This window comes from Poecile atricapillus, chromosome 3, assembly GCF_030490865.1.
Source record: "Poecile atricapillus isolate bPoeAtr1 chromosome 3, bPoeAtr1.hap1, whole genome shotgun sequence".
NCBI lineage: Eukaryota > Metazoa > Chordata > Aves > Passeriformes > Paridae > Poecile > Poecile atricapillus.
The window spans coordinates 116472899-116608082 of record NC_081251.1 but is presented as its reverse complement, the minus strand read 5'-3'; the positions used below and the strand labels follow the sequence as shown (position 1 = coordinate 116608082).

Below are 135184 nucleotides of genomic sequence, written 5' to 3'. Positions count from 1 at the left end.
GCTCAGGCCGGGCAGAGCCCCTCAGGGCCCCGGGGACAGCTCGGGCCGGGCAGAGCCCCTCAGGGCACCGGGGACACCCACGGAGCCGGGCAGAGCCCCTCAGGGCACCGGGGACACCCACGGAGCCGGGCGGGCTCCGCGTCTCAGCGTGCCGGCACCTGCTCGTGGGGCGGGGTGCGCTCACAGATGTCTCCAGGTCACCAAGGACCCGTGCGATGTGCGCGGTTCTCCGACTTGGGCCAAAGAACCTGGTTAAGATCATTCACAGCCTCGATGCTGTTAGGCTGTGTATTTTCCGCAGCTCGTTCCAGGATGTATTTCAGTGCAAGTTATCTCAGTAACAAAACAACGAGAGCAACACTTCCCTTCCATTCCGGCAGCTGGCAGCAGTGCCCACTAAGAATGCCAGTGACCACACTGAGGAGCAGCTGCCGTGTCAAGCCTGGTTACCAACGTGTTCAATTGACACACCACAGTGGCAAAATCTGCTGAAAGGGCGTATAAATAATTCCAAAATTGAGACCATTAAATGAAAAGTGGATGCTTACCTAGCTTTGAAGAGGCAGGACAAAGGAATGCTGTCTCATGTCCAAGAGGGTGATTTTTATATTAATCCATGGCTTCCATGAAAGTTCCCATTTATCTTCAGGCTCAAGAGCCCTGGTTGGCCCCGCTGAGCAGCTCCTGTTGCTGCAGCTTCCTTTTTAGAGCAATCTACAGCTGCCTTTTTAGAGAGGGGTGAACTCTGGCACGAGCTGAAGCAGTCCTGCTTGCCGACTGTGGCAGCAGTGATGAACTCTACAAGGTGTCTCCAGGGCCTCTGGCAATGGCTGCATCTGCATGAATACCACACAGAACTGGGACATTAAAATGCATTTAATACAAGCTATATCGTGACTAACGTCTCAGTCCAATGGGAGCTGCTGGTATTTCTTCAGGAGCCTAGAAGACGGAACTGAAGTCCAGCTTTGCAGTGCCTGGTTTGGTAGAGCCATCAGAGCCCTTAGCTACCCTTTTACAGAGGGAGGGGAAGACATTGCTGCTCCCCTCTCCCAGCCAAACATTTGAGAGCAGTGAGATGAACTGCCAGCTGCAGAGGAAAACAAGAGAAGAAAAGGCGGTAAAGAAGAGGCAGGTTAGGACATAGCCAGCCCTGCCAAACTAGAGCGGAACTGAGCTATCAGGACTGGAAAAAATTCACTGGAAAAGCCTTTGCCTTTGAAGAATCTGAGATATGGCATCAAGTTTCATGGCTTGTGTTTCGTATTTATCCCCGAGACCGCTCACCTCAATCCAGCTGTGAGATAGCCTTGGCATGGTTTCCTATATGTACAGTAAGCCTGCAGAACAGCAGGGTATTTTTCCAAGCCCTGAACAGCTGGGCTGTGTTTCTCATCATATGGGTGTAGGTCAGAGACCAATGTGCAGGCAGAAGAATTTAAGGTGGGATGCCCCTGAGCACCTGACTAGTCTGGACAAGACTGGCACACAGCCTTCCCCGAGCTGCTGCTCTGTTGTGTTATAAACCATGGAGAGGTGAGGGAAGCTTTCCCATGGAAGGTGGGGTTGGCTGGGCCAGGGCAGTATGTACTTTAGCTATAAAAATCACCTCCCAGGCACAAAGGAAAAGCATGTTACCGGGACAGATCTCCAGTGTCCTGAGCAGATACCACAGGGATAGAACATAGACTTGCTTATCTATTGTCACACTGTGGCAGCTGCAGCACGGAGCAGAAACTGTTAATTCCTTTGGCTAGCTTCTCCCATGGCAGCCAAGATTCCTGCGTCGAGACACTTTCCTCTTGCTCTGGCTCCTGCCCTAGACGCCTGTCACACTGCTGTGAGCTCTGTGGGAGTGAGAAGAGAAACTGCAGCACAGGAAAAGACAGAGCTGAGTCGCTTGGATCTCTCTCCTGAGAGCTGAACACGCTGCTGCTGCACCACAGGAACAGCTGTGCCATCTCCCAGCCATGGAAGTGCATCCACCCCAGCCTCCACAACCCAGCCATGTCCACCAGTGACTTCAGAGTGACCTTTTCTCACCTGAAAACATAATGCCTGTTTCATTTTATAGCATGTGATGGTGATTACTTCAGTGCATTCCAAATCTTACCCTTGGCAGCATTATGTGTATTGTACTTTTGGCTTCAAGCTGGATTTCTTGTTCTGATTTGCACTCAGCTGTTCCTTATAGCAAGGGAGGAGGGAGATGGGAATCAAACTGCATGAAGGAGGCACAGCAAAAACTGCTTAAGAGCAAAATAGACTGAGATGTTTTGTTTACTTTTCCCGATTACTTTTTCATACAGTGTGAACATATCAGAGGGAACATAATTACACACACAGACACAAAGAAAATAAACCACCAAAAAACCCCCCTAACCAACAAGTGAACAAAACCCCACAGAACTGAGCCACCTAGTTTTTCTGCAAGACTAGTTTTTTGTAGCTAGGCTAGTATTGGGATCCTGAGTTGTTCTTTGCCCTGTTCTGTTGCCCCACAACACACAGTGAGGCAGGATCTCTCCTTGTTCCACCCCTTCCCCTTCTCTCAGCCTTGTCCTGTGAAGGTAGATCTGGCCAACAGCTTTCCAACACTCCCTCACCTCAACACAGATCTCCATGGCGGGGTGCTGATGAGAGAGCTAACAACAGCTAAACTTCCTGACCAGACAGGAAATTAACAAGTGGAAAACCTGCATAACTGTATTTCCAGCTCAGCAGCACTTACTTTTTACCTTCCTTCTCTTTTAATTTTGAGATTTTTTTGACAACAGTATTTAAACAGAACGTGTACTTGTACGGGGATGTGCAAACACTTGGGACATCTCAGCTCCAAAAGAAGGTGTGCAGCAGAAGCCCAAGTTTCTCAGAAAGCCCCTGCAGAGTCAGAGCAACAGAGAACCACCACACACGTCTTGCCCTCTCCAAGCACTGTGTAAGGAAGATGTGAGGGCCATGGCATCTCATCCATCTCCTCACCAGCAGCCTCACTAGCTCAGGGAGCAAGAAGGGAGGTGCAATAATGAGCCTCCAGCTGCCAATGAAAGCTCATTCCAGCTGTGTACCTGCCAAAAGCTATTCCTTTCTCTACAGTCCAAGCCAAAGTAACACGGCAGTAGTGATGAGATCTCTGTCAAGGTGGATGATGACTGCCTGACACCAGCTGTGAATAATCCTCAGGAACTTGGGAGTGATCAGAGCCATATTCTGATTCTTGCTGCTGAACACGTATCTTTTTTTTGGGTGGCACTGTGTGGGCAGGGGAGAAGCAGTGGTAGGACCTGTGTTTCGGTAAGGAATTTCCCCAGTGCACCCGAGTTCAGCATCCCTGATGCTGTCTCTGACACACCACTGAAGCACAGCAAATTGAGCTGATCCAAGTCTGCACTTGGAAGTACCAGCTACTGAGTAAACCAGCCTCTGCCTTCACTATGGTGGATGGGGACCTGGCAGAAACCAGCATGCTGTCACCACATTCAAAAAATACCAGGCTGGTATTTCCAGTCTTTCTCTCACAGCTGTCTTAACTTGCAGGAAAGTAATGACTGTGATTCATCCTTTTATCTTTAGACTGAAGAGGGAAAAACACAGTGTTTGTAGCCTGGCTTTAAAATTATCTTCTAAATAAAGTCATCTGTGCTCCAGATCTCCAGTTACAGTGAGGAGTGACATACACCATACCAATTTACGGGACAACAGATCATTAGGGAGAACTGTGATGAACCAATTATTTGTCACTTCAGCATCAAGTTTTGACAGTGCGCTGTTTAACTAGACCCTACAAAAATTCAATTACTAATGTACTTTATGCTTCTTCATTACAACCATTCCCCAGACTTGGAGTGCCCACAGACAATGCTGTTCTAAGGCAGCAGCAGGCATTTGGGCATTTGCTTTATTACCTCTTGGCAGCCAAACCAGACCACTACAAACCTGGAGGAGAATCAGGCCCCCTCTATGCTCAGATAGAAACAAGAATGCCATTATTCCAGTGGGGGGAAAGAATTCCTGCAGCTACATTAAAAGCTCTTGTGTTTATTAGTGGAAGTACTAACATTTCTTAGTATGATTTCAAATTGTAGTCAAGTTTTTTGCCTTTGGTTTGGAGCTGCTTGTAAAAACAATGAAGTCATGCAAGACCAGTAACTTGAGGATGATCAGCTGCAAATGTAACTCTCACAGAAGCAGGCAGAAGCTGGCTGGTCTAGAAGCTGGTGTGTGGCCTTGGGAGTTTGAAGAATGTCCTGAGATTGGTTTGAGAGCTAAAGCACTTGCTCTTCTCTAATGGGAAGCAAACTCATGTATATAGAACAAAACCCACTTCAGAGACAAACGGTCTTTGTCTAAAGTGCCACTAAATATTGCTACCATTCCCTGGAAAGGCCAAGCATTATGAATTCAAATGGCAGGAAGCAAGAGGAAGAGAAGGTACCTAAAATGTACTGCCCATGAGTCCAGGTTCATAAGTCATTACTGCCACAGTCCTCCACCAAACACAGCAGATTGTTACCTTGTGTTTGGCACTTCATCTTCAGCCTGGAGAGAGCTGCATCAGCCAGGAGTGAGGACAGGCTGTGACCAGGCCAGGTTCTTGGAGTGTGTTCAGCTAACGCAGACCAGCACTCGAGAGGAGAGTGCTCAGAGGAGAGCCTCAGCCACACAGTGAGTAGCTTTGAGTGAGGATGACAAGATCTGGCCTGTTCAGTTTAATATTTTAATCTACTGCCCAAGTGGACTGCAGCTCTAATCACAGCCAAGGCAGATTCTTCGAGTAGCTGAAGATTAGAGAGACCATCAATAATCCCTGCTGAGCTGCACACATGAAAGCTACCAAGAGGATTTAAGGAGGAAATAAGGTATATCCAGAAATTCATTATGTTCCAGTTGTGTCAAAACAACCCACTGATACCTGACACTGAGCATAATCCAGAAAACTGGAAGCAGATATTGAAAACAAACAAATTTCAACAGATCTAATGCAGATGTGATGAACCAGTTATAAATATTCAATCCAGGAACCTCTGTCACTAAGGACGGATAGCATTCCTGTTGGTAACTGTAAGGCCCTATGCCCTAGATGGCATCACTCTGCAACATTAGAAAATACACTTCCAAAATCCAAGCTCTCCCGGCAGTCAGCACAAAAGAATTTCAGGCAGGACAAGTGTTGATTTAAGTTCACACACAAAGCAGAGTTCTCTTTTTAAAATGTTACTTGTTTGAGACATTTGCACTGCAGCTGATACATTAATTATGCCACTTTTTCTTTTCCCCGGTTATTTTTCAAAGGCTCACTTGTAAAATCTTTTGTGCACAGTTTGAAGTTTCACTGCACCTGCTCTCTCCAGGCTGTGGCATTCAATTGTTTTTGTTTATTCTGTGCTGCTCTTCTCTAGCAATTTGCTTGGCACTGTAAAGAGAGTGCTGTTTGTTCCCCACAGCCAGAGGCTGAAGGTCAGCCTCCTCCTCCTCTCTGAATGCTGCAGCCTGCTCAAGGCAGCTGGAGGGGAAGCGGGCAGATGCTCAGCTGTGCCCAGAGGGCTGATCACCGCTGCGGCAGGGAGGAAAACCGCGCAGAAGCAACATACCTGCAGTTCATCCCACGTCCCGTGTCTCCACACCGCTGTCCCAAGACACGGGCACACGCTGCCTCTGCCCCAGCGCTCCAGCGAGCAGAGTCTGCTGCGAGGAGCCGCGCAGCCCAGCAGCAACACACAGGCTGAACAGTTTCAGGCAGCACAACAATTTGATTCTGGCACTAGAAGCTCTAACCATTAAGCCCTAGTTTCCCGGGGTGCGGTTAGCATGTCTGCGATGTCCCCGTCCCGGCATGCCCGTGATGGATGGGAGAAGCCTCAGGTGGGAAGTGTCGCTTGGAGCCGGGAGGTTTCCGCGATCGCTGTACGGAAATGCCCCAGCCTTCCTTGGCATGCCAAGCAGCCCCACCACCTGCTCAGCATGCACACACTCTTTCTGCTGAAATAAACAGCTCAAAATCAAGTGGGCAGAGCCTGGAAGGAGATTTTTATCTGCAATTTACAGAGAATTGATGTCTTTTCTCTGCAAGTATTATTTCAAAGCAAGTAACTCCTGAGGTGGCAAACATACAAATCAGGCCTCTGTAAAGCAAGCTAGAAGTGACTTCCAAAGAGGGGGAAAACCACCAGGATTTGTGCTCTAGTTTTGGATATTTAAGGTAGTCATGTGGGAGAGGAGGGTGTGTTTTCTTTTAATCAGTTTGTACTTTTGCTCTGATACTTTTTTTTTGTTGCTGTTGTTTTGGGGTTTGTTTTTGTTTTTTTTTTTTGTTTGTTTGTTAGAATTCACGTCTTTGCCTAGTCAGGGTTTATGATGGCTGAAGAATAACTGTGAAGGCAACACAGGACAGCTTCTAAAAAACCAAAAGTGAATACATGAATATGAATACATTTTCATCCATATCTACTCCCCTGAAAGCAATGATGACTTGCCTTCATGCTCTGATTTTCCTAATTTTAATGAAAGTGGTTAGAAATTCAATTACTTGCCCAATCTCTGAAAACCAGTTTCTAACTTTCCAGGCTGTAAGCTACAGAAAAATTTTCCAAAGTCAAGCAACCACAAGGCAGAATCCTACCCGTGGCAGGGGGTAGGAAGTGGGAGTATCTGCAGAGACCAACAGCCTGCAAAATTTGTGCTGCAGCAAATTGTGAGGAGAAACAAGATTATCTTTGAACCAGAAAACCAGTCATGGGGAAACAGCTCCAGAGATGGAGCATCTGTATGGATTCCAACATATGCTTCGGGGTGCAAGCACACAGAGATGGAAAGCAAACAATCACACCAATGGAAAATATTTTTAAGACAACCGCTGGGCTGGCACCGATCAAAGACATTTTCTGCATTAACATCAAAAGCTGCACCTCATCCCTGCGTTCGTGCACAGAGGCACAGGATCAGCACGGGTGACTTTTCTGCACTGCAGGACTCTTCTGTACCTGGAATGAGCTGTGGATGTGTAAATAACCTGCCCAAGACACAGCACTGCTTCTTGGAGACACGGCTCGTACTTGAGAAATAAACAGATCCTCTTGGCAGCGGCTGTTACAAAGACACAAGTAAAGGCGGTGAAGGTGAGGCAGCCAGACCCAGTTAAAGACCCAAAGCCTTTTCATTGCAGGATCTCAAGCCCTTCCTCCAGGGAAAGTACAGCGGGAGAGGGGGGCAGCTGAAGTGTCCATGGGATGAGGCAGGAGGAAGCAGTATCCTGTCACCAGGGCAGACTGAGCTGGGGGGGAACTGCAGCTCCTTGCCCGATGCGGAGTAGAAAAGCAGCACAAGTGTTTCCCTCTCTCAAAGCACGGGCTTCTGACCAGCCCTGCCCACGAGTGCCCCGCAGCGCTCCGAGGGAAGCTGCCCGCCCCCTCACCGCTATTCCAAGCGTTACTGAAAACTTTACTCCAGGAAGCGCTTCAGAAGGACTGGCTCTCATCACCACGGTGTCAGGGGTTGAGCCGCCACACGCACGGGTTCCTCCAGCCGGGAGAGTGACGATCAATCCCCCCTTCCCTGCGCTACAAGAGATTAACTAACGCAACCGCAGTAATTTCAGATCTGCATTCTTGTAAAAGAGCAGAATTTGACTATTTCTATAATAACAAACGAAGTTCCCAGAGTGTGTGTTTCTGCAGATTCCTAACGTGTGCTGGACGACTTCCAGAGGAACTGCTGTGGTACACACACCTTTTACAGCAAACACACATCCAGTGGCACAGATAACACAATGTATAGAAACTCTCTTTTCTTCTTCCTTCACTCCCTAATGCAGTGCTCAGGTCAAACGAGGGGTATAAAGTACTCTCAAAATTTAGCCAAAAATTAATAAATCATTGGGATTGGAACCAACAGGGGTGCTCTAGTCCAATGTCCAAGCACACCCTGAAATGTTAAGGTAGTACAAAGAGAGGATATTTTTATTGATAAACGTTATATTGTCTTAGTGTAGATGTCTGACACATTATTAAATCAATTGACAAAACATTTAAAGTAATTCATTCTAATAAAACTTTTTGCTATTCCATAGACAATAGTGCTGTGAATTTTGTTCATAGTATAACACATTAAAAACACAGAAATACAAGTTTCTATTTTCATAGGTTACCAGCAAACAGAGAAAAATGCATGCGTTCATTTCTGTTAGATTTGTAACTTACACAGGCAAGTGGAACAGCTATGCATAGGAGACTACAGTAAGTTGTAAAACATACAGAAAGGCTGACCTTATAACACTTGTACAAGTACGACAAAACCATTGCAAATCATTTCAAAAAGTAACAAATGTTTTGTCTGTGGCTCCGCTACTTTAACACTTTTAAGCTGACTTAATAGAAAGCTATTTTGAGTACAATTGTATTACTAGAAACCACTGCTTCTTTTGCTTTCTGGCTGGTTGTAAATGAACATACATCATATGTACATTTGCACTTAGCTCCACCTACATTTCCCTCCTTGTGATTAGAAGAAGCATCAGAGAATTGCCCAGACATGAGGGACCCAGAGAGTGTCGTCTGATCCCCAATCAAACAAGAAGCACTCCTATCAGTAACTTTTATTGCTGTGCTTCCTGCAGCTTGGATGCTGTGACTGTATCACCAAGCAGAGACCTCACCATGCCCACGATTCAGAGACCGGCACATCTCAGCCCTCTGCTTCCGAACAAGCCACGCCAGGGATCGCATTCAGCAGCCTAAGGCTTCAGCAACAGTACAAACCCAAATCTTCTGTTGCAGCTCTGTGAAATTATCAGATCTTGCACAGCTGACTGCTGGGCCCTGAAATGATTTAAACACCACCCCCAGATGGAGTGCTGGCCCTGGGGCTGTCCCCACACACCTTGGTGAGCCAGGCTGACCATGGGTGCTGAGCCTGGCTGCCTTTGGCTTGGCACCATGGACATGGAAGAGTTTGGGCTTGGCTTGGTAAAAAACACTGGAATGAGCTGAAACTTGTGCAGCACACTTGAGGATTAACAGGTCTCTCTGCTCACCATTTTGAAATGTGGAATCCTGGTTTACCTGAGTCTCAACTCCCACTGCCAGGCCTGTGCTGGAGTGCTCGGCAGAAGTGCCCCTTCCAAACCATTGCCAGACCTTGCCAGGAGGGTTCATATTGCACAGGACTTTGACAGACAGCAAAAAAAAACCCCAAAAAAACCCACCAAAAAAAAACCCCCAACAATTTCCCCAAACCATTACAAACATCTTCCTAGTAGGGTTTCAGTGTTGAAAGCAGAGATGCGATGGCAGGATGAAGGTAACATTCCAACAGTAATCTCACACAAATACTGCCTGCGTAGCAGAGATTCTCAGCTTTACAAGGGGGGAGACAGCAAAGTCAGCCACACTGCTCCTCAAGGGAATGCTAACTAAAATTTATCTCTAAATCTTCAACACACTGCAAAGTTCACTGCACACCAGTGAACTCTCAGGTACACAGACTGCGACTGGCACACCTGGGTGAGAGTCAGAGATGCTGGCTGAGGCATCTCTCTCCCTTCTCCCTCAGAACGGGACAAAGTACTTCTCACCCTTCCTGAACAAAGACCAAGGGCTGCAGAGATCAAGTAGCATCCAGGAAAATCTTCATGTAAATGTGACCCCTGTGAAACTTACCAGCATCTGAATTACAGACAACTTTTAGTGATGCCATACTATTTTCACTTGTACTTGCTCTCCACTGAGAGATGCTGCATGATTACAGGTTCCTACTTTGTGTGCTTTGGTTCTGCCACCAATTTTTTTTAAAAAATTGCTTCAGAACGAAGTTACCACACAAACATCTTGCTTCGGCTTCTTTCAAAAACCCGTTGTGGTTCAATCTCTGTGCTCACTCCACCTATAAGCATTTCACAAGGAAGTTCCAAGATACAGAAATGCATGTTATGCTCAGAGGTCCTGATTCAGCAGTGAGAAACACGAGAGAAAAAGGTTGTTTCTGAGAAACAAGGATGAACAATTCAGCTGATCTCCATGCATGACAGAATATGGGAGCTCACTCTATTCAAAACTTGAACCTTATATAAACCTTCATAAAAGAATGAAGCTGTACTTTGTGCAATCAGCCTTTATCTTCCTTTTTATTTCTTTCCTGATCTAAAATTCCCCCATGTCTTTAAAAGCTGGCAAAATAAAATCCCCTCCAATAGACTGTCTGTAAAAGCACTCCATCACTGCTGTTGTATTTTCCCCCTGTAAGCCTGACAGTATCCCCACTGATAGTGATGATGTGATACATTCTTCTACACCCATCTGGATCAGGTTTCTGCTGAACCCCCTGAAACCAGACCAGTGTGGTGGAAAGAGAGGAGTGTTGTGTTTGTGAGTGGTGGGACCCTCGTTGCTGCAGGATTTCAAGGTGGGAGGGCCTTGCCTGCTGTGAATGGGAACAACCCTGTTGCAAAGCTGGGACAATAAATGTCTGCTTCCCCTGAGCATTAGCTGGCACACGACACCTGGTTTAGCAGGATCTTCACATTTAACCAGAGCAAATCACTTACTGTTGAAAAGAATTGGGGAAAACAAGCCAAAGGAAGATTACTTCCTTAATGAAAAGGGAGAACAAAAAAACCCTCTAAAAATAGTAATAAAAAAATCTACTTGTGCGTAGCTTATAAAAGGTGAATTTTGGTTATTGCAAATGGTACCTCGTGACAGTGATATTACAAGTATTAAAAGTGCAAGGAGTATTTACTATTTACATATTTCTACTCTTACAGATCAGCTGCAGAAGCATCTTTGGATGTCCCAGCACTTCCTCAGCTTCTCTACTAAAAGAAGTTACAAGAACCATTTCAGAAGGTCACACCCCTTTTTGTGATCACTTAAAAGGATGGAACAATGCTTTAAATAGCTTGGTCTGCTTGACCCCTGATCCAGGGAAACCTGGCATTAGCTTTAGGAGGGGACCAAAATTAGGTTCCTAAATCTGCCAGCGTGAGGAAACGTTTTCTTGAACCAGGGGCTCAGCACTGTGTGTTTGATAAATAAATAAATAAAATGCATAAATACTGCAGAGCTTTCTGACCTCCTCAATGGCTCACACATGCTCTTTTTTTTTTTTTTTTTCATTCTCCAAAGATGACTTTATATTCAGCAATAGAACTGGAATTTCAAATGACTATCAGTAATTAAAAATATTACTGAATGTACACAGATGTATTACAGATAGGCAACGGCCATGCACCTCTCACAATACCTTGCTAAAACAAATAAAAACTTTGCTTGAGTTTATAAATAGGTATGTGTTTGACTGTCTTAAATACTCATACATTTACAGCATCTTAGCACTTGCCATGGTAAGAACTTATTCTTATGCAGAAACAGCTGGTTAGCACAGGGCTTCAATTTAACAACAGTTAACACGTATACTTTACTAGGTGAAGTGTGTATATATATATATATGTATAAATATTGTATTTTGCTTCAATACAAACCTATGTTCATACATTTAAAAAAAAAACAAACCCAAAACCTGTCAATGAATTATATGAACTTGTGACCGAGTCCCTCAGTAAAACTCCCACAGTTCTGGCTTCACAAAGTGTAAAAGGCCCAGGTCAGATCTAGAATCCCTTAATTAGATCAATTACATTTATTGTATAATGCATGTCTTTGTACAGGGTGCAAACTTCCCTTGAGGGAGTCTCTGAAAACACATGAGAAGTGTCCCCAGGTGCTGTGCAGTGCCTGGTTATCCCAGTGGCTTGGGGCACTGTCCAGGCAGGCAGCTTGTGCTGTTTGGAGTCAGGTGCTCGGAGGCTGCTGTGCCGAGCAAGGATCTCCTGGCATTTTCTCCCACCAGCCTACTGGACCAAAACCTGCACACTGTTTGTGCTAGCCCAGTGCATTAATTCCGTGTTACAGAAAGCAGCATGGGGGCCAGCCTGCAAAGCCAGAGGGATGCAGCTCATGAGAAAGTGGAAGCAGAATTCAGAATCCTGGCAACACAAGAAGCAAGGTAAAATAAGGAAGCAAGCGGGTGGCTGCTGGGTGTACAGGGATGTCTGCTCCTGGAAGAGATTTCATGGAACATCCCTACATTTATTCAGGCTCCATCCAAAGTCCTCCTGTGACACAGCATCTGCCTCTACACACGTGAAGTGAACGGAGCGCTTGTTCCCTCCCTGCTCCAGCAATTATCAGCCAAAAGCAATTACCCTGACCAGAGCTAAGGAAAGACTTGGTCCTCAGGGAAACACAGGCCCCTGCTCTGCAAAAGGAGCAAATGTAACCCCAGACTGGCAGCAGTAACCAGCAGCCAAGGGGCCTGTGCCCCAGCAGCCCTCTCCTCTCCTCTCCTGACAGGACAAAACGTTCAGCACCTCTGGCAACCCAAGGTCTGGCTTTGCTTGTCAGGCACACCAGTGGAAAATCCCAGTGACAAATGCTCAGCACCAGAGTGGATCTGTAACCAGCTGCAAGCATCCTCACAGGCTCAGGCATATGGGGGTGTGCTTTTCCTCAGCTGGCAGTAAAAACGGTATGTTGAATTTCTGCTGTAAAATTATCATGTTGGCTTTTGGCACCATTCAAACCCTACCTGGCAGACAAAGATTACACTAACAAGATTTCTGTCAGGTTCTGGTGTGGAAGGTTTCAAACTCCTTCAGGAAGTCTATTAGAAAAACAGAAACCTATCTAAAAATACCACAATCAAGTATTTTTTGCTACATAAATACATTTTAAAATATGTTGCTTTAAACGATCTGTGCTTTTTTTACAAGCCTTCCTGAAATTAGGTGCTTCTACCCAAACCTGGATAACTCAGCAAACTTGACTCTTTGAGGCCAGCAAATAATCGATTTCATAGCCAATTTACATTCCCAGAGCACAACAAAATAGACTGCCATTTCTTACCCTATTGCTTTCCCAGAAATAAAGTGAACTTCTCCAAAAGACAGGGATCAAGTCTTCACCAGAGTTTGATTCTGCAGATTCAGTCCAAAAAGTGCAAGCAGTTTGGGCAGAAGTAAATGCTTTTTGGAACTGTGCTTCAGATTTGAGGCCACAAAGTGCTAATAGAGTATTAATGTAAATTCCCATAAAGGTGCTTGGTCTTATTAATTAATAGTCATTTATCTATTCAGGTAAGAAAATAAAAAGGCCACTCACCCCAAAAAATGCAGTGTCCCCACCCCTTCCCGGACTCACTGCTACAAACACATCACTGACCCTACAACAGACACAGAGGTTCTGCCCTGATTTCACAAAGGTCAGATTTCACTCAAGTCCCTGAATACTGGAAACTCTCCTCCTGAAACTAAGCCTTGCATTCTGCTTAGTACATCCATTCAGCACACTCAGACTCTGCAGCAGCTCCTTAAGTCAGAAGTGGCTGAGCTCTTTCAAATATTCAAACTTCTCCTGCTTTCCTTAAAACCGGTTCAGGTAAAGTTGTACCAACCTAAAAGGGACACTCTTACCTGGATTTAAGTCTCTTTTAGACGAACTTGCAGTGTCTGTTGATCAAGTGAAACTTTGAAAGTACAAGGCAGAATTAAATTCAGGTAAGCACGGTCCACTGAGATTGATTTTTAAAATATATTTTTAAACAAGTTTAAAGCTCCAGTGGTGTAACTTTGAAATAGATAAATCTCACTCTATTGCATCTCTGTGAAATTTAACTGAAAGGATTAGGGTTTCCAAAAAATATTAATATAAGAAACATTTGTCAATAAGAAGAAAGCTATGGTTTTCTAAGAAGCTATTCAACAATACTGAATGTACATTTTATCTCACAAGTATCAATTGGAAAAGACATACAGAAATCCCTGTTCTGACAGCAGGGTATTAAACGTTACCTTCAGGTTGTTCCACCTGCCTCGAATGTTGTTTTTTTCTAAAACTTGACTGCTGTTCAACCTGATTTGTTTTGTCGAGAAAAAACCCCAGTCCTGCACCTCATTCTCCACAAAGCTAATCAATTGATTTCACCGACACAGCTGAGGACAGAGAGCTGGAAAGTAAGCATGCAAGTGGCATCACAGCAAAACCAGTAAATTATGCAAGTGAAAATCTCCCATGCACACTTTTTATATTGGTGCTCCTATTGCAGAAAAAGTCTATTAAAAAGCGCAGCACATGGATAAGAAAAATAAAGGGCAAGTAAAAAATTCACCTTTGGTAGGGACAAAAGCAGTTTTCCCAGCATGTCTTATGACCATCTCTTATCATATCCTCTCCTATCATTCTGCCTATGTACCTCTGTCAAAGGAAGGCCATCGATGTCAAGCAGATCTGAAGCCAGCCAAGGATCACATTATTTAAGTCAAAGTCAGAACTGCAGCGAAGCCTCTCCATGGAGGAAAAGGCTCTTTAATTTCCCTTTGAAATACTCATTGAAGATTGTCTGAAATTGCTAGGCATGGAAACAAAAACAGTCGACTGGTCCAAGAACCAGAGCAGCCTCAGACGCCAAGGTGACCATTGCTTTGAGAAGATGAAAACTGCAAATGAATCACAGTCACGCTAAAAATACCCAACAGAACCCAGCTTCCCCAGTGGCTCCCTGCAGCCCCCCAAGCCCCTCGGCTCCCTCCCTCCTCCCCAGAGCATCACCCCCAGCCCCAGCAGCTGTGCCAGCCTGGCTGGCTCCCGAGGCCTCTGGTGACGGCTGGGGCAGCCACGGGCACAGGTGAGCCTCTGTGGGGACACTGCAGCCAGGACACTGCAGTGCTCCAGGCTCTGACTGCAGTGCTCCAGGGTCTGGCTGCAGCCAGGCACTGCAGTGCTCCAGGGTCTGGCTGCAGTGCCCCAGGGTCTGACCTCGCAGGGAAGAACCCCCCGGGAAGGGAGAACCCCTGGGAGACTCAGTCCTCTGCAAGGCCCAAAGCTCTGAGTACGCCCTACATTGGAATAGAACCGCCCAGGCCACTTTTGAAGACGGTGTGAAGGAAGGATGCCAAAAGTTGCCTGTTTTTTGCTCTGGGTCCTTCTACACAGACCATGACTGTGCTAAGGAGCGTGAGAGGGGTGCTCTCTCCTGGCACACTCAGTCCTTCTGCTCTATCCCAAACCAGGCCCGCACCTGACGATTCAGCTGCAAATCCTCAGCACATCTGGCAGGAAGCATCGCTCTAGGACGTGCTTATCGAGCCATCCACGGCACAGGTAACGGCAGTTCAAGGTACCTTTGGCTGCTGCTTAGAACAAGCTGCTTGCAGAACATTCTGGCAACACACACAAGTATCAAAGCAAGGTATTTCAGGTTTTACACACAACACAAAACTACAATTACTACAGTATTTAATGCACACCAGTAGGAAAAGTTCCTAAAAAATACTCATGCAGTTTTTGTGCCGTGGGATAGGTAATGGCTATTTCGCAGAAATAGATCCAACTGGCTCCATTGGAGCAGCAGTATAAATATTCAAAATAGAAGAAATAATAGGCCCTGATATGAAACTTCTTTTTTTCCTTCACCTTATCAGCAAGGACACACTCTGCTTGGGAGCAACTGCACCTCGCTATGAAGTGGAGCTGTGTGTTTGTGGGCTGGCTTTAATGACACATGCCACATCACTGCAAACATCATTTGACTTAAGGAAGTATTTTAGGCATTTTAGTGGTTGTTATTATTATTATTCATCTTGTTAACAACGACAACAAAAGAAACAAAAACCCAACAACAGGAAGGTACAGTGGGCTTCCTAATGCAAGAAGATATCCCACATCACACAGGTAGGGCACAGGTAGGAGAAGGCTGCTCAAACCTCAGTTGCAGAGCTCAACAAGCAGCAATGCAATTGCTTTCCAGGATGAAAACCGGTGATACAGGCATCTCATCCACTCTCTCTGCTGTCTGTCCCTGGACCCTTCCTTCTTCTTGCCAGGGATCCAGCGTTCCCCGAGCGAGGCCAGCAGGACGTGGCTTTTTCCACAGGACTTTGCTGCCACGCGCAGTGCAAGAGCCGGCAGTGCCTCCACGTGTTTGGTGTAACAAAGAAAGAAAACCAGCTGCTGAGCTGAAGGGAAACCACAGGGTGCAGATATTTTCATTTACAACATTTTTCCCAAAGATTAAAAAAAATCAATTCCGAAAGTACAAATGAAATAAAAACTGGCTTTTCATCTGTGAAAAGAACGTGGCTCTCTTCCTTTTTTTTTTTTTTTTTTTAAACTGGAGCTCTTTCTTTTTGGGCTGTAGTTTAGGGTTTGGTGCTTTGGGTTTTCTTCTTTTCTTTCTGTTATATGGGGTTTGCTGTACCTTTACTATTATTTGCCACTGTTTGTACCATAGACAAAAACATTCACCTAGCTGGTAGTCTCTTAATACATTTCATAGCAGAACATATACAAGAGGAAAAAACATACCAAATGGATCAGAAGCGATCAGTGCTTAAAGTAAATACAAGAGCCACAGTGGCAAGAACCCACAGTATCAATACATACAAATGAAGTAATGATGGTGTTCCTCAGGGGTGGAATCTGCCTGCATATTAATACAGAACTATACAAAATCTAGCAGGGATATTGGAACAATGACTAGCTAAACTTTCACAATAACTTAAGATCTGTGAGCGAGTCTGCGCTGAAGATATTCCACATTTTAAAATGCGCCATCTCAGTCTTCCTCCCTCCCAGAAGGAGGGGTGATGAATCCACACAATCTTTTATCAGGTAAGTTCAACTGCTTAAGATGACAAATATCTGGCCAGGTCCAGTGTGTTCTTTAAAGAATGGCAAATTACGACTTCAGTAACTATGTCTGTGCAAAATATGCCTCTTTCCTCTTAAAGAAACCAGTGTCTGTAACTCATTTAGAAAAGTTTTCACATGTACTTATGTCCTTCTCAGAATGAATAAGACATGAACTATTGAATCCCCCCAAAACAAGGAATCTGATGAGGCAGAGAAAGTTCTGACCTTCCATTTCCATGTGCAGACCATTAAAAACCAGGACACCTCCTTGGAAGCCCTTCTGGGCTGGCGACCAAACTATTGCTTGGAAATAACAAACACCCTAGTAATAAAACTCCAACATTCATAGTAAAATGGTAGCAGTGTTTACCCTTGGAATCCACATTTAGCTTGCATTCTTTAACAAACCTGTACAAGGTTAACTATTGATAGCAAAAAGTCATCAGTTTTTCCTTGATCTTTTATCCATTCTTATGCTGAGTTCCTTGAATTGCATTTCCATTTTACACTGCCCTGCGGCCTTTGGATTGTTACAGGAGACCCAGCACTCAGAAGGAGAGGATGCAAGAGAGGACGTTGATCTCTGGCAAGTAAAAAAAAAAGAACAAAAACAATACCCCCACCCCCAAACAAACAAAAAAACCTGCAAACCCAAAACTAAAAGCTAAAAACAAACAAAAAACACTCCCCACAACCAAAAAAAAAATTCCCATGATTCTCCTTGAAAGTCAACCTCCATATGACGTACCCTCTTCTGCATTGTAGTAATAGTCTTAAGTCATAAATTAATTAGTCTTCCATCAAATAACTTAAAAAAAGAAGGAATTGTAGCAGATCAGTTTTGACTGGCTTAACGCCAGTTAGCAGCCAGTTCATCTTGAGTCCCAGTCACACTGTTCAAAAACTGAGCTAGGAAATCACGTGGATGTTGAAAGAAACTCTTCACATCGATGAAGGATTGTTCCAGGCTGTGGGGGCCAAGGAGAGGGCAAACCTAGACGGGGCCACGGGTCCTATGAACAGTGAACAGTGAACAGGTCACGACTTGGACGTGCACTGCATCCAGGAGATGCCAGCCGTGGCTTGTATTGCACAGGTAAAAAGGAAGCTCCTCCCGACAGTCTGCCACCTGCATTAGTGATCTCTGCACATTGGCAAGTTCACAAAAGTGAAAACATTGAATTCTGTCATGATGGAGAAACACAGGAAGATGCCGTAAAGGGAAAGGCACACACACCCTAGCTTCTTATCCAGTTTCCATTTGTTCATGTGGACACCAAAAACCTACAATAAACACAGAGTAAGCCACCACAGCAGGAACATTTTGAATAAAGTGGTAAATCCCCTCCTCAGCTACAGGAGCCAAAAGAGGGCTGTCCCCTTACTGATGATGATTAGTTGGAAGCAATCACAAACTGCACCAAGTGAGCTGAAAACCACAGCTCAAGTGAATCAGAGCAGCAGTCACAGAAGCCACCGTGACTTAGATCACCTCACCTCACCTGTTTCTGCAGTGAATTTCATTTTGGCAAGAACAATCTCATTTAATTCAATTAGAAATGGATTTAAAGGCCAGGTTCCTTTTATTTTTTTTTAAACACAAAATGTTTCATGTGCTCTTCTGCATCTCAATCTAGAGCCACACAGTCTAAGACTGCTTGACTTTGCATAGTTTGCTCCCACCAAAGATTGAAGTCTTGTGTATGTGGGAATTGCGGGAACTGTGTTGGAGTGTGTTGCACAGGACACCGCCCCCCGGCCCCCCCCCCCCCCAAAATATTTGGAAGATGTCACCTCATTCCTCTTCTATCATTTCTGAGAAAGGTCAGGGAATACCAAGTACTGAGTTCAACAGAAACATTGCCAGGCACTGTTTTTTCTGGACCTGCTGAGCATTTTGTCTGCCTGTCTCACAGGTCAGTGGATCTCATCGTGCATCAAGGGACCTGCTGCAGCTCTAGCACAGAAATACCAGACTGATGTCTCTCCCAGGCTCCTCCCGTGGAAAACACACAGGCAGGAGTGCCACCCCGTGGGGGTGACAGCTCCTGCGAACAGCCAGATCAAGGCCTTGGGGAGCTTTCAACAGCAAGGAGCACCCTTATCCCCTAACAACAGACTTTGCAAACACTGTTTCAACTGGAGCTGAGAAAGGAGAAGGTGAAGAAAATGTCTATAAAAATATCTCTTTTGGAAAAGAAGAACAAAAGCCTATATACATACCGTGACAAAAACCGATGCCAGCAGGAGACCAACGGAATAGATAAGTCCTCTGCTGTTTAACCGAATCTGTAAAAGATGGAAGTTTATCAAACCATCTCACAATTTCAACCAACAATATTCCTCTCTGCTTATATTTCTGTAATCCTAAACTGCTGAGCTGCTAAACAGTGGTTTGCAAGCTGTAAATGCCAAGTCAGACCATTACATCACAGAAAACTTTGCCTACTCCCTATCTTGCCAAAGGAGTGTTATTAGAGGAGCATCCTTAGGACCTGACAGCATTTCACTTCCACTTTGCCATCCCTTGTATTATTATATCATGACATTTTCTAACTCCTATATGGAATCCTGTAAGAACAAGCAGGAGAAAGGAGATTTTGCATTCAGTCACCAATTAATGCTTCACTGAAAATAAACAAGGGGGGAAAATAAACAAGGACACACACAAGCGCCTGACTTCTACCCTACTCTCACCTTATTTCTTCCCTGCTCTTACTCCTCTTGGTGATGGAATGAGTTGGTAATCTCAAACCCAGAGCTTCAGGTGCTGGAAAATTGTCTGTATCAATGCATCATGGCACACTAACACAGGCTGGACCTGATTTAGCACTGAGGAAGATCAGACAAGGAGACAACTTACTGCCTGCAGGACTGTGTACCAGGCACATTACAGGCTCTGGTGCAGCTGTCTCCATGGCAGAGCCCCAGTTACAGCCACTGTCCAAGAGAAGAACCGAGATGCAGGTCCATCAAAGCTGGGAAGCCACTTTTAGAGGCTTTGAATCTAACCTAAGGAACTCACCTGCATCTTCAAGGCCCAAACACCTTTTAAAACATGATTTCTGTGAGACATAAACCTAATGTTATAAAGGAAGGCTACAGGGAGTAAAGCCATCTCTCCAATCCCACTCTTCAGCTAGGACTACACTTCTCCTTGGTTTCCCATCCCTCTCTTGGGAACCATTATCCTTTTGGGCATTTTTATATGACATCAAACAGCATCGCCTGCAGCATCATCAGATCCACTCAGTGGAGTCTCTCAAAGCATTTCTCTGGAAGCTACTGTGTGGACAGGACATCCTTCTAGGGAAGGTTGGCTCCTCAGTGCTCCCATCCTTCTAGTTACACTGTAAAGAACCCCATTTTCAGGACAAGTGGGTGGGTATTGCTAATGTGACAACCAGCACTACAATTTTAAGAATGCAGGAATACTGATACACTTGTATCATTTTGCACTGCAGCCAAGGAAATCCTTTTCACCCGAGGAGTGCTCCTAAATCCAGAGCAATGGTTCAGGCTCACTCCCCAGGGACTGCTGAGGGGAGAGTCTGACCTGTGGAGTCAGAAAGGACCATCAGCCCTGACACTTGGAAACCCTGAGCCTGCACTGCACTCCACACACCCAGGATCTTCTGAGCCAATTCCTGCGGCCCGAACTTTGCTGTTCCCTTCACACATGTTAAAATACCAGCTCACACAAATGGCACATTTTCCTTCCCTTCTGGTTGTTGACACCATGAAAAAGGCAACAGCCATGATGATCATTTTGCCTGAAAGGTACTGGAGGATTTCTTTAGGAGGAATGCGTTGTAAGGGTATGGATGGACAGCAGGACCATTACATTCCTGTGGCCACTAAATGTTAAATACAATATTCTCATCAGACTGCTCAAAGAAATGGAGGATTTGTATTGCTTCAGGGCATGAAGACTGATTTTGGGACTGTCTGCATAACTGAAGATGAAAAAGATCATGATCCCACTGCTAATGTAAGATCAGAGACGGACCAGCCTGCTCTGCTTCAGTCATTCCTGTGCATCCATTCCTCCTCTCTGGCTTCCACCCATCAGAATGGCCCACATGTAACAGCTAACCAGCCTTTCCATCATTATAAAGTGAAAAAAAGGCCCTACACTAACTCTGTGTACTAAAACTAAAATACACATTCAAAGCTGCTTTCTCTGCTATCCCAAATGAACAGCAGCTGACTAGGAAAGAGATACAATTTTACAATAAATTCCTGTCTGGCTTCTGGTCAGGAATTTTGTTTCACCAGTGCCATTATCTGTAAAAACTGTCAGTATAAAATGTATCAATTGGAAAGGGATCTAAAGGAAAAGGAAGCAAATGAAGAAAATGGAATTATTTTAGCAGGGAAAATGTCTGAATTTAACCTGAAGTGCAGATACTGCTTCTAAGTTACAACTTCATCCTCCATAAAACCAGCAGAGCATTCCAAAGGCCTCTGTGTCCAATTTGCTGAGGACAGTGATTTGAAAGTGTTTGGGGCTGCTCTCTTCAGACTGCAAGTGCAGGTCATCTGGAATGACACCGGGCACCCATCCATGGAATCCACCTCCCCGCCATCCCAGGGCAAGTGTGCTTTGGGAACAAACTTACACCAATGTCCCCTTGTTCCAGCTGTCCTTCTGTTGTTTTCTGTCTGCTTCTCAATTGTTTTACAGCCCTTCTCACACGTTCTTTCTGTCCTTTCCTGTCCCTTGTCTGCCTGCTCCATGGCAGGGAGGTGTTATGCATGCACCACCTCCTGAGCCTCAATAGAAGCATCTGGAATTCTTCACACCTTTTCCAGTACTTTGAGCTCACCAGCAACATTTTTTTACTCAAACAGTTGCACTTGTTCTTCCAGAAGTTCCAGCTGTGATGTGTATCTAGTTCAGCCAAATGAGCTTCCTGACAAACCTTTTCTTTTCCTGAATTTGACTTTGGACTACCTACTGCTGTTCCACAAATTTCCCATCGATCTACAGCCCGGGAAGTACAGATTTAACTGATTCCACTCCTCTGGTAATCACCAGCCTAGCCCATTTCTTATCATGACTTTTAACTATGAACACAGAAGATTCTGAAATTTGAAACAAAAGCTTAAGAAAAATGTGTCCTCGATCTGTCATATTAGGGCAGAAATCAGTCAAGCAGTCCTCTCATGAGTATAGTGGTATTTCCTGGAAGAGGCAATGGAATACATTTCCTTGGGATATGTGAAAATGTGCAACTTCAAGGAAAAAAAAGGGCAGCAAAACATTCAAATCTCACAGTAAGGGAGGAGATAATTTCAGGTTTTGGCAAAGACCAGAAAAAGGGTCTCAGTTGGAGTCATCTAAATTGTATAAGGAAAAGCCCAGTCCACTGTTCATTTAAGAATAGGAAATACCTCTTCCCCAAGAGAAAACTCTCTGCAGAAGAAGCACTCCCTCATACTGCAAGGAGGAAGGATGCATATTCCCAAAGTCCCCTTTGAGGACTGGCTTGTGTGTAGGTGCAGAAGAACGCTGTTCTGGCTGATCACACACACAAGGTTTGCACACTCACAGCCTCCTCTCTGAGTCTGAGCGGGGCCACCTCCCTGCTGCTTGTGCAGCTGATGCAAAGAGGCTGCCACCAGCTCCAGCCATTCCCATGCTGCTGTGGCAACCAAGGCTGAAGCTAAACAGCAGAGGAAAAACAATGGAAATAGAAATTATTCCATTCTCAAGTTCTTTTCTGGCAGCTGCTTAAGGGAAAACAAGAAGCTATTGCCAAAACCCACACTGGTCCTGCTTCAGGACCCAAATATGACAGAAATTACCCCAGCAAGGAATTTCGGAAGGGCTACACTTTGTTTCAAGTCCCTCAGCTGAAAAAGCTGCAGATCTTCTGTATGTCTGGGTATCCTTCTCCCTCAGTGTCTCTGCCTGGCCGTGGAAATTCAGTCCAAATCCTGCATTCCCGAGGTCCTGCCCTGAGACAGTGGTCTGAGCGAATTGGAGCTTCAAACATTCATGCATTCCTGCATGTTTAAATGGAATTTCCTTCTCAAACCTGTTTTTAGACTCCTAAGAAAGTGTCCCTGTTTCGTTCCATATCACAAAATTCACTTTGCAGAGGGTGCATACCTGGAGTACTGCACGTGGCCACCCTGGGCATCACGCAGGAGATGCAGGAGCTGTGGCTGGAGAGAGCTCCCATAGCACTAGGAGGTTTGGCAGTGACTCTTTTGCTCTACTACAGTATGATCATCCCAATAATCTCTCTGCCATGAAGCCAGGGAGCCAGCTTTGTCCTAATGTAGCATTCACCCTAGTGCCTTGGAATTAAACCAGTGAAGATCAACTGGTCAGCAAAGAGCAAAGCAGAGATGCTTCCCATCTCCATGTATGCTTTGCAAGCGTTTGCTTCCCTCTGGATTCTCTGATGCCTACATACAACTGCACTGGGATTATTCCTACTGTCTCAAGCTGCTTGGTTGCGTGGAAGGAATGTCAGGTCTCTCAGACTTCTTATGTACTGTCAGATTTTGCTGAAACTCACTGAAGTTATCAGGCGGAGGAGCAAATTGAACTGACATGATTATACTCCCAAATGCTGATGTGATCAAGTGAGCCTGTCTCTTTATCTTTAGGCTAAAACTCCTGTTCTCTAAAATACTGCTGGATGATGTCTGGTTTACATGCAAAAGAATATTCCAGAGGGAAGCAACTGGATGGAAGATATGGAGCAGACATCATTCCACTCTGCATATACCAGGTGCACTGGGGAAGAATGCTTACTGGATTAGAGGGTCAGCAACATGTCCAGGACTCAGTGCTGGAAGAGAGAAGAAAGTGAACTCTGTCAAGACTCTCAAGGTCTGGAGTGATGCTGCTTTTCCTCCTTTTCCTTCCTTTTAAAGCTCTGCTGGCCTGCCAGATCAGCTGTGTACATAACAGAAGGCCAGAGCTGCTGCAGGAGGGTGAGCAGTGGAGACGGAAGCTCCAGTGGGAAGCAGAGAGGAAGGCAGAGTTGGTACCTGGACATTAATGAGTGTTCAGGAACAAGGACCTTTAAAATAATAAACATATAGTTGAGTGAAAGACTTGCTTGGCACTGTAACAACAGAAGGAGTCTGATGAGGGAAGTTTAATCCTGAATAGATCTGCCTTTTCATGGGAAAAGGGTCGGTGGCTTGGTCCAAGCCAGGAATTCTGGAACTGACACCTGAGCTGAAGGCAAAGAGTGAGGTACTTGCAGTAACCACATCCTAGGGGAAAATATTTCATTTAAAGCAGGAACAAAGAAGGAAAACCTCATATAAACCTGATGCTTCCAAGATGCAGCCTGAGAATCATAAGATAGTTTTCCTTTCCCTTCTTGTACCAAGGAAGGAAGAATAAAATAAATACTAAGCTGAAGCATCCACTGACAATGGGGCTGGGGAAGGGGCAGTCAGAAGAGAGGCACTCCATCAAAATGCGATTTAGCAAGCCAGCATGAGGATGTGTCTGCAGAGACTCACAGCTTATTTCCAGTTCTGCCATTCTCCTACTGTGACTCCAGCAAGTCCACTCGTCTCTCTGACAGGTCCCCCTCTTGCTCTTTTCCTGATGCAGAGATCTGTCAGATCACAAAGCTGCCTTTTCCCACATCAGACACTATCCCATGGAGTGAGCTTGTCTAAACAACAAGTCCAAATTCACTGAACGGCTGAGAGAGTGCCAAATGCCCATGATCACAGGGCACCAGGCTGCCCCACGTGCATGCACAGCATCAGGAAGGAGCAAATCTCGTTTCTTGAACACTAACATGGCAGAATTCTTCACACCAGGATTAACAGGGAGTAAAATCTGTTCACAGGGAATTCTGAGGCAGGCAGCCTGGAACAATATATGTATACAGATTTTACTGATATATGATATTAGAGATTATTAGTATGATATTAGAGATGTACCACACTCTAGAGAAAGCCCTGAGTGTTTAGAATCCCAGAAAAGAAAGGCTGGAGGGGGCTTCTAGGAGGCTCTCCTACATTGAAGTTTACCTTTAAAGACACAGCTTCCATGGAAGTTATTACAGCTTGTTTCTTAAAATGTGTTTACTTTCAGCAAGAGCTTAACTTCGCCACCATCCACGTAACACTGAATATTCTAGGGAGGCAAACATGGTTTTGGATTACCATGGCAAAGTACTTGTGATCAAGCAAGCCCTTTTTGTCTTCTACACATCTTTTCCTGCTTCTGCATGCAAGTCAGGGGCATCAAGACTGCTTTGAGGAGTTCCCCTGTTGGAGGAGATACTACAGAGACACATATGGGTCCTGCCAAACACCAGAGGAGCAGTACTATTAGCTCAGAAATCACCTAGTACTTCTGACTCACAGTGACATTCAGTGGACAACCAGGCTGGCCCGAGCCCACGGGCCCCAGTGCAGCTGGCAGGGCCTGCTGATGCAAGCAGCCCGAGGCTGGGTGTGACAGACCTCAGGAACTGGAGCTCCACATCTGCTGCCCCCTCTGAGCTGGGTGCCAGGGACTATGGCCACACTCCTGGAACAGCAAACAGCACCTCGGGGCTCGAGGCACCATCACCAAGGTACACCTGACCCAGCAGCTAATGCCGGCCTTTGCCACCACAGTAATTAATTACTGATAACAGTGTGGTAAAAGGGGGCTTGCTTTGTTTCAAAGTCCAGTTACCCAAGGATTTGGAGAGAAATCCAGGAACAGCAAGTGAAAAGTGAGGAAACTCCCTTTTGCTAATTGTGGGGCTGTTTCCAAGACTGCCTTTTCCAACCTTGTGATCACACTGTACAATGGCCATTTTGGGTGTGTGAAGCAGTAGTGATACAGTTACACCTCCATGAAAGCTGTCTGCCTCTGTTCAGCCACTTGTTTTCATCCTTTTTCACAAAAACATAGATGAGCTATAGAGAAACCGCCCATTAAAGAAAGGGATTTTATTCCTACAGTACTGCTTCCTTGTGGCACTCATATATTCAAGAGGGAAGATTTGAGGAACTAAAGGTTGGTCAGCCCAACCTTTAGGAGAAAGACGATGGAGCACATGATCTTGGGAACCACTTCTAAATACATGAAGCACAAGACATTGATTTATGGAGGGGAAATCCTGTTGACCCTGCCTGACAGCCTTGTATGATGAGGGGACTCGCTGGGTAAGGGAAGCGCAACAGACATTGTTTATGTTGACTTTAGCAAGGCTCCTGGCATTCTCTCAAACATCCTGGGGGACAAACAGAGGAAGAACAGCCTAGATAAGTGGACAGTGGAATGGCCTGATAACCAGCTAAAGCACTGTGCTCCAAGCCCAGCTGGGGGCCAGTCTCCAGGGCCTTACCCCAGGGGTCAGGACTGTTTAGTGTCTTTTCTAATGAACTGGATGATGGGGAGAGAGCAGGCACAGCAAGCTCACAGCTCATACAAAACCATGGAAAGCGGATGATGCTCTGGAGGGCTGTGCTGCCATACAGAGGGAGCTGAAAAAGCTGGAAAAACGTGCAGGCAGCAAACTCACTAACATCTACAAAGGGAAAAGCCCTGCACTTGTGAAGGAATAACACCACATATCAGTATTGGGCCGAGCAGCTGGAAAGCAGCTTGGCCGAGCTGTTGATCCTGGTGGATGCCAAGCTGAAGTCAACAATGCACCCCTGTGGCATAGAGCACCAGCAGCATCCTGGGCTACATCAGGAGAAGTGTTTGCCAGCTGGAAGAGCAAGATGATCCTTCTCTGCTCACATCTGGAGTGCTTGGTCCAGCTCTGGGCTCCTCACTACAAGGAAGATACGGACTTCTTGGAGCAAGGCCAGTGAAGGACCACAAGGAAGATTTAAGGGATGGCAGCATCTGACTGAATACAGAGAGGCTGAGAGAGCTGTGACTGTTCAGCCTAGAGAAGAGAACATTCAGGGGGATCTGATGGGAGATGACAGAGAAGATGCAGCCAGACTCTTCTGAGTGATATCCTTTGAAAGGACAAGAGGAATCACACAATTTTAAATGTAGAAATGCCACAACAATGTAAGAATGCTTTTAACTGTGAGAGTGGTTAAGTGACAAAGCAGGCTGCTGAGAGTGGCTGTGCAGACTCCATCCTTGGAAGTACTCAAGACCCAAGAGGACAAGGTCCTAAGCATTCTACTCTAGCTGACCCAGCTTTGAGCAGAAGGCTGAGAACTCCAGAGGTACTTGCCAAGCTCAAGGGTTCTGTCCTTCTCCTGCCTTTGAACTTTGCATTCACTCAGTGACTGTAATCAACAGTCTTCCCTCTGCCCTACACTGCTGTCTGAGTGGTGCCCAGGTAACAGCAACAGCCACAGCAACTTCCCTCTAGAACTCTGTGGCATCTCCTGCTTTTCCTTCTCAGAAGGAACCCTGCATCAACTCTGGGGAAGGGGTTGGCTCTTTTTTCACTTGGGAAGTACAGCATAAGTTCATTGGTGTTGGGTAGTTTTGTCTTAAACAGGAAAGCTCTGCAGAGTTTCCTGCTGATGCTCACGCTCTGAAACATCCAACTATTTAACAGTTTCCTTCACTTTCCATTATGTTAACAGTTTAGTAATACCATAATTTTTACAATCAAAAGCCCTGCGGATCTCATCTATATGTTATATTTCACCTGTGTGTTTATCCCCTCTGCCTTGTTAAAAACAGGGTCATTCTTACTTGGAATATAATCAGGAGTATGAAAATCCAATACACTCTAGCTAGCAAGCTTATTTCAGCACAGACTTCTATCTTCAAGGAAGAAATGGAAGTACTTGTCCTCAAAAGGGTGGGAAATGTCCAGTGACAATTAATTTCTACTTCTCCCATATCATAACAGAGAAAATGACTTGTTTTTTCAAATGAAGTCCACAGAATTTTGGACTTCTTTTTCTTCCTTGATAGATCTAGCTTATTATAAATAAATAAATAAATACATAAATAATAACAACAATGTGATCAAAGTAGGACTTACGTATGATCCGTAATTCACTGCTAGGGTCTGCAAAGCCCATGGAAGGCCTAGGCCAATTAAAATATCAAAAACATTGCTTCCGATGGAGTTGGACACGGCCATATCCCCCATACCTGCAGGAATGGAAACCACATACTGTCAGACACGTCGCAGAAAAGTTTTGCAGCTTTAATTTGAGGCAATCCAGGCAATCTCCACTGCTTAAGACCAAGATTTATGGAAGATGGCCCTCACTCCCTCCCTTCCCTTTGCCCTCTCCCCATCATACAAGGCCAGCAGGCTTAAAGGGGCTTAATCCACCTTCCTTCCAGGATCATTTGAGAATTCCTCTCCACTAATCCTCTGCTGCTGAGAGGCCCCGCTGTGCTGGCTGTGACCTGCCAGCCCTCTGGTGCCATGTTCAGGGTGGCTTTAGACACTTCACTGTGACCATGACACGTGAGCTTCTGTATCAGACTGACTGCAAAAGGTCTTTGAGTCGTCTGTTCAGCAGCTGCTTATTTCCATGAGGAGCCGCTGGTTTTGCTTCCCAAAGCAGTACTGGCACTTGCTTTTCCTCTTAACACACCTGTTGCTGGGGCCACAAGTAGGGGGGAGCTGCTTTCCTTAAAAACAGCAGTATCTTTCAGTCCTTATGACTGTGAAGAAAAGATGCAAAGGTGACCTGAAAGATGCTTATGCCATTAAATAGCTCTAATACCACTGATATTCAAATTAAGAAAATTACTGTGATTTTTGAGGAAGGCTTGAATTTAACAATAGTGCCAGAACTTGTTCCACACTGCTGTTGAGAACCTGTTAACTGCCTTGCAACAGCAGCACAATTTATTTCTTTCTTTGTTCTTGCTTTAAATTTCAGGCTCGTGAAAAGAGCTCTGTATATTCTCCTGTTGAGGAAACACCTGTGCTACCTGAAGAGGAGGAGAATGTCAGGACACTTCCACAGCAGGATGCCATCCTGGCAATGACCCACCTTGCCTGGCCACGATAAGGCTTGCCATGCAGTCTGGCACGCTGGTTCCTGCTGCCAAGAAAGTGATGCCCATGATCACATCTGGAATTCCCAGTGTGTACCCAATGATTGTCACCTAAGAAAAGGAAATAAACTGTCAAGCTGCTTACAAGAATTAAGACTCGAGACCAACTTGGCCAAAATCTGCAAGATGCTGTGAGACAGAGGGTATCTCTCAGTGCAAACTCACACTTCCTTTAAACAGAGGCTTTTTTTGTGACAGGCTTTATTTGGTATATTCATCAACTGGCAGGGAATAGCACTCACCTGCTGTGTACCCTCTCAGCTTACTTGTTCCATACATGTCATCCACGGTTTCCCTGATACTAACCTGGAAAAGAGACTATATGGTCGCTCACTACCCTGGGTAACTGTCTCCTGATCTTAGATGAAGTTTGTAAACATTATTACATACAAATACTAGCTAAGCAGACACAAAACCACCCTATGGATCTAGTTCTGCAAGAATTTGACTGAATGTCACGCTACTGCTCATGCTGAGTTCAAAGTGTTAATATTCACAACTCCACATCTCTTGAGCTTGCTTTCTTGCTCCAAGAGAGTGAAAAGTTAGTTATTGTGGCCAGATTGTCACTCAGCAACCCTCACACTACCCTGCAGGACTGGGAGACGTTCCACTGCTGCAGCTCTAATTGTTGCCCACGGTGAAGAATCTGGATGAAATGCCAGCCCTAAATCAAGTCCAAAGGCCATAGCTACTGGCCCCTAATTTTCCTCTCTAAGTGTGGACAGGTCCAACAGAAATAGAAGCAAACCTAAGGTTTCTCACCTGAAAACTCAGGTGTGTAGAACTTCCTATGCATTTTTCTAGACTGACAAACCCCCTCGTGTTTCTTCTCCCAGGCAGTGGTTTCTGGGTTAGTTAGTACGTACCATCCACACCATCATGTAAGAAAAAGCTGCAATCCACAGGGTAGAGGAAGCAAAGGTGACCATGAACCATTTTTCCAAGTGGGGTTTGTTACAGTTGGGCACTGTGAAGTACAGGACAAAACTCAAGGGCCATGTGAAGACCCACTTCAACATTTCTATCTTGCCAGCTGTCAAATGACAAAACAAAGGGAAACAACCACAAGTCACGTCTACTGTATTTCAGAACGCTATTATTTTCTTAGCATGTGCAAGCAAGATGCCAGGAACACCTCAGCCTGTTATAACAACATGCCATTCCTTGTTCAGAAAATTATGATGTGATGGCAGATAGGAGGGCAGAGACAGGCACAGGAGTATGAAGAACCTCCCTGAGAGTTTAAGTAATAGGTCAGACCACATGTGCTCCCCCTCCTCCCCAGTCAAGTTCTTACAGAAACCACATAAAATGCAAGTCCAAGAAAGAGATCTGATTCACCTTCAGTCACCTAATAGGAGGGTACAGAAAAGGCAAGCCCTTCACAAGAGAATTACAAAATTCCTTGCACAAGGGGAATTACAAAAGCCAACAGACTCAGCTTCCAATAAGGGAAATTCAGAATAGATGCTACCTTAAGTTGTGCATTTTCTCTTTTTTTTCTGCTGTGGGGATGGTCAAACGTTGGAACAGGTGCCCAGAAGTCTGTCGGATATCCATCCTTATAGATAATCAAAACTCAACTGGACACAGGCTCGGAGGACCTGCTCTAAGCAGGGGCTGGAGCCAGAGATCTCCAGAGGTCCATGCCAGCCTTGCACATATGAAAGTCCACAGGACATCTAAACTACTGTCTTTAAGGCTCAGGTCTTCTCCTCACTCAAACTACAGAAATGCTGCTTGAGTGAGACTTGAACAGGAGTTCCCAACATTTTTTTTTTGCCTGTAAAGTGTAGGACCAATCCCTACAGTATTCCAGCCTGCCTGCAACACAGCAGATCTTGCCAGCTATGGCAACTGTGACTCAAAGGCAGGACAGCATGACCATGATCACCCCAGGGCCAGAGCCCTGATGTGGTAAGAGGCACTTGGCTAAAAGGAGATCTCCATCCTTCAGGTGCAATGGTCAGCAGCCTGAGGCACATGTGGGTCCTCACGAGTCACGCAGCTGCTCTGACTTTCTAAGCCCTCCATGCAGAGCAAGAAGCACTGTGGCAGTGCCTAGTGAACAGCAGGAAAGCAGAGACACTCAGGACCACCCTGTGTCTCTGCCCCACATCAACATCCCCAGTGCCTTGCCCACACTAGCACTGCACTGTCCAACCGAGGTAAGAGCACACCTCACCTCCCAGCAAAGGTATCTCCTAGCCATGGGCACATCTGACTTTCATTCAGGCTCCTTGCCAGCAGTCCAGGCACCCTCAGCTTCCTCCACAGTGAGCAGAGATCCATCTCTCCAGGGGGTGAGCCATGTTTTGGGGGCAGAATCCACCCTGTGGAGATTGCTGCATCTTCCCTATGACTGCAACAGCAGCACAGGGCCAACACAGGAGCTGCAGCAGAAGTGTGCCAGCCCCAGGACCCTGCACCCTGAGAGGTTCCTGCTGCTTCCCAGTTCCCCATCTCTTTTACAAGTGACCAGGAGCCTCACTGAAAAGTGAAAGCTGATGGAAGCTCCCAGAGACCTCTACGTGAGTCTGCAATGCTTTCCACCATATCCGAACACCACACAAATGCAGGAGCTTCTTACTGGGTAGGTCAAAAGGTGTGTATGGCCCTTCGTGGTCATCATCATCATCATCATCATCATCCTCTTCCTCGTCGTTTTCGTTGTTCTCGTTATCCTCGTTCTCATTCTCGTTCCCAGCCTCGGCCACGTCCTCGTCCCGCCGCGTGCCATTGACGCCGCGCTCGGCAGAGTTGCTGGGGCCTGTTCCATTCTCCACCACGTGCTTGATGGGTATTTTGATTGCTACTTCTGACTCACCATTGGTGTAAGTCCTGCTGTTGATCAGCCTCTGTCTCTGTAAATAAAGCCAAAGTCTTGCTGAAAGATAAGACTTTTTTAAATTTGAGGTTTTTAAAGCAAAAGGGAGGAACAGAGATGGAGAGATGTGTAGAATTCTTTAAAAATTTATCTTTAAAAGCAAAAGGAACAATTTTCAACGTGTACAACGTGATGCTTGCTTGCAGACCACTAGATAAATCTCACATGTACAACTTTTACAAGAGATGGTCCAGTGGCTGTGGAATTGACTCCAGGAGTACTCCAGGACCAGTGACACGCTAAGTGCAGTCTCGGGGCAGTACCATGTTATTAAACATACCTATGCAGGGGGCACCTCCTGTGAGCAACAGCTACATGTAACATAACTGCATAACAACCTGTGCTAGGAATCTCCACAGGGACAGAGAGCAAGGGATGACTCAGTGAAGCCAGTGTCAGAAGGATAAAATCTGGGGAGGCGCTATCAGGGATCCAGAAGAAACACCAGAGTGGCATTTCAAGCCAAACACTGCCATAGGAAAAGGCACATTCAGAAAGAAAAGGGCAGGTGGGGGGGAGACAAAAGACACACCTCATTGATTAACATACGGCTGGCCATGGAGAGACGTGTTTTGGGAGGGAAATGGCTGGTTATCATGATCCGGAGCCCAGCTTCGGAAAATGAAAGCTGGTGTGGGTAGGCAGAGAGCAGCTCATCAACCATGATCACTGAGGCTTTACGGTGGAAATTTCCTGTAGCCAAGGAACAAAAACAAATTGAGGCCTTCTTCCAGCAGTCTCTCCCTCTGCTCTGTGTGGCTCTAAGAAGAATAAACCCATGGGTTCCAGAAGCTCTTTGTAAGAACCATTCTTTCAGCTACACCATTCAAAATAGGCCTCATCTGCCCTTAATTTCTGCCTTCTGCACACTCTGTATTCCTGTTCTCAAATAAATTGCCAACATGGAATCATCATCCCTGCTCCTTACAGAGAACTAAATCTGCTCTGCACAGCTGATCACAGGCCTGCATTAGGCAGACCACTGCTTCAAGAGCAGCTATCCCACCAAGGCAGCTACGTCCCGCTGTCATCTGCACTTCTGTGAGGATATTGTCCTCATCCACGCTGTGCTCCTGCAAGGTACCAACTCAAACCAAAAGAAAGTTCCTGCACCCTGGGCTTGCAGCTCCTGACTGGGAGTTGCCACCAAACCCAGCAGCAAGTGCAGATGGCCAGAGCAACCCACAGCATGGGAGCAAAGGGAGACAAGGCCGGTCCCTGGATCGTGCTCCACCTGGGGCACAGCCCTGCTGCCTGCTGCCTCTGGGGTTCACTCTTCCTGCACCTGCATGACGCCTTGGGCTGTGAATTCTGCACCAGGACTGGGATTTGGCAGCAGGGAAACCTGAAGCCTTATCCAACACACTTCTGCACAGGTTTATTAAAACCAGTCTTAAACACTGGCAAATGTTTTGTGGTATTACCATTTTTAACCATCACTGCTGGTCTTACTTGCAGAAGACTATCTCCTCAGCCTTCATGCTACGTTTTTTTCTCTACTGAGGCTTCCATGGAATAGGGTAGATATGTGAGCTCTGCCATATTAGAGAAATAAAAAAAACAAACCAACAACAAAAACCAACCGGACAGCTTTTCCTTGTGCATTTTCCCACACTGGCATTTGTTGAATGGCACCTGGAAGAACTGCCAAACACAGAAATCTTTCTGTTTCAGACTTTTTGGTCCTCTGTTCAGAAAAAGCTTCAGAAAAGGCCTCAGAAGACAGAGTGTCTGAAACCCCCAGGCACCCCATGGCAGCAGGTGCTGTTGGTGGCCCTGTGCCCCTGGCTGGGAGGCAAAGCAGCACCACTTGCCTTTCCAGGCCTCCCGTGGCCCAGTGCCAAAGAAATACAGGAACAATCTACAAGAAGATGAAGCAATCCTTTTGTCTTCCTTCCTCGGCCAGTAACCGCAAGTGTCCAAATCAAAAAGTTACCAGCAGAGTATGCAAAAACCCACTGTGGGAACATTTAAACCAAATCCCACCATCAGAACTAACCCTGAGGACACTGGTTAAAGTCGGATGTGCCAGGCCTGAGTTTGTGCTCAGTGAGTTTTCCCTGTCCAGCTTTCCTGGTTTTTCCTGAGTTTTTCCACTGCCAGCACAGTTCTGCTGTGGAGAGCTCCAGGCGACAGAGAGCTGTTCCCAAAAAAGCAGTTTCCCCAAATCAGAGTGCACAGCACTGCTGACAGCCATCCCTCTGCTACAGACCTGTAACTGAGAGCTGGCAGACTCCAAGCATTTGCTGCTGCAAATAAACCCCACTACATTTCACATTTAACTGCTTCCTGTATACTGACTACGCCTATCAAGCCCTGTGTGCAAGAAAAGAGACCTATTTTTGGTTGGTTGGTTAGGGATTTTTGATAGACTAGCTAAACAAAAGAGGCAGCCCATCTGTGGTCAGAGACCACAGATGACAAGACAGACAAGACAGAGCTTCTTCTCAGGCTCAGTCAGTGCCTCAGGGAAAAGTGAAGTGTTATTTCTGAGGACAGGCACATATACATCCCAAGCAGATACTACACATGCTTGGTGACTGTTTTAGTTTTAAAGACAAAATAAATCCACTGTGAATACAGTTCAGGACATCCTTGCAAATGCAGACATTGAACTACTGCTGCTGAGCTACAGGACGGGGGAATTTGTTTTTAAGCTGAAGAAACACAACCATTTTTATATATGATCATGACTAAAGTCAAACTGGACCGGATTTCAGCTGAAGTGAAATACCCTTAAAGACCACTTACATGGAAAAGTTGGGCATGGTAAAGCCAGCAAGTGCAGTAAGAGCACAGAACCCAGACCCACACAGAGCCCTCACTGTCCCTTCACTGGGAGTAAAGTGTACACTGTGCACTAAGCAGGGCCTTTTTTCTTGCTCGGTTGATGTCCCTTTGGAGTGGAGTTAAATTTAACTGGAGATGCTGTAAATGGGCAACTTCAGCGCAGAGTAACAGTGCCCACAGGAGGATTTTAAATGGCTGTAACAGGCTAGATAAGCACCCCTAGGCTTGAAGGAGTCCTTACAGCCAAGCACTTGTCCAGAAGCAAGAATCAGCTGCAAGAGGCCTCACAGCACAGGCTGTGGTGGCTGGGATCACCACACCATGCCCTCATCTGTGAGAGGGGTTCCACAAGGGCCACCTGGCCCCTCCTATTTCATGGCTTACAGGACAGCAGCAGTGCCCACCACGTGAGCAAGGAGAGAACACCCAGAATGATGCAAGTGAGAGGGTGACTTACTGGAACAATTACCTTTCTTTAGTAACACCACTGTGGCGTCGCAGTTGCTGTTGTCGTCCATTTCTGTGTTACTTGCTAAACCATTCACCATATTTGCAGAGTTTTTTGTCTTCCTCTCAAAGCAGTGATGAATGGTTGAGTTGTACCTGCACAAATGAAACAAACTCAAGGATGTACTTTTATTTCTTGACAGTCTTCCTTTCCTAGCCTTGTATCATGCAATACAGCTAAGGGAGGGAAGAAAACTCCTCTGGTTTTAAGGAGTATCCCAGAGCTCCAGCTAAATTGTACATCACACAGTCTCTCTGTACCCAAAGGGCTATGAAAGATAGAAGTCATGGATCTTGAATGACATGCACGTTTATGTGTTAGGTGCAATGGATATTCTGTATCATAAGTAATCTTTGCTTGTCATCATCCAAGTGTATTTTTTATCACATAACCACACCTGAGTATCACCATTATTTTACTGGGACGACTCAACACAGAAACACAACACCTTATGCTAAATTCAGGTCAGCTTTGGCAGGGGTGGAGAATAATCCTTGCTTCTTGGAGCATCCGAGAGTGGACACAGATGTGAGTCAAGACTCTCCCCATGACACTCAAAGGCAAGGGTAGACCCCTATATAGACCAGGCAGAGGTCCCTAACTAGGGTGACCACCTTTCAAGCTATATCCAAACAGGTCTAAATAGCCTGTTCACATTACAAGGTTGTTTTTAGGAAAAAAATTGCTCACATTACAACTGTCTTGCTGGTCAGTTACTTGTTCCAACAGTGAAGCTACCCTCCATGTCAAAATTTTCAATTATTAGATGAATTCTGACTTGTGTTCCCTTCAGCCAGCCTGAGTGTTTTGCTGTTCTCACTGAGAACTGCTTTCACAATATTTACTCTACTCATCATTTCAAAATAAATCTCTAGTCTTACTTGTGGAGACAAGAGTCAGTGGTGTGCTTGGCAGCTGGTAGGTATTGTTGAATGTTCCAGTTTGAATCTGGATTTCCTTTCCACTGGCTTTTGAAAACAAGACAGGAGGAGCAGAACAGACCAGTTTTAATGGCAAGAACTTGTGTGGAAGAAATCACACAGGCCAGATGCTCAGAAAATCACTGCTGACTGCTGTAGTTTTATCACGGGTCTCCAGGTAAGCAGAACTGCTAAGAGCTGCTGCAGAGCTTTGCACCCACAAAAAGTAGATTAGAATCTCACTCCTGCTTATTTCTGAGTAGGAATACTAGAGTAAAGTCAGAAGAGACTATTTTGGTGGGACTTGAGAATGGATCCAGGCCTCTTCTCTGCCACAGGTTGTCTGCATTAGCCTTGGTCAGTTCACACAGGACGAGATCCATAAAGCACAGATTCACAGGATAGTTTAGGTTGGAAAAAACCTTCACAATCATCAAGTCCAGTGTTAATTTGGCACTGCCAAGCCCACAGCTAAGCCATGTCCCTAAGCACCACATTTTTACACATCTTTTAAACCCCTTCAGGGAGATGATTCCACCACTGGCCTGGGAAGCCTGTTCCTGTGCCTGACAACCCTTTTGGTGAAGAAATTTTCCCTAACAGCCAAGCTAAACCTCATCTGGCAGAACTGGAGGCTGCTGCTTCTTGTTGTAAAGGCTGGGTGAGGCAAGGGGAGCAGGGAGCCTTAGAATTTAGATAAGCTGAGGGCACATTTGACTTACTTCATTATAAAGATGTAGATGACGTACATCAGCACCAAGACTAAGGACTCCCACCTGGAAACAAGAGCAACACATAAACACATCAGAGCAGGGCACGGCATCAGCCACTCCCCATCTGCCACACCACAAGTGTGCAGAGAAAGGCTTGACCCTCCTTAGGGCTGCCTTAACATTCCTCTAAAAACAAAAGGGACACATAAAGAAACGGCTCGCACATCCATGCATGATGCCACCTTTGTTTTCTTGGCTTCTGTGATTTTACTTGGCCAAACTGACCTGTCAGCTAAGAACAAGTGGCAAAACCCAGGAGTTCAGTGAGCAAATCACACACCAGGACCATAACCATGGGATGTGGCCAAGGGAGGGGAGCAGCCACCCTGCTCTGCCTGCAGGGGTGTAGAGCAGGATGCTGGGCTTTGTAAAGCTGATTGTGCTGAGGCAACCTGAGCAAGGACAGCTGCTCTGCCACTGCTGCTGCTGCGTGAGCACTGAGTGCAGCAGACAGCAGTTCAAACTGCTGATTACATACTGACAGGTTTCTTCCCTCTGCTCTTTCTGGGTCAAACTAATGGAATCATAAAATTTGTATGAAAACAAATTACAATATGACTTTTAGAGCTTGTTTCTAGGTAATCTTTTTCACTGTCCAAAATGCTGTATTCTGCTTCGTTCCCCAAGACAAACTGTTAGCCCTTGTGGGGAAATCATCCATTATCAAACTACTGTATGCTAAACTCGTGGAACACTTTCTCCACAAGGACTGTGAGATATTGCACTAACTGTATCAATGTCTCATTCCCTGCTTCTGAAGATTCAGCTTTCAGCTTCTGTGTTATGGTTTACTTTTGGCTTTTTTTTTAAGAGCACAGTTAAATACAACTAGCCCTCGAGTGAATTTCAGTTTTAAAAAAACCACACACAAAAAAAATCAACACAGAAAACAAGGCCATTGCCAAGAATGGGTATTTGAAACCTGCCTCTGAAATGAGCAAGAGCCAGTGAGGGAAAACATCAGCCTAAGCAGCCTGATGCTCCCTAGTGCTTGTAATCCAAATTACACCAGCTGGGAGTGATACCAAAGCCAACGCTGTCACCTCCAGATGTCACCACAACACCTCTGGAATGTGTTGGAAAACAAAACCATGAGACCAAAGCAACTGAGAAGTATCTGCAGCCCTCCTAAACCACCATACCTACTGCACTGCACTTTAACACATTAATAGGGATATCTTTTTTTAATATTATTATTATTTTTATTTCTTGAAATTGGCTATTCACTGAATTATGAAAAATCCAGCTATACACTTATTTATGACTGCTTGGGTGGTCCCTTCTGGCAGACCCACAACTCTGCTGAGCACACTGTCATCCCCAGGCTGCTGCAGGGCATGCAAAGGGCACTGACTGCTGCCACTGTACCAGGAACAGTCTGAGTGACACTCTCCTGGGCTGTCTTCTCTAGCTCAAAAAATTACTTATTCTAGCTTGTCTCTACATTTCTCACACAGCAGCAAATAGCTGCCCTGCAGAACTTTTTAGCTTTCTCCTTTACCCCTCATAAACACTAATTATGGCACTTTTAATGGTATAACCAAAAAAAAATTGAAAAGGGATTTACTTACCAGGAAACTCTTTCATCGTAAATAAACTGTGGAGAAAAGATTTTAAAATAGCACGTTATACACAAAACCACAGTTGAAAACAACTCATCACCTGAGGCAGGGGACAGAGTAAAGCAAGCCAGGGCTTGTGGCAATTGCATTAAGCTCAGGTGTATTTTGGCACTGCCCTCCTTCCCAGCCTTTGAACTTCTCAACCTTTAGTTTCTCTCACCTAGTCAAGGCAAGCAGGTACTCCTTCCCAAATGCCACCGGAGCCTCGTGCAGCAGTTAGAGGGAAAGCAGTGGTGAGCCAGAGACAGGGCTGCACCACTCCGACCCAGCTGGCTCTCACCAGACACGGCCTCCTCCCCACCGGCTCCCGGCCGGACGCAGTGACCTGCCGGCAGATCCACGGCAAGCTCCACAGCTGCTGCCACATCCCGCTGGGCCCAGCGTGCTGTCCCCATCAGCCCGGGGTGAGCACCACCTCAGCTGACTGCAGCTACCGGGACAGCCCCTTCGGCACACTGCTGATGGACGGGCACTATGGCTTCCCCAACAGTGCTGTGCAGCCTCCTAGCGAAAGGAACGTACCTCCTCCCTGAGGGAAGGAGCAGCGCCATGGCGAGGTGCGTGAGGGAAGGTGCGTGAGGGAAGGTGCGTGAGGGAAGGTGCGTGAGGGAAGGTGCGTGAGGGAAGGAGCAGCGCCATGGCGAGGGGCGTGAGGGAAGGGGCGTGAGGGAAGGAGCAGCGCCATGGCAAGGGGCGTGAGGGAAGGTGAGTGAGGGAAGGTGCGTGAGGGAAGGAGCAGCGCCATGGCGAGGGGTGTGAGGGAAGGGGCGTGAGGGAAGGAGCAGCGCCATGGCGAGGGGCGTGAGGGAAGGTGCGTGAGGGAAAGTGCGTGAGGGAAGGAGCAGCGCCATGGTGAGGGGCGTGAGGGAAGGTGCGTGAGGGAAGGGGCATGAGGGAAGGAGCAGCGCCATGGCGAGGGGCGTGAGGGAAGGGGCGTGAGGGAAGGAGCAGCGCCATGGCGAGGTGCGTGAGGGAAGGGGCATGAGGGAAGGTGCGTGAGGGAAGGTGCGTGAGGGAAGGTGCGTGAGGGAAGGTGCGTGAGGGAAGGTGCGTGAGGGAAGGTGCGTGAGGGAAGGTGCGTGAGGGAAGGAGCAGCGCCATGGCGAGGGGCGTGAGGGAAGGTGCGTGAGGGAAGGGGCATGAGGGAAGGAGCAGCGCCATGGCGAGGGGCGTGAGGGAAGGGGCGTGAGGGAAGGAGCAGCGCCATGGCGAGGGGCGTGAGGGAAGGTGCGTGAGGGAAGGTGCGTGAGGAAAGGAGCCGCGCCATGGCGAGGGGCGTGAGGGAAGGTGCGTGAGGGAAGGAGCAGGTCCACGGCGAGGGGCGTGAGGGAAGGTGCGTGAGGGAAGGAGCAGCGCCATGGCGAGGGGCGTGAGGGGAGGTGCGTGAGGGAAGGTGCGTGAGGGAAGGAGCAGCGCCATGGCGAGGGGCGTGAGGGAAGGTGCGTGAGGGAAGGTGCGTGAGGGAAGGAGCAGCGCCATGGCGAGGGGCGTGAGGGAAGGGGCGTGAGGGAAGGAGCAGCGCCATGGCAAGGGGCGTGAGGGAAGGTGAGTGAGGGAAGGTGCGTGAGGGAAGGAGCAGCGCCATGGCGAGGGGTGTGAGGGAAGGGGCGTGAGGGAAGGAGCAGCGCCATGGCGAGGGGCGTGAGGGAAGGTGCGTGAGGGAAAGTGCGTGAGGGAAGGAGCAGCGCCATGGTGAGGGGCGTGAGGGAAGGTGCGTGAGGGAAGGGGCATGAGGGAAGGAGCAGCGCCATGGCGAGGGGCGTGAGGGAAGGGGCGTGAGGGAAGGAGCAGCGCCATGGCGAGGTGCGTGAGGGAAGGGGCATGAGGGAAGGTGCGTGAGGGAAGGTGCGTGAGGGAAGGTGCGTGAGGGAAGGTGCGTGAGGGAAGGTGCGTGAGGGAAGGTGCGTGAGGGAAGGTGCGTGAGGGAAGGAGCAGCACCATGGCGAGGGGCGTGAGGGAAGGTGCGTGAGGGAAGGGGCATGAGGGAAGGAGCAGCGCCATGGCGAGGGGCGTGAGGGAAGGGGCGTGAGGGAAGGAGCAGCGCCATGGCGAGGGGCGTGAGGGAAGGTGCGTGAGGGAAGGTGCGTGAGGAAAGGAGCCGCGCCATGGCGAGGGGCGTGAGGGAAGGTGCGTGAGGGAAGGAGCAGGTCCACGGCGAGGGGCGTGAGGGAAGGTGCGTGAGGGAAGGTGCGTGAGGGAAGGAGCAGCGCCATGGCGAGGGGCGTGAGGGAAGGTGCGTGAGGGAAGGTGCGTGAGGGAAGGAGCAGCGCCATGGCGAGGGGCGTGAGGGAAGGTGCGTGAGGGAAGGTGCGTGAGGGAAGGTGCGTGAGGGAAGGTGCGTGAGGGAAGGAGCCGCGCCATGGCGAGGGGCGTGAGGGAAGGTGCGTGAGGGAAGGTGCGTGAGGGAAGGTGCGTGAGGGAAGGTGCGTGAGGGAAGGAGCAGCGCCATGGCGAGAGGCGTGAGGGGAGGTGTGTGAGGGAAGGTGCGTGAGGGAAGGAGCAGCGCCATGGCGAGGGGCGTGAGGGAAGGTGCGTGAGGGAAGGTGCGTGAGGGAAGGTGCAGCGCCACGGCGAGGGGCGTGAGGGAAGGTGCGTGAGGGAAGGAGCAGCGCCATGGCGAGGGGCGTGAGGGAAGGTGCGTGAGGGAAGGTGCGTGAGGGAAGGTGCGTGAGGGAAGGTGCGTGAGGAAAGGAGCCGCGCCATGGCGAGGGGCATGAGGGAAGGTGCGTGAGAGAAGGTGCGTGAGGGAAGGAGCAGCGCCATGGCGAGGGGCGTGAGGGAAGGTGCGTGAGGGAAGGAGCAGCGCCATGGCGAGGGGCGTGAGGGAAGGTGCGTGAGGGAAGGAGCAGCGCCATGGCGAGGGGCGTGAGGGAAGGGGCGTGAGGGAAGGTGCGTGAGGGAAGGAGCAGCGCCATGGCGAGGGATGAGGAAAAGGGCCCGCATTGGCAGTGGCTGAAGGGCTGCACCGGCAGGTGGCTGCCGTGCTCCGTGACCAAGCCCCTCCCCTTGCTGTGCTCCGCCAGCCCAGCTGCTCCCCGTGCCCCCGGCTCTCCTCACACCGCAGCGGGATGGCTGCAGAGGGGACCCCCGCTGCCTCCGCAGGAGGCTGGAGCTGGGGCTGCACGCAGCCCTCGCGGCCTCAGTGACGGGCCATGGTCCATTCGGCCCTTCCAAAGCACCAGCAGGGAAATGCGTGCCCGCACCGGGGATTAGAGATTCAAAGCTGTGCCCTGGGGAAACAGGAGGGCAAAGGCACGAGGCCCTGAAAGCACAGTGAACGCTTCCCGTTGGCCATACAGCCGTAAATCGCAACTCCTGTGTGACAGCCGGCACGAGGCAAGAGTTACACTGGTTACTGGAAGAAAACATGACTACAAAATGTCGTAAGTTACAGTTCCCAGTCACCGTGATCTAATCTGACAAGGCCTGGCTTAGGTTACAATGTTTTGGTGCAATGTGATGTGAAAGCGTGTGCATTGACTTCTGTGACTAAAAATAGCACCAATCTCAATTTTGCCACTAATGACTCTGACCATGTCCCTCCAAGTTAAGATACAGAGGCATCTTTTTCCTTTCAAGAGAATAAGTTTTGCCAAACTCTACAAGAAGACAAGGTATCATTGTAATATTATTATAAAGTTAAAAATAAAATCGTAGGGCTGAATCAAGGTGAATTAAGTATGGTAAATGTGGCTTATCCACTTCTAACCTCTGTGGTTTAGAGCTCTCTCTCATCAAATGGCTGGAGCATCAAACAGGTGAGTCTATATTGCTTTCTTTCTTACAACAGCGTTGTACTTGTTTTTCTAGTGCAAATGGAGACAGAGCTATATTGATTTACCCAGCACAGTATCAAGCTTTTTAAAGTTGCTGTAACTCAGCATTGGGAAGAATATATTTATTTCCCCTCAGGTGCATATATGATTAGTAAAGATATCAGCAGAGTGGAACTTTTAACACAGCACCACAGGCTGTTGTTTAAAACCACCACAAGAACAAACTTCTACAAACAATATAATTCTTCAAGATTGATGACTGTATTCCAGCTGCAGAGAAGTCTCCATGCCCTCATATGGAAAAATTATCCCTGCATATAAAGCACTCAAGTGTCTTCTAAAAGGAGTGCACAAATCTAGTGAAGGGGGAACCACAGGCAGGTTATGCTGTGCCCTGCACAGAGCCTGTGGCTCATCTCCCACCCAAGCCATGGGGGACTGGAGGGTCAGAATTTGAGGAACAATGTCCTGCCACCTCATTTTGATTGTCTTAAAAGGACAGGACAAATTAGAGGCACTGGGGAGCCAGGAAGGGAAGTAGAAACTTCTTAAACTGAAGCAGTATTTGACTCTGAAAGGAAAAATTCTCGTGTGCTATCAGCTGGGGAGCAATATTGCATACAAAAGGGTTGGTACGTCAGCTAGCAGGAAGCTAAACCTTTAAACACAATGTTTTCCCTTCTTCCCACCTTTCTCTGCTTTTCCCTAATATGTGTTTAAGTAATCATTTGCAATGATTGTTATGGAGTAACACTGAAAGACCTGGGATGCACTCCACCTCTCCCAGGCCAAATTAGCCAGGTAGTGCTGTAACATGGGAATAAAAATTCTAGCAATGCCTTCAAGCCATTAAGCCACTAATGCCTGGAGCTGCATTATCCTGCTACCCTGGCTGCCTGGAGGGCCTTGAATTCTGCCACTGAAAAGATGAGCAGAAGAGTGGGCATATAGCTGGAGAGAAGCTAACTCATGGCTTGGGAAAAAAATAACCTTATCCTGGTATTATGTGGTACACTCCCAAAAGGGTAGGACTCCTGCAGTTCTGTAACTGCAAAGAACAGCTTATACAGAAATAAAGTATTGGAGAGAAGTCTTAGGGGTAACAGAGATGTCTGTTCTGCAAGCCACACAACTTCCTCATGGCACAGAAATAGTAGATAGGAATTTCAAGGGTGCACTGGACACAAAAGAGTAGAGAATTGTTCTCCACATCCTGATGCAGCTGACAAGCACAGGGATGAGCCAGGCATGAAAAAAAACAACTGCCTTGCTTAAAGAATTTAAAAGTAATGACTGAGTGAAGAGATTTTCAACTTTTCTGCCTCCACACAATAAATGAAATGTCCAATCCAAGCACCAGGAGGCCAGATGCCAGGCAGATGCCCACATCTGTGCTTCCTGTGAAGTGACCTAAGAGAATGCTTGCTGGATGTCTTTAAGCTTGTGCAATGGAATTCACTACAATTAGTAGGTGTGGCTCTGTTTGCTGTTTAGCAACCCTTTTTGGTATGATGCTGCTCTCTAGCTGTCAAAACAAAAAAGTTTTTTGGTTTTGCAGCTCATTGCTAACAATTATGTAAAGAAGTTATTTTTCACCAGGTACAAAATGTCTGGCTTTGCAGTATGGAGAATAAAAGTACAAACGGGTTGAGAAAGATTCCCTGTTTGGGATGAGGCAGAGAGAGGTGTTTGCAGCTACTGAGTATGTCTGGAAACACAGGCAGGAGGAAACAAACCAAAACCCACTGTTGAAATGCACTAACCAAAGTAACCCAGACTGCAGAAATGCAAGTGAGCCTCTTCTGACTCTTAAAGTCCCCTTCTTGCTGACCTATGGAAGTCAACCTCACAAAATCACTGCTCCTGTCTTAGGGAGTCTGGGGTACTAGGCTAGGCTGGGGGAAAAAAAAGAAGTGTAACTGCTACCTGAAAACTCAGTTTTTACATTTCTTGGCATTGTTTGGTATTGGTTGCAAAGGTAATACTAAACTGACAGCAGTGTCTTTACCCAACATTTGTGCCAACCTGATTTCACCGAGTAGCCCAATTCTGAGAGATCTGGAGAATTTTCTCAGCTTGATGAAAACCGGGATAGACACAGCACTAAGGAACCGCTCAAAATGTAGTCTTTGAGGACTTGCTTTCAGCATGCACTGATGCCCCATTATGTGTGGAAAAACTAACCTGAATGTTTTGTAGTAGCTGTTCAGATCTCTCTCCTCTGGGCACAAGTGCTGCCTCCTTATAGTTTAGTGACATGTTTCTTAGCAAGTCATGAAGGCCACTGCCAGGAGAGCACTGCAGGCCTGCCTGGGGGCTCAGAACGTGGGTTTAGCTCTGCACCCCAAGTCTGCACTGGGCCACCACGCCCCACCTCAGCCATCCCCTCTGGGCTCTCCGGACACTCCTGCATCTCCTGCCCTCGGGCCAAACTTGCCAGCAGAACCAGGGAGACCACAAGCAGTTTTCCACAAGCAGTCATCTCCCAGCTCGAGCTGGGATCCCAGCTACCAGACTGTGATGCCATGCAGGTTCCCTTTACAGGTGGCAGTAGACATGGGCTCTCACACACAGATGAAGAACCTTCAAAAACTTACCACGATGAGCGCAACAACAGACAGCGTGTAGTAGATTGAATCTCTCAAGAGACTCCACGAGGACAGTGCAACAACCTGGGGAAACAGGCAAAAAGAGGGTGTCAGCCAGGCTCTCTCCAGCACGAGTGCCACACCAGCAGTGTGTGTGCCCAGGTTCTGCCTGTCACTCTGTGGGAGCTGTCCCCACGTGTGGTGGGAACTCAAGGAAACAGGCACAAGAAGGGAAACGCTTTTTGTGGCTGCTGGGGGAACAGCTACAAGGGAAACAGGAATGGCCAGAGCTGAAGTACCTGTGGACTCAGCTGTCCCCCACGTCGGGCTGCATGTCCCCAGGGAGTCTGTGAGGGGTGCTGCTTTACAGGAAGGGAGGGGCTCAGGCTTTACCAGCACTGATGAGCATTACTACAGCTCTGTGTGCATCTACACAGGTTTGGGGACACTCAAGTCAACACTCCAGCACAGTGCCACGAACAAAACCCAGGAATTTATATGCAATGGAGAATAAAAAGGGATCACTGTGCAGTTCACATCACTCGACACCTTCCAAAGCCACAGAAATTATGAAGAATTCTCACTGCAGGCTACAGGAGCTTACAATTCAGATCTTACAGGAAAATACCAGTGAATGAATTTATCTTTAAACTTCATTAATAGTATTCAAAAGGATAAATTAAAAGCAGTCATGGAGGTAACATCTTCAATATGATTCTACTTTTTGCAGCTCTAGGAAGTCCCTTCTCTAGAAGCTTCTCTTCAAATCTCTATTTCCCATTCCTGGAGTGCATTTCAAATACTCTGGGCCACATCCTTCAAAGGTGTAAAGCTGAAGGAGGAAGATGATTCATTTACACTGATCGGATCTGAACACATACATGAATTTTCTGACCATACCCTCCAGTCCTGCTTGTATATGAATTCAGTCACATGAACAGTAACCTAATTTTCAGTTCTATTTCAGTGTTAGCAAGAAGAGTTGCCCAAACTTCTCTTCATATTACCTCATAATATTGGAATTTTCTAAAACTGCTTACGACACAAATGCTGTAAAAAGATACTGACCATTATACCTAAAAAATCTCTACAGTCTCTTAGTAGCATGGCTTTCTAAAATTGGTATCATTTATGCCCGGTGTAAAGTCTCTTTATGCACCCATTTACATGTTAGAAACTCCTACCTGAAGCAAAAAAGCAGGCTTTTAAAGCCCTTGGTCAAACCACATTTCTACCAGCTGACAATACATTTCAAGGCGCACACACACAGGTGAATGAAGATGCTTTCTGATGGAAATTTCCAAATGTAGGAACATGGGGTTGGGTTCATAATTCTATTCAGGGATCCTCAATTAAATCTCACATTTTACATCAGTGTGCCCCTTCATTCTGATTGAGCACATTTTGCTCCAAAGAGTTTGCAAGAAATTTTGCAATAGAGTTTATAGAACAATTTGACGTTATTCCACTCAGTTTTCAGGATGCTGCTGAAGGTCCTCTGCACTTGCCTCAGTGTGGATGCTGGTGGGGATTTTACAGCTGTAAACTTTGCCTCTGCACACAGAAGCCACGTTTCTGAAGCAAGGGACAGCCCCTACAGGAAAAGGCTCTGTCTCATAACCTCTGTCCCCTGCCTGAGGGGTCTCACCACACAGCACAGCACACCTGTGAAAGCAAGGTACCCCGGCTACGAGGAGTCAAGGTAGTATTCCTCCTGTTCTTTAATATTCTACAATGATCCTGAAGGTGCAGGATAATATTTTCCCAAGAAATTTTCCTCAGACGCCTGAATGAGCCCAGTAAGATCCAGATGCTTAAATGGACCTTTCTAGTAGGGACCTACTGCCCAGAACTGATAGATCAAGATCCTGTGGCGATCACAAGGACTCTTCTGCCGATTCCCGACCGGACTGAAGGGAATGTGCTCATGCCTGGCAGCTGTACAGGCTGCCCAAATTTCACAGACATCCGAGTGGGTCTCCCTGGGGCAATAACTGGGGCAGTTAAATCTCAGATGTCTTTAGGGCCCAAGTCACCTAGCTGAAGCTTCTGCAGCATTTGGTCCACGTGACACAGGGAAGCCACGCACGTAAGGCAAGCACGTGCCGAGGGTGAAAGGAGCTCACGAGCACTGAGGGCAATGGCAGTGCTCAGCCTGCTGGTCAGAACCACGTCCTGAGGCAGAACTACCGCGCTCCTGAAGGCCTAAGTTGTGCCTTGCAGCCACTGAGGACTCCCCATAACCCTAACATGCCGAAAAACACTTAAACTACAGATCAGCAAGGAAAAAACAAATCACAGAAGCAAACAGCTTGGGTAAAAACATAATCAAATTTGAGTTTTTTATACTATCTGTACTGTAAGCCAGCAGTGAGCTGGTCCTGCAGGAGCTGAGCATAAGGAAGCAGCTGTAGAACCACTGATTGTCAATCCAGTGATGTTTCCTCCTTTTGAAGTGAGCACCTGAAATTCAAACCCCAGACAAGTGCCCTCTTAGCTGTCCCTTGACCCAGCTCCCCTGAGCTGAAAAGAACAACTCTGAAGTAAAGGCTTAAACAAGAGCATCCTCTGATGGCTCCTCACAAGACACACTGAGCCTGCTCCCCTGCATGCCACAGCATCACACCTAGGGGTAAACTTACCTATAACAGGTACCTGGTTTCTCACAGGTAAACTTTCACCCTGCAAAACTCCACATCTAACATTTACTGCTCAGAATGCTAACTTCCCTTTTTGACGGGCTGGAGAGCAGGAAAATCAACATTTTCTCATTTCTTGATTCCTGAGGTTTGCAACCCCTGAAGCCGTGGCCCTGTGCAGCACACACCATCTCCTCCATCTAGCACACATGTGGAGATCAAGCAGCAGAGGGAAAAATCCCCTAAAATCAGACACTGGTGTCTGCTGCCTGTGTTGAACTGAAGTTGGCTCAGGGTAACCAGGACCTCAGTAGCAATATGCCCCATGCCTCATCCTGGAACTTCACCATTTATCCTCTGTAAAACTGACCCTTCTCTCTTCTGCTCTTCCAAATTGTTTCTCTGCTCTTAGAAGTATGGAAGCTCTTCTCCCATCCAGGAGATAACCATCACCAGAGGCCACCCAGCTGGCTGCTTTCCAGCCTGCTCTGCCCACAGCGGCACATGTGGCAGAGCACGTGTGCATTCCTGAGTATTCTGGTTGCTAAACTTCCAGGAGAAGCTTGTAATCACATCCATGTTCTTCAGGGGTCTTCCTCACTCTGAATTATTTTGGGGGTTTTCCTCATCTCATGGCTGGTTCTTTGCTTGACATTCTCAAGTGTTGATCAGCTACTAACACTGCTGGGAAATGCCAGGCTTTGGAAGCAATCTCCCTAATCTTGTTTCTCGGTTACCCTCTGGCACAGAAGGTCTAGATTTTTAGGTATTAAGAGCTAATAACCTAATTTGCTGTTGTGGAGAGGCAGGAATGCTTGGACGAGGGTGTCAAAAGATTAAAGACAATCCCTGCAAGTGATTAGCCTTATGGAGGTCAAGAGAGATGTAGCAGCAGTAAATCCACCACTGTCAAAAGGCATCCAGAAGCAGAGAATCTGGGTCAGACCTCATGCTTCCCCTCTTTGATGTGGACTGCACAGAAGTGATTAGGGGAGCTCTTACAACACGCTAGCAGATGCAGGAATCTGGCTTTAGAGAGCTGTTCTGTGCTGCCTGACAAAGCTGCTGCTCGCTGTGATCCCTTGCAAGCCCCTGGCCCAGCAGCACGCTGCGTCAGTCCTCTGGGTCAGCTGCAGCCAGACGTGTGCTGGAACCTCCTCACACGCTGCTCCTGCTTTGCAGGAGCTGCCCTCGGAGCTGAGGAGGGGCCTTCTGAAGCCTGCTGGGGTCCCCTCCAGAGGGGGCTGTGCTCCTGACACTATTGTTCTGGAAACCCTCAGCACAATTTCCAATCAGCCCCGTGATAACACAGCAGGATCTCATGCCAAAGCAAGAGAAACAACCGACCGCTGGCCACTGTTACAGGAAGAAGTGAGCTCAGGTGGAGGTCTGGGACAGATTTTCAGGGAATCAGGCTGGCCATAGTTTGCAGTTAATCCATGTCTTATGCATTCAGAATTATACAAAAATAAAAAGGGCTCTACCTCAGGTATCAGGACACACGCTCCACCTTTAAACTTTGCAGCTGATTACTTTGCTCAGCTCAGGTAATTTCAAAGACATGGCCACCTGCCTGCACATTCTCACTGGTCACAGTACCAGTGAAGCATCAGAGATTAATGGGAGAGTGTGTCAGTTCCTTACTTGTATTCATCTTTACATTAAACTAGGCTGTAGATCCACCTGTAGCTGTCAAGAAGCCATTGCAGGACCTCTGCACCTTTCCTGGGGGACACATGCAGGACTCAGTATGGTTTGGAGGGTGGTGTGTTCTTAGTGGCACTTTTGACACATCCATAATTCAGAGAATCAGCCAAGCAGGTCCAACAGGATCTCAGAGGATCTCCGGAGTCCTGATCCCACACCCCCTCCTGGCACACTGAACCACTCTGCCACAGCGGACCTTTTAGACAGATTCCCGCATGGAAAGCCACTGCTTTCCTGTGCAGAGCCCCAGGAAAGCCAGCAGGCAGCCAGCATCAGCCAGAGGCCCCTGTGCTGCGACTGACAGCACAGCAGGATGTCCTGGACTGAGTGACACTCCCTCTGTACCCCATGGTCATGTCCAAATATCCCAGGAAACTATGAGTATCCAGCGCAGTCTCCAGACCATAATTCTGGCCAAAGATCCCAGGGTACTATGATGCAGCATTTGGGCTTGCTTGAGGCTCTGACCAATACTAACCACAACTCCCAGCTTCAGCAAAGCACCAAATACAAGCACAGGTCAGGCCAAAGAAAAATCCGGGCCTTGAAATATCCATCTCCCTCAGACAGTTAAAGCAGCCATGACCTAAGGCACTCGCTGTCAGGAAAGCCTCCTTCCAATTACCAGCCCCTTAATTTCACCTCTGGTTTGCCGTTCACTGCAGAGCTCAGCTGTCACCCTGGCTCCCAGTCCGTACACTGTGCACCAACTACATCTATTCTCATTACTTCCCCAAGAATATTTGCTTTTTTAAGCCTCTCTTGATATTTTCATCACTGCTGCAGCAATCTGTCTATGTGACATTCTCAGAATGGAAACAATGGACACCCTCCAAACCTCAGGACAAAGCCAGAAATATTCCTCTGCTCAACTGGTAGTCATAATCATCCCTGAGTTATTTGGACCAGCATGTCTCTTTAGCTCAGATTCCCACAGTGCTGAGGCAGCAGGACCCCAAGGCCTCTGCTGGACCACAAGATCCACAGCAGAATTCAAGGATAGCTGTGGACAGGAAGGTGTGCACAGAGTAAACATCTCTGAGTCTCTTCAGACTGGCCAGTCCTTGCCAGAAGTAAAAAAATAGATTTTATGATCGCCCTTGCTTTTACACTATAAGTGATTTGAGAAAAAATCCTACAAATGGTACATCCACAGTATTGATCTGTATGTCAATTTTGACAGAGAAAACTCAACCTAAAACGGTGATGGTGTTTTGTGGCAATTAGGAAGTAGTTTAGTTTTGTTTAGTTTGATGCTGAAAGGATTCCATTTGCAACTCTTCTGATTGCCTCGGGCAGCATCTCTGAATTAATGGCACCCACACCTCTCTGTCCCGGCTGCAGCCTCGGCACCTTACAGACCGTCTGATGTTCCACAGCATCCTGCCAGCATTCCCCTCTGCTTTCCCTGTACCTGGCTTTTCACACACCACAGCCATGCCAGCAGCTCTCGGTACCCAAGGACCGCAGCCCGAGCTTCTGGCACTACTTCAGTCCGACTTCCTCGTCTGTCCCACGTCTGCAACACAGCCCCTGTCAGTGAAAGACCAGGCTCACGGGCACTGTAAAATGCTGCCAGCACCAAACTCCAGCGTGCCCTGGGCTATGAGAGCAGTGAACAGCCCCAACAGCTGACATTAAGTGCTCAAACTACTTCCCCAGAGTTTTACATGTTTTCTACTGATAGTCACATATCAATGAAGAAAAAGCAACAGCATTTTAACTCTCCCCTTTTAAAACTCCTCTACAGTCAAGGACAAGAAAATAAAAAAAAGCTCATGAATGTAATCATAAAGCCGAAAGTCAGTAACGGCTGCAGTCTGAGTTGTGAGTGAAATTAAAGCTTAAAAGATTAAGAGGCATGCAAACTGGCTGAATGGCAGAAGTGGGGTAAAACAGATTACAAAGTCCCAGTTGCTTCATTAAAAAACGTTCTACCAGGTTATTAAACCTTGTTTAGTGTCCTTGTCAATATGCTTAACACTATTTCTCAGGAGTATTTTCCAGTGACATAACCCATGGCAGCTGGTAATTCCTACAGGCTCCTCGGCTGGCACAAGGGTTCCATGACCTGGACAGAGGAGAGCCTGCTGAATTTAGTTTACTTCCTGAGGAAAAATAATCCCACTAGAAAAGAAGGAGGCAGGTCAGACAGTCAGGGTAGTTATTTTCTGCTCCAGTATGTTGGGGAACAGCCTCGTCACCCACCAGACCCCTTGACAGAACCAGTAACTGGAAGAATATCTGTGGTACAACCCAGCATTCCTGGTCCCCTGCTCCACCCAGAGAAGCCTGTCTATTTCTGGGGAAAGGTAAAATAGAGAAACTTGGACTCAACTGAAAAACAGAGCAGTTAAATACTAATTAAAAAAATCAAGCCATGCACACTCAAAATTACACGGTAATGCCAGAGTGATTTGCGACTCGTGGTTAATACTGCTCTCACATAAGCACTTCTCACCCTCCTCTGCAACGCTGCAAAACACTGAGGGTCAGTGCTGGGAGAAGACAGAGGGGCACAGGATGGCGAGGCGAGAGCAGCAGAGCTGCAGAAACAAGATGAAGCTGGATGGGGGAATGTCCAAAACCGAACAAACTCTGCTTGTGCTGGCTTGAATGAGAGCTGAATTAAGCAAGGGCTGCTTCCGAGAATGCCGCGTCCTCGCCGCCAAGGACGGTGAGAGGGCAGGGGAAGGAGGGGAGAGCCTGAGAAGCACAAACATGAGCGTGAGAGAAGACAGGACAGAGTGACTGAGGCCTGGAGGGGACCCCAGGCTAAGGTCAGGCTCCCCACGCACAGCTGGCTTGCAAGCACGGAAAAAGCCCAATATAATCCATCACAACGCAGACAGCAGCCTCCTCACTGCTATCAGGCATGTGTCCCCATGAATGTTGCTGGACTAATGTCTGAAGGGCTGCATCTGTTGCCATTTCACTCTCCCTCAGTGTTCCCTTACCTCCTCATTCCCCCTTTGCCAGAAGGAAGCAAAGCCGACACAGCAGCTAAAAAACAACATTTGGGTTACGTGCCTTGGCAGCTGCCTACCTGCAGGGAAACGTGCTGGTGGCCCAGGTGTAGGGACATAGGAGGAAACAGCTGCAGACACATCCAACCTGCACTGCACAGGTGGGGAATGAGCTCCTAACAAATTTCCATATACTGAAACCATCTACAGCTTAGCAGTTGCATGCACCGCCTGGATGAAGTAAGAGTAATCCTCCTCTGAGAGTGAGTGCTATGCAGAATATTCCAACAGGCTGCAAGAAGAAAGCAGGAGGAGCTTCTAAGGCTCACTGCTACAGGCACATGGGCAGCATTCACTGTCCACAGGGAAAACCTAAACTCTCTCTCCAAACATGCCTTGGTCAAACACCTCAACACACGCCAGATGTGAAGTTGTTCTGCTTCTGCAGAATCTCAGTTCAAGGTATATTTGAAAGCCCTGATTTTCAGAGTGTGGATGCTAGTTTAGAAAATCCAGCCTTTAGGGTATGGTTCTCATCTGGCCATCAAACACACGTGCAGCCTGCATCCACTGTCACTTTTTTAATCCCTCCAGTCCAGAATCTCTGGAGAAGATAAAAATAGGGAAAAATATTATTTCCCTGGCTGCAGAGCAGACTCCTGTACCTTAAGAGGTGCCTCCCTCGCCTGGGTAACATTAGCCAGGAGAAGTCAGGCCAAAGAGAGAGAGAGCAGAGGAGTGGGGAGAGGAGAAGGGATCAAAACCACTGGAAGAAAGCTGAATGCTCAAAAGACAGCTATGGGTGGATTCATGACCCAAGGGAGGAATCTGCTGAAAGCTCTTCTCCCAGGCCTCAAGAGCTGGAGTGGAGTGATGAGAAGGAACACCATCACACCGGCAAGAGCAACCACTACGCGTTAGGAGATGTAGTTCAGTCACTTGCTGAGCTCCAGACAAGAACAGCCCCAGGGGTGAGGGCAGGGCTCAGGACAGAGGCATTCTGTGTGGTGCCCTGTGGAAGGAAGCAGGAGTGAGAAGAAGAAGGGGGGCTCATATGGCTTAAGGAGCTGAATGCTCCCAAGGAGTGCTGGGCTGTGTGGAGACTGACATGGCCACTCAAAACAAGGCCAGTCCAGGAAGGAAAGCCCTGTGGAGCAGCAGAAGCAGCATCTGAAGCCAGGACCCACAAGCATGCCACAGAATGCTATGCACCAGGCAAAAGAGCAAGCTTATGCCAGCTCTAATTGGCTCCTAAAACGACAAGTTATTCTTTTTTATTTAATCTCCCTGTGCTTTGTTTCCCCATCTTTAAAACATCCCTTCATCTCACAGAGGTTTGGGGAAAATTAATTAACTGCTCATCAACTGCTCAGATACAATAGCGACGAGATCGGCAGAAGTTCAAGAGGAAATTAATAATTCTGCCTCTGGAACAGGGCTTGAATAGAGCCTGGTAAATAAGGCAGAAGGGCACAGAGTGAACAATAAGAGAAAACAAAATCCTGAATAGCTGCTCATTAAGTGAGCAAAGTCCATTCTGTGTGCAGAGGGAGGCAGGGAGCCCGTGGAGAACACGGCAAGGGACCCCATAATTAAAGCCTGGATAATAATGCACACACACCGGGGGGGCAAATTAAGGGTGCACAGGGAACCCTCACACTGCTATTTTCTAACTTTTCAGTGTTTGACTTTCAACCCTCACAATGCTCTTGCAATGCCATTTTTTTAGGTGTGCAGTGTCACACAGAGGCGTGGGCACGCTTCCCTTCTCCTGTTCCAGCAGTGGGATGCTTATTCAGATTTATCCTGTAAAGTGTGCACACAGAGCCAGTAAAGGCTTGGAAGAATAAACAATATGGGCTGGTGCTCAAGCAGATGCATGCCAGGTTTTGGGGGCTGTGCATTTGTTTCTTTTTCTAAACACGGTGTACATAGCCAAACCCAGTCTTTTCTTAGGCCAAAGAACAATACATCCAACACAGCACATGCAAACTACACCCTAATTTAAAAATAAAACATATCCTGGAGAGAGTTGGGCAGTATTTAAAATTCAACTGTTTACCAGTCACAAAAATAATAAAGACCAAACCAAAAGACAGCTTTCTAAAAGAGTGTAGCTGGAAACACAGCAGAAGGCCCCTGCAGGTCTGATCTCTGGGATTCCCAGCCCACAGGCAATACATCTGAAAATCTGAGGGCTCCAGCTGCTCCAGCCACAGGTCTGAGCCCAAAGAAAAAACCCTGGAGCACAGCAAGCACAACCAACCCCCAGGCTTACCTGGCAACTTGCTGCTGAGATGCAGGTCCCCAGCAGAACAGAAATCTCACCAACAACCAAATTTACCACCTATGTTAGTGCCTCTGTAGAGACACTGTTAACAATAAAACCAAATTCCTATTCATGCTAACACAAAACAAATGATGAATCACATCACTAAAATGGAATGACATTTTGGTGAAAGGCTGGGAGTGGAAAACAATGAAAAGCGTAAGAGTTTTATCGAAAACATTGGAATTATTGACACTGAAGTTTCTTATTTGCTAACTAAAATCACAGTTCCACATGGTGATGTCTATCATTCCAGTGCTTACCCACCCTCCAAGGGTTAGACTGCAGCAAAGAGAGGTTATGTGACTTGACAAAACCACACACAAATCACCAGCAGAGTCTCAAAGAAAACAAAGATGTGGCGAAGCAGTCAAAATCTCAACTCTTGGCTTGAAAGAGGCTCACAGACCATACTTAGGATGATTTGAACTTCTGAAAGCTACCACATCTGGAAGGCTGAAGACGTTTACAAGAGCATTCTGGCTGTGATTTATCCTTCTAAAACAATGATCTCCCACCTGCAAAAGGCCTCTCCAGAAGACAGACATTCTCTGTCAAGCCCCGGACTCTAGCAGGCCTTTTCCACTGAAAGCTGTGGTTTGTAGCCATTTTTTTAGCAGGTTTGAGGCATGCAGTCAATACTGTGGAGCGTAAAAATCAGAATTGGCTCTTCTGCCATCATTAACTGCTAGACAGTTAATCACTTTCATTTGCATGAAAAAAAGCAGACTGAGAAGGAAGTCCTATTGATGAGAGGAGACCACCTCTGGGGAACAGAGCTTCATGCCCTAGGAAGGCTTTGGTCATTAAAAATTTACCTCAGTTAACTGGGTTTTCACAGTATGAGTTACAGCAGAACCACTGACACATTGAGCATCTGTAGCTGCATGTTCCATGCAAATCAGGACACGTGGGTGGATAAAAAGTACTGCTGTGACCTTATCCTGAGGCCTCCTCACACTGAAAATGTTCCTCTTCGGCCTGTAGTAGTTCACTGCTAATGAAAACAGAACTGGATCACACAGAAAAACCCATTTCTCTGCATCTTCTCCCAAGCTCACCAAGGTCTCTTCTCAGTTCTTCTTCCATTGCCCTGTGCTGGTAACATGACCCTGCTTCTCCTCTTTACAAGTCTGCATAGTAACATGTCAAAGAACATTTACAAGATTGTAAAAATACCTGGCACGTTGGCAAGTGCGAAGGTAAATGCAGATTCAGGTATTTAATTATACAGTCAATCATGTCTGCAATTCAGACAGCAGCTCAGATCTCACAACTTAATTACTTTAATTTCAGATGAATAGCTTGTGTTGTCAAGAGCAGTTTGACACGCTGGAGAACAGTCACAAACTACACTAGGAGCAAACAACCAATGTTTATTCCTCTGCCCACCCACACACCTTGGGCAGCTTAAAATGCCTGAGCTGACGTCTGCTGCTCTGTTTCTCATTTCAAAAATGCGGGAGGAACAGCACAGGGCTCTATTAAAAACAACAAAGCCAGAGAAATTCGTGACAGGGTTATGAACCTGGCATCTGATTTTGCAGTACAGCCAAGGCGCAGGGTGAAGCAAGAACTGTAAGGAATCATTAAATGCTCTTACCTGTCCTGCAAAAAGCCCACACACACCAATAATACAGAGGATGTTGAATACAGCTGAGCCTACAATGGTTCCAACGCCTACATCTCCTTTTGTGATAAAAACACCTGAAAAACAAGTTCAAGAGAAGCTGTGTAAATGGGGAAGAACTGACTTTTTTTCACATAAAATTGCAGACCTCATACCCTATTAATGAATCTTATGGTAGGTACTAGTTCAGCCACATTTTCCTCGTATCTAATAGCGCAAACTGCAGAGAATTGCTTTCTGAGGCGACCTGGATGGATTGTGTGACGGAAACCAAGCACCTCAGACACATCCAAGTTACTAATTTCCTGGTCTTGTGACCCAACATTGTGGCAACACACACCATAAAACATTGCAAGCTTGTGGTAGCAGCTGGTAGGACACAAATCTGCAGGAAACTGTCTCCCATAAGATATTCCTTCTTCCCATATCCCCATCCCAAACGGTTTCAGTAGGGATGAAGCTTCAGTAGAAGCTGGAGATGATTCAGAGCTGTCGGGCCACAGCTACTCACAAGCCAAGTGATGCCTCTCAGGATGAGTTACGGGGCTGTGTTACAAGCTTTTTTCAGAGCTCTTCTGTCAAATTTGGTTAAAATTGGCCAATGAGGTTAATGGTGAGGGAGATGAACTGACAGACACATGCATCACGGTGCTGCACAAAATCCTTTCCTTAGGAAGGCAGCCTAAAAATAACACTCCATCTCCTGCTGGCTGTCAGACTGTTTAAATTCACCACTTGCTTTTAAGGTCCCAACATTATTTATCTGGCCAGTGCAGTTTACATATTTTTTCCCACTTCATCCTTTTCTCAGAAACACAGAAGGACTCACCTGCCAAGTGACACACGGCACCTGGTGGGTTATGCCACAGCAGGAAAATGATCTGATGACCATCAGGGCTTCTAGAAGTCGCCAGAAGGAATCTGGCTTTACTTTCACCCTAGCACTGCACTACCCTTAAGCGAAGGACAATCCCAACTTGGTCCAATTTAAGTTCCCAAATGATAAGGCTTTGCTTGTGTAATCAGATCTCTCTGCAGAGCACACAGCTTTGTGTGATTTAACTCATGCTCTGCATCTGGCAGCTGTGACTGAAAGACGGGTGTCTCCTAGAGAAAGTATCTGAGCTGAGAACTAATTCTGCTCAGTGGTGGAGAGCCCTCGGCACCCTCCCAGCTGCTGCCCTAATGATCCCCTGCCAACGGAGATGTGGGTGAGTCAGACTGCAGGAACAGCTCACCCTCATGCTTAGGCAGAGCATCACTCTGTAATGTGCCTGCAGTGCCCCTCCCTCACAGCTGTGGGGGCACCACCAGAGTTTCCTGGGTTTTGCACACTTAAGGACAGCTGAATCCCTTCATCACACTTCCCTTGAGCAGAGAGCTGCTTTGGAAGTGTGATGCTCTGAGCAACCTGTTGCTGTGAGAAAGCATTTCAAATCCTCCTCTCCTCCCCACACTGGCTTTTCCAGTGAAAAATGGTGTTGCAAGACTAACCAGAGGGGAGGTGATGGCAGAGAACCTGCTGCTGAGGACATGAACAGTGTGTCAGGGTATCAACCAGAGAGGCTGGGGAAAATCCTTTCCCACTGTGCCTGGAGCCGGTGTGGCAGATGGGGCAGCAAAGTGGCCAGGAGAGGATAAGGCTGTAGGTGCAGCCTGGCTGATGTGCAGCTATGGTGAAGTGCCCACTAGTCCTGACTTGGCAGGGTCACATCCAGGCCCTGCTGTGACATAATGGCACTCCCAGAGTCACTTCACTTGGTGAGGACTCCCCATAGTCAGTGCCATGTGTGCCCAGGAGGGATTCTAACACACTTTGCAGGCAAGCAGGAATCCTGTTTCAGCTCTGAAAACATGCAGGCTTTGGGAAGCAGCAGCAGGCTCCTTACCTATGACAGATGTGAACAGCTCAGGAGCAGAGCTTCCTGCTGCCATGAAAGTTGCCCCAGCCACATCTTCACTGAGATGCAAGCGCTGCAGAGAAACACAGAGTCACTGATTACCACACCGAGCAGCTGAAGGAATTCCAGTCCCAACGTTAACCTGCCGGCCGAGAGCAGGTACCTGTAAGGGTTTGTGTAAACAAAGATTAAGTCTTGGGGAAAAGTCACCACAGGCACTGGCTACTGAAGTCAGCATGGCCCGGCAGAGAGGTCAGGTTCTGCCACTGACATACCACTGACATTTTAGAGAGGAGGGAAAGGTCAGCACTCCAGCCAACAGGAAGGCAGCTTCACCACTCACAGGTCTGTCAGCTCCCTGACCCCAGCAACACACAGACACCTTACCTTTCCCACTTTGGCCTGTAAAGGGCAGGGCTAGGGCTCAGGCTGGGTTCACCCCCAGCCACCTTCCCAGGTACAACTTATGCCTTGGTTTACCCTCTCCTTACCCCCTTTCTCCTGGACTACATCACTTACCTCCTGTACCTGTTCCACAGCAGTACCCAAGGACTCTCTAAAAAACGGGGGCTTCTGGAAGGGAAAGGACCCACTGTTCCAAAGAAACTTCATCAGCATATGCTGCTTCCAAAGATTTCCTTGGTTAATTACACACTCTATGTTGTCTGCACTCCCACTGCTCCATCTGCACCAGTTGCTGCTCAGCAGATGCCACAAGGCACCTTCTCCTGTTAAACAGGAGCAACAGCCAGCTCCTGCCATACGGCCACCACCCTGAGCTGTTACTACACCAAGGCAGCAGCTGCCACTGTGGGAGCACAGCAAAGGCAGCCAGGAACACGCGGAAGGCAGCCCAGGGTGGTGGAAAGTGTCCCAGGCAGAGCTGGCTTTTGAGGCAGCCCCACCACCCTGGCAGGACACGGGAAACCTCCCTCTGTCCCTCTTCTCCTGCAGCACTTCAGGGCTCCTCTGCTGCTCCATCCTTGCCAAAGTACCTTTGCACGGAGACAAGAGAGCAGAAATCCGCACAGCAGCCTTTTCTGAAGATTCCACAATGGAATCCACTCCTGGCCCGGTAACTCCATCCACTGCCCATACATGTGTAACAGCCCTTCATAGATAAGTTATAGGGACAAGGGAAAATGTGCCCTCACCAGGAATGCCTTCGAAGCAGAAGACCACAGCATTGCTGGAGTGCTATAATGCTTGTGGAACCCACTAAAATACAGCTTTATGGGAAACCATTTTAAACAGGATTAAAAGTATCATGAAAGAAGTTCCCAGGACCAGAAGCAGATCCCCAAAGGCCAGGTTCTTCTGCAGGATGCTCCATGAAACTATGGAGACAGCTGTCCTGCACCAGCTGCTGGAACTCAGGGTGCCTCTTGAAAGCAAAGCCACCAGCCAAGGAAACCAGCTGTGCTGACTTCCTGGGGGGCAGGTTTAATTCAAAGCTACAGTACATGCCCTGGAGGGCAGTTCCTAGAGAATTCACTGAAATGCACATGATGATTATGCTAATACAACAGAGCAGAAAACAGCATCCCGTGTAGGAGGCAAAAATCTATTTGCAGACAAATGTGCGCCACTGACATAGTGTAAATGCTCTGTAACACCAAGAATGGAGCAGCCAGGCAACTGCAAGTAGAAACAAAATAAAATCAGGGTTTTGTTGTAAGTACATCTGAGCTAACGCAGAAAGCGAATGTCTACCATAGTGAGTGTTCTGGAGCAAATTCTCATGTCAACACACATTTGGGAGCACAAACGGCTTGCTGGTTCAACTCAACAACTGCTTCCCAAACTACATGGAGCTAAACCAGAAAAAGGACATTTAGTTTAGAGCACCTAAACTGTGAGAAGATGTAGAACAATTACCGATAGATCTTCAAGGCCAAAAAAGCCTTCAGGCAGGAGGCCTGAATTCTTGGTGTGTAAAATGCATAAGAATATTTGAATGTCTCCAAACAACATCTATGGGCTGAGAAAAGACCCTTCTGGGAGATAATCAAGCAGGAGCAATAGAACAGTTAAAGTCTGATCCATTTATGTGACCCATTTTGATAATCCCTAATGCCACAGCACCTTTCTCCTGGACAGTAACTTCTCAATACAAGTACTCCAGATCTGGTGGTCAATTGCTGAGCTTTCTCTTTTACACACAGTTGAATAAAAGTTGTTACTGTCATCTTATTGGTGGTGCTGGATAACAGAATGGTTCAGAACCACTAAGGCACACGAGGAATTGTTGTGTACCCTTAAGAAGACAACAAATAACCAAACAAGCAGAGACCTAAGCAAGTGAAAACTGCCCTTCCAGGGCCCAGGGGCTTGCAAATACTGCAGTAAATCACACAGGGAGGGTGTTTGTTTTTTAGACGTCAGACATCTGTACAAACCCAAGCACATCTGAGAATTCGTCAGAAGATTGAATGGCACTGCTGGGCTGGCATTTGTTGGACCAGCTTCTGGGGCAGGTCAGACACACAGATCCTGCATGTGCAGAGAGTTAATGACCATAAAAGAGCCCCTCGCTTGTGACAATGAAATTTACCCCAGTGAAGGTAGACACTGGTAACATCATGCACAGTGTTTCCTATTGTCATTTGTAAGCACAGTCAAGGATCAACTTTTCTACTAAGCAGCACAGGAAACAGAGGTGCAGGGAAGCAATGGAGCTTGTCCAGGGCCACCCAGAGCCCCTGGCAGAACTGCAACAGGAGCCAGTGCTCCACAGACCCAGGCCAGGCCTCTCAGCCATGAGCGAGGCTCAATCAAAACACACTCATGGGTGGTATTTAAGGAGTGCTCAGCCAAGAGAAACAACAACCTCCCTCCATCTCCTGTCTCCCTGTGTCCCTCTGGATGGCTGGCTTGCCCTTGGGCATATTGACAGCACCCCAAAATATCAGCCTGTCCTGGACACTGTCCTACTCAGCTTAGGTTTTGTTCATCCACAGACACCCGAGCCAGCTTCTAGAGCCACATTTCCCAGTGAGGTTCACTTGCCTGGGAGAGGGGATGTCAAAGAACTCAGCATGTCTACATTCCCCAGCATCTCCTATCCCCATGTCCACAACAATGTTCCCTCTCCTGAACCTTGCAATGGGGTTCCCCAGATTCAGCCCCAGAGGGTGCAGGGCAGAAGCTCCTGTGTTGTGTTGTTACCTTTCAGTTACCTCTATACTTAAGCACCAAAAAGTGGAATTTCTTGGGGGCTTTTTTCCTTGATGATGGAAAAAAGGCCCGCACAGAAGGTTGCTGAACTTCCAACTATCAGGTTAGTTTAGAGACGGCTTCCATGGGTGCTGTCAGCACAAATGACTTGTCCTGTCAACTTCCCCACCTCTCCCAGGGCCAGCACAGCCCACGCCCTGACGGATGACGCTTGTTCCCAGGCACGTGGGCAGGCGTCTTCTACAAATGACACAGATCTCTCACTGCCAAGACCAACCCTATTCTCCACACACAGAGATTTCACTGCCTGATCTGACAGCAGATCCAGCTCGCAGTAACTTTGGGCACACGGTCTGTGTTCGCTCTGTGGCTGTCTGAGCTGATTTAGGCTGAAATGTACTCCTTGTCTTTTAAAATGCAGGCATCCTGACCTTACCAAAGAGAAACAGAGTCCCCTGCAATTGCTGGAAGCATTCACAAGCTTCTTTACAGCTGACCTAGCTGTCCCTGCTGCTTTACAGCTTACACCCACACAACACAAGGTATATGACAGTCATGACTTTGAGGGCAGGGTACAAGACCCACGATTTCTACTGGGGTAAATCACCAGAAGCTTTAATTTGTATCAGCTAAGGCTAGGGCCTGGTGTTTCTGCAGAGACATCTGCAAAGACATGCAAACGAGAGGCAACACAGCAATCCCCACAGTGTGAATGCCTGGAGCACCTGGAGAGCCTGTCCTGCAAGGAAGAACACGGAGCTGAGTCAACATGCACAGGTCATGCTGAGTGACAAGACAAGCAGCACGGGCAACACTGCAGGACAACAGTCAATACATCATCATCATCACACCCCAAGGCTCCCCAGAACTGCTGGGAAAGCAGCACATGAGAAAGGAATATCTCACACTTACTTCGCAGATCTTTTCCAGCGAAGGGACAAAGAAGTCATCGCAGACGATTGCCAAGGCGTAGAACATGTACACAGCCTGCAACGGAGGAGAGAAAAGGCTGAGTCTGGAGACACACAGAACCGAATGGCAGCATCCCTACGCAGCTCAGGTTTGATTTGGTATAGGCTTGTCAAGAAAATAAAATGCTCTTGTGCAAGAAGAATTCATAGAGCTGTCTGGGATTTAATTGAAAGATCATGGAGTACTTAGCCAAAAGTTCTAATAAACTGTCGAAAGCTGCCAATCTTTTATCTTCACTGTAAAGACTGCTTTTCTTTTTCTTTTTTTTAAATTCTCTGGACATTGCTAAGCCACACTGAAGTATTTTTACCTTCCTTTTCTTCCCCGTTGTGCAGTGCAAGGCTTTCTTATCACTCTGTTCTATGAAATCTAAGCCCTGGAGGAGTCATTTTTGAAATCTGGTGTTCTGAAAAAGGGGAAAGGAGCTTGTTTTGCTGGGCTGAAGCGCCCTGCCACGTCACCTGGGTCCCAGTAGTAGATCTTGCCGAACTTCACACAAGAACAAGTGAAACCAAGGGGGAACACAGAACTTGAAAGGACACAGAGCCGATCAGTTCTTCAATTTCATGCAACAAGCATTTAATCTAGGTTTCTGCACTATTAAAAAGAATGTGCTGGGGCCTGATCTCTGCCCGGAGAGGCAAAGGACACAGTGTGGCTCACATCCACACAGCAAAGGCCTGGAGGGCAACTGGGCCCATCCTGCCCACAAGGCAGGAGCTCACTCCCCACCTTGACACAAAGACCACCACTGGATGGGAAAATGCCCACTGGCATAGGGGAAAACCAGGGGAAAAGCATGCCAAGCCCCAGCAGGGCCCAGCCCCCCAGCCAGGCTGAGTCTGCCTCCCAGCCCACTCTGGTTTTCTGGCGTGGACACATCCCAGACTTGATGCAAGGTTCAAAGACACCTTCTTGGTGACACCTGCCAAGCACCAGCAGAGTTGTTTCTAGAAGCAGTGAAGCTCCAGTGACTAACTACAGCTGAGAAAAGTGGCCAATATTTGTAGAAAAACAGCGTATTAATCCTAGGGAACCACAGTTCCCAAGCACATCACCAACAGATCCTCTGGCTTTGCTTGTTGTTGAAGTCCTGCAGAAGCTCAGGTGATGGGAGGAGACCGAAGTATTTTTTTCTGGAGAGAAAGCAGCAATAAAAACGGCCTCCAGATTTCCAGGTTTTTGTTCTTATTTTGATTTCCCAGGAACAGGTTTAAATCCCCCAACCCCATCAAAAACACAGATTCTAATTTGCCAGAATTACAACTTCGCTGCAAAAAGCCAATAATTACTGTACATCTCAGCCATGAAAACTTTTTGAGCTCAAAAATAATTCAAGTGTATCTTTTTTCAGGATTAGAGATGGGAATTTCATCATAACAAATGACTTTGATGCTGTCTTGACACAGTAGGTGCTTGAATGTCACTCGTTTCTGTGCTTCTTTGTCCCTCCTCATAAACATGAGTAAGTGTAACTTAGGCTTTTTGAAAATCTTACGCTGCTGAACAACCCCGAGGACCACAAGAGTAAGCAAAGCTCCAGGTCTCTGCTGGGTGCAGCAAAGAACCTGATCTTGCAAAGGGAGCACCAGCTGCTGCCACAATACCAACTGTGAACAGAGATCAAGGAAGGAAATGGCTCACAGGCACTGTGCACCACAGGAGCAAGGATCAGAAAGGGCTCCAGAGAGTGGTGTGGCCAAATTACACGGAAATACAACGGAGAGCAGATTCCTTACTTCAGCCTGGATTTTTGATCTGCGAATCATACTAATCTGCAGTGGGTCATGCCCTCGCTGTCCTGTCCAAACACACAGCAATGTGTCCATCAGCATCATCCCCGTAAAGTGAGCGTGTCCTCTCCGTTTGACACCATCCACACCCATGGAGCTGCTTGGGCTTCCTGCTCACCCCAGACACCCCACACGTGGCACACACGCACTGCACTGTCTGTAGCTGTCCTCAAGCGATGCTGAGCTCCGCGGGGATCACCAGAGGCACCGGGGGCAAGGCACCCAACACTCTGTCAGCTTAGGAAATTCCTTCTCTGGATTTTTATACACGCATTCAAATGATCCCAGGGGAGGGTTTGTGTCACTTCCAGTGCACTCAAGTCTGCCAAAGCATCTCCGTGTCCCAGCATTAAAGTGGACTCTCATGGTGTCCAGATTTTTAGAGGGCACAACAACAACTTTCAAGGGTGACAAGGGAATTTGCTTTTGTCCACCCATGCTTTCTCATTAGTAGGATCAGGTACAAGACAAAAGGCAAAAAAGGCACTGAAATGAGTAGGAAGGGAAAAATAAATGTGAAAGAACTGACGCCCCGCAGGCCCTTGGTCATCCCCCTCAGGAGTGGGGACTGGCACCCTGCTGCAGGAGCTGGAAGCGTGAGCCAAACCTCTGCACCCCTCAGGATGAGCACTGGCACCAGGCTGACAGCACTGACCAGGCTGAGCCCACACCACCTGTACACTCCAGCATTTACTTTAATCATCTTGCTGCTCTCACAAATCTGGTTTTGGCTATGAGTCTTCTCTAAGTTTATTCAAGTGGCTTGGGTGCAATAAACTGTAAATCTATAAATAAAGTGTCAGAACCTAAGGAGTATCTGGCTAAACCCCAGCCTCATTCACAGACTAAACCACTGGAAGCTACCCACAGTCAGTGAACACATGAGGATAGTAACTGTTACTTCCTTGGAAGTTCCTCCGGCTTTTTGGTGGGGCTTGTTTGTTTGCTTTTTAAACAAAGCAATGTTTAGAGTTTGGGCCAGCAGGGACACAAGCAAAACATTTAATTTAATATCAAGCCAGACTTGGAAAGAGACTAGGGACCAGTGGGGGCTTTTTTATGCAAGAGGGAGGAAGGCAGGAGCATCAGGAGGCCAGTCTGTCCCGCGAGGAGAAGGCTAACGGCACGGCTGAGACACCCAGCATAATGAGCTGGTATCATCTTCCATCTAAGCGATACTGAGATTCCACCAAGGAGTCCCACGGATTTTTCCTTCAGCACATGCTCCCCTGTCCTCGCAGGCACCATGGGAGCAGCAGCTCTGGAAAGGAGCAGGGCAGCACCAACTGAAGCCTGTTCCACCTGAAATTGCCACTAGGAATTAAGGAAGCGGTTGGGGAACACGGAGCCTGGCCTGTGCAATGGCAGCAGAGCACAAGGTGGAGGACTCAACACACAAAATAAAGCTCAGCCCCATCCTCACTCAGTTGTGTTCAGCTCCAAGTGATGATATGGGAGTCTTTAGCCAGGCAACATACTTTAAAAAAACAAGCTCACTCCTCCTCCCCCAAAGGATATTTAAGAATTAGGAAAATGCAACGGCCCTGCATAAAAGGATTATAAATGCCAGATTAAGTACCACATTAGGACTGATTTGAAAATGATGATTCTAACAAACAAACACGCAATCTCTGCATCAAAGGTGATTAAGTATCTTATTGAAAATACCTGTTCCACTGCACAGGACAGAAATGGTCATTTTTCATGTTTGTCCAGCGGTCCTTTGTGCTTCCCATGACAGTCTTCTACTTGAACTAAAACTCGCTTCACTGAGCTAAAGCTTTTCACAAGAGAGCATAATGCCGTAGAAGCAGCAATCCCTACAGCCCTGCCTTCTTCCCAGGGGGCTGGAAAAGGCCGAGGTGACCATCCCTGCTGCAGGGGGCAGGACTAGCAAGGGGCCACCCCTGAAACCACTCTCACTACATTACAAACCCAGCTAAAACTCCATTGTTGGAGGGAAATCAAAAAACCCCAAGCAAAGCGGGAAGCCACAGAGGCTGGGTTGACTCTGGCCTGTGTACCACGATGTGCCCAGCAGCGCTCCCACAGTACCAGCGTGGATGGCCAGGGCACCGGAGGAATCACCGCCCGCAGGAGACAGCTCTGTGCTGCAGGAATGAGACGTGTCTGGGTATTGATCCGATGCAGAAACAGATGGAGGCAGGACCTGTCCGGGGTGACCTACATTTCCCCAACGCTTCGCAGGAGGGAGGCAGGTGCCTGTTAGATCCCCCGTTCCCATGGCTACAAGAAGCGGTGCCAAGCCAGGAGCAGGAGGGATGGTTGAGCACAGACACTGCTCCTCCACCCTGCTCAGTGTGGACAGGCTCAGCTCTGATTGTGCACAGGCTCCTCACACTGGCAACCCAAAATATCCTTGCACTGCACTCCAAATCTGCTGGAGGAAGCTGGGAAAAAGGAAGCAGCACTGTGCTTTTAAAAACACTGGGGTAATGCAGAGACCCAAACCCCCCGTTCTCGGCTGCCAGGCAAAACCTTGGGAATTTCTCAGCAAAGCCATTTCCTTCCTGTCTTGAGGGGATAGCTGGTGCCAGTGCCCTTGAGCATGGCAGGGCTGAAGTTCTGCACGGGGACATCAGCTGGAACAAACTGAAAACCAGGAAAAGGCTAAGAAAGCAACTACAAAGCTTTCCAGTACACAAAGGGACTGCAAGAGAGCTGGAGAGGGACTTTGACAAGGGCTTGGAGTGATAGGACAAGGGGGAATGGCCTCATCCTGACCGAGGGCAGGGTAGATTGGGTATCAGGAAGAAATTCTTCCCTGTAAGAGCGCTGAGGCACTGGCACAGGGTGCCCAGAGCAGCTGTGTCTGTCCCTGGATCCCTGGAAATGTCCAAGGCCAGGCTGGATGAAGCTTGGACTAACCAGGGGGAGTGGAAGGTGTTCTAGCCCACAGTAGGGAGTTGGAACTGGACAACGTGTAAGGTTCTTTCCAATCCAACCCAGTCTACAATTCTACAACAATGTTAAAATTGGAAGAAGAAGACCTTGGGTGCTGGGGAGCTCTCAGGCTGCAGAAACAGCACCAGATTTAAAATGCAGACCCTGGTGCCTCCAAACTGAACACTCCAAACCAGCGACTTAGTGCTGAGTTACTCCGCAGCTCAGCCTCTTCTCAGAAGGGACATGGAAGTAAGGAATGGCAGTGAAGCAATCAGCTGCTGAGCTCTGAAAAAGTATCCAGAAGAAATTAAACACCATGACCTCAACCAGTAATATGCCCTCAGTGGCCCACCTTTCCTTCAAACCAAAGTATTTTCGGTTCAGACCTAAAACTATTGCTGACCTGCCCAGTTTTTCCTAGACTTTTCAAGTGTTTAGGGGTTAACTTTCATCTTTGTGAAGCATCAGATCATGGTTAGTAATTCACACAACCCCACTGTGAAGAATTGCTGGGGTCTTTTTTCCCTTTTTATTAAACAACAGGTACAAGATGCCCTGGGAAGCCTCTTGCACTTCCCCAAGGTCCCAGCGATAGTTTCTGTCCTGTCCCACTGGTTTCTGGTGAACCGGCTTTGCCCTGATGTCTTTCAGAAATAAACATGAAAGTACGAGCAAAGGGGCGGAGCAGAGAGAACAACATTTTTACTGAAATGAAGAGAAACTGTTTAAGGGGAGGTCACTAACATGAGAAGCACGGTGATGATGTCTAATCATCACTGCATTGTTCTCCCTACCATTACAGAGCCCTTTCACCCTCCAATTTCCTCAAACCCATGAAGAAACCTCACTGGAGACAATGAAACTCTTGTCTGTATCCTCTTTTCCCCAAAAAAGTGCATTTCTGCTTCTGCTCTGATTTCATTACACATTTGGTAACTGTATTTCTGGGAGGTAAAAAAAACAGAACTGGAGGTTCATTACCCCAGCACAAAGAGCACCCCTTCCAACCCAGACTAGAGGTGGTTGCTAAATGGTGTCAGTTTTCTGTTGAGTATCACTTTTTTCTCTGACAAGAGGTTGTCTCTAGCTATCCCAGCACTAGAGAGGCTGAATCCAGCCAGGTCCTGCACCTCAGGGACCACAAGACAAAGAGCGGTCAGCAAATTTTCCTAAATCCACGAAACTGCGATGTGGAACAGTGGAGCACCAACAGATCAAGGCAGCTCCTTGCTATTTGCTAGCAGGGAAGAAACTGAGTACATTTCTGCTGGGACAGGGGATGCTTTTCTACTCATTAAAAACAGATTTTTCTTCTTATTCTGAAGTATACCATTCAGTCCTCCAGACTCCATTTTGATACGTGTTAAAGGCACATTCAGCGCATTCAGAACCACATTTATACAGGAGTATTCTTGTTGGTGATAAAAAATCCAGCTTGGGTCCAGTGCTCAGTTTCCAAAACATTTCAAAGCTCAATGTTTCCATGGAAACTTGGGATTCTTGAACTTGCCAGGCACGGTCAATAGCAACGTTACTCAACAAATTTCTGCAGCTATTTAGCCAAAATAAAATCCTAACACAGAGGGCTCACATTAAAATACACAATGCAATCTAATTTATACTCAAAAAAGAAATCATGAATCACTTCTCACAGCTAGTGGTGACTGCTCATTTAAGCTGACTAAAAATTGTTAAAAGCTTCTAAACATTCATTAGGAGCAGGTACTTTTGCAGCCGCTTAAGAACGCCTCCAATGCAACCCTTAGAGCTGATAAAGCAAACCTTCCAATCCATGCAATCACACAGATACTTCTATGTCAATAATTCTACCCCATGCATTTCAGAGCGTTACAGAGTTACTTCTTACAGAACTCTTGTATCTTTTAGCTCTCTGACATTTAGTTTTCATCTTAAAGATGCCAAAATGTCCCATTTTCAGAGACTGCTTTCTCTTTCCTATAGCCTTGACATGCTAACAGTGTCTGCAGAAGAAATGAAAACAGGAAGAGAGTTTAAACCATCCGTCCATTATTGAGTCCTTTTTATCAGAAGATCCCAAGAACAAAAAACTATCACATCCCTGACTTCACAGTCCATACAGGAGATGAAAATGCACGGAAGAGAAAATAACTTCAGTCAGAGCTCTGGAGCACACCGGGCCCTGTCCATACCAGCAGGACAAGAAAGGCAAAGTCACAACACTTACACAGAGGACGTGCAGGACCACAGCTCCGTGTCTCCTGTCCTCGTTCGTGAAGATGTCATTGGGGAATTCATGGAGAGCTGCAAAAAGCGGGGAAGGAGGAAAGAAAGCTCAGATGTTTAATCAGCTCCTCACACCCACCCCATGTGCTGTTCAGTAACACAGCGAGAGGCTGCCCAGCCCAGCCTTGCAGCCGCCTGCCTGAGGCTCTGCCTCACCTCCCTGTGGCTCAGCTTACCTTGTCCTCGGGAACCACCTTCCCCAAAAGTTCACTGTGCTGTTTCCTTCTGTGGCCAGCACCACCCTGTGACCCACAGATGCCCAAGGGGGGACAGACACCCCCCCTAGAGCACAGCACACCTCCTTCCTCAAGGGAAGCAGTCAGAGCTGTCCAGAGCAGGTGCAGCATCTCCTGGAGGGGTTGGGAGCTCTCTTCCCACTGCCCAACAATCCACAGAACCATTGAGAGGAACACACCACACACTTCACAGCCTTTGCTGCAAATGCACTGTCGTAAGTCACTGAAAGACAAATTCCCTCCATTTGCTCAAATGCTTTATTACTGCTCTGGATGTTAATTGGATTATAAAGCTCTTAGGGACAGCCTGCCAATTAAGCTGCAGGAATGGCTTTGGGTTATAAACCAAGAGTGTGAAGACGATGCTCTAGCGCTCAAGTGCTTCTCAGTACTTCCAGATTTTGGAACAACAGCTTTCTACTAATGGTCAGCTCTTCACATTCAGCCATCAGCTGGAAAAAATCAAACTGCCTTTCACATCTTTAGCATTAATAAAGCTCCAGCAATAGGAACTTAATTAGCAATTGCACAGAAGATTAAATGGAAAAACAATCCGGCTCACTCTCCCAGTTTTGCTGCCTCTGAAGCACTAACTGAGCAAAAGACAGCTACATTTTTATTTTTTTCCTCATGCAAGCAACAGCTCTACCCAGGCACTGCACATGAAGAAGAAAACACTCTTTTTTACATACAGTCTTCTGCCCAAAGGCTCAGGTTATTACTGCTAATTGTATTCCTATGGACTGATAAATTCTATAATGAGTCCTAACAAACTAGCAGGAGCTACTGGAGCAGTACAGACAGCATCTTTAAAATACTCATAACGGAGGAACACAGCAATATCCTTCTTTATGAGAACCAGCGATGCCTGTGACTTTTTACCGCCAGTCAGGACTCATCCACCAGGAGCTGTGACTCCTTCCTTCCGAGGCAGAACTAGTCCTGCCAGGCTGCCTTCTGCTCCCACCCCATCACCAGTGTGCTGTGGTAGAGCTGCCAGAGCAGAGGTTGCCACAAACACCCTTAGGTGTGCAGCTTAAGGAAGCAGCCAGGGAGGTACCAGCATGAGGACCAGCACGAGGTCGAGAAAAACCCCAACAAGCAACAGAAAACACTATGGAAGCTGTGAGACAATGAAGGTAAATCAGGGGAAAGGATTCATCCTGCCTCAGCAAAACGTCATTATGTGAAAACCCAGTGTTTCCCTCCCAGCTTTAAGAAACATTCCTGACCGTTCCCTGGTCCGCGAGAGAAGGAAACATGGCAAGGTCTGCCTGCAGCAATATGCAAAATGGTTTGCTAACACACGTGTGTGTGCTTCCCCTCCTCCTGCAGCTGCCTCTGAGATTTTACATTCATTACAGACAGATGATAAAAATCCAATCGCTTTATCAAGAGTCTCTGGGAGGTTCAAGGAGCCCGAAGTGCACCTAAGGTAGAAGCAGACAGGGAAAGAAGAGCACAAAAAGAGCATAAGCTGTCTCTAGCGTCGGTGGCTGGGAATCCTGGCCCTCCTTCCTGCGTGCAGCAGAAATGCCCAATGCTCCCTCAGGTGCAGGTTCCCACCCCACACCGGCAGGAACTGCACCTCCTTTTCAGAGGAAATCCAAGATGTCCATCAGCACATCCTCCCCAGCATCGTCCCAACACAGACGCGTTTAGTGGCTTACACTTGGAAGCATGCAATTATAAACTAATGTATGCAAATTTGGAATCTGCTGCATTTTTATTAGCTGCATCAGGTGCAGATGAGTACAGAGAAGAGGAAAGCTTTGCAAAACACAGGAGCTCCTTTCTAAGAAGAAATAAAGGGTGCTGCTGGAACACCACTCCAACAACAGCTGCCCTATTTAGCAGGTTATAAAAGCTCAGACAGTTTGTTATGTCGCTTAAAGAGTCCCCAGCCTTTGTACAGAAAATAGGTGCAGATTTTGCTGGGTTTATTTTGACTGCACAGAAAAAAACCCCAGCCATCCTGCCAATGAACCTAAACTCAAAGAATAAAAGACTTCTGCCTAATAATCCACCCTGGTCCTGCAGACTTAGCAGGTATCAGCCCGGAGCAGCAGAAGGGCAGGATCTTCACAGAGCTCAGCACCTCCCCAGTCACCTCCTGCATAGGCATTAGGCACAATTCCAGGAGCAGCCCAGCACCCAGCACATTCCCAGGGGTTTCCAGCCCTTGGACATACACAACTCAGTCTCAGTTTTCAGCTCCTGAGGGTCACATTCCCAGAAAATCGAGGGCTGAAGTCTGCAGCTCAACACAATACTCCTTCCAGGGGTTCTACCTTGCAATGGGGCAACTTGTAGAACTATGAATTAATCCCAGGATTACTTGCATTTGCAAGTAACTGGAATTAAATGGCCATTAGCAAGGTATGGATTGGCCTTGGAAAGGGAGCTAACTATTACAGGAACAGATGATAAATATTACAGGAACAGTAGGTGTGAGAAGCTGTGCTCTCTCGCACTTGACTCCAGGTGTTCCGACAGGCAGTGGCTGCTGTGCAGGACATGGAGCCCACACCTTTTAGAGACACCATCACAAGGGTATGGCCAGATTCAGAGGAAAAGTTTGGATCTGCACCCGCCAAGAGAAAATTATTTTAGTCATAATACAATGAAATAGAATGAATTCTTGTCTTGCTATTCTCAATCAGTGTGCAATTCTGTACAGCTGGAACCCCGTTCAGCCCTGGCCACAGGTGACTTGTAGAAGGTTCTGCATCACACTGCACTCAGAGGATTGGCTGGCACAACACAAACCTGTCTCTGCCCGGGCCAGGTGTGCAGGGAAGGTGCTGCTCCACCATTGCTCAGGGGGTGGCACTTTTCACACCCCTCTTCCCAGCTACTCCTTTCCCTCTCACATTTAATGTTCCCACCTCTCCAAAAGGATTGCTTTTCAAAAACACAGCACTGCACTGGATCAATAGTTCTACAAGCTGTGACATCCACTTATTTTTTAAGAAGTCTTTATATTGCTAGCCAGTGTATGTACTCTGGGGACAAGAAAACCCTTGGGAAATCTCCCACTGCTTTAAGAGACACAAGATGTTCAGCCTGGCCAGTGAGTTACCAGCACAGAAAACACGCAAATTTACAGCCTTGGTCTGTTTTCTCCTGCTGTCCCCACAATTCTTTCTCTGCGAATGTTGCTGCTGTCACCTATGAGTGACAGATATTAGCGGAGCAGACCTTGTGACATCAGCCCAGGCCACGTCTTTTCCATCTATGCTGATAGCTTTTTACACAGGGAAACAAAAGTAAACTTTAAAGCAATTAGTTATCTTTCTCCCAGTACACTCAGAATCATTGTTTTAAACTCAAGCTCAAGATTGCTGCTGGGTTCGGGGTTAACAACAACATCACATTCAGCACCTGTCTGCAAAGTGTTTGATCCAATTCCCTGACCTCCAGCAGCACCCCTGGACAGCAGCAGCTCTGCCTCCCTGCTATCTGTCCCTCACAGGGAGCAGGGACCTGCCAGGGTGAACCTGCAAGCACAGGAGGGGAGGGGGCTCAGGAAATGCTGGATCTGTGCAGCCTCACAGCTCCCACTGCCTGGAGAGCAGCTTGAGCACACCAAACCCTGTCAAACTCTGTTCCCATGGGGAACAATGTCAAATCACACAGCACAGGCAAGGGACTGTGAACATCTTTAGCTGCCTTTAAAATCAGTGAGATCAGTCAAGTTCTCTCTGAAGCGAGGGTGAGTACCTTTTCTTTTATATATATACATGTGTATATATATATCTAAATGTTTTACTGTCCACCAAGTGAAAATGGTGTTTGCATTGCAGTGGCATGAGCTAAAATGCAAGGAGAGCCAAACTATGGTGATACATCAATAGTAAAACATTTTGCTAATTTGTCACTCGTGTTTCCACTTAACTGCTGCAAACCAGCAGCTGAAGCAGAGCAGGGCACAGCCCCCGGGGTAAATCATGCAGCACGCCCAGAGGCACCACCCCACACCTGGCAGTGGCTTTTCCAGGCTCTGTGCCCGGCCCCTGGAGCAGCCCCTGGGGGCACAGACAGCAGCCATCCAACAGAGGTGGCAGCAAGAGGCAGAGCGGTGGCAGCGCCCCTGCTGAAGCTGCTGAGCCTGGCCAGGTACCTGCTCACAGGTGCCTCTCGCTGGGATCAGCCAGACAGATCAGGGTGGTGTGAATAAAATGGGAGAGGTCTGCGTTTCCACTGAGTAAGTCAGGCGTGGGCTGGGGGAAAGAAAGGAGGGAGAAGATGGAGAAATACGAAGTGGTGCACGAGATGGTGAACCCTGTACACCACGGGGAATTCAGAACTGGCAGCTCATTTGCAAGGGAAGTGGGAACAAACATTATTCCCTGCTAGTCTGGAGAAGCAGTCGAGAGAAATCACAGGCTGAAAGCAGGGGGCAGAGCAGCCCCCAGGGCCCTGCAGCCAGGGAGCAGCCGCATGGCAGCTCCCGGGAAGCTCCTCTTGTGCCTCGCAGCACCAGCTCCAGCTCCAGCAGGGCAGCTCTGGCCAGGCCCTGGCACCGGGCTGCAAACATGCACACACCATCCACAGGCGGGGTTCTGTGCGCGTCCCCAGCAGCTGAGCTGCTTGTCATTCCTTGCACATCTGCCTGCCAATTCTCCAGAATTACACATGTTTGGAATTGTGCAGAAATTGCAAAATGCAATTCCTCTGAAAGAGGCACGTGAAGTGCCCAGCCCTGCACACCCCACACTGTGCGGTCCCCCTTTTCTCTGCACTCTCCTGGCTGTGTGCTGGGTGGCACTGCACCCCCAGGCTCAAGTCCTGCTCCATCGTGGGGCCCCTTCTCTACGCTGGCTGGCTGCACACACGCTCTCCTGATGCTTTCCTCCTCTGCAGGAAGTAGTCTTGAAGGAACAAACCCCTAAACATAAGCAGAGCCCTTGTGAAGTCAAAAAGGTTCTGCCCTGGCTTCACTGCGAATAAGTCGCTTGCAAGGTCAGAGGCACATCAAGATCCAAGGCCAACAAGCAAATATATCTCAACATAAATGTAGGAGAAATCAGAAATAATAAATAAGATGCAACAGCATATGGTTCAGAGAGAGTTTAAGTCAAATAACAGCAGCAAGTGACCTTTAAAGAGAAGGTTATACTTCCCTTTGTTCAGTACAGGGGCTAATTTCTGTCACAGTAAGAATCTGGCAGTTGTTTCCCAGGATCTTTGAGCTTTTATATTCCTGTGTTTCACTTGACCATGCTATATAGTTAAGCTGCTTAAAAAAAAAAATAAAAAAAAAAATAAAAAAAATATATGCTTAAACTGAAAGAGGGCAGGGGTAGATTGGATACTGGGAAGAAACTCTTCCCTGTGAGGGCAGCCAGGCCTTGGCACAGGGTGCCCAGAGAAGCTGTGGCTGCCCCATCCCTGCAAGTGTCCAAGGCCTGGTTAAACAGAGCTTGGAGCACCCTGGGATAGTGTCAGGTGTCCCTGTCCATGGCAGAGGGTGGGACTGGATAGGCCTTAAGGTCCCTTCCAAGCCAAACCATTCTGTGGGATTCTGGGGTAGATTTTGTTCTGCTCTGTGCCCCCGCCCTCATCCCGAGCAGCAGTTGCTCCTGTGAGAGGAAGCACAGGGAGCTATCAGCAGAACTGCCAGAGGACAGCTTTTACAGACCTCAGCACAGCTGCTGTTGGATCAAGATGTTTCCCTTGACAAATGCAATGCTTCTGCAAAGTGATCCATTATCAACCACACACTCTGGTCAGAAATAGCTGGCACAAGGAAGGTTCTTAACAAAACCACAGCAAGAAAAGAACAAATCCCTGGCTGGCTCCTGTCCTCACACGAACTGCCAGAAATTCCTAATAACTTACTGGCTTAATTACAGCTATTCTGGAGTTCCCAGACTTCTTCTGATTTGGAACGGAATACAGTCCCTCTTTCATTAGCTTTATTTTGGGGAACAAATATTTATATGGTGTTCATATCCATGGGCAGACTAACCAAAAAAGGCAACTTTATGAGAAGCACTTCTATAAAGCCACCTGGAAAGGAAGAGATGCTGCTGTTACCTATCTTTTTCCCTTGGGAGGAAAAGGGAGGGACTTTTTAATCTCCCAGCATCCCAAGTACTGGATGCAGGGATGCCATGAGTTCAGAGGAGGGGAACAAATTCCCCTGTCTGCTTCAGTCTTAGCCCCATTGTAGGGGGGGAGTGACTGGGAACCTGGATTGACACACACAAAACAAAACAACCTTCTGCAAAGAATCAAACTTTTGGATTTTGCCAAAAACATGTTTAAAGTTGTGGCTCAAGCATGTGGTCCAGGAATAGAGGCAGCTGACACATGGGCCAGCCAAAGGCAGCCCTGCCCAGCAAGCAGCAGGATGATGCCACTGTGAGCACCTGTAACGGGCACAGGCACAGCGCCTTGGCCCAGGAGAGGGTGTAAGGGGACAGAGACCCTGGAGTCACAAAACCCTTAGGCTGGAAAAGTCCTCCAAGGTCACAGAGTCCAGCCCCCAACACAGCCCTCCTGCCAAAGCAGGCTCTGCTCCAGGCCACCCCTGCCCTCTCAGCCTGGAGGCTGCCATGGGCTGTGCCTCCCACATGCCATCAGGGCAGGGATTTACTGCCTGCAAATGAATGTCAGCGTTTGAATGGTCCAGGCTCATCAGCAGAGCAGCTCTAATATGCTTTAAGCAGCCCTGAATGTATAAATTCTTAAGGCTATTACAATCTCTTTGTTGTTTTACATTAGGCATCCCATTAACTATTTTCTTACTTTGATATAATCAGTGTTTACCATTATTTGGAGATTAAGTCTGGATAATGAGTACACATGGCCTGTCTCCTGTAGAGGCCAAGAGCTGGTTGGAAAGGCAGGGCTGCCCTGCCATGCCAGGGAGCCACTGTCCTGACACCCTGGGGAGCACAGGACAGGACCCCAAAGTGTGTTAGGATTTTCCATTGAAGAGGATCTGGTCCCTTCCCTCTCAGCCACAACAGAAGCAAAGACATCCTTTCCTCTCCCATTTCCATCCCAACACAAGGTGCTTAGAGCGCTCAGGCACTAAAATCTTATGTAAATTATATTTAACAAATCAGAGAGAGTTCCATGCTTCAGACATCCATCATTTTGCTCTTTGCATATAAAACTGGCAGGGAAAATTTCCATTCCAAGATTGCAAGGTTAAAATGCTACAACTACCTAAAGCGTGTATAAAAGGGAAATTAGAGCAATCCTTTACTTTGATAGGGCAATGAATATACATTAGAAGGGAATTCTTGGGGGTGTAAACATTAGCATGGTGGGGATTTTCAGGTGACAAAGCAGCATGGCTCTCAGGATGATAGCCAGCCTTACCCAAGGCATCCCAAGGGCTCTGGCTTCAGCCTGGCTTGGGATCAGCCACAAGCCCAGCTTTTCTGGAAGAGAGCTGCAGTCAGCTCTCCACCTGGCTGAAACCCACAGCGCAGGGCACTTGTGCCCTTTGAGTGTCATCACCTTTTCAAGTTCATTGGGATTTCTAAACACCACTCTGCTCCTCCAAGAGTACCTCGGACCCTCAGCTCACACCACCAGCACACCTGACAGGTGCCCAGAGTTACCTGCTAATGGTCTGGGCATTATTTAATCCCATTTTTCAGCTATTGCACTGTGAAGTTCATCATGTTCAGGCTCAACTGGAAGGTTTCTCAGCCTACTAATTACCCTGCCACAGCAACTCCCTTACTCCAGACTGAGATTTCACCAATTTTCTCAGTGTTACAATGCATTCATCATGTACTTGGCAATGACCATCTCAGAGAAGATTAAGACATGTGCTGTCCCAAGAAATGGGATGAATCACATTATTTCTAAAAAGAGTTGGGGCAACTGCACACCATTCTGCTGAGAAGAGTCAGCTGGGAACTGGGGATGGCTGTGGAAAGAGGAGGATGCAGCAAGCAAGATCCTCTGTGGATGGGAACCTGTCTAAACAAACTAATTGCTTTCCAACAATTAGCACTGACTAAGGACCTCCAATTGACTTCAATCTGCTGCAGTGTGACTCCAGCAGCAAGGCTGTCACAACACCCCTTGGAATCAGTGCCCTCAGAGGGCTGAGGTCAGTGAAACTGCGGGTTCTGGCTCTCCAGCACAGCCCTGACAGAATGCATGCTTTCTGTTCCCCACATCTCAGCTTCTGAACTGCACAGGAAGCTTGAGACATTTTTGTCTCCTTTGTAATTATCTCTATAGTGCCACCCTTCCTTCTTGCTCTCACTTTGTCCAGCAGAGTGTCCCTGAGGAGCTCAGTGCTGCTCAGGGCACCGAGCCACAGAGCGAGCACCGTCAGGGTCCAGATCTTTGGAAAAGCCATACCCAGGCTTTGCTCTGTACTGTGCCACATGGCAGAGCTGGGTCCTGCCCTTTCCTCTGGGGTCCCACAGACAGACTTCAGCTTTGCTTTCCTGTTTTCCTCCCAGCTGGTTCCTACACAGCAGAAGAAGATGTGGTTCAGTTCATTCTGTGACTGTGGGGAAAAGCGAACATGCAGCACATGCAGATGAAGCAAAGTACACGGCAGGTCCCTCTGCAGTTATTCATTTTGCTTTATGGTGACAGGCAGGCTTAGAGCCCAATCTCCAGCATAAAAATCACATCAATCAATGTCAACATACTATTCATACATCAGAAAGACAACACTGGCTTTAAATAGGTACCAGTGGCTGCAGAAGACAAGGTGCTTCCAGAACTTCATCTCCGAAGCGCCTTTCATCTCAACCAGAAACTGAAAGCCCCTAAATATAGGACTACTGTTAAAAATTCATGAGCTTCAGCAGCTATTTATCAAAGTCGGGGAAATAGGATATTTTCATGATGGTGAATGGGTTGACATTCATTACTGATAAGCAAATGTGCCCTTTATTACCATTTTAGAACAGAACATCGCTACCGATACCCAAGGAACGTTGCATTACCACTGGGCATTAGCATTAGCTTTGCTACAGTAGGAACATCATTCCTGCCATCTGGATGCCTCACGCTTCTCAGCTCCCAAATGATGATGTGGATGAGGCCAGCTCCGTGGAGCTTGACCGCACAAGGCTGCTGGGCAGGTCTGTCCCAAAGGTGGGACTCCTCTCCACCAGACATTTCCCAGACCACACCTCCAGTGACCCCTCCTCCCTCCAGGCCCCTGGATGCTCTCAGCAGAGCCCACTGGAGAGTCCCAGCTCCTCGGTGCCAGTGGCCACTGGACACAGGCAGCAACCCCTGATCACTGCAGGGCTGCAGATCAGCACCAGTGACACTCATGTGGCTACAGCGCCACAGCAGGTGACAGTGCTGACTGGGACATCATCAGTGGCAGCTCCTTTCACACCCCATCCACAGCCTCCTGCCTCAATCACTGCACCTTAAAGGAGCAATCAAAATGCAGAAGTGAAAGAATGGTTCCTCTCAGTGATGGTTTAGGTTTTACATGTCTTTTATATATACAAACTTTCACACACTTCCTATGCTGACATGGAAAAAGCATTCATTGCTGTCTGCTGGGAGAAAGGAGAAGCAGAGAGGAAGGAGGAACCCCCTCACCTCCCTCGAATGACAAGAGAAAGCTGGTCACAAAACCGGGGTGGTCTCATTTCAGTGGATCACTGAGAATTTGTTCTTCCAAACAATCTGAGGGAGATCCAAGGGCAGCTGTAATTACATCTAAATCCCCACACAGGGAGAACTCTTTTACATGTGGCTGGAGAAAGGACCATCTGTTTTATGAAGGTACTGCTAAGGTCTTCTTTAATTTTCTTTTTTATCCCAATTATACTGCTTTCCTCCCCTTCCTCCCTAAATGAAGCATTGCCTTGGTAATACCTAGAGTCTTAAAATAAGATTGTCTTTTCAAATGAGAGAGTCTTTAAAGTAGGATTATACCTTACAAAGGCAAACTAGTCTTTCAATCAATTCTGGAGGATACACTTACAACTTCATTACTCTGGAAGAGCCTACATTTACCGGGCAACAAATGAGAAGCCTTTAGAGGAAGTGCCTCCAGCCTCTCCTTTGCTGAGCACCCCAAAACTGCACTCTGGTGCTCCTCTGGAGCGTCAGACCAGACCAGGGTGTGGTCCTGGTTTCAAAGGTGCCATCAGCCAGCAGGAAGCTGAGGATGGACAGGCCGGGTGGCAGGAAGGGAACCATGGCACAGCAATCTGTGGGGGCTTTTAAACTATTTCTCCTCCCTCCTAGCTCTTTTCTATAGCAAAATCCAGCATCACTGAGGGGTTGGCTTGCCAGGGTGGTGCTGGCATTGCTGATGTTACTGCTACAGCTGGAGACAAAAAGAACAGCCCAGATATGTTTGCCCATCAATACCTTACTTAAAACATTCCACTTTTACATCAAATATCACCCACCTCATCACCCCATCCCCCTCTCCTGCCAAGATGGAGAAACAAGAAGGCAGCACTCCTATCCTCAAGGAAAGTCTCCTTGTGTGAAGGGCTGATCCCTGAGGAAGCCAGACATGACACACATTTTATACAGCCCCTGCCTGCTCTCGGCAGGCCTGGAGCTGCAGAAGGGTCACATCATCGACAAGAATCCCTCACCTCATTCTCACCGAGCAAATTCCAGAGATTGCCAAAGAGGCAGATGCATAAACCAGGGCCATGAGCTCACATCCTTCCTTCTCTGGCAGCTGTGGACACACTCCTGGGATGAGGGACCCACCTGCACCCCACAGGGTCCAGGACAGGCTCCCACCCAGGGCTTGGACCACCTCCAGCTGCTGGGCCCAAATATTTACTGTGTGCTGCTGCCTGTGCCCCTGAGTGACACGAGATCCATCAATCCCCTCCCATCCCACAGCTTACAAGAGCAGCTCGTTGAAACTGGGGCCATCTGTTGTTGCTTGCTGCACAAACACCTGAGGAGGACAGTGCTGAGCCCTACGATTCGCTCTGGAAACTTGCTCCTCAGCTGTGACCAGGACCTTCCTGAGCCACGGGGAAAATGCAAATGCTTCAACTTCTGCCATTCCATACTGTAAATTCACAGTCCAACTCCACTTCCTAACAATGCACATACATGCTGCAGTAAGAAGTGGCCCAGAGCCCCTTCCATAAAGCATTAATATAGGGAAAATCCAGTTGCACAACATGTGGCTTTTAGTATTAATGGCTGCAAGGAGACAAAACACATTTAAAGCAAAGCCAGGGAGGATAGCAAGCATCTCCTTGCATTTCGTCAGGCTACAGAAAAAGCACTGTAGCACTGAGGATGCTGAGCCAGAGGGCTGGCAAAGGCACAGGCAGCAGGAACAGCCAGGCAGCCCAGCAAAGGACACAAACCAGCTCACAGGGATGTGAGCAGGGATACAGATGGGACGCTCCAGAAACAAGTGCAGCGAGCCAGCCAGGCTGTGAGCTGCTCCTGGCAATTCCTCCTGTCAGGAGGAGGCTTCCCTCGGCCACACATCATCCAGGCTGATTTCCTCTGCTGACCTATACACCGCTATGTCACACTCGGGGAACACGTCCCAGACACTGTCAAAGAGCTTTGGGGAGGTTTAGCCAGAAGGGCAATGGATTTCAGTGGCAATCACACAGCCAAATGCCACGTTTCCCTTGGTGGCATAACCTTTGTGTAAGCGTTACACTTCCCTGCCGTCAATAATCTGCAAACAGTCTGGAAAAGGCCTCGTGTGTCCCCAGCAGGACCCATTTCACAGGCACACCTGCTAAGGGACCCTGGGCACGCAGTGCAGTCTCTGGGGGCGTTATTGCCAGGTGTCATTGCAGCCACGCAGCGGCCCAAGCACAGCACCTCTCTCTGGCTGGTCAGGATCCAGCGGGGATCCAGAGATGTGTGTGCACAGCAGCTGCAAGTCCTGGCAGCAGGGGAAACTCCAGGTGTTTGCAGAAGGCCGAGGACACAGCACAGCACCGGGCACTACCGAGCTCCGGGGCGCACGGCTGTGCTGCAGACCCTGGGGCAGCGGGCAGGAAACAGTGAATCCTGTGGCTGCAGCGGGCTGGGAAAAGGGGATTGCTGAGAGCCAGGCACTCCTGTGCATGCTAACAAGCTGCTGGATGGCAGGGCCCTCCGGAGCCGGCCGAGGAGAAGCACTGCCAGCACAGCAGCAGCTCTGCCGTGCCCTGCCCAGCCACAGGCGCATCAGAGGGCTCTGCACAGCAGCACCTTGGTGCTCACAGTTTCACACCCAGGCCCTTCCTTGGCCCTTACACCCCTCTCAGCCCCGCCAGGGGAAGTGGAGGACAAACCACAGTGAGCCCAGCCATGATATCCCACACAAGAACACAGCAGTAAACAAAGAGGTCCCAACTCAGACAGGTTTTGCTGGTGAAGGAAAAGCTCTACATTTTATCTACACGCTGGTGTCGGCATCTCTGGGGCTACACTGGATTTCCTAAAGCACAGGAGGAAGCAGCAGAGTTCACTGTCACACAGGAGACCCAGAGACATCTCAGAGAAAGCAAGATGACAAAACCACGGTGCTTGGAAATCTCCTGCTCTGCTCTCCGAAAGAAGCCGGTGTTTTCAGAGGCATTAAAAGCCAACAAGCTGGGACCACCGTACAGCCAATGCATTTGGCTTGCCAAGAAGCAGAATGGATGCAGAGGGAAGGCAGAGGCAAGGAATCAGGAGCAGCAAGGCAGTTGTGGCCCCCTGAAAGCAGACTGAGGTGCCAGGGCACAAATCAGGCCTGGCAAAAACCACCAGCACCTTCCAGTGTTGCCTTCTGTCAGCTCTGAGCCACTGCTAATCCCATCAGATTCCCCCTGGGGTTGATCCCTTTTACTCTACAGCTGAAGACACAAAACCTGGACACAGGAGACATTCAAAATGCAGCTCATTTCCTTACCCCAGTTATCATTCCACATCAGTCAGACAGCAAAGATTATTACAGGGTAACAGGGTTGAGAAGAGAGTTGCTGAAAATGAGTATTTGCAGGGGTATTGGCAAACCAATCCCATTGTTCTGCAGGAAGGGGCAGCAGGGTTTGTTCCTGTGTGCTGGTTAAAACACAGCAGCCTGGGATGGGGGGTCAGCTCTTGTTTGGGGGGTTCTGCTCAAGTCCAGGCAGCCTCTGCAACCCCTGTGCAGAGCCACAGCCCCGCTGCCCTCAGCACAGCCCATGCCTTGCCCCTCCTGCAACCCAGGTAGCAAACAGAAAAAAGAAATCATTCTCTTTTTCCTTTCTGCCTCCTGACACTCTCTGTCTCTTTCTCACAGCTCCAGGATATTGATCCCACCACTGAGAGGCCTCTGCTGATGCCTGGGAAGGAGAGTCTCCCCTCCACCTCCCTCCTGCCAGGGGTGCACAGCTGCCACTGCCCACAGTACGGCAGGCTGAGAAAGGAAAAAGCCCCAAATAACAGAGGCCACAACTCCTGACCCCCTCCCCCTGTGCTCAGGACTGCCCTCAGAGAGTTCACATGGTGAGGAATACTCCTCATCCCAAACACACTACAAGCTGGGTTTGCAATGAAAGGCTTTGATTAAAACTGGCTAAAACTATTGCCAGCAGCCCCCCCAGGAGACAGGCTGTATGGCAAACACAATATGGAAACCCCCAGATGTGGAATTGGATCTGTGCTGCTGTAATCTGGGATGAGCACAGAGCTACTTACACAGGGCACTGGTAATGAAATAATTACTGGAATTAGCTGGGGGCAAGATCTGCAGGAAAGCCTTTCTCTAGTGACCCAAGGCTACTGTTTTTCAGGGCACATGGAAGCCCTCACACCTTCTCTCTAGATTCCTTCAGTACCAACTCTTGGAGACAACCACAAACACCTCCAAGATCAGTATCACCCTCACCAGCGTGCAAACATCAGCAACAACAAACTGTAAGAAGGCTGTTGAAACAAACACAGCCCTAAATGACAGCAGGACCCCAGAGATCCTTGAAACAGCCCCAGCACCAGTGCTGGCCATCCCTGGGCTCTGCTGGAACCACGGCACAGTTGAACAGGAGATCCATGACAGGAATGACCGCTGTCCTGAGGTGTGGCACAGCCCTACATCTGCCACCAATACCCAATAACCAGCCACATCAAAGTGCTTCTTATGGCCTGGTCAAAAAGCAAAATATTGCACAGATATTGCCAGGCACCCAACACAAGGGATTGACAGCACCTCTGCTACGGGCCCTGACAGAACAACGCACTTCCAAGCAAGGTTTAGCAAAGCAAAGTATCACCAAAGAGCAGCTGAATATTAATTAATGAGACTGGAAGGCACAGCTCTTCACCCAGGAAAACCCTCCCAGCTATTCTGTGGAACATGGCAAACATGGCCAGACACAGTATCTTTACACTAGCTTTATTTCCCTGCACTGTTAGTTCCCAGCAGCAAACAGGAGAGGAAAGCACTGCTGGGTAGACAAGCCTGCCAGCTCTGACACTCCAGCTCTTTCCTGAAAGAGGCACAGAAGTTCCTGAGCTGGAAAACAGGAATGTTTCTGGGTCATGGACCCAAACATGCCCTTCCAACAGACAGCACAGCTGGAGGAAGCCACATCTCCCTGCCCTAGCTCAGGGTAACTCAGCCCTCCTCTTCTCACAGCCCCAGGCACCCTCCAGGTGCCACTGCTCAAGCCCCAGAGAAACCCAGACCAGGTGACCTTCAAAGCTTTCCGCCAACCCAAAGGATGTTATGATTCCATGATAATTAACACAACAAAACCCAAACCTGCTGTGTAACAGCAGTGACCAGAGTGACCCAGCACATCTCTGCCGACCGCCTGGACACTGGGACTGAAGTCACCAAACCAGGAGGGTGACAGCCTGGTGCTGGCCAGGGTGAGTGCACCCCTGCATTCCTCCACAAAGCCAGCTCCAGAATGATGGATGGCTGTGCTCTGCACGAGGGCACACAGCAGCCTGCTGGCAGCTGCAAATTCAGAAGGGGCAAGAAGCGACCAAGTATTTGATCACAAATACCCATCTGTTCCACTGCTAAGGCTCCTTTCCATAAGATTTCCCAAAACTGCTGCGAAGAGCTGACTAATCCTCTCACGGCACAGGCACCACCCCTGTCACTCCACTGAGCAGCACGGAGCTGCAGGGGGGTGAAGTGACTCGCCAGATTCCAAGGGACTGCCTTTCACACTCACAGACTGAAATACTTTCTCCCATTTCCACCGGGCCCAGCACCACACCAGAAACCACCCCACCCCTTCCAAACCCCAACAAAAACCTTTCAAGCCTGATTTTATGGGACCCAAACCACACAGCTTTTATGGAAAATGAAATTATTTTTGTTAAATGCCTCCCTCCCGCCTCCAAAAGCCCTGATTTTATTCAGCTCTCTGCTGAGAATTTCCCTATTGTAATCTGGCTCAGCCAGAGCAAACCAAAACCAAGGGAAGCTTTTCTGCTGACTGCTTTAACCCAGCTGAAGCCTGAAACATACAGGGCAGGCTGGTTTCCAGGACAATGGTGCAAGCTGGGAACAAGACAACTTCAGAGGTCTGGACCCTTTGGAGGGGACCTGGACATGGAATACAGCTCAGGTACTGCAGAGACAGAGGATCTGACCCTTCCCAGTGCTCGGTTACTCTCATGGAAATCTGGGACATACACTTCAGCTCACTGACAATGCCATAACTCAGTCTTGAGACTGAGAGCAGCATCTGACCCCCCAGAACTACCCCAGCCCATCTCCCTTTGTACGGAGTGACTGGGTGGAAGGAAGTACCCCGCCCCAGTGTTAGCCGAACCAGAGCAGGAACATCCTGGTGCAAGGAGTTAGCCCCAGCCAGCACTCTGGCATTTTCCCCCCTTTTCCCTTTCCACACCTGACTTTTCCCTGGCCCACAGTGCAGGCGTCTGCAGGTGGCTGGGACAGAGCCCCAGACCCCACACAGCACACACTCTTCCCAAAGCACACACTGACACTGTGCCACAGCCACGAAAACGGGACACACTCTGTGCTTTTCCCACAGCAAGGCTCCATCGAGCGGTAAAGCAGAATGTTTCTGCCCCAGCCACAGGGAAAGAATCTGTAAAGCAGCACACCCTTGGATGATGCCTGGGGAAGGCATTACCATCCCCACCTCCTGCATTTTCCGATGAGTTTCCTGAAATGCCTCCCGGCCCGTGACAGGTCAGCCCCGCCAGGCTCTCTGCCATTCCAGCACAGCCGCCTGCTCCCCATCCAAGCACTGCCAAGTTTTCCTTTTTCAATTGTTTGATATACGCAGTTGGAGCTCTAATATGTGGATAGGATCCCCAGGGAGGGTTTGTGGTTGGCTGGGAACATTTCCTAAGGTGTTTTTGAAATCTCTTTTAACTCCGAGATTTCTCCCTCTTCCCTGTTGTTCCTCTTATTGCTGCCAAGCTGAAACATAATGAGTTCATTTAAACTGGACCTGGAAAGGTTTGCAAGGGATCTGTGAAGCTTTAGCTGTTCCCATGTCAGGGACAACAACAAGCAGGTCTGGCTGAAACATCTCTAACAACAGGTGTGTTTCAAACAGAAGAAAGAACCAACAAAACTCCCTAATGCTGAAATTTCAATTTAAGAAGTATTTCAGTGCTTGTCAAGCTCCCCAACGAGGCTTTACCCAAGCTGACCTTCCATGATCTCCCTGGCACCAGGCCATGGAGGGAATCCCCAGACTCTTTGCTAAGGTCCTGTCACTCACAGCAAAAAAATCAACAGTTCATGAGCAGAAACACTGGGAATATGAAAGCACTTCCAAATCACACCTCTCACTGGTCCTTTCCTGCCTACTGTGCAATTTACAGCTCCACCTGTAATGCCTGGCCGCCCTCACCTGCCACAGGAGCGCAGGGACGCGATCTGCCTTTTGCTGCCACCTCCCAGACACGACAGGGATTTGCTAATCAGCCACTCCTGCCCACTGCATTTTCCAGGTTAGACCTTTCCCCACGCAGAACAGGCCATGAGGACAGAAAAACCACATGGTTAACATCCTCACTGCTCAGGAAAGAGTCAGGAGGCTTCACCCGAGATCCAACCACGCTCTGCTGCGCCTGGCACGGACAGCAGGATCGACTTGCATCTTCTCTGAATGAACAAGATGTGCAAAAAGGTCCTCCCAGTCTCAGCCAGCCAGCTGGTGGCAGATCTGGAACGATAAGCTCCAAAATTCCCACTCTGCTCATTGATTTTGGCTGCCAGTGCTACATCTGATGAGACCTGTGTGACACAAAAAGCCAACCTAGCTCCCTGGGATTTCAGAGATGGCTAACACTCATTATGTTGGTGTTGAATTTCAGTGGACTGCAGAGACCAAAAGGTTTAGATTTGTTTAAATGAAAAAGTTTAGATTAATTTAAAAAGCACATTAGACTAACTCACAGGAGACAGGTCCCGTCAGTGCCTATCAGACTCCTCAGTTCAGATGTAACTGCTGAAGAGCAACTGGTTCTGCTGGGGCTGGGATAGCAAAACCAACCTCTGGCCTAGCCCACTGCAGAAACTCTCTGCACCTCCTAAATATACCAAGGCACTCACCTGCAGCACTTTCTCTGTGGGGCAGGATCCAAAAATAGCCAGATTCTGCATACAACGCCTTCTGAGCTGGCATCCAGGGATGGCAAAGGTCAAGTGTGCTTTGTTTTGGCCCTGCTCAAGCGAGCCTGCCCCTTTCCAGAGAGGGCAGCCAGACCAAAGATCCTATTTCCAACACCAGCCGCAAAGTTTATGTTTCACCTCCATCCTTGGCGGCTGTTTGCAGTTTTTACTGTTTAGCCTCACATTTAATCCAAAAACAATACAACACGCTCAACAAAGATATGTCAGGAGAATGCAGCACACAAAATAATATCAGCAGGCAGGTCACTGGAAGTTTAGTGGCTGGATGCCAATCAGATAATGATTTGCAAGCTGTTTCTCAACACGTGGGTGAGCACATGGGGACCCTGGGCTCCAAGCTAAAGACATGTTTTTTCTAGGAGATGAAGCGCTCTCAGCACATGAAGATACCAGCCTACAGAGTGATGGGGCTACTTGGAGCCGTGCTTAGCTTTCAGCCTCATGGCAGTTCATTAAACAGAAGAGAAACGTGTTCCCACCTGAGTACTGAGCTCCCAGCACTCTCTTCTGGTGCCCCAGGAATGCCACTCAGCTCAGAAATGAAACACAGCAGAGCATCCACAGGGTCCTTGGGACCCCTCAGCTCCCGAGGCACGGATTCCCAGTCACCCCAGGACACTGCACAACCCTGGATTTGAGCTGGGACCTCACCACTCCCAGTTTGGGCCTGGGCTGGTTTTCCCTCACAACCCTTTCTAGGAAGCTCTTCCACACCCCCCATCTTGTGGCTAGAAACTTGTTTCCAGCCTGTGTTTATCCATTGCCCATTCCTACCCCCTGCTGTTGTGCCAATCCTGCCCACCAGGTTAGTGCTAGCCCCTGGGTATCCACAGATTAGATAGCACTTTATTTTTTTTTACTTACTGCACCAAACAAGACCAAGGTGTTGGTTTCTTGTTCTGAGCCTCCACAGTCCCCTGACTATCCCAGCACTTTACATTTACCTGCTCCAGCCGGAGCTCCTTCCTCGGTGTGCTGACACTTGCAGCGAGCAGTCCTAACAAGCTCTTGGTAGAGCTGCAGGATGGGGCACAAATATTTTCTGATCCCTGCTGGAAATGCTTGACGTGCCAGAGCTCAGGAACTGGCTGCCCTCTGTCCAGGAGCTGTGCTGTGAATCCCCTCTCACAGCTCTGGCTGCTGTGCTCATCCTCACGGCAGCCCGGTTCCCCTCCATCCCAACTCACAGCTGCCTTCCAACCCCTGTACACAAACCGTCACCAAATACACAGAAAGTGACCAAACCCAGGACCCAAATCTGGATGAACTCCCCTACTAAACTGTTCCCAAGCTGCCTGCTTCTGCAGGAGGATAAAACTTTAGGGCCATGCAGCTGGGCAGCGCAGATCCTGCCTGAGGGATTGATTTACTCCCTTGGTGGTTTCCCAGGGAGCTTGGAAATGGCATGGACTCACCCTGTGCATCATTTCCCTACCTCACATGCCCTTAAGACCACAGAGTGCAACAGTGACCCTCTCCCTGCGCTGTGGGAAGAGCCCAGGGCAGTGGGATGGTGGAGCCACCCGAGCTCGGTGACGGTGCCACGGGCCCAGGAGCCAGCACTGGAGCGGGCATTCATTCCTTTTGGCCATCCACCACAGCCAATGCCTGCCTGCCTGCCAGGAGAGCTGGCTCTGAGCACCCCTCACGGTCCAGCTGTCCCCCCTCTGAGCCATCACCAGCACAATGGTGAGGGCTGGGGACAGCACCACTGAGGATGCCCAGGCTGCAATAAAATCCATCTGGCTCCTCACCTCTCCCCATGTAACCTCTCCCCATGGTGCTCCTGTCAGGAGTCAAGAACTGTTGGTGGCAGCAGCAAAGGAGAGCAGACAGACCACACAAGCACAGGACACCAGATCAGAGCTGGCACAGCATGACAGGGTAAAGTGGCTCCTAAAGGGGTGCCCTGGAGACATTACAGCTGACCCCTGTCTTACTGAATATACCTAACCCATTCAACAAGGTGCATGCAATTATTATTGGCTACAATTACTGAATTGCAACATTTTTGACTCCTTGAAGAAAGCTGCCTGATCTTCCCTAAATATAATCTTTTGCAGAAAAGAAAGGCTACAGCCTTCTTGCTACCTGCACAGATAACTCTCTCATTGGAGGCAGTCACAGAAATTTCTTGTTAGCAAAACAAAAATTTGTACGTGGACTATAATGGTATCAGTTAAGTAAAAAGGGGGAGCTCAATAATTTTTCCTTAAAATAACAGTTGTCTTTCATACACAATATGAAAAGTAAAAGACAAACAGATTAGGAGATTAGCTCTCCAGAGGCAGACAAATGCCATCTGGTTTATGAATCATATTCTAGGTATGACACCCTTCTGGCAGATGATACATCTTTTGACATACACAAATGTGTTTTGGTAACATAAATAGATAAATAAATAAATACACAAATAAATATAAATATGCTTAAAAGCTGCCTTCCCTCAGGTAACACTCGAGAAACCTCCAAAGCTGCAACAGAACGTCCTTCATTCCTTAACCAGGGCTAAGGAGTGATGGTTTTAAGCTGAAGGAGGGCGAGTTTACATCAGATATTAGAAAAAAGGTTTTTTAACAATGAAGACGCTGGGGCCCTGGCAGAGGGTGCCCAGAGAAGCTGTGGCTGCCCAATCCCTGGAAGAGTCCAAGGCCAGGCTGGACAGGGCTTGGGGGAACCTGGGACAGCAGAAGGGACAAGAGATGAGCTTTAAGGTCCCTTCCCACCCCAAACAGCCTGGGATTTTGTTCCAAGGCCTGCCAGACGCTGGCTCCTGTGGCCCAGCAGCAGAGAGCCTGGCAAGACTCTGAGACCCTGGCAAGCAGAAGAGCTTTGGGCCCAGCTGGAAGAAAGACACCAGGAGGGGTCTTCATAGCATTTACTCTGGATTTCAGTCTCTCCCCCCCTTTTCATGCTGCACCTCCCCTCAGCAAGACAAGTCACTCCTGTCCAACCCAGGATCTTCTTGTTCCAGGGAATCCTAGAACTAACTTGCCTTTCATTGCTGTAAACTGTTCCCATCAGCAATGCTGAGTCAGGAACCCCAAGTCTGCAGCAGTTGTACTGTGGTTAAAAACAAATCCATCTTCTTCCAAGACTTTCCCTGCGTTATGTGCAGGGTTTACTGCCTTTCTAGAAGTTATTACATTTCCAAATTTCCCGCAAGGCTTCAGTCTTGAACAAAAACACTAAGTTACATTTAACAGAAAACCACAGAGTATTTTCCTCGAGTTCACATATAAGAAAAGTTATTGGGCAGAACGAGAAACACAAGCAGCTATTAGGAAATGATTACAGATACCTAGAAGCAAGATGAAGATTTCTCTTTTGCTCCAAGCAAAAGTACCTTGACTCAGCTACACAAACATTTATAAAGGTGGGTGTGAGTGAGCAGCTGCGCCCCAGCCCAGCCCAGCAGCTCCTGCTGCCCCAGCCTAGGGGGGCTCTGCCTTCCCTAAGGCTCCAGGGCTTGCAGAAGTGTCCGAGATGACCAGAAAACCGCTGCTGCTGCTGCTGGCCACTTCTGGATTAGGGTGTTTGGCTTTTCTAAAAGTTTAATTCAACTAAGACCCTGAATACTGATTAGATCCAAGCCCCAGCCTAACCCCTCCAAAGTTATGTAATCCCTGAAATCCAAAAAGCCTTGAAAAGCTTAAATGTGACAGCGCCAGTGATGTCATGCTGCTGAAAGGTTTCCATGGAAACCCCTCCTAGCACTGCCATATGCCTGTGGCTCTCTGAGCGCAGCATCCTCTGCACAGTGCCCCCAGCACCACAGCTGGGGACACCTGGGAGGAAAGGGCCACAGCCCCCAGGTGCCCTCAGCTCCCCATCCTGCCACAGCAACAGCCCAGCCGCGTACGCGGGACAGAAGCCAGCGGCGCCCCAGAGACCTCCCCACCCGACAGAACCCCCCAGAGGGCCAGCCCCAGACCAGGCAGTGCTTCTCAACAGGGGACACTCCATCCTGGCTCCCTCCTCATCCTCACCCCCATTCCCAGCTCCTGTCCCAGGCAGCAGCAGGGCCAGGTGCCAGCTGCCCTGCAGGACGGGCTGGCAGCCTTCGCTCAGTGCCACCTCACACAGCCAGAGGGGCCAACCCATTTTCATCACGCACAAGTTAAAAAACAAAACCAGAAAAACTGAATAATCAAAAAGCACTCCTGAGTCCTCAGGTTTGCAGAAAAGAGCTCAAAAAGTTTTCCCAAACCTGAAAGCAACTAAAAAAAACAAATCTACTGGCTTTAAAAATCTCCTTTTCCCCCCCAACTCTTCTTCACCAACCTTGTTATTTCTGTCTAAGTGCAGCTGTAAGATTTTGTGGTTTTTTCTAAGGAACAGAGCTTAATTTTCTGACATTTCTCTGCCTGAGTTCACCCTTGCCCAGCTGACGAACTGAAATAAATGCAACAAATTAAACTTTGGGTGAATTCAAGATGCAAGCAAAGGGACGGCCCTTATGGTTTTATTTCCCTCAAAGACATTGATAAATTCCCCCTGTTAAAGGGGTCTGCAATTTTAATCATCTTCTGATCATTCTGACACGCCCTTACGAAAGGGTTACAAACAGATTCCACGTGCTCAGAGCCGTCAGTGGCTCTGCCTGGCTTTGGTGCCCACAGGTCAGAAAACACTGGGAGAGTTCAGCTCAGCCCCAGGACTGGAGACCACCCCGCCTAAGCACGACTCTACTGCAGATCACACAAATCATGCCCAATGGAGCACACACAGCCAGAACTTCTCCTGCTTCCCTGAATGCCAGGTCCAGCTGAGCAGAAGGGCCAGACCCCTCCTCATGGGGTTTACATGCAGTCCCTCACCCTGGTTTTCAGAGGCAAAGCCCCAGCAGGGGACCAGGGGCACCCAAGATCTGCTCTGTCCCACATTTACCCCCCAGAGCGGTTCCCAGTGGGAGGCTGAGGAATCCCAAATGGATTTTTTCAGAATGCATCACGTACACTTTGGCAAAACACAGAACAGTCTCAAAAAAGCTTGAGGGAAGCATCAAGCTGCTGTCTCCTCATCTCCCATGAAATCCCTGCCAAAAAGCCTATAGCACAACGCAACAAAACCAAACTACAGTTGTAACAATTTTTAAAATTAAATGATGAGTCCATATATTTGAGCTTAGTTAGCATCAATTCCCTTTTTTGGCATTCACAACTTCAACAGTTATGCACATGTTCCAGCTTAGTTATCCCCAAAACATTATCCAAACATTACTATTTCAGGACATGCTGTGGGGCAAATTAACCCTTCTGGTTAATTTGGGGCTGGCTGCTTTGGAGCATGTGCCTCCTGCCAACCAGACATGGTTTACTCGAGTCCCCCTCAATGAACCCTCTGTTTTCCCCTCAGACCAGGAGGGTTTTGCTTTGCTTTCTCCCCCATATTCCCAGCCAGGCCCAGTGCAGCTCTGCAGGTATCTCTACCATTATTCAGTACAAGCAGAGGACAAGCGAAGCAGAGCACAGCCTGCCTGGAAAAGCAATGGAATGGCCAAACACCGCGGGGAGATTTTGGGCAGCCTCCCACGTGTGCCAGGCAGCCCATGGGAGTCTGTCCTGTACCACATGTGGCTCCTCAGCTGCCACCTCCTCCCCTCCCTGAGGACAGCAGCCAGCACCCAGCGCACCCCGGAGAGCTGCAGAGCCTCCCTCCCTCTCGGAGCCCTTACTCAAGGCTGCTCGCTGTGTGTTCCTGCAGCACTTCCAGGGACACGGTGTCACCCCGTGACTGCTAAAGGTCAGTCCTCATTCCCACAGCAATGACCTTCAGGAAGGTTTGCAGCCTCTCTGTTTAACACCATCACACTGAAGCACTGCCCGTAGGTCTCACAGCTCGGTTTGCTCGTTGGCAGCTGCATTTCATTCAAATTCACACTGCAATGTCCTGCCCTGTCCTGAGGTAGCCAGGACCTGCTCCCAGAGAAGTCACTTCCCCTTGTTCTGAAACTGATGTTCTGAACTATAAGGATGTATTTTCTGCCATACTGTTTGTTTTCTTCAAAGCTCCAACCCACTTACTCCATTTGTTCCTAAGAGAGCCCAGCTCTCACAAATTCTCATTTGGTGGCAAGTTTCTGCAGTCAGCAAGCAATATAATTCCCTTGGAGCCGCCTTCTGTAGCAGCACGATTCCTATGGCATGCCTTGTCCCAGACAATGGCACGCTGCTTACCCCGAGCTCTAATCAGCATTCTTTCATTTGCAAGCAAAAAGAAAAGAGAACAGCATAAAGAACTGTGTATTTCTCAGAAGGACGCCTTATAAAGGAATTCCCTCAAAAATACCGCTCAGCAAAGCTAAGCAAAGAAAACACACTCCTCCTCAGTTCCTCCCAAACACAGCCAGCCCGCTCAGGAACCATTCCACGTGTCCCTTCTGTCTCTGGCCTCCACGAAGCCAGTACCTCCAACAACAGAGAGCTGCTGTCAGTCCTCATGATCCAGCAGAGAGAGGGGTTTCTGTTGTCTTTGTGCACCAGCCACGGAGCCTGATGATGGGCACAAGGCCTTGCAGGCAGAGGGGTCACCCACACACACAGGCAGAGAAAAGTCCATTTATTGTCCAGCTGTTCCCTTACGACTTAATTGTGCCATTTCTAATGCTGGGAAAGTTCTTCTGGATCTCTGGCTAAGCTATCCATACAGGCTTTTCACTGACTCCCACTTGTTCCTCCTCTAAATATTCAGGCTGGTAAATAAATGTTTTGCCTTCCCGAGCTAATGCATAATGTATAAATCAGCCCCAAACACAAAGAAACCTAAAAACAGTTCTCATAAAAAAAATTGAGTTTTTTTCCATAAACAACAGCTGGCAAAGTATCTCACAAAAGGGAAAAAAAAAGAAAAAAAATCCCACTTTGCCGATACATTTAATTGCTTCAGGATTTAATGCTTCTCCAGACTTGTTTGCTGCAGCCAATGTTAGAAACAAAGTATTTCTATCCAAAAACTACAACTCCATCTCCCACTTCAGGACACGCTGCCTGAGGAGAGCTGGAACAGCACAGGCTTCTCCTCAGCCATTCCAGCCTTCCACGGGACCCTGGAGCTTGCTCCCAGCCTCCTGAGGGGATGCATCACCTGTGGAACCATCACACAGACAACTCCACACAGAAACGTGAAGATGAGGGTCTCGAGTATTTTCACCCAGAAATTCAAAAGCAGGTGAAACCACTCTTTTTAAATTTTGAGTGAACAAAACAGTACTACACAGAAGAGCTGTGAAATGTTTAAAAAAAAAGAGAACAATAAAGGCAAGAGAGGAAAGTATTCTGACTTTCCTGTAAGTATTCTCACCCCCACAGAAACAGTGCACAGCCATGCCAGAGTGTGTGCTTGCCTGTGTCAGCACTCTGAGGGCCATCCCACTGTGCCTGCTGTTAAGCACGTCAGGAAATCCAGATGGATTTGTCCCGACAGCCACACCTGAGGTTCCGTACAGAACCTCCCGGGAGCTTTCCGCTTACCCCGAATCTCAGATGATCTCATTCTCACAGGCCTGAGCGCCCCAGCCCTTGCTGCTGTGCCATGCAGCTCGTCAGATGGGTAACATTGCTGAGCCAAACCATTCCTGAGCCTCCCACAGCCCGTCCTGCCCAGGAAGGGAATCTCTGCACACTGGAGAACCTCCCTTCTCTGCAATTTCCAGCACCTCCAGAGCCACGGACACAGAGCACAAACCTGCCACAGCACGCAGCCTGTCACCTTCCCAGCACCAAGCACGAGCCTCCAGTTTGTTTCAGTTTTCCATACACTAATCACTCACAGCAACATCATTTGAGCAGTTAGTTCGCTTAGTTCTTGGAGTTTACAGATAAACTACAAAGTGTGTGTTTCTTATACTGGTCCTGTGGGAGTAGAAAAATAAGGCAGTAAATTAAGCCCAGTCTGCCTGCAAACCTCCTCCCTCTGAAATTGAGCAACAAGCTCTGCTTTAACCCCAGCAGCCCTCTGCCTGCCCAGGCTCCAGCCGGATTGGCAGCACCCTGCTTGTGGGAGAAGGGGATGGTGGCAGCCCTGTCCCCCAGAGTGACGCCCCAGCTTCACCTGCAGGGCTCCCCCAGGAGCAGCATCCCCTGGGAGGGCTGTGCGGGACCACCATCCATGGGGCTGGGAAAGGGAGCGCAAGCAGCAGGACTTTTTCTAGTTCCACTGGCTGCAGGCAAGTCTGCACCTCCACTGGGAATGTGTCATGGATCTGCAAAATCAAAATAGGATGGGAAACTGACTGATAGCACACACCCTTAAAAGGCCATCCCATCCTGATTTATAGGCTCGAAGCAGCAGGGAATTTCCTACACGGAAAAATGTGCCAGGGGAAACATCAATCCTGTCTTCAGCTCCGCTGTCCCTGGCTGGGCAGAGCACTCCACGTGCTCTGCAGAGCAAACCAGACCCAGCATGCTCAGACATGGATGCACACGTGCCTGCACACCAAGGTCTCCTCCAGCAGTCACCAAATGCCACTGGGACTTGGCCATGCAGGTTATGGGTAATGACACATCACATAACTCATCTGTGGGCTGCTGGGTCCTCTCAGCTTCCTGCGTGCTCACCCACTTACTGAAGGCAGGTTAAATATCCCCACAAGTCTTTCCCAGGAGAGTGATTCAATCCAAACCGCTCAGCACAGATGCAGTGGAGGTAGGGCAGAAGATGTGCTGGCTTTCAACAAAAGCTTCACTTGGAATTTATGGTTTGTTGTTTTTTTTAAGAAAAAGGGAGTTTGGAAAGACTTGTCTAAAGAAGGAACCCAAGTGCAAGCAGAACATAAAATTAATTCAAGCACAGAGGCTGCACGAACAGCTCGATTCCACCACTGCCAGCTTCCCTCAAGCACACGAGCAGTGGTGGCTCAGTGGAACTTTCCATCTTCCCAGTCCAAGTATTTGTCAGCTCCTGCATCCTGATTAAATCTGCAATCCTGGTAACTGGGGATGGGGGAGAGGGCGAGGTTCAGCACTACCCACAGGAGCCTCGCTCTGTAGGGATCTGACAATCTCGCTCCAAGACACGGCTCATGGGATGGAATCCATCTGCCCTCCCCTGTCCATTGCTCTCTGAGCTGTCCTGCCCTGTTCCTTGCACATCCCCAGCTTAGGGGGCTGCCAGGGCACGACGTGGTGACCAGAAAGGATCTGTCAGCACAGCTGGACCATGGCTGCCAGGCTCACCTGAATGGCTGTGGGTCACTTCACTGCCTGGCCTTGCAGCCACCCCTCTCTTGTAGGTCCATCAGTGCAGGGATGCCTGCAGGCACCACCACATTCCCCAGCTGTTGCTATGGCTACAGGAAGCTGCTGCATCCCTGCATGCAGCATCCTGCCTCACCGAGGGTCCTCGCAGCAGCCAGCTGGCCTGGAGGACATCCTTGAGATGCTGCTTGCTTCAAGAGTGGCTCTGATGTCCCCTCACAGAGCATCCATGCCCCTCCTTCCCTTTTCCCCAGCACACTGGCCTCCCCTCAAGAGGAGGAGCTCAGCAGCTCTGACTGCGGAGCACAAAGGCTCACACAGGGCACGGTGAAATTCACAGGGAAACGGAAACACAAGGAGCTGTTTCACACAGAGACACCAGTTAGCGACTTGTTGACTGGGAGATGGAGAGTGCACACCGGGGAAGCGTCATGCAGCTCACCGGCCCAGTGACAAACGCCTCTCACGCTTTGCTTGCGCTCTGCCCAGGGAACACGGCGCAGATGGAGCTCGAGGGCAGTGTCAGACACACCCCTCCTGCCTGAGCAGCCCCTCTCCCACTGCCAGGGCCCTTCTCCAGGCGTGCTGACCTGCCCATGGCACACTGACACGGCCACGGCCACCACAAGCATGGGCAGGGATCCCATCAGGCACTCAGCCTGCAGCCAGATCTTACAGAACAACAGGTTTAGGTCCCGTGGGCAGCAGCCCCAAGAAACCCCCAAGCAGCCTCCCCCCGAGGGAAGCATCCCTGCAGGGTGACAAGGCACAGGCCTCCCCGTGCCGCAGCCCATGGGACACGTGAACCCCGACTCTGTCGAGCCGTGCTGGAGTCCTGACAATGAATAATTAATTGCCGCTTTGTTTTCTGCTGAAATTCTATAGCAGTAATTATCTCTGTTTTAACACAAAATAATTATCACTTTCTCCTCTCCTCCTCTTCTACCACCAGTTAAGAGATGGGAAGACAGCACCTCTGGCTCAGGATTGCTCCGAGCCCTTCGGGGCTGGAGCTGCAGTGCTGGGGAATCAGCAGGATGCTCCCCCAGGCCCAGCTTGCCAAGCTGCAGAGGGACAGAGCACTGCAGTGCTTGGGGCACTGGGGACTCGCACTCATGGGGGCAGGACCTGACTCTCCAGTCGCTCTCTTCTGAGATTTTTAATGAGTGCTAATTAGAAGTGGCCACTCAGGCCATCAGCAGCTGCCCATCCATCACCAGGTGCCTGAACTGACGCTGCTTCTGTGTTCACCAGGCTGTGGTCTCAGGACTGGCCTTGGGTACAGAAACTCTGCTCAGGACTGCTCATTTCTCTTATCCCACCTCTCTTTTTTCTATGCATATACATATAAAACCAAGGAGAGGGTTTATTCCAAAGTATTCCCCCCTCCAGCAAAGAGTCGCAACCACGACTGTGCAAAGAACCTGGAGAGCTCCTGGCAGATCCTGATCCGAGCCCGTGCCTGTGGGGGACACTGCCAGGACCAGCGGTGAGAGGACAGAAAGCTGTGGCACTGCCACTGCTTTTGGTCACTGGCAAAGGCACACAATGGGCTGGGGGGCAGCAGTTCCCCCTGAGAGAAAGCTGCCAGACAGCTCACGCAGCACTGGGGCAGCTGCTGCCCCACAATCAGTACTTTTTTCTCTAAAGCACCAGCATAAGCCTTTTAAAAGATATTTGACCCTATCCTGGAATTTCAGGGTATCTGATGACAATATCCTGAAATGCCAAAATTCAGGATGGAAGTGAAAGCAGATCTGAAAACCTGCCAGTATCTCTGGATGAGATACACACACAGAGCACGAGCAGCTCTCCAGGCTGGTGACAAGGGGGTGTCTGCCTGGTTTGAACACTCCAAGCAGCTGGCATCCTGTTCTGTTCACTCCCCCAGCCCCCCCGGAGCGTGCCCTGCTGTCACTGACACTTCTGGACTGGAGGGGTGATCCCTCTTTCTGTGTGGTTTCATCACAGCCAGCACAGAAGACCTGGATCCCAACAGGAGAGCCCCTGGGCCAAAGAGGGAGCTCTCCACCCCGCTGCAAGCACCAGGTACCCTGGGACCTTTGGGAAAGAAAAATCACTCACCTCTCCATTTCCTAACAGGAACAGCGGGGAAAGGACAAGGGACCTGCACATATGGGCACCCAACCAGTATCTAACCTAGGATTTTTTTTAAATGCAGTCCACAAAAAAAAAAAAAGGGCATTTAAATGAAATATTTTTATTTTACCCACTGCTGCACACTAAATCAAAGTGCTTCAGCATTAACATAGAAAACCATTATTCTGTGCATGCATAAGTGAATTTACGCACATGTCTGTATATAAAAACTATACAATTAAGCACTGCTTAAAATGCAGATGGCAGATGATAAAAACTCCATCCTGGCTGTACTAAAACCTGACTTGGGATGTTGTATTTGATTCTTGGTCATTTAAATCTAGTGTAAACGCAATTAAGTCAACGAAGCCAGTAATAAATTACGCTCGTGGAAAATCTGGACCTTTGATTTTTAACTACTAACTACTGTCAAGAACCAAAAAACAAACAACAAAAATCCAGTTTGCAACATGGGGCCAGATGTTATTTTTCTTCCTTTGCAGTAATAGCTCCAAAATACCAAATTTAAAACACAACTCTAAGAAAGGCTTGTCCTGGATCTTAGAGCTACATCAGCTTTCAGCCCTGAATCTTAAATTAATGCTTGAGGCCCCTGTTTACACATTCATGTTCAATCTGTGATACAGTACAGACACACCAAAATTTAAAGCAGGTGCTGATAACCACTTGCTCTGATTTCCTTCATTATCTGGCTTACTCCTTCTACCCTTCTAGCATCACAGAGGAAGTTTCAAACAGCTCAGGAAAGATACTCTCATTCTTGTGATCTGATCAGGAACCTCATGCTCTGTCCCAACTAAAACAAGTCACACATTTTACATGGCCTGGGTTAACAGGCACTGAGGCAAATGACTTCATTCCCAAATTTCTTGGTAGTGCAAGGCTAAAATTTTTAACAACCAAAAATTTACAGCAGCACAGACTCTCATGGGGAGAATTAGGACATTTTACAAAAATGCAGCAATATATTTTTAAACGCTAAGTGGACAATTTGCATTTACCGTGCCAGGCGAGCAATTCAGGTGCTGGAAAGAAAGAAACTACTCTGGTGTCTGGCCAGAGAACATCCACATCTGGGGCACAATAACTGCGGTGTTTTTGCAGCTGTGAGCGGCCATCTGCACCTCAGCAATGTCCCGAGGCAGCCAGAGCCACCAAACAAGGGGACCACACTGACTCTTCCCAGCTGCCAGCCCAAAACCCTCCACTGGCGCTGCTTTCCATGCTCAGCATGTGAAAATCCAAGTGTGTTTTCTTCCCAGAGAAAGGAGCAAGTCTTACTTGACAATTTTTTTTTCAATGCCTCCTTAGAAATTCAGGTCACAGGCTTCATGGAAGGCTTCTCAGATTACCAGAGTGATGCACAGCAGCAGCCTGGCATCCTCAAGTGTCAGAGAAGTGAAACCCGGTTCAGAGAGGTACAATGTGATATTTATTCCCGTCTGAAGTCATGCTTTGTTGCTTAACACCTTTTAAATGCAAAGGCGTTTAAAGATTTGGAAGCAAGGGTCCCCTTTCAGTATTTTAAGCCTCTCTGCTGCCTTTTCCACAACACATAATAACCAAAGGAGTAACCCAAGCTCACGAAAAGGTCAAGGAAGCAAGCCTCATTCCTCTAGATACAAAGAACAAACAAAAGAGTAACAGAGGAAAAAAGCCAAAATAAATCCAAAAACCAAGGAAATTTCTGGGTGTTTTAAAGTTATTCCAGAAGGGAAAACATAATCATAAAAAAGGACACAGGGCTTCCCCACTCCACCACTGGAGAGCTACCATGCAGATGGGGCTGCACTTCTGACAGGCTCCCAAACATCCCCCTTCTGTGCCTTTGGCAGCAGCAAGCGTGCAGGGTCTGTTCCTTGCTCTCTACAAGGATTATTCCTTTCTTTCTGCCCGCTTGCCATCGTTTCTCGAGACTACTGACACGATTCTTGGGTAGCAAAAGGCAATTAACTTTGGTGTTCCTCACTCCCCACGCAGCATGACACATGGATCTTCTCCCAGCGCTCTGCGAGCCCTCCCTGCACAGCCAGCCCGTCATCTTCCACCAGAAACAACAGCTAAAATGGGAACAGCCTCATCACAAGCATCACCAACCCAGCAAACAAGTCCCAGTCTGAGAGATCTTCCCACACTACAGGTGCACATCCCAGCTGTGCTGCGGCACTGGAGGCCCAGACAAGGTTCTTCCCTGTCAGAACAAGATTGATTCACGTGCAGTTACGTATTCTGGAAAAACCGACAGCAGCTTTCCGAGGAGGACACTCTGGAGCTCACCACCTCTCCTCAGTGTGAGCTCTGGCTTTGCAGTCTGGGGCTTGCCTTCTCCTTTTGTTTCATCAATGCAACAGAACACGCCTAGGATCAACTGGGTAAGAGCACTGCCACCTCTTGATTTTAATCACACAAGCTTTGTGTTATTTTTCTCCCTGAAGCTCTGGCTCCTGGAGCTGCACACATGGGAACAATGGCAAAATTTCAGCAAAAGGAAAGCCATTGGTCTCTTCCTGCATGTGCCCAGAGGGCCCTGTTTTACAGGGAACTGCATGGTTTTGGTGATCAGTTCCGAGTTTTCAAGTACCCAGCAAAAGGCAGCTGTTCTGAGCTTCCCCTCTGGCACACTGTCCAGGTACAGCCCTGCTGTAAAACATAGCAGGTCCTGCCTCAGAGCGACGGTGCTCAGCTACCTGCTCCCAACTCAGCCACACTTGGATGGCTGAAGAACCCTAGAGAAAATCCTTGTGACCACCTCTTACTCCTAGGAGATCCTACAATCCAGAGTCCCACAAAAGAGCCCAGCCCAGAAGGTGAACCCCAAGGGCCGAGCGAGTCCGGAGCACAGCACGGAAAAGGAAAATATCTGCAGCTGTTTCTACCAAAGGAAGGCACAGGCTCTCACAGGCGAGGAGAGCTCCTCAGCTGCCCTGCACATTGCCCTCAGCCAGAGCTGCAGCTGCTGGGACACCGCCAAATCCAGCGTCTGGACACAGCGCTGGGCTCCTCGAGTCAGCACCAAACCTCAGCCCCTGGTCCCCACCAGGAGAACATCTCTCCTTGGCTGCAGCAAGAGAGAACCCAGCTCCCTGCCAGCACAAGAACCCAGAAGAAATAAGCATGGTTTTGTTCTTATTTCTGAGGTTTTAACCCAAACATTCTGGTTTTCTGACGCTTCAGGTCTGAAGTTGACTAACAAGTAGAGTGTGGAAGCAGAAGTTCAAGCAAATTTCTGTCAAATTCACCAAATTTATAGCTCAGAGAGAGAACATCTTTTTTGCTATTCCTCAAGGACATTTTGTTACTAAACTTACAGCAATTTATTTTTCTAACGTTCCCACAAGTGAAAGCAAGGTTTGGCAACTTGCAAGGCAGGAACAAACTTTTACTTTTCATTTTGCTAAGATAAAATTAATTTTGCTTGAAGGAAAATGACTTTGTCTTTCAATTGGATTGAGGTTCAAAGAGGAAAAGGAAAAAAGGAACAAAAGGGAAACAAAACAAGATCACTCTTCACATAGCATGCTGTATCTGCTTGGGAAGAAGGCATTTCTAAACTCTGTAGTTCTCTGGACTTCATTCTGGGCACGACAACCCAGCAGAATGCAGACCACATAAAGCCCAGCACATGCATTAGGAGAGAGAGGAAAGAGATCAGAAAGCTCAGCCCCAGCCAAGGGGCTCTGGGTCTGTGGGCTCAGGTTTGTGCTGGGTGCCAAAGGGGCTCTGAAGACACAGCCACAGGCAAGCAGCCTGCAAGGGCTCCCTGCTCCACAGCCAAGCACTACAAATCACATTACACGAGCCATGACTCACTGGAGAAATATTGATAAAGAAGAAAGTTGCTTGTGGAAGAAGATGAGGACAGTAAAAAATAATTGCACAAAAACCGTCTTTGGCTGTTTAATTTAAGCACTTTTATGCCTGAGGGTCTAAATGAATACACGGAGATCTTTTTGTTCCTTCAGCAATCAAGTATTTCCTGCTATTACTGATAATGACTTTAAAACAGCACACTTAAGCAGGGCTGTTACTTTATTTTCAGCCTTTCTGAGGTGGGAGTGAAGCGCTGAGGCAGGGGAGGAAGGAAGGCACTGACAGCTCTTCAGGGAAAGCACATGTCAGTCTGGTGAGGAGCTAATGAGGGCTGGCACCGGGACCACCCCCTCCAGCCTGAACCAGCAGACAGGTGACACCCCATCCTGACACAGCCCCAGAGCCCATCACCTCCTGGCAGCTAACAAACCCCATCTGAAACAAGAGCAAGCTTCGGAGATCCTCCAGTGCAATCTGAGTTCTGAATCTGGTAGCACGGGGACCTGACCCAGAGCTCAACATTAAACCAGTTTAATCCTTTTTCATGGCTTCCAGTGGGTGAATCACATTTCTGAACAGGACTGGGTGAGTAAATGAACTGACACAAGTCATTCTCACTCTTTCCTCGTCATCTTTTGCACGAGCTAAAAACACGGCCCAGAATCACAAGTGTTTCATTTAAACAGTATCACTACTTCTGTGAATAAACTATGTCCAATTTTTTTGTCCACCTCTAGTTTCACACACCTTCACGTGGATACCACAAGGACAAGGGGATGGGCAGGACAGGCTAGAAGAGCATCTGGTGTCTGACAGCAGACATGAGAAGCCACCAGGGTCCAAGAGGGAGGGGACAATCAGCTCTGACTGCAGGGCTGGACACTCAGGGGCCAGGCAACAAGAGACGAGAGGCTCCTCAGCAAAGACAGCAGGCTGCTCTGTGCTTCTGCTTCCACAGACACTCAAGAAAACCACAACCAGCCACAGGACCAGGCCAGAACCCACGATAAGCATTTCTCAGAAAAAGGTCAAAACAAACAAAAAATTCCTAAAAACGGTCTTTAGGCTGGATTCAGTCCGTTTCACCCCTCTAATATTTCTACAGCTATTTTTGCAGAGGAAAAGTAAGCAAAACCCCCACTATCTGGAGCAGTTCTGATGATGAAATGATACTAGATAGGCCACTGGGTAAACCATTAGGAAATGGAAGCAGCAACCAGCAAATGTCATGGCAGGCATTCAAATGAGCCTGCAATCATCCGAGCAGCTAAAGAACACACATCTTCCCTTTAGCACAGCGAGGTGTGTTCATCACCAACACAGCACAGAAACCAAGCACTGAAAAAAACCACAACACATTGTAACAGGAGGCATTCCACTTCCCTCTACCAGCAGATGAGGTAAAACTGCTTTCTTAAACAACCCACTTCTGCCTAGCTGCAAGGTGTTTATACAGGTTCACTTGGGAAGCGAGGAGGAAAAATCCCTTTTCAGGCAGCATTTCCCTGTGACACCTGCCCGAGGGAAGGAGGAGCACCTGAAGGCCAGCACACGTCGTGCTGTGGGGATGCTGGGGAGCTTTGAGCTCTGCTGATTCCCAGGTCACAACGGGCCCCCAGGCTCTGGTTATGCAGCACTCGTGCATGATGCTCAGCAGCATCACAAACTGCCCCAGTTTCCTGGAGCAGCCCTTAGAGAAGGCAAAGGCAGCCGTGCCTGGTGAAGCACCGACTGCTGTGCCCCATGTGGGGCCTGAGCCAGCAGCAGCAGCACAGCAAAGGGAAGGACTCTGCTGCCCTGGGATGGAGCCTGCCATCAGCCCTGCCTGACCAGCACAGCTCCTGCTGTCAGGGCTGTACTAGGATTTCAGCCACCCTGCTCGGGCCACTCTTTCAAACACAAAAGCACGGCTAACACCACTTTGCTCTCGTGCTGGAGGATCACAGGCAGCAGCACTGTCGTTCACAACACGCTGATGTGCCGTGCCCTTCTGCCAGCTCCCTGCCTCACTCCTTTTCTGAGCAGTGGAGCTGATGCATCCTGCAGGTGATCCTCAGCCCACTGAGCCCAACAGGTAACTTCCACAGACACTGCAATTTGGGCACATCCCATTCCCAAATGCTTCTGACTGCCACCCGGCCAAACATCAACACACTCAACAGTACTTAAGGTTATTTACATTTACACTACGATAAACCCAAACAAAATCAACAGAAGCACACACAGGACTCTGTTACTTTCACTTTCTGCAGTACTTTGCATCAGTTTCTACTACAGAACATCACATCATGGCAATTTCAAGAAGAAACAGCAATTCCACGTGTCTAGGTATTTCTGCTCTCTCTCTCCCGAGAAAATACAAGGTACTCAGTAGTTATTGTTTTACTTTCTGAAAAAAGGGGGGTGGGAAAACCCACACACCACTCATGCTTCCTACAGACCACTCTATCAGTGAGAGCAGCAGGAGCAGCTGCACTGGTGAGACAGCAGGTGCTGAGGTGCAGAGAAGGAGGAAAAGATTACTGCCAGGGCTGATGTGAGGCTGCGAGACTGGGTCTGTGCTATGCCAGAGTTATGCAAACAAGAGAAAATTGAGTAAGAAGTATTTTTGTACCAGTTTTTGCTGTCTAAAAAAGACCATAATCATCCATCTGTCCAGAAATGTTATTAAGGATTATGACAGAGGAAAAATTATAGGCTGAGAAGTGCAGCAAGAACTGCATTTGTTAGAATTTCTCCTGGGGCACATAACCTACATTAGTCCCGAAGAACAGAGAAAACCCCTTTTACTCCTATCCCCAAAACTTGAGGAAATGATATCCAAGCTCTAGTGTGAAAAGCAGCATTTATGGATGTAAAAATAAGTAAGTCTTGGCAGTAGAGATGTGAGGAAGCCAACTGCAGGACTGAGGAGCTAGAGGCAACTTTCATTCCTACCTGGCTCGGTGCAGTTTCTGACGTAGAGCTGCCCCCCGTCCTCTGGGACGTCAGTCACGTTCTGCTCACGTGCTTGCAGGAGCTGTCGCCTGCTCCACTTGTCACCATTTTCCACAGAATAGCTCAGGGCATCGTAGCCTGAAGGGAAAAAGCAGTTAGATACACGAGGAAAGGCAACTCCTGATTCCGCTCCTGAACACCTGAAGCAGACAAAACGTTTGCATTTCAAAAATCCCACGGCCCCGGGGGTTTAAAAGGGCAGCGTTTCCAGGCTCACTGCTCAGGACGCTGCCAGCAGCTCCCCATCCCACAGGAGCCACGTGCATTCATTCCTCCACAGCTTCTGAAGCTCATCCTAGAAGAGCATCTCTGTTTTCCCAGCCAGCGCCACCTGACTGAAGCCAGATCACGCCTCTGACTCTTTTCCACACCTCCACTCTTCCATGAACACAAGGGGCATTACTTTGTCTCACTACCTTTTACTCCACCCTTGGTCTGCTCTCCCCTCCAGCTTTGCCTTGATGCTGCTGAGTGAAGCTCTATTTCAGCAATGTCAACAAAGACAGCTGGCTGATTTCCACAATGTTCCTGGCACAAAGCTGGTCAGCCCTGGACATGCCCTGTCTGCCCAGTCAGCTGGACACATGCTCATGTGTCAGCTCCATGACTCCTATGCTGGTTCAGATTCAAGGGAGGAAGAAAAAACTTCTGTTTTGGTTTTTTTTTAAGCCAGAAGGTATCCACCCACCAAATCAGCACTCTTGCAACGGAGACCTTGCAGCCCACCAGTAACAAACAGCATTTGAGAGGGATTTCCTCCCACCCATCCATCTCCTTCCCACCAAGCAGAACATGGGCTCTCTCACAAGGACTTCTGAATTATTCCCAGTTTTGTCCACTACTTTGGAAACGGATCACAAGCGAAAAAGCAGTGAGATAGAGATTCAAATCTTGGCCCAGTGCCTCAGAGGGTGATTAAGGACAAAAGAAAAGGTTCTCTGCAGGTCCCAACCCTTTTGTTAGGTTGCCTGGCACATCCAGTTGAGAGAGCTGCCCCACCTGAGACTTGTCTGCCTTGCCCAGATGATGCTCAGCTCAGGCCACTCCATGTCACACTAGCAGCAAGGAGGGAATGTTTGGGAGAGGGCTACCTGGGAATCTGCATCCCAGGCCACCAGCAGTAACTGGGATCAATGCTCCCAGGATACACAGGAGTCATCTGAGTGCCTCTTTGGCGGAAGAGCTGCATCTGCACAGGCAGCCTGAAGCACCCCTGTTTTCTAAGCAAAAAAACCCCATTTACCTTGGTAAACCAAATGCCATCATTTGAAGCTTCAAGCACTTTGTCTTTTCAATGCCTTACAAAAGTTAGAGAACGGAATTTGCTGTCAGTTTACTCTGTGAGCACCAGTAAGATTAAGCTGATGGAAGCGGACTGCATTTCCAAGAAGGAGCACAAACTGTAATGCAGCATCAGGATCTCCCATAACAACACACACTGGTAGCCTGAGCAAAGCAGTTTCAGTTCCACGTACAAGATGCTTTCAAAGCAGAGGAACTCTTCTACAAGCAGGAGAGGCTTCTCTGTGTCACTGCATGGAGCAATGACACGAAGGAGGCAGAACACAGGGACTGCCACGGCCCTGGAGTTCTGGGAGAACCTCTCCTGCTCCCTCCACTCTGCCTCTCTCAGATGGCAAACTCTTCCAAGTGAGGGGTAAAGAAGAAGAAGAAGGTCATCTAAGGTGACTTTGGAAGGGGAAGAGCTTAATTTGGCAACAGGAGTGTTTATAAAGGCTACATCCAGCACACTGACAAACTTCAGCGTAAATAGCGGCGGGCCGGGTCCACGGCCGAGCTCGATGGGGTGACTGGCACCAGGAAAAGCTCTCCTCTGGCACCTCCAGGCTTGAGCAGGGCCAGCTGTCCTACAACAGAATTTGCAGCCCACCACCCCCAAAATCCTACCCAGGGCATCTCCATTCTAAAACACATTTCACTCCACAGAGCAATAGAAAATAGGAGATAGAGATGAACCTTTTTCAAAGCTTTGGCCTTCCAAGGATTTCCCTGTGAAAACAGGGACACGTTGAGATTTTAACCTTGCTAACAAGGACACTCAGTGACACGTAAAGGGTCCCTGTGGTTTTCCCATGTGCTGGCACCAGTCTCCTTGCAGTGTGCTGCTCCTTGGCTGCTCAAGGCCTGCCCTGCTTTAGGTGATGGTATGAGGCAGAAGCAGCAGGGACATCACCTTGGCCATAGCATCCCACAGCAGGGCTGCCAGGCCACCACCACAGCCAAACTCTTCCTCCAAAGGAAAAGCAGGAAAACTTACAAAAAAGAAAGCTAACAGTTTTCTTTCTCAACTGAAATGATTCAGGATTGGATGATTTTTAATGGGAAGCATGGCAAAGAGTTTTTTTCATTTTCTCAGCAGAGGTAAAGACCGCTAAACATCCCGCCTCAGCTACAGTGCCATTTTGGGCAAGCCAGATGAAACACTTTTCTTATGAATGTTCTAGCTGCTGGCTTTATACTAAAATAATACTGTGACATCCTCTAAAGCTCTGGTACAATGAAAAGTTTTTCCAAAGTTCTGTACCATAGTGTATTTCAAAGTGAGCGAATTATTTTTTCAAGCACTGAACATTGCCACAAGGTATTTTCCACAACTCCAATTATCCAGCACCAGTTTTACATTACACACTCAGAACCCAGGTTCTGGAGAGCTTTACTCGTGCTTCCTCCTGGAGATATTCCCATGGACAATAAGCACATGAGTCATTTTTCCCTGTCTTTGTGCCTGCTCCGTATTTCATAACAGAACTAAGACAATGCAGACGGTGCATTTCCAGTGGCCACGTCCCTTTACATAAGACGGGGAGTACACGAGTGTGTGCTTGCTGGGAGCTCCTGCCCCTGCCAGCCTGGGGTGGCAGGGACACGAGCCTGCTGGGCACAGCCTCTCCAGCAACACTGCTCACCTGTTCCACTTAGGAGCATGAAAACGAGATGGAGCGGAAAGAACTGATCGGACAGCTCAGAACTCCTGGAAAGGCTCTGTGTGTGACCCAGATCTCCACGTGGGAACTCAGGAGCTCCTTACGCTATTCCAGATGGCTCTGGCTGGAGTTTACAACTTTCAGCGCTGCAGAAACACAGCCAAACGCCTGCTGGCTGCACTTCCCAGCACAAAGAACACCACCTTACAATGCTGAACAACATCCCTGTGTTCCCAAACTGCACTCTGATCTCACAAGCACATTCATTTTCAGCAACAAGGCGCAGGAACCCCAGCAAGATGGAACAGCAGCAAAACCTTGGAGCAAACACCCAGTTCCTACTGGGGACAAAGCAGGCTGGTGTGGAGATGGGGGGTCCCATGGGACAGGGAGGCCTTTGCACAACTGGCCCAAGCAGCCAAATGCGACAAGAGCACCCAAACCCAGTGCTGGAAGAGGAGAAAAAACTCATCCACTGCACTGGAGGATTCAGCTCAACAGTGCTGAGGTGAAGAAAGGCAACAAAGATGGAAGGTGCTCGTGAGCAGCCAGCTGGAGCAGGGAAGAGCTGAGGGGCAGGGGGCTGGCCCAGCTGAAGGGATGGCTCTGCCACCACTGCCTTTCCCTGGCACAAAGCACTGCTGCACAGGCAGGGCTCTGAGAGCTGGCTGCTATCCACAGCTCTTGCTGACAATAAACTACTTTCTATGCAAACTGCTGGCCGGAGCCAAAAACAGCACAGCTTTTCCGAAATATGCTTGCCCTTCCTCCTCTCTCATCTGTCCCTTTTATCTATTGTTTTCACGGTGGTAGCTTTGGGTTTTGGAGGGCTGGTTTCACAACCAGCTGAATTATCTCCATCTCCCTGAAACGTCCCTGCAGTTAAAACAACAGGGAAATATTTCGGAGGAAGAAAAAAAGCTGGAAGAAGCACAAGGTTCCACATAAGGCAGCAGTGAGGTGGAGAGCAGCGGTGTGCTGAGCCCAGGACAGCGCAGGTGAGCGCTGGTGGAGGAGCAGCGCCCAGCTGAACGAGCTGCAGCACTGCTGCACAGCTGCCCTCCCACGGCCGTGCCCCTGTGGCTGCTGGCCCAGAGCTGCAGGGACATGTCCAGGCAGCCCCTGCAGCACCAGGCCTGCTGCAGCCAGCCACCACAGAATCCCAGCTCGGGATTGCATCAGCACCTCAGGAATGGATCAGCGCTTGGCCTAGGCTGATCTGGGAGATGCTTTTCTGCCAAAATCATCAGCAGCAAGGACCCAAACTAGAGCATCCTCAGGGGAAAAAAAATCCCAAACAAACAACCAAAGCCCCAGAAATCCTACTCCTGGCTTCCACAAGCAGCCTGCTCCTTACACCTGATTTCAAAGCCGTATTTCCATGCATCCTCACCTACGTGGAAAGGTGCAGAAGGGCAGGGAAAGCATACTGCTGATAATACCTCTACCACATACATGAGTGAGGCACGGAGGCCAGAGCCAAGCTGCAGCCAGTGGCCAAGCAGGGCAGGGTCCCTGCACCAACAGCCCCTCACCACACACCCTCCCACCTATTTTCTATGTGACCACCGGTAGAAAAAGCCCCACAGCTCCCACACACCTCTAGGGGGGCTCCCCAGCTCCCTGCTAAGGAGCACAGAGCCCGCTGAGAGCCCCACAAAGCTTCTGCCCCTCCCAGCCCAGCACTGCTCTCAACAAAGCCCGGCTGGAGTCAGGAGAGCAGAGCATGCTCCAAAGGTCCAACAACATCTCCACAGCTCTCATGGCAACAGCAAAATGTGACTTTTGGTTTACTTTAACCCTGAAAAGCTGCCCGCTCTCTGGAAGTGAAATTTTCACACGCATTCTACTGGGGCCTGCCCCTGCTCCCACCCTGAGAGCAAAGAGAATTTCGAGTTCAGGCAGTGCTCAGCAGAAATGCACTTACGGCTCAGCAAGCTCCAGGTGAAATACCTGCACCATCTCACACAGCAAAGCCCAGGGGATGGAAAGGGGTCTCCCTGCAAGAGACGAACAAATTCCCCAAGAACTCCTTGGTTACTACATCCCTAAGAGGGCTGGGTTAAGCGAAGATAAAATCCTGTCTTGTGCTCATGACTGTGTTGTGCCAAAACCTGTTACTGGATTTGGGACTGTTGCAAGCTTCCACGGTTGTTCATTACCAGTTTGTGCAGAAACCTGTGTTTTCTTATGTATTCATATCAGCTTGACCATAAAAATGACCACTCCATTCTTCTTGATCTATGCCTAAGCACAAAAGGAACGGTTCTGCACCTGGTGAAAAACAGCACCTTTTACTTCTCCCTATCACAGCCTTGTGTGGCTCGGCTCCTCTCCAGAGCAAACAGGGTTTTCCTTCTCCTGACAATCTTTTCATGCTTATATAAATTCCCCAGTTTTACCATGGACATACCTTTGTGACCCTGCCCAAATTCAGGTAACTCTCAAGGCAGCAGCTTCCTTCCCACTGGTCTGTACAACAGCACTGGCACTGTGAGCCCGACTCCCTGCTCTGGTTTCTCAGGGATATCTCACTCCCTGCTGCTGCTCTCCTCTCATTAGCATTTCACCTGGCACAAGTGGAAAGTCTGGGCACTGCTGACATGATCTCTGTGCTGGCAGCCATGGACTGCCCGGCGTGATTCCCACAGCTCGCTGGCACAGCACATCTCCCGTGACGGAGCTGCTGCCCGTCCTGTCTGCCTTCTGTCCCAAGCACGGGACAGCCTCCTAGCATCAGCCACAAAACTCTGCTTTTTGCTCCTGCTGCTCCTGTGCCTGTCACAGGGGAAAACTGCAGGAGTAAGTAATGCAGCATCCGTCACATTACCCTGCTGCAGGCACCAACGCTTTCCCCCCTGCCCCAAATAAACAGAAAGGAAATGTTCAGAGGCAGAAAAGGAAGAGGGAGAGCAAATTCCCCTTTCCAACACACCCCTGGGGCAGGACCCCTCCCTGACCAAGCTCCTTCCCATGCACCTCGCCCTCATCCCTGCACCCTGTGAGATGCCACAGAATCCTAAAGCACATCCAGACTCCCTGCTCTCTCCCTTTCCCGCATTTCTCTGGAAAACCCTGCTCACAGAAGGTGGGAATCACAGCAGCGAGGGTGTGCTACAGGTGGCTGCACATCTGGGTCATCCTATCAAAAACCATCCATCAAGATTTCCCTTCTTCATGGTAGACAGAGAGGAAAAAAAGAGCAGCAATGAATTAATCTCCAGCTGACTTCCCATCAGTAACACTGCTACTTTTTATACCGTTCCAAGATCCTGTGGCTGCTTGAACCTGGAAATCATGACCTTACAAGGCTGGAAAAGCCGTACTTGGGAGCCTCACTGTTAGCAGACAGACCCTTGTTTCTGGGAAGGATTGGGTAATGTGTTACAGAAAGAGCTAACTCTCTGGAGGAGGAATTTATCTTTTCAAAAGCAGTGAAAAAGCGAACTGTACTTCAAGCCCCTGTGACAGAGGCGAATACCTGGGGTTTGACAGGGCACAAACCCGCTCGGGAGCTGAACAGTCACTGTTCCTTCCCCCACATTTATGCATTTCTCTTCTAATTTTGAGCTGACGCAGTGGGAGGAAAGACGGTTTTGGGTCAGATGAAATGTTTTAGTGGAATATAAGATTTTATTTTGGTTTGCTCTCTTTTACACTTCTAGCTAAATATAATTCTGCAGAATTAAATTTAGTCTGAAAATACCATAAAAATGTGCTGGGAAAAGAAATATAGCAGCTCTTCCACCAAAAAAAAAAAAAAAAAAAGAAAAGAAAAAAAAAAAAAAAAGGGAAGGGAAGGGAAAGCATGACTTTTTTCCCAGTTAAATTCCAAAATATATGAAGAGTGACACCCTTGCAGCTTTGCCTGAACAATCTCTGTCGGTGTTCAAGGCCAGGCTGGACAGGGATTGGAGCAATATAGTCTAGTGGAAACCACTAAAAACAAGCCATCCCTCCCAAGAAAGAAAGGAAAGGAAAAAAAGACTGTCATAAGCCCTGGCTCCCACTCTGATATCTCTGATGATAGGGGAAACATCACAAAAGAGAGAATTTTTTTTCACGCTTTTCTCCACAAAAGATGAAGAAAAAACTGGATCTTGCAAAAAAGTAAACAAGCACGAGGGAAGAAGGAGTTTTTGTGTCAAATTTCAATACAAACATATTTTTCAAGTTAAAAAGACTATTTCTCCTGTCCTTTTGCCTCACATCTCCTTTCCCCTTGGGTTTCGCTGCAGCACCACCACATGAATCTGCAACTGGCATTTGTTTAAGCGCTGTTATTTAGTGTTTCCACCATGCTGGAAAGGCTCTTGGGGAACACAGATGAGTCTCAGCCCCACACAAGACATCGACTCTGGTATTTAACCCCACTGTTCCGCACCAGGTCTGGATTTGCTGCCTAAAAGCACTTCTAATGTAAGGTGACATGGGAAAACTCACTGAGCAGCCAGCCCTCACCAGGCAGTGCAGAGCTGCAGTGTGGAGAGTGAAAGGACAGGAATAAAATACAGCAGTACAGGAGTGTGGAGGAGCTGGGAACTGTGAAACGAGCAGCTGGGGACAGAGGTGTGAACCCAGGCCTGGCAGAGGAAGCAGTGCTAATTCCCCCTTTCCTGAATCCACTGAGAAATCCCCTGAGATGGCTTTTGTCAGTGCTAAGAACAGGCTGAAGGGCAGTGCTGGCCTGTAGCTGGTGCTGTGCCTTCCACCCAGGAAACGGAGCTCCTGACACCAATGCATCGCCTTGTCCTGCAGCTGGAATTAACAGGGGAGAACAAGGTGCTCCAGAGGGTGCCTGTGGTCCTGTTCCCTGACACCAGCCAGCCAAAGGATCTGGTCTGGAGCTGCCACCATCCATCCACAGGCAAACGGGCCCCGAGAGCAGGAGGGAGCACCCACTGAGCATCCTGGTGGAAAGCCTGGTTCCACCACCCCTCTGCTCCCACCAACAGAGCCCCAAACTGCACAGGGGTTCCTGCCCTCCTTTCAGACTGATCTGTGTGTCTCCAAGCCAAGATGAAAATTACCTTAGTGACAGAGAGTGTTTTCCCTCAGGTACCCGCTTAATTAAATATTGAAAGAGCTATTACCTTTCAGGGATGCCAGTGCACTGGCTGTGTCCATTATTTATAACATCATGTATTCATTACGCATTTTATCCCATGCTCCTATCTGCTGATCTCATAACAGGCCCTTAAACACAATTTTAAGCAATTAATCCTACTTTAATTACAGACAAATAATATATAGAAGCCTCAGGACATCTCTTTCTTATATTTATTAGAAGTAAGCAAACATATCTAGAAATAAATCTGGTAGTCAGGGACGAGAGGGATGTGGCCAAGCAGCCTGGGAATCACAGAACAGGAGCCAGGCACATTTCACTTAAAACTGCCAGCTTGGGCTACCTGGAAAAAACAAGTCTTGTCCTGCCACAGATCCCTACCACGACAGGCACTTCCCTGCTGCCAGACGTGGCTGTGAAGCCCAAGATCACTGAGCACATGGGTGCCAGCCCCAGCGCTGGCAGAGCCTCAGGAGGCAGGGGAGCCCCGCTCACTCCACTCTCCTTTGTGTCTCCAGGTCCCTTTTCCCAGTCCCACAGGAGGGAATCAGCCCTGGATCCCCCCAGCAAGAGACAGCTGCTCAGCCTTGTGTCCCTCTGCTGCAGACTCTGAAACAAAACTCCCGTTCTCTCTCCCATACCCAAACCAACACAGTGGTGTGGTGACGGACAAAAACTTTAAAGAAAGGAAAAAGGAAAGGAAAGAAAAGCCTCTCTGGACATATCCAGGATGCTCCTCATGAATCACCACAGATCAATACAGAAAACTATCAAAAACTATCCCTGGCTTCAGCAGATTTTGGACTGGTCCTTATAGGGTGGCCCAGGAGCACAAGGCTGCTGAAGCCTTTCAAGGGAGATCTGTGCTAAGGCTTGGCTGAAGCTTCTAGAGGCTCCTTAGCAGATCCCTGAAAAGGCAGCCCATCCATAAAAGCAGACGACGTCTTTGCAATCCCTGTCCAAACTGGTAACTACACTCTTACTTCTTCCACCTGGGGAATGTTCCCTAGCTGCTGGAAAAGACAGGCACAGAGGCAACAGGTACCAGTCCCGAGCAGCACAGCATCACCCCTGCCCTCCTCTGAGAAATGAAGCCAGCCTGGAATGCTCCAAAATCTTTAAACGAAATAAATAATACTACAGAGGGGAAAAAAAAACCTTCTATATTTAACCAGAGGTCCTGGAACAAAAGGACAGTGCTCCACATCATACCAGAATCAAGGGTTTGAGGCTGTCCTTCCTTTATAAGGCTTTAAGATGGGCAGACCCTCCAAGAAGCAGTAAGCAATTCTTTATTTACCCTGAAGTGAGACAGTGCAGACCCGGGTTTAATTCACTGCTCTGCTATTAGCCCGTGAAGTGACCTTGGACAAGTTGTTCTGTCCAGATTCTCAGCTGGTGTCAGCTGGCACCGTGCCACCACAGCCAATTTAAACAATTTGAGACACCAGCCCCAGAGCTCCCAGGTCCTCGGCCCCCCTCTCCCGAGCAGCTCTGCCACCCGCACGCAGCCCCACGCCCGAGGGGCACCGGCGGAGGGGGGAGAGAACTCGTGCTTCCCTTGGACAGGACACAGTTTTCATAAAATGAAACAAAAAGCCTGGTTTGGTTTCTGGGGATGTTTTAAAGCAGCCCTACGATCAAGGCTTTAAAAACACTGCTGTGCTCTGGTGAGACCCCACCTGGAATCCAGCTCCGGGTCCACCAACACTAGAAAGATGGATGAACCTGTGGGAGCAAGTCCAGAGGAGGCCACAAAGATGCTCAGAGGGCTGGAGCTCTTCTGCTATGGAGACAGGCACCCCTGCAACCTCCCTTTGGATCATTTCTTTACTCAAGAGGCTTTTACATTGCTCAGTTACTTTCTTGGACAGCCCCTCCACTTCTGAACAAGCTTGATTTGCTGCCTCCTCTGATTTAGTGCAAGAACAAATCCAAAGAACACAAAACTCAAATTGTTCTACTCTGTCAACAGCCAGCAGCAAAGTTAACTAACTCGAGGGTGCTTTGAAGTGCTGCCTGCCTCCCCTGCCATGGCACTGCTGTCCCGGGGGAGTGCAGAGCCAGCAGCACCTTGCTGTAAGCGCAGCTGATGGAACCTGCCAGAAAAGCAAGCTGTGCATGGCAGCCACTGCCTCAGACCAGCTTCCCCTAAAATGAATTGCTGCACTGTCTCAGCACAGGCAACGCTCATTTTCCAGAGCTTCCTTCTGCCCCATCATCTCAACAACATACAAATCAACTACCATGTAGAGGTGCACTGAGAACTGGAGAGCAGATCTCAGAGGAAAAAGGAATGTCCATGTAAGGCTCGTTTCTCCTCCTGCTTTATGTTACAGGATGTTCTGGCCATCTTAGGGAAAAAAGCCAGTTGAGTGTATCTCTGAATGAGGATGATTTTAATAGCAGACCCTTCAGCTGTTTGTAGCTCAGTTAGCATGTTTTTGGCTGGCATAGCAAAAAGATTCTTTTCCTGGACTTCAGCAGGCTCTTCCCCAGTCAAGCCACTAAAATCCGTTTGCAGTTCTCACTGGACAGGTGATGCCTGCTGCTGGAGCAAACACTGAGGATGAGCCCTGGCACACCAATGTTCCTTTTAGGGGCTCAGAACTGCCCAAAACTGCCCAAACACATCCTTCTCCTCCCCCAGCACTGAGACTGACGGGACACTGCGATGTCTCAGCCACCACAGGGACACGGCACAGTTCCCAGGGCTCACGCACAGGGACAGGGCAGAACACTGGGGACCAGAGTTCCACCTGGGTACCTGTCACTCCCGAGCCCAAAGAAGCCCACACATTCTCCCGTGCCTCAGTTTCCTCCCTCGCAGTCTGAGGACACGCTTGCTCACCCTGTTTCCTGCAGCAGGACCGGGGGCTGAGGAATGGCTGGAGTGAGGAAGGGCCTGGGTAACCACCTGAACTGAAGCCCAGCACTTCACACACTGCAAGTGAAGCCTGACTGCCTGTGGATGCAAACCCAGCCCTGAGCTGAAGCTCTGCACACACCATAGGAGAAGCAGCCAAGTCAGGCCAGGCTGTGCATCCCAGCCACTTCACACAGCTGCTCAGCTAGCAGCTCGGCACAGGAACATCCCAAAACAACCAACTCCGTGCCTCCAAACCCTATCTGACACTCCTTTGTGCCCAGGTGTTATTATCAGAGCAATATGAAGTTTCTTTTAAGCAGATCCTTAAGAAACTTCATCCCAGTCTTTTCACTGTACCCATATCTGGCATCTTTATACTCACCTGACTCCATAGTGCACTTCATCTTACTGTCCATCATCATCACGCTACCTTTTAAGTCCATCTGTGGAAGCACTGTTTTGAGATAGCATCCCCAAAAATCCAAGCTATAGATAAATCCTAAAGCAGTGCTGGGGAGGCAGGCTGGCTCTCAGCACCCATCTCAGCCCTGCTCCAGCATACTTTTCCCCCTACTAAAGGAAGGTATTTCCCCTTCCCAACACACACCCACATCCACCAACACAGGACCCGTGCCCGGGCCTTGCAGAGCTGAGCAAGAGGACAGTGTGGGGCACAGCTGGACACACCCTGCTCCCCTCTCCTCCAGGCCATTCCCTGCTCCCAGCCAGGACCTGAGGACCATCTGCTTCCCACTGGCAAGGCTTATAGGCAGATGATACTCCATGTTAGCCAAAAGAGTCCATAAAAGGCCATAAAAGTCCAAAGTTCCAGCAAGTACTGTCTCACACGGCTTTCTCCCTGGAGTCCACATCTGGACTCCTCTTCAATGCCTCCTTTTTTCCAGAAGAAAAAGAACCAGGACCTTTCCCTGGAGTCCTTGGTACAATGCTCCTACTCCCAGGAATACAAAAAAAGCCCAACCCCACCCCAAAAAAAACCAAAAACAAAACAAAACAAAAAAACAAAACAAAACACAAAAAAAACCAACCAACAAAAAAAACCCCAAAAAACAAAACACAAAAACCCAAAAGAAACCCCAAAAAACAAAAACCAAAACAACTAACCTAAAAATAAAAACAAAAAAAACAACTCCACAAACAAACCAAAAAGAAACACAGCAATAAAACCTCAGCTTAAACATCTCCAGTTCACATCAAGTTTCAGTCTTTAATCTGGCCTGTAGTCCAGCCCCTTCTGCTGGATGCAACATCCTGTCCCATTCCCTTCCCTTCTTTTCCCTCCAACAATCAAACATACTGAGAAATCCTGTTATTTCCAGAGTCTTCTCAGCCTGCTGCTAAAGAAAAGCTTACCATCTAGAGATTGTACCCACTTCATTTTCAAATCTGAGCACTAAACTGAAATCCAGCCATGCAACAGTACGGACACAGGGACTGCACCTATTTCCTGTCTCAAGTACAGCTGGTCCTCTGATGTAGCTGTCTCCTGGCCAAAGTGATGGAGACCTCAATGCCCTCCCAGATTCCTGGGCACAGCAGGCTTATCCCATGGCCATCTCCCCACCCCAGTAGCTCCACTGCTATGGGTCCCAAGCCGACAAGATCGGGCCTCAGTCTCACCTGAACATTCCTTTACTGGCTCCTCTGGAGACATGACCTTCTGCAGGAGGTGATGCAAGAAAAGGGAACCTGAACCTTGCTGTGAGACAAGACAGAGGGAACCGGCCCCGAGGGATCTCCAGCTCACTGCAGACTCCAGATGCCCTTGGCAGTAAGTAAGAAGGGCAGGCTGCTCAGGGCTGCAGGAGTCTGACAGCCCAGCAAGGATCCCACAGGGAGGAGAGACAGAACACCTGCATCCCTCTAGGGTCAGCCAAGAACCCATTCACAGGCTGCAAATTACACACATTCACCACTTTGTTTCCAAAGGCTTTCCCCTTTGATGCTGTGAGTAATGCAGAGCAGCCACAAGGGTTTACTCACGGTGCAGCCCCACTCTCCTGAGAGCATGTCCACAGGAAGGGATGATTCCCGTGGAAGGACCTCGCACACGCTGCCCACACCTGGCCATGCCCGACCACTCCTGCCCGTAAAGCCACAGCAGCGGAAAAAAAACAGGATGAGGTTACCAGTGGCTCTTGGCATCGGTCTGATTTGGCTCCTGCTCATCAAACCCAGAGCAGAACAAAGCTTCTGAACATCCCCAGTGCTCTCCAAAGCCCCAAGCCTAAAGACTGCTCTAGAGAAGGGCAAGGAAGGCAAGGCAAGAAAAAGAGTAAAAACTTTAAACTCTCTAAGTTTTTTTTTTATTTTAAAAATGCGCTGCTGCAGCTCATCTGCCTGGCTGTGGGCTGTGAAAGGCAGGGGGAGAGACAGCACTGCACGGCGCTGTCCCACCACCACACAGCACAACTCCGCTGCCACGGCCGCAGGAGAATCCTGTGGCTTCGGAAGCTGCTACACTGGATCCTAAGGTGCATCCCTCAGACCCTGCACTCCTGCAAGCCTCATGTGGTTTTCATTCCAAAACACAAAATTCTGAAGTTTTCAGGCACAGGTTTCATGAAACCTGGCTGTTTTCTTCAAGTTTTTTATTAGGGAAGGCTCTATGAAAACAAAATTTTCTATGCTCATTGACAGGAAATCCAGAAGGGGTAACTTAAACCGCTCCAAAGGAACAGAAACCAGAAAAAAACCCATGATCTTCCTAGCCACAAGGAAGTTGCCATCAGTTTAAAGAACAGAGATAAAACAAAGTGAAGTGCCCCTGGGACAGGCTAACACCTAGAAGCAGGTCAGGTCTAGGGTGAGGGGAGTTTTCCAACTGCAGGGCTGGAGGCTGATCTCCTAAATGACCCTGTCCCACAGCAGCACGGACTTTTTTCATGTCCATATCCTCCCAAGAGGTTGCAGGCACAAATACCTGCCACATGGATACGTGACAGGTTCAGCTGAGTCTTTTGAGGATCTCTGACCAAAAATGGACAGTGTGACCGGCCTGCCTTTTCTAATTATGGACTAGTGAAGATTAGCAGCAGGAGGGAAGTACCAGGAAAGGGCTGGGACAGACCCAACCAAGCATGCCCACCTCCTCATGAGCCCTGCTGTTCTGACCACAGCCTCCACCCAAGGGCTCTCTGGGCATGGCCTATTAATGCCTCTTACCAAGTCATTTCAGTGTGGCGCTAACTTGACAGTAAATCTCCTTTATTTATCCTGGGCTAGTTTTCTGCTGGGTTAGCCTGCTGGAAAGGCTCAGCTAAGGGCCACCACCATGCCAGAGCCCAGGCAGGAGGCACCAAGGAGGGCAAGAGCAGTCACAAGCCACGGACAGACCAGGACTGAGCCCACACAGCTCCATCAGCACAGGCAGCTGTGCAGCACAAGCCCAGCTCACCTCGACAGGTTCAAAGGAACATCAGCTGCCGATGATGTTCTGCAACTCGCCCTCTCCCAGCCTGCTGTTCTCTCTGCTGCTGAGCAGCAGGGACGGCCAGCAGCGCTCTGCCCTCACACCCTGCTGAAGCCAGAGCTCCTGAGCATCCCACATCCTCATCCCAAGCACCACGACCCCGTGGTTCCAGGTGCTGTGCCAGAGTCCACCTCAGGCACCCAGCCTCGGCAAGCCAGCCAGCCTGGCACGCTGCCTGGCACTCCCACAGCACTTCAATGAAGTGGACTGCAAACAGACCCTGAGATGTGGGAGTTGTGAAGGCGGTTCTTCAGCCCCAGCCAGGTGTGCAAGCCCTGCTCTGCTGGCAGCTGACAGCCAAACACGCCTCTGGGCAGGTCCCCTCGCCCCTGCAAGCAGCACCGCGTGTCCCATCCCTGCTGCTCCCTGAGCTGCTCAACGCAAGGGCTCAGCCTCAGTCTGCTGTCAGTGCAGGACCTTGAACAAGTACTAAATAAATGAACAAGTCATTTCCTGCAAGGCCAAACACACTCCCTGCCAAAGAGGTCACATACCAAGCTCTGGCCTGATGCCTCTCCCCGGTTTGTGAGGGTAAATTCCCATATCCAGGGGTCCAGCAATTACAGCAATACATCTGGGCTAGGATTACTCACGCTGAAGCTAGGATTACGCTCCACTGAAGAGGTGAGGAAAACAACTGCTATTGTGCTTTCATTGCTTGACCTCTGAAGTTCGGTTTGGGTTTCTCGGTTCGCACAAACCAAAACATTCAAATGAAATCAGGGAGTTTTCGCTTTAACTCTCAGCTAGAGGACCGGTATCTGTCCCACCAAGGTTCTTCAGCATTATTTTGGCAGTAAGGAAGCCTGTAAGGAAAAGCCCTTTGAGGCAGGGCCCGTGACAAAGCGGTCAGAAGCAAACAGCCTACGTGGCTCATTCCAGCCTTGCAAGCTCCTCCAACCAGCACAGGGGTGGAAGGCGGACGTGCCCAGGATCTTTGCTCCCCATCTCTCATCACGCCACACAGGATTGCTCAGAGGCTTTCTGAGAGTGCATTTTCATGACACGGATGCTTTCAACACACCACAGCCCACAAGGACCGGGCAAATGCCAAAGTCCTGTGAAAACAGCCTGAGCTTCACTTTTAGGGAAGTCTCAGAGCCAGTCAAAATGCACCAGGCAGGCCCTGCTCCACCATTCTGAACACTTCACTCCCATCAAGTTTAAACAAGACTTAAAAGAAACCCGGATGTTCCACTCTTGAATCACACAGGCAACTCCATGTGTTTGGATGTGCCCATCCCCATGAGTAAGGGCTCCAGAATCAGACCCAGCTTTTCCTCACCATCCTACCAAAGACACAGACACAAAGAAGATGAGAAAAATCCCACTGACTGATGCCCCTGCTATTTCTGCTGTCTGTGACAGCAAACTGGTAAAAGGCTTGACTCAGAAACCTCCCTTGAAAAAATCTGAATCATTACAACTTACATGAGACCATCTTCTAATGAAGCTTCCACTCCTCCCTCTCTTTAGAATATAGAATTAGAGTCAGGCTGATGGGGGGGGATAAAGAAGAGAACAAAGAAATAAACTAACTTCACACTTTGTTTGACCCTTTCTGTGCGGGTGGCAGTCAGGCAGCCTGTGGTTGGCAGCTGGATCTGGGGTCTGCAGAGCTGTGTTTGCTCTCAGTTACACCTCTCAGTTACCAGTGTGACCTCCTCAATGCCAGAGCATAACCACAGACTAACACTGCCAGCAAGTGAGAGAGAGGCACCCCAGCTGTACGATCACCGCCCAAACAAACTGTGTGAACTTGGATTTCCTCTTAGCACCGTATCTATTTCCGAAAGCTCGGCCTTTCTGGAATAGAGAGATCATTGGAATGAGCCTCAGAGAGCAGTATAATGTTTTAACACTTTGTTATTACACACCATTTAGCATAAGGAGATGTCAAACTCACTTCACAAAGTGGCCTTGTTTCTGAGACCCAGCCAAATGAGACATGGAGAGATTTGATTAAGGCCCTCAGAAAAGCAGGGGGAGCCACCAGAACAGAAAGCCAGAGCTCGTGTCCCGTCCCTTAGAGCTGCCTGCTCCAGATGGTTTATCATCTAAACTGCTGTGGTTACCTGCATCTCCAGAAGGGCTCTAGCCTGTTTCCTGCAGGGACATGCCAGCACACACGCCTCACAAGGAGGCTCTGGCACCCAACACCCTCTGCACACCCAGGTCAGCAGGGACCCGAAAAGCCTGGCTCTGGATCCAGGCCACAACTGAAACGGTGCCTGAGGGGAAGGGGAGTGACAAGGAAAAACTGCAGCACTCTGTGTATCGTGCAAAGAGGTGATTCAAGCCCAGGGTTTCTGAGCTGGATCACGCCTTGACACCAAGGCTCTCCAGAAGCAGCAGTCACTGCAGCATCCTGGGGAAGCCTGCACCCAGCCTCACGCTGCCATCAGTCCCTCTAGCATCCAGGATGTTCGGAGCTGCATATGCCACACGCACTCCAGACAGCACACAGTGAAACTCATCCTGGAGACTCCTGGCAGGGCAGCGAGGAGAGAGATGTCATTGAACCATTCAACACAAAAGCACCACAGTCTAGTCAAAAGTTTGTGTTGGATCCTAAATGCCGCATTTTCATGTGGGAAAAATACTGGAATAGCTACTCAGAAATACACCTTTCCACCTCCTGAGCACAGCACAAATGCCAGAGAGCATCAGGCTGCACCTGAAGCTCCCCAGAGAGCTTTGGGCTTGTGCAGCTCCAGCGGGCACTGTGCAAAATTTCCACCTGTGACACGATTCTTCTCGCGGCTCTGCGTGGCAAACGCATTCCTCACCTCTCAGATTTACTTTGAGCAAACTCTGACCACAGTGTGACAGGCTCCCAAACTGAAGCAAAGCAGCCAGAGCCCTGACACAAGTCTGCTGCACCAGCTGGAAACACTTTGGCAGCCCAGGCAGAGCACAAACACACCTGTGGCACCAGCCCTTACAGCAGATGGAGCTCCTTCTGCATAGGCAGGGACCCCAAAACACGGGATGGCAATGAGCACTGCACTTCAGAGAGAGGAGCACACCCTCTGCCCTTTTAAAATAGGTGTGAAAACCACCCTTGCCACATCATCTATTAATATTTTGTGTGGCAAAGGCAGCAACATGCAGCCAGTCTGCTCAGCTGGACACAGATCATCTTCCCACCAACAGGAAGGGGGAAGAGAGCACAGGTCTGGCCCCAGCACCACAGCCCTTCTCACCTGCAGCCTCTGAAGTTTAGGTAAAGGAAGGATGGATATTGGTGTCCCATATCTGCATCTTCCATGCTGGCAGACTTGAATATACCTCAGTACACGCATAAATTCCTGTTTACTTACAACAATGCCCATGTTTTTCCTGGACTTACTTCTTGGAAGAAATCACCACGTTTGTGAGAAAAAGGGTAATTTTTAGAAGCCATGTAAAAAAAAAAAAAAAAAAGAAAAAAGATAATTCGATTAAATTGAGGACATAAAAGTCCCGAATCTTAAAAACCCATCCCAACATCGTTACGCTCCACAAGAAACACTGCGTTCAAACCGTAGCTGGTGTTTGTGCTCTTCCCTGAACATCAGAGCATTCCTCACACCATGCTGGACACCGTGAAACCCTTCAGACACGTCTGTTTATTTAAAAAGCAAATTCGAGTCACGGAGGCGTACGCTCTTCTTTTCTTAAAGGCAAATAAGCCTTGCCTAAATTCTGCTTACACTCGCGGCTCCGCAAAGCAACACCGCGAGCCGCTCCTGCCCGGTCTCCGCGCAGCCGGAGCAGGGGACCCCCGGCCGGCGGCACCGTCCCGGGGGAGGGCTCCGGGCCCCCTGCACCCGCCGGGACCCCCGGGGCGGCCGGGCCCCGCTCCGCCCCTCAGCACGCCCAGCTACACCAAGTTTAGCGCTGCTCCCGGGGCCGCCCCCGGAGAGCAACGCCCGGCTCGGGGAGCCCCGGCCGAGCCGACCCCCGTGCGGGAGCCCCGGCCGAGCCGATCCCCGTGCGGGAGCCCCGGCCGAGCCGACCCCCGTGAGGGAGCCCCGGCCGAGCCGACCCCCGTGAGGGAGCCCCGGCCGCGCCGACCCCCGTGAGGGAGCCCCGGCCGAGCCGACCCCCGGGAGGGAGCCCCGGCCGAGCCGACCCCCGGGAGGGAGCCCCGGCCGAGCCGACCCCCGGGAGGGAGCCCCGGCCGAGCCGTTCACCCGTGAGGGAGCCCCGGCCGAGCCGACCACCCGTGAGGGAGCCCCGGCCGAGCCGACCCCCGCGGCGCCGCCCTCCGCTGCCGGGCTCCGCCGGCCCCGCCGCCGCCCCCCGCCGCGGCCCCTCACTCACCGCCGCGGCCGGCCAGCAGCAGGGCCAGCGCGGCCATCGCGCACAGCTGTCCCCGCAGCAGCTGCCCCCGCCGCCGCCGCGGCCGCCGCCGCTCCGCCGCCGTGCCCGGGGCGCCCATCGCGGCCGCTCCGCTGCGCTCCGACCGCTCCCCGCGCCGCGCCGAGCCCCGCCGGGCGCCGCAGCGCCGCCTCCGCCCGCCCTCCGCGGGCGGGACGGGGCGGGGGCCGCAGGGCGGCGGGGCTGGCGGGGCTCGGCCCCTCCGCGGCCGGCACACTCGGCCCCGGCGCCCTGCCCGCAGGTTCCTGGGCGGGGAGGGGGCGGCCGCGCATCGCTTTCGCTGGGCATCGCTGTATCGCGCCTGTCGCCCTCTGAGGCGCTCGGGACCTCTCGGCATCATCGCCGGGGCTCCGGCCTGTAGCGCCCGGGCAGTGCTGCACACCCGGCAGAAAAGCCCCAGAGCACCGGTGCCCCCTCAGCCGCGCTCCCGGGGACAGCAGGAGGCAGCCCTCGCTGCCACTCCTGCGCCCTTCAGACACCAAGGAGGTTTCTCACCGCGAGTGGTTGTGTGTTTTTCCCCCTCTCACACTCTGTCCCGAACTTTTTGCGGGGTGAGCAGCCACCTGACCCGCCTGCTCTTTGGCCCGGTCCTGTGCGAGCCCTCTTGCTTCCCATGGCTGTGCTGGGCACCCTGGTGCCCCGGCTGCCACCCCTCTGGAGAGCTGTGCCACCTGCTCGGACACAGCACAGCCCACACACAGCCACGCCAGCCCTCCTCTGCTGCGGCTGCCGGGCTCCAGAACCTTTCTTCCCCTTGTAATTGCTACTGGAACACTGACACAAAAGGCTGTGCTGAAGCTGGAGTGTTGTGCGCACACGAGGGAACAGCCGCCACCGCAAGGCCAGCACTTGTGCAGACACACAGTTATTCAGGAGGGGCCCTGGAGCTGCATGAGGGATCTACCTTTTTGGCTGGAGAGCCACCTTCAGCTGAGATGAACAGGAGAGCAGAAGGAATACCGCTGTTCCTAAGGTGTGACTGTTTCCCAAGAGCTGCCGTGGCTCGCTGGACACAGACTGAAATGAAAGTAAACATCATTGTCAGTATTTGTGGTCAGTTACCAACCTTTCTCGATACAGTGTCATTCTGGGGACGGCAATAAATTATGTGTAAATTATGTCTGCCACCATCTCCTGAAAGGGTTTCTGCCAGTTCTGAACTTGACCAGGATGTTAGTTTCCTACATTTGCAAGTTTCCAGCCCTGCTTGTGCTCCTACAGACTACTTTAACAATGCTGGTGTCCCCGTTGGCCCAGGATAGGCAGAGCCAGCTCCCACCCAGACAGTAAATGGAGTTGACAACTGGCCTAGGATGTAACTATGGAAGAAGTGTTTTGTTTTGGTTTGTGTTTTTTCCGGGTAGGATACACTCCCTTCCCCCTGGCAGGGCAGGTTTTATCCCATGGTAAACAACTCTGAAACCTGTAGCGCTGTCAAACACTGCAGAAAGTCACTCCAGCTGAGGAAAGAGAACCTGACTGTCCCACTGCTGCCTCTGATTGATGCCGTGAGAAAGCAATCAACCCACCGCAGGGTGAGAGGGGCTTGGGGGTGAAAGCACCAGTTGCTGACACAACAGAACACTTTGACAGTGCTTCTTCTTTGGTAATTAGTACAACTGTGACTTCTCAGGGGTGAGGTCACCTGTAATCCCTTCTTCTACACCTACAGGAGCTCACTGTCTTGGGAATGGAGACCGGGAGTATCTGGGGCGCCCATGAAACCCAGGAACCAATTTCCCACTTGGAATCACAAGGTAAGTTAGCGAATGCCTTACTAGCGTAGTGAGTACTAGCTCCTGAAACATCTCCGTTTCTGGGGAGCGTAAGACAGAATTGCCTCTCCTCTCCCACCGAAAACTGTCGTGTGGGTGGAACAGGCTTTGAGCATCTCCGTCTGCCAGAGGAAACAGAAGGAAAGGAATCACGGTGGATGTTACTCTACTGAAAGAAACACTCTATATTTATCTTCTGCAGGAGTCTTCTGCACGAAAAAAACCTGCTAAAGACCAGACGTGACTGACATGCTGCTGAGCATTATGGAGTTTGCTTTGTGGCACCTCTGCCACTGTCTGCCACGCTTGCTGCCGTGTAGAGCGTTCTCCACGGAGGCTCTGGAGGAGGTCTCCTTGCTCTGTGAGGACCCTCGGAAGGTTCCCACAGAGCTGGCTCTCCGAGGGGCAGGAAGATGTGCTTTTGTTCTTTCCACGGCACAAAACCACATAAAGCACTGGGAGCAAACTGTAAATCGCAGGATACAGATGTGCAGAGATGACAGCCAGATGTGCCTTAGCGGAGCCGAGGAGCAGTCGTGACTGTTGCAAGGAGAGCAAACAACCCTTGCGTACTTGGTGTTTTTCACTGCAAGCCACGCCAAGTTCTGCACTTCAGACCAAACAGAGATTTTTCTTCTGTTTGGACTTGCAGATTATGCTCACAAAGACCTTTCAACTCTGGAGAAAAATATTTGGGATTCACTCAGAGCACAGTCGATGCACATTGGCCAGGCAGAACCCGGTTGCCAGGGAGGGTGATCCCAGCCGGCAGGCAGCACCCCAGGCCTGTTTGAAGGGCTGAAGGGAGCTGCACTTGAGAGTGGCCCTGGAGCCTTGGCCAAACATGGACAGGGGCACCATGAGGCTGGGGCTGGGCAGTGCTGCCCAGCAGAGAGCACCTGTGCGGCAGAATCACCGCATCTTGCTGCTGCTGCATCCCACACACACAGAGCTGCTGCATCCCACACACACAGAGCTGCTGCATCCCACACACACAGAGCTGCTGCATCCCACACACACAGAGCTGCTGCATCCCACACACACAGAGCTGCTGCTGCATCCCACACACACAGAGCTGCTGCACCCCACACACCCAGAGCTGCTGCATCCCACACACCCAGAGCTGCTGCACCCCACACACACAGAGCTGCTGCGGGGATCCACCTGCACAGAGAGCTGCTGCACCCCACACACACAGAGCTGCTGCTGCATCCCACACACCCAGAGCTGCTGCACCCCACACACACAGAGCTGCTGCATCCCACACACACAGAGCTGCTGCATCCCACATACCCAGAGCTGCTGCACCCCACACACACAGAGCTGCTGCTGCATCCCACACACACAGAGCTGCTGCATCCCACACACCCAGAGCTGCTGCATCCCACACACACAGAGCTGCTGCATCCCACACACCCAGAGCTGCTGCATCCCACACACCCAGAGCTGCTGCACCCCACACACACAGAGCTGCTGCACCCCACACACCCAGAGCTGCTGCATCCCACACACACAGAGCTGCTGCATCCCACACACACAGAGCTGCTGCACCCCACACACACAGAGCTGCTGCATCCCACACACCCAGAGCTGCTGCATCCCACACACACAGAGCTGCTGCATCCCACACACACAGAGCTGCTGCACCCCACACACCCAGAGCTGCTGCATCCCACACACACAGAGCTGCTGCATCCCACACACACAGAGCTGCTGCACCCCACACACACAGAGCTGCTGCTGCATCCCACACACACAGAGCTGCTGCATCCCACACACACAGAGCTGCTGCACCCCACACACACAGAGCTGCTGCACCCCACACACACAGAGCTGCTGCTGCATCCCACACACACAGAGCTGCTGCATCCCACACACACAGAGCTGCTGCACCCCACACACACAGAGCTGCTGCATCCCACACACACAGAGCTGCTGCACCCCACATACCCAGAGCTGCTGCACCCCACACACACAGAGCTGCTGCTGCATCCCACACACACAGAGCTGCTGCATCCCACACACACAGAGCTGCTGCACCCCACACACACAGAGCTGCTGCATCCCACACACACAGAGCTGCTGCACCCCACACACACAGAGCTGCTGCATCCCACACACACAGAGCTGCTGCTGCATCCCACACACACAGAGCTGCTGCATCCCACACACCCAGAGCTGCTGCATCCCACACACACAGAGCTGCTGCATCCCACACACCCAGAGCTGCTGCATCCCACACACACAGAGCTGCTGCACCACACACACAGAGCTGCTGCGGGGATCCACCTGCGGGGATCCAGCTGGGTCTCAGAGGGCAGCAGGAGGGTTCCCCTTCCAGTCCAGGGCCCTGGCCTCGCAGCACAGCTCCTGTGCCCTCCCTGCCAGTGGCTGCCCACACAGAAAGCTGTGCCCTCAGCCCAGGCGTGTGCTGCTGGATGCGGCAGCTGCCTCCTCCTCCTCTCTGAGCGGCTCGGTGCCGGGCTGTGGCCCAGCACAGCTCCAGTTCCAGGCTAAAGGCAGCAGCGAGGCTGGCTCAGCATGGTTACCTCTCCTGTCAGGAAAGAGGGGCTGGCTTAAAGCAGCTGTTTACCCCACAAACTTTAGACACACACACACACACACACACACACACACACACACACACACACACATCCTCTGCAAGCCGCAGAGAGGATGCAATTAAACACGCTGCTGATTGCCACTGCTCTCTCCTTCCTGCCCTGCTCGCAGGTAGAGTTCCCCATGTGAATGAGCTGGCTTCAGCAAAGGCAGGCAGCCGTGCCCCGAGGGAGGCCAGGGAGCGTGTGTACACCGGGATGTCATCGCTGGATGCTGGCTGGCAGCTGAAGGAGCCGTGCTTTTGGTCAGCTCCCGGCAGCGCCTCATGCAGTGATGACAAACCTCCGCCACCTCTCAGTCATGCACCCGTGCTCCAGGTTCAGGGTGGTTCAAAAGGCTGTCCAGCTGATGTGATTTTCATGTAAAAACACTTTAAAGGAGTTTAGGCTACGCCTGTTCCCATTTTATTTAAGAGCATTTAAATAAGTTTGCATCTGCTTAGAAAAAACAGCTTAAGGTCAGAGCCTTGGATAAAGCTGGGTGTCCTCCTCCTGAGGGCTGGCAGCTCTCTCCTTTCTCTGAAAAGCTTGAGCAGAGCTGTTTGCACTGATGGGCTTGTAGTGAGCTCAGAGTTTTGGGGAGGCCTTTTGTATGGGAGGGAGCAGAGGGGACCCACTCTGTGTTTCAGCTCTCTGGGAAAACAAACTGGGCTGTGACAGAGCTGGTTTCTGGCTCACCTTCTGCCAGAGGGTTTTGGGGTCTTTGGTGGTTAAAGGAAGGCAGAAGCATCTGGGTTCCTCACTCTTTTTCTGGTCTGTACCCTTTTCTAGACAGATTTTTCTGAAGCTTTCCACGTCCTACCTTCTTGATTCACAACTAAATACACAGTTGAGCAGACAGACTAAAGAAACAGCATACACTGTATTTGTGTGTGTATCTGTCCCTCGCTGAGGCTTGGAGGTATTTTCTCCTGCAGGCCTCTTTTTGGGTGCTGTTTTCTCTTACCGAGGCCAGAGAGGTAGGATGGAGCAGGACAGCCCTTCCCCTGCTTGTCCCAGCAGTTAACCCCCTGCTACTGCAGAGTCTTTGGGAATATCCTGTGTTTCAGTGGCAAGGAGAAGCAATTACCAAATTGAGTGTGCAGTGCATGAAAGCCAACTAGGGTTCTTTCTGGATGAAAGAGGCAATAAAAACGCTGGTATTTATAGAAAAATATTTATTACTTCATGGGATATCAGGGCTTCCTGTGGTTTGAGGCTGTGCCTTGCATAGCTCATTGCTGAATGCCTCGGGATGACTCTTTCCTTTTTTTCTTTCAGCAGCAGCTTGTTTGCTCTCAGATCAATGATCAGATTTACAGAGTGATTCTGTGTCCCCTTATGGGCCGTCCTCTGGTGCTGCCCTCCCCTTCTGTGGGCACAGGATGGGCTCGGTGGTGGGTGTGTGTGTGTGTGTGTGCATCCCGCCTTGGGGATAGTCTGGGGAATAACAACGGCTCCAGAGGAAAGAGCAGCTCTTCTACCTGCCTGATGGCACTGGAAAACAGCAACATCTAATAAAATTAAAGGGCAGGCAATTCAAAACAAATGCAAATGAAACCCTATTACATGCAGTGAAATTGCCCTGGAGGACCCTTTGCCAAGGGAAAATGTTTCTGAGGCCAAAAAAAATTCAGAAATGCAGAAAAAGGATGGGTAACTGTGTAAATATTGAAAATAACAGTGTCAGAATGAATCCTAACATTGGTATATCCAGAGTTCACAGCTCATAAAAGTCTGAGAAAACAAAAAAGAGCATGAAATCTAGTATAAATCTCAGATCATCACCAATTCTCCTGCCCTCCTTTACTGCTGGACCCCTCCCCAGCGGCCTGCCTTCGAGGATGCTGTTCCCCAAAAAGCACTATCACACTGGGCTGCCCTGGAGGATGGCAGGCACATGGGAGAGGCTGTACCCATCCCGAAAGGGACACATCCAGCACATCAGCACCGTTCCTGCCAGCCTGCTGCTCCTCCTCGTGCCCTGGATGGCAGCCCTGCCTCCTTCCTGCACTCTGCTCTGTTCCCCAGCTTGGGAATGTCCTTGGGCTTGCCAGGGGCACGCTCTGCCCATTGCTGGGTCTCTCAGAAGGCCTGAGCAGCACCAGCCTGTGAGCAGTGCTTCCCTCCGGGGTCTCCATCGCCTCAGCTCTGCAGAGGTGGCTGCCCTGGGGTGCTTCCAGTGGCCTCTCCCAGGCCACTCTGTGTGACTTCCCTTCAGACAGCAGATAAATCTTCCTCTCCTCCTTCCCCTCCACCCTCTCGGCAGTGTGCCTGGGTGCCAGCAGGAGAGAAGCACCCGGTCTGCAAGAGAGGTGCAAGAGCCTCCAGTGCCGGGGGCTGTTTGTTCCCTTGGCTCTGGAAGGAGCTGTAGGCAGCAGAGATCCCTGGGACTGTCTCTGGGCTCCTATCTGAGAGCAGCTCATCAGCACTTCACACAGCAGCTGATGCAATCCGGGTGCAGGGCTGCAGCTCCAGGAGATAATTCACAATTATGGGGAGGAGGAGAAATGCTGCTGCTTGGCTGAGTGAGCTGAACTTACTGGCCCAGCCACAGTAGCTTAATTAAAGCCACTGGAAGGAAGCTGTGATCATCCTTCCTGTGAGCAGAGATATGGTTTATTGCTTGCCATTTTTTCACCATTTCCATATATAGGAGAAGATGGAGGAGTAGTTCAGGTAGGACGCTTCGCTGGCATCCTAAACTGTGAGTGAAACCTCCCTGGGTTGACAGAAGACTAGGAGAGCTCACTGGGATGTTTCCCCCTGTCCAGCCCTCACTTCTCTGCCTGTAAATGTGCTATGTGACAGAATTTGTCACCAGTTCTCAGCGACAAAGCGTGCTGCAGAGGTTGGCTCTCATTTCCAGAAGAGGCAGTGACAGCAGGCAAACAGGCCAGCTCCTGCTTGGACTCAGTTCCAGCCCTGTTCCAGTCCCGGATTTATCAGGCAGTGAATCTCAGAGCGCTCAGGTTGCTCCTGGAGACATCTAGTGAGGCATCAGCGTAATGCAAAGCAGCACAGCCTCCCAAAAACATCCCTGGGAGGAGAGAGCTGCTGTGGGAGAGCTCCTGTACACTGCTGGGGCAGCAGCTCCATCGCTTCTGCTCACCGAGCCCTTCTGCACCCCAAACACTGCAAATAGCAGGGCTGGGGCAGTTATGGAGGAAAGGAAAAGAAAGAAGGAAGGAAAGAAAGAGAGAGAAAGAGAGAGAGAGGAGGAGATGAGAGAAGGAGAGAGAGGAAAGGAAAGGGAAAGGGAAAGGGAAAGGGAAAGGGAAAGGTCCTTGCTGTCTCCTCAATAATACCTAATTTAGCCAAAATATTTGCCCAGCACACACAATGTGCTTCAGGTGCCAGCAGGTGACAGTTTGAAGCAACATTCTGTCGCTTTCCAAAACGGTGTGGCCTGACCTACATAAAACAACCACAGCAACCCCATACTCTGACATACATTACTGTTTTGTTTAACTGGATTGGCACCAATTTTCATTCATAAATGTATCTGTAATTTAGCCAAATTTATTTAAAATATTGTAAAATTAAGTTACATTTCCAAAGTATCTCAGAAATTAGTATCCAAGTGCAGAAGCTCTGCTCTGTTTTCAGTGGTGCCTGATACTGGCACGTTCTCAGCACGCAGTGCAGGCCCCTGGTGCTTTTAGCCCAGGGAGGAGGGCAGCAGCCCTGCAGGAGCTGATAACCCCGGGCTGGCTGCGGCCAACGCCGCCGTTCCCAGTTCCGTGCGCGTTATCTCGGCCAGCGGGAAACAGCCAGCACAGGAAGGCCAAAGAGCGAGGTCCTGCCAGGCAGGGGAGTGCAGGAGCCCCGGGCTCATTCCTCAAATCCCATTCCGTGTAACACCTCTGCCAAGCTGGGCTCCTCTGCCCCAGGAGCTGTGGCACCAAACTGCCCGCGGCTGGCACCCGCCAGGAGAGCCCTGAGGAGAGGACACGGCCTCAGGTTCTGCCAGGGGAGGTTTAGGGTGGGCATTAGGAAAAACATCTTCATGGAAAGGGCTGTCCAGCCCTGGCACAGGCTGCTCGGGCAGTGTCAGAGTCCCCATCCCTGAAGGAGTTTAAAGGCCATGGGGACGTGGATCCGTGGTGGCCTGGGCAGGGGCTGGGGGAGTGGTGAGCCTTGATGGTCTTAGAGGGCTTCTCCTGCCTCTGTGATTCCAGGAAAAGAAGCTGTGCTGGAAAAGAAGCACAGTCAATCCCTGCTTCAGAGAGGGAGAAATGGGTTAATTTGTGGTGAACTGAACTCCTGATTAAACATCCAGGATCCCACTTGCTGCACTACTAAACAAAACTTCTGCTTACCTGAAACACAGCACTTTCACCATCTCCTGTGTGAGCAGCCCCACCAGGAAGAAAGGCAGCCACATCACTCACCTGTGCTCTCATTTGTCCAGTGACAAATTAGCCCCAGTTCTCCTGGGTGACCTGGAGCAGCCTGCCATGTAAGCACCACGTACAAGAAGCTGACACTCATCAAGACACTGTATTTTGTAAAAAAACAGATAAAGAAGTATTTTTAAGGTGAGTGGGATCATGGGATCACCTGAGACCCCTACCCATCTGCTGCACTGGGTGCTGCCTCAGGGACAGCAAAGACACTCTCTGGACTTGCTTCAAATTCTTGTCCTTTATACAGTATTTTTCCCCAAGTAGACATGTGCTGTATTTCTAATGGCTGTTTAGAGAGGAGAGAAACAAAACCTCATCCAGACCATGACTCCATGTTCCCAAATATATATTTTGTGTTTAATCTCACACTTTGGAACCCAGAAATGTGATTTGTGTGTGTGGATTTAATTCTGCTGGTGGCACACCATTCCATCCGAGTGAAGCAGGGTGGGTTGGAAAGCAGCGTAAGGTCTTTCCTAGACAGACTTGCTCAGGAAAAATAATCTAAATTAAGTCACTGCTTGACTTTAAGTGGATTAGTTAAAATGCATTCAATCCCTCAATGCAAGTTCTTATTCAGAAGCAAAATGACCTAAATTTGATTTACCTGCAGTCATTTCCAAACTCAAATAATATTAACGCAGCTTTCAATCAGAGGGGACTGACCCCGTGTATGTTAAATTCAGCTTAAGCAATCCACTTACATAGACAAGAAAAACAAAACCAAACCAAAACAAAACCAAAACAAGTGAATATTCCCAAGCTCCAGGCATTAAACTGCTAATTGCTGGGCCTACTTCTCCATGAATTGGGTAGTTAATGGTGGCTGCTGAACAGCCCTGCTGGATGCCTGGCTGGTGTCAGGTGTGGGTCAGGGTGAGAGGAAGGCGTTGGAACCCGGATCATCCCTTTGTCTGGGACAGAGATGATGGAGAAATTACCGTATTTGGGTCTGCCCACACGCTTGTGGCTGCATTTTCTCAAATAAATGATGAATGCTGCAGAAATCTAAACATGACTTTTTATAGTCACTCCTCCAGGCACACAGCTATGAAATGCTGAGCTGCCAGCCCCAGCTATGCAGAAATTATGACTCAAGCCCCCCCCAAATCCTGGGGCTGCCCAGAGGGCTGCAAGATTCACAAAGCAGGGCTCATTCCTCATGGTACACCAGCTTTAGAGGGAGGGAAGGGATAGGAGTAAGCGCTCAAAAGCAATAGAATGGATCCAGAAAAGGTGCACCTGATCCCTGCTCACTCACAGGCTGGCCCCAGGAAATATGCTGATAAAATTTCCTAAGTTTCTCTTTTCCTGTTAATCTTCTCTGCTCAAGCAAAACAGCCCTGAGAAAGGGCAGAGTCATTACACACCTTTGGGTTTGTTTTCCTTGTGGCAAAACCTGTCTGGCACCAGAGAAGAAACAGCAAATCTTTCTAAGAAGCGAAAGTAGCGTGACCCCAAATCCCTGCTGCCTGCAATAACCCTGAAGCCTTGTCAGGGATGCGCTGGTTTGCCCTGCAGCTCCGTGATCCCCCTCCCCTGTCCCTCTTCCCAAGGCTGAGTGCACTTCTTTGTGGAGGAAACACAGATCAGCTCAGGCTGGTGTGTTTTTCCATGGCCAGTAGGCACGGCTGGAGAAGCGCAGGGATCAAAGCAATGGGGTCAGGCAGGAGAGGATGAATGTTTGTGCCCTGCCACAAGGAACAAATGACATTTCTGCTAGTGGGATCCCAAATAAGTGAAGGGATCCCTGTGCTAACCCTGCTGCAGGCCAGCCAGCCACACATGTGGACTTCTGCACAGTTGCTGTATTTGTGCGTGCTGGCCCCTCATTTTACTCCTCGTGATCTCTCCAGGCAGCGTCCGAGGGCTCAACACAATTTGAGGGAATTCCCTCTTTTCCTACCACTGGTACCCAGGAGAAGAGGCTGAGCCCCCACCTGGGCTCACAGCCTCCTTTCAAGTAGCTGTAGAGATGGAGAAGGTCTCCTAATGTTTGGAAAAAATGACAGAATTTGCTCTTAAATCTGCCCCAAGCCTTATTCCAGCCCCTCACTGTCCTTTTGTTTATAAGCCTTCTCCTTGTGCTTAACAAACTGCCTCAGGCCAGATCCCAACCCATCCCATTCTTTTCCTACCCACAATAAAAACTCATAGAAAACAGCAGTGTTTCATTTTGGAGCTGTTTTGAAAAGGAATGTAATCTCCAAGGAACAGAGTAATGTCAGAAAGTGACCAAACAACACGATAAATCGCGCTCGGAGCTCCAAAACTGTCCAGGCTGAGCACTGGGTTCCAACAAGTCCCTGTGAGCAGTGACACAGGGAAACTGCCCTTTCCAAAGCTCTGCCTGACACTCCAAGAGCAGGTTTTAACAGCCCAAGATCAGATTTGAGCACTCCCAGTGCAGGTTTCAGCAGTCCAGGTGCAGATTTTCAGGTGGTGGGCTCCTGGGCAGGAGGAGCAGTGCAAGAGGAGGAAATGGGGGAATTCAGCAGGCATTTCCCTGCCTGCCTCCAAAGCTGCTCCTCACAGCCTGTGGGGGAGCTTTAGGAAATTGAGAAACTTATCCACAGCCTCTCTGGCACTGGGAAGGAGTCTCCCTTGGGATCACTGGACACTCTGGGTTTTTATCAGTACAAACAGGGTTTAAACCTCCACTTTAAACCCCTGTTGGGCCCTGGAGGTGGCCACACAGCTGGGCAGCACTATGAGCTCCTAGAGCTCAAAATCCAGGACTGTCTGTCCCAGGGGCTTCCCTGCTTGGAGAGCAGCAGGATCCCCAAGCTGCCCACACTGACAGGCATCAGCTGTGCTGGAACCCCCTCGGGAAAAAGCCCGTGGGGAGGCTGGGACTGCAAGAACATCCCTCTGCTGGTCCAGCTTTGTTTGTGCTCCAAGGATGTCAGCGTAACTGC

At 49.1% G+C, this 135184-nt stretch overlaps 1 protein-coding gene across 2 annotated transcripts; it reads right to left on the bottom strand.

Annotated features, from left to right (window-relative positions):
- Positions 1–14879: 14879 nt before the first annotated feature.
- Positions 14880–123588, bottom strand: SLC24A3 (solute carrier family 24 member 3). Of its 2 annotated transcripts, none has more exons than XM_058834914.1 (17): positions 123426–123588; positions 104683–104820; positions 68766–68842; positions 61800–61874; positions 57699–57783; positions 55783–55886; positions 44548–44622; positions 38124–38149; positions 36502–36555; positions 34809–34954; positions 32094–32254; positions 31265–31538; positions 29541–29707; positions 28608–28722; positions 27635–27747; positions 18903–18968; positions 14880–17963 (listed from the first exon to the last, which is right to left on the bottom strand). In XM_058834914.1, exons 1-17 carry the CDS (start codon positions 123541–123543, stop codon positions 17814–17816), a joined length of 1944 nt encoding a protein of 647 aa, XP_058690897.1. In that variant the 5' UTR covers positions 123544–123588; the 3' UTR covers positions 14880–17813. The 2 variants fall into 2 exon arrangements, with proteins under 2 accessions (XP_058690897.1, XP_058690898.1); XM_058834915.1 differs by having other exon boundaries at positions 34821–34954.
- Positions 123589–135184: the final 11596 nt, after the last annotated feature.

Coding starts and splice junctions, on each gene's coding strand:
- SLC24A3 (XM_058834914.1), bottom strand. CDS start 123,543: ATGGGCGCCCCGGGCACGGCGGCGGAGCGGCGGCGGCCGCGGCGGCGG. Junction 34,955..36,501: donor ATCTACATCTTTATAATGAA/GTAAGTCAAATG, acceptor TCATTTGTGCAG/GTACAACTCAACCATTCATC. Junction 28,723..29,540: donor CTTACATGATGGTGTGGATG/GTACGTACTAAC, acceptor TCCTTTTCTTAG/GTGACAATCATTGGGTACAC.